Genomic DNA, 144,179 nt, shown 5'->3' on the forward strand with positions numbered 1-144,179 from the left:
AATCAAGATATAATCAAAACGCCATTATGTAAATGAATTAATTGATCCTTTGATTATGTTACTGGTAGTGTGCGTTATTTTGATACAAAATACATTTCTCAATAAAAAAAAAAAAAAAAAAAAACCATATCAATTATTCATTTAGAATAATTGATCAATAGTATACAAATATCTTAAGTTCTCCATACAACAATATATTCGTCTGCATCATACTTGTTTTATCAAATTGGTATACTGTGCACTGTTATACAACTCTATTTGTAGATAGTTAGGTAGTTTTCACGCTAATAGAGTGAGGAAGTTTTGTTTAGTTCTTTATTCTTTATTTTATAACTCCAATGATCAATGAATTAAAAAACAACATGTGAAATAAAAATATCTTTTAAAATATAGGACCAAAAGCTCGGAATTTTTTTTAGCAAACTGTGCGAATTCGTTGGGATTCTTTTCCATATCAGTTCGCAACTAACGCTGGCAAATCCGAATTCTGAATTAACATATATCTCTCATATGAATGGAATATTTGTTTTCAGAATATTGTATTCACGGGCTGACATTGATGTGTTAATAAAAAATAAATATATGCCTAGTTAATAAAGTTACTTATCACAGAGAATAATATTTAGTATCAAAATAAATTTTAAAAACAACAACAACACATTTTTCGTCCACGATTAGGAAATATATGGAGAAATGAGTATTCGTGAAAATCAACCTGAAGCCAAGTGCAATGCATGAAATTAATTAACGAGTTATTCCCCTTGTTATCTAGTTCTTCTGTGGCGTTCGGTACGAAAGAATTATACGACCTTTTACCCCAACTTCCTGCATACCAAATTAGCGGCAAGTGCTTGGCAGCGGTGTCAACGAATGGTGGAATGAGAGTGAAAATGTTGACGACTTACATGGAAAGCATGTCATATCATAAACCCCCTGCTTTGTGGATGTAATGTTAAGTGAAATCAAGAAACAAGGGGCATGAATGGCGCGAAGTGGATCCGAATCACTGTTTAAAAAGAACACGAAATTAGAAAGTTACTTGAAGCGAAATCTCACAGACGAAGCTTTCGAGCGTGTACGGGCATACGAATCATGTATAGTTGTGTCCGAAAAAGAAAACAAGGCATTCAAATATGTGATCCTGGGTGATGAGTCCATTTATTTAACGGAAAATCCGCCTAAGAATCTCCAGGAAAGTGTACATTTGAAAGACATCGTTGCTGTGGAATTGGTAAGTCAAGTGCAAACAAGACAACAGGTAGCCTATTGTCATTAGGTGGCCTATTGTTATACACTGGACGCACAGGTAAACAGATGGTGATAGAGTCACATTGTTCTGTAATGTGGTCAGATTCTGTAATGTGGTCAGATTGATTTTGTTTACAGTCCACCAGGATAAGTGTATAACTGTACAATGTATAAAGTGGAATAAGTTATAGCAAAGGATAGAACTTTTTTTTTAAATATTTCTAACAGTTACACCTATTCAATGATTATTTTATTTTAATTGGTAGTCATCAACTTCAATAAGTTGAAAATATCATTGAACCTAAAAATATTAACACTAAAATTTGTCTGACTTTTTTCATCCACAAATTTACATTTTGGTTCATCGTTACAAGGATTTATAAGTGAGAAGGATTCGTCACTGTCTCTTTACACTACTAAACACCACAAGAGATGCTTATGAACAGGGAATAAAAACCATTTTTCTCAACAAATACTTGTCTTATCGAGTCAAACGAAACACCAATGTAAAGTTAATGAAATTTCACAACATTTAGCACTTGCAATTAGATGAGATTTAGAAGAAATGTCTTAAATTTTCGTTAAAGAATTACAAAAGCTCATGAAATGACAGCCCTCTTCAGAGAGTAAGATTGTAAGTCTGGCACCCGCTAGCTAAATCAAAGGCTGCGGTCGGTGCACAAACACAAAAGCTCCTGCGTTGCACTTGCCCAGTACCCATTGTGAATTATCCTTCTCATATTCTTCCTTGATCGTTACAATTACTTAAGTGCTCTGGGCACTAATTATGGCAAATACCATATAATGACTATACTGTATCTGTCTGGAAGCTGAAGTCATTAAGAGCTTCATATCAAAGATCCATCTATAGAAGCCCCAGAAAACAGAAATTTCTGGTGACATGTATACATAATTTTTATTCCAAATAATCTTTGTGTAAAATCAAAATTTACAATCTGTTTTAGGTTATAATTGCTTAATTATGTCTTATATCCTGATCTTTAGATGCAACCATTATTTATCTTCAATTTGGGTTTATAAAACTAATGCATGACTTGTAGTTTTACCCTAATTAAATGACTCCAGATGATGATGGGTTGTAAAAATCAATCAAACAAACAAAAACAAAGTTCACATGTGTACAGTACGTAATTATGTGTAAGCATCTATACCAGCAGATCTATGAACAGTAAATAAAGGTCTGTATGTCAGCTCACTTTCGCGGTGAAAAGGGGTTAAATACCGTTTTAGTTATCACAAGTGAAATATTCTTTTCCATTAAAACAGCAGTAGCTACATACACTTGTGTACTGATGTCACCTACTTTGAATACCAGGTAATACTCTTGACTGTTCAAGTATTGATCATGCTCAGTTGCTGGTACGAGGTGACAAAATTCTTGAGAATATAATGCTTTAGAAATGTGAATATTTCAAGAAGAAAATCAAGAAGAAAATCTCCTTCCCTAAATATCAACTTATTAATATTTCACAACAAAATGACATTTTACTATGATTTTAGATTTATTGTCATTTTGATATATACTGTTTTTTCGCTGTTTCAAAAAGTTGATTGCACACACAAAATTAACTTTCACCTGAATTTGTTCAGTTTGTATATATATATTTCTTGTATCTCAATCATTCCCTGCATACATTATCAATATGCATTGTTGTATTGCAGCAATACGATAGTTTCGAGATCCAAAAATGACGTGGGTAAAGTACAATTTACAGTTGATTAGTCCCACCTTTCGGTGATTATGATGTCACGAAACATACGTCAATTGATGACATCATAATCACTGGATGGTGGGACTAATCGACAGTAAATTGTACTTTACGCATGTTATTTTGGGATCTCGAAACTCCCGTATTAACCTTTGTTACTGAACTACATTACAGAATAACTATACTTCTGTGTCAGAATTTAAATACCAACTGATTCAATTTAATAAAGTTTTACTATACTAGCTAAAGGTATTGCACAATTGACTGTAATTTATACAAAAGTTAAAACATTGAATATAATTCTTGTCAGTGAGTACAACAAGGTTTACAGTATATAGTGACTATGTGTAGACACTCCTGTTAGTGACTGTCAACTGGTCTTCTATATATCTGTTCAAGTACAGGTGAACCAATATTTAGACAGTACTATTATATACACTTAACATTATACACAGAACCTGACGTTCAATTTTTCTGGACCAAAAACTGGACAACTTAACTATTTAATTTCTCTTTGACATACTATTCAACTTGTCATATTGATAGTTCACAAATTTCTATACACATATAGGTACAGTATTTGTGTGTAATGTGGTATATGTAATATTAAATACTAGTTGTGTATGAAATACGGTGTTAAAAAAACATACGACTATACAAATATTAGCTCAGTGTGTATACCTGTTTTAGACTGACGAGTATTATAAAAGGACAATAGTCCATTGAGGAAAATCAGGTGTATTATCAGATCAAAGCTTACTACCATATGTAGACAATAAACGCACTCACGATTTGGATTTATACTTTAAAAGTCGGTAATGGTTAATTCCTGTAACAAAAGTAAGGGGAGATAATTCATAATGTTGAACATGAATTTACCGAGTACAGGATACCAAGGCCTTTTCTTTAGGTGAGATAAATTTTCAGTGTTAGAACACAAGGGGAGATAATCTCAAATATATAGCACGAGAAAAAGTAAAAGTTCACTAGAGTCTTGGACCTGAACTTGTGAAGGCAATTTTCAGATTCAATTATTAAAATAGAGTACCAGCGAGTTCCAAAAAGGGAATAGTTTTTAAGGGTAGATAATTTACAGTTAAACATACTGTAGAATATACTAGATACAGCTCTCAGAATCTGTTAAAAGGAGATAATTCGCAAAGTTTAACCATATGTAGATGATTAGATAGTTAAGCAGGGGGAGATAATTTTCAAAGATTAATCTACTACATTTATTGCATATAAAACCAGGTACAATGTAGTGCATAAGGGGAGATAATCTAAAATGTTGGGCAGAGTGTAGAGTGCTAAATAGATTACTAGGGGGAGATAATCTACAGATTTAACATATTGTATAAAATTTGAAAGGTTTCAAAGGGAAATAACCTATCACACTGTGTCTACTCTAGAGCACCTGTAAATTCCTTGAGAGATATACAGCAATGGACAATTCTACATTCACATATTCCTTATTTTATAAAGTTATAAAATACAAATCTATGTGAAGTGGAAAAAATGTGTAAAACTCTTGAATACATGGTATTGTTTTATTCAATTGGCTTGACAATCATGGACAATTTTATGATATCATATTTTGTAAACACTTAATTCTGACTGTTGGTGCAGGGCAAGAAATATCCCGGGTCTGATGGCCCGAGACCAGTAAAATATGCCCCCGGGCAAGTGAAAATTGGTGTAAACTTGCCCGGTTTTAATGTTAATTCCCCTGTTTTGGATTAAATTAGGCTAATATCTCAAATTCGGGCAAGTGGTTTTCAAAATAAGTTTCTTGCCCTGTGGTGGTTTATTTGTTTTCATTAATAATTAAAAGATAAATCTCAAACTTGATTGCCAGGTTTATAAACTTTAATGCATATGATTACCCTATATATAAAAAATAGATAAATGGAAAGAGAGACTAGATGTCCTTATCAATTCTCTATCCCATCAATAAAATTGGATGCAAGGTAGTCAATATTAAAAATAATAGTTACAAGTTTTATAATGACTCCATTGATAACTATAGTTACAAGATATTTGGTGATAAAAATTGATTGATTCTTTTATACAGTCTAATGAAGTGTAGTAATGATGTACTTGTATTGAACGCAACATCAAAGACCTATAGCTATATATTATATATAGACAGTCTCAGGACACATTAACCACAGTAAATAGAGACAGGGTATAATTGTGTTTAAGCCATGACAACCTAATATGATATCCGGTCTTACATGTAAAAAGATCAATTGATGATTCCGTGTTATATGTAAGTTAAATGGCAGCTAGTGTTCAATATTTTCCAAAAGGAAATGACAACATCAGCCTTTTGAAATGTTCTGACTGCTTATTATTGACTTTCAGAATCATGAATTCAATTACACAGAATTTGGCTTGACATTCTAAATGTCACAAATTTTGTATGTGTACTTAAAATGCAATTTCGTATATATGGTGAAAACATACTATTAGATTAGCTGTTTCGTATGTAAAATTTAACTTTGAATTGAATCATTTTCAAGACTGCTTAAATGTCAAAACATGTTTGAATAATATTTACAGAAGTCTTCATCAATTAGATGTCTTTTAAGCCATATATATATATAGAGAGAGAGAAAAGCCAGTTGATAAAAAGTGTATTGCAAAATATATTATATTTTCACTCTCAAAACCAAATTTGCAACTTCATTCTTTAATTCATTTAAAGTTAGAGAGAAAAACAATCAGTCATCCTCTTGAGATTGTGACACAGTGAATCTCAACCTATTGGTAAGATTAAAATTCTTATACTGTCAAACACTCAGAAAAATCTTACATCAAGAATCAGAACTGGTATATATACTATATAATAAAAAGTCATTAATATATTTAGTACCAATAAGCACTTATAAGGGCCGTAGTGGCCAATTAGTACTGGTGTCCAGACGCTCTTCTACTGGCTCTGCATCTCTAGTTTTCTTTTGGGAACTCTGGCTTAACTCCACGTGTACACCCCTGAAGACATGTTCATTTGAACTATTCTGATTCAAAGACTAGAACTGCTTATTTTAAAGGTGGTGTTCAAGCTAATGTTAAAAATCCCATAGAAACTGCCCACAGCCCAATTTTCTTGAAAATTTGTATATTGAAACTACCTGCACAAACATGCCTAAAAAAGGTTAGCCTTTGTTAAATATTCTATTTTTTTTTATTCATAAATTATATGAGTAGATCGTATACTTTATATTTAGTCATTTCTTTTAGATTTTTAGCGGAAAATTTTGTTTGAAATAATATTTTCAAACAAAATGCAAAACCTGTGATACATGCATTGTCTCTAAAGTTGGCTGCAGTAGGTATTAAATATGATAATGAAGGACTTCAAAAATGTTACTTTGAAAATTGTCATGTTGGCTTTAAAAGAAATCACCTTATCTTAATTTAAAATTTGTCATTAATTTTAATCACCTTTAGAACAACTGGGACCTACAAATATGTTGGTACATACATATATAGAATTTAGATTGAAGCCTTAATAAGTTTGTATTTTGGCACTGCGTTATGTAGCATTACAACCTATATCGAAAACTCTTTAATTATGGTTTGGTTCTGCTGCTGGTCAGCCCTGGGCGAAATCTGACCGATCACGTGACTTGGCTCCCAGAGGTTCTGGGCTGCTTTGCACACGGCCCTACACAAACTCTCGTACCTCTAACAAGATGTATATTATATATGTTAACAAGATGTATATTATATATGTGTGTATGTATACGCATACGTATATGCCTAAGTGAGTACAACAGAAATATATCCATTCCAGTCTTTCAATGCCATAAACCACACTTAAACATTAAGCTTCAATTTAAAAGATCATTAGTGAACTCGGTCTATAAATTATTAACAAGGTCATGATGTAAAGTGCTAATGTACTTATATTTATTCTCAGGCGTATCTTGTTTGCATGACAAATGGTTTTAAAAAGTTATTATTACATTTTATGCCGTTTTGTAGTCATTCATGTATGATGTTTATTCGAGCTCTGGAATTGATTTTAACTGAAACAATATTTTTAGCTCACCAGGCCTGAAGGGCCGGTAAGCTTATGTCATGGCGTGGCGTCCGTCGTCTGTCAACATTTCCTTTAAATCGCTTCTAGTCATAGGGTTCTGCATGGATTGTAACCAAATTTGGCCACAAACATTCTTGGGTGAAGAGGAACAGAACTTGTATAAGTTTTGGCATTGACCCCCCCTCCCCCCCTGGGGGACAAGAGGGGCAGGGCCCAATAGGGGAAATAGAGCGAGGTAAATCCTGTAAATCGCTACTTGTCCTAGAGTTCTTCATCGATTGTAACCAAATTTAGCCACAAATATCCTTGGGGGAAGGGGAACAGATTCCTTCAGAAATTTTAGAAACAATGAACCTGTTAGTATTCAGAACACTACTTAGCATTATTAACCAGATGAGCGATACAGGCCCTCTTGGCCTCTTGTTTGATATACACACAGAAAAATCTAATGGATGCAATGTGGTTATATTCAAGAGGGACATTATTATTTTGACATATCCTGGTTTATATAGAGGTCCCTCAACACCAAACAGTACTAATTAAACAACCCAACCCTAAATGCAGCCACAGATCGGATTTCTGCATAATTCCTTTTTAGCTCGCCTAATCGAAGAATAGGGGGAGCTAATATTGTCATCTCAGCGTCCAATTTCATGTTAAAATTTTTGAGCAAGTTTCTGTTTCGTCAATTGTTTAAGCTAAGTCATCATAAATGTTTATGATTTTATTTTCCTAATGTGTATGGATGCTGAACGCGATAATACAACCAATTTGGGGCCCTTTAGAGTTTTTTGAGTCTGTTAATTTGTCATATTTCCATGTTAAAGTTTTTGAGCAAGTTTCTATTTTGTCTATTGTTTATGCTTAAGTCATCATAAATGTTTATGATTTTATTTTCCTAATGTGTATGGATGCTGAACGTGATAATACAACCAATTTGGGGCCCTTTAGGGGGTTTTTGAGTTTGTTAATTTGTCATATTTCCTTGTTTAAATAGTAAATACTTGAACATCAACTTCTTCTGAATAGGCAAGCTTTGCTGTTCTCTAACAGCTCTTGTTCTAAATAGCCCTCCACCCTTGCATATTGCCACTTGGTAATACAATCGTTCCAATTATCTTAATACATTCCTGATTCTATTGGCATTTTATATAACCAAATAGCACAAGTATTTTCCTGTTAGGAAGAAGACATTGTAACTTTAGGGAGATTGATGTCCAATGATCATATCAATATAATCTAGATAATTAATAATTAATTAAAGGTTGTATTGTCAAAGTATCTAAATCATTAGAAAATAAAATATATATACAAACTCATACCTTTTCATACTTTAAAATAAAATTAACAAAAATTGAGATTTGCATTCAATTTTTTATGGTTCATTTTTGTCAACATTACTGGTAATCTCTTTATAAGGCTGAAATAGCCCTAGCCGAAAGATGGCGGTATAACGAGACAGGACGGTAGTCATGATGACTTGCAAATAACAAATATAAACGGAAGAAGTGTATATGTGATAATATAACATGGATGCATATTGTGTTTCCATTAGCAGCGCACTATCAGTTTGTTTGGTTAACAAACTAGGTGATAACCATTGTGTATAGTTACCATGGAGATCATATGTATACAACTACCATCATTAGGGAGGCGGCCATTATTGTTGTCATGTTACCATGGTACTGGGTACATCACTTCAGTAATGTCAGATAACATTGCATGTCCAGACAGAAATGTGATGCGTTTTAGGTATTGATCAAATATAGCCATAAATAGATTGAGATATGTTGTAATTAAATGTCTATTTCTATCTACTGTGTTCCCGGAGATGTCCTGGAGAGACTAAACCATGATGAGCAAATTAATCTAAAAGGCTTGGTATAGAAATAGCTACTTGAATAATTGTCTGGCTCTGTTTAGGATTTAAACGAGACTAATTAATTAGAGGATTACACACAATATTAATATTGTGGGTCTGAAAAACTTGTTATTACATTCTGTGATCTCTATTAACTAATTAGAAACATTGCTTCAAGCCTTGTTAGTCCTAAATTGATTACTTTGACAAAATATCTATTTGTATCTTGCAACCCTTCGCCACATTTAGATTCTTATATTTCAAAGGCTGGAATAGTCCAATTTATGAATTTTAGGGGTGAAATAGTTAATCACAATGTTATGGGTAAAAATGATACTAAAGATACGGTAGCTATATATAGGATGATAATTGCTTCATTGAGTTGATGAAATGAATCTGTTTTTTCCTAGCTGACTGATCATGAGTTGTTCATGTTCAGGTGTGCTGATATAACCAACTGTACATTGTAAATGTAATTTGTAACCTGTCAAAAACGACCCTTGTCTATTCCAACCCCTGTCTATTCTGACTTGACTGACATTTTATTTCTTGATTTTAAAAACCTGTATAATCCAAGCGAGTCTATATCTGAAAAAAATGGCAAAAAAATTCTGAATAACAATAAATTTCAAAAGCATAAATACAGCCCTGTCATTTGTTCTACCTAGAAATTTGTCTATTTGTTTCAACATTATTTTCCAGATCAATAATCTGTGAGGATTTTTATAAGCCAGATAGTTGTTCTTTATGTGAAATAGTAACATTTTACGTCTTTTCTACAGGTAAATGATTTCCCAGAATTCCTCAGTGGAGAAGAAAGAGAAAATACTCAACACTTGGCTGTGACATATTGGACAACCGAGAGTGGAAAAAGGAGATCTCTGAGAAAGGGGCGCAAATCTCCAAGGCCAGGTTCAGTGTCTGATCTCCATGGCGATCGGTCAAATGCATCAACACCCCTTGGGTTTATATCCTCTCAGGAAAATACGAACTGGTCAGAAGACTATGGCTACGCAACTCAAAGCATGTCAAGCCTTCAAGTCAGTCGGCCAGACAGTCGTGGGTCCATTGGATCCAACGGCAAACCGAGTAGTATCAAGAAGAAAAAGAATCGTTTAGTGCTAGGTGAAAGTAATGATGAAACACTGCTGAAATCTCTGAAAGAGGAATTGGAGGAGGATGGTTTAGAGGACATAGAGGAGAATAATGGCCTCTCTAACTCTTTTTCTTCCTCCTTACAACGGACTTCCTCAAATAAGAGGCGAGAGTTACCCGATCCCACCAATTCCAAAAGTGTAAATAAGGATAGTGACCACTCTAGTCAAAAGGGCATCAGTGGAGAAAACTTAAGTCTTTCTGGGTCAGTAAGATCAAATCGTCCTCTTCCACAGATGGTTCCCAAAAATAATGCTTTTGAAAACTCTACCCCCCAAACTATAGTTAATGGTACTTGTGAGGAAAAGTCTGCTGTGAACATAGGCATAGACCATAGTACTGATTCCAAGGTTATTGGCACTGTGGAAGTTGATGATGAAAAACCAACATTCTGTTGCTTAAGTCTAGTTTGTTTCAAAAACAGAAAAAATCTAATTTTTCCATTCTGTAGTAAAAAAGATACTGTTCTTGAAGATAGTGTGAAAAGTGCGAATATGTTTGATAGCAAAGAGGTTTCCTATCCCGAGAAAGAAAAAATCCCTCTTCCCGATATTACACTGGATACTAGTAGTCCCCAGGAGATCTTAGGGTCAAAGGGTCAAAGGGGTTCTCTTCCGTCCCTGCATGAAGCTACCCGTTCTCGCCGTTCCTCTATCACCAGTAACTTGCGACCTCCATCGCGGTCCGGTACACCTGCACTGGAAAGCGAACCAACCTTTACTCGAAGTGTCAGGTAGGTTACACTTCCACACTTGCAGGGATTGGTTTGCTCTCTGCCCTTGACCTTGATCACTCTGTTCAAGGTCAAGGGAACTTTTACACACTTTATATCAAGGAATAGAATGCTCCTTCTATATTGTTACCTTTAATTACTCATTTTCATAGATAGTTATATAATTCGCAAAACAGATCAAAAATTTTGATAATGAATATTTTTGAGAAATAAATAGAATAATAATCATCATAGTGTTAATAAGCTTGCAAACCTGATGCAAGAGTACATGTGATACATTCTTGCATCATTGATTGAATTATAAGTTAATATTATACAATGTTTTTGAATTTAAAGTGTCTGTTTTGCACATTATGTATTATAAAGTGAATGATGAAAAGAATAGAATGCCTTATATATCTACTGCATGTGACAAAAACATATATATAGTTATTGATTTATGGTAATTCACCCAAAAAGTTATAATATATTGTAATGATATTGCATGGTAGAATATTGAAATTCACATGGTCCTATTGACGAAATTGTATCAAACATTAAAAGCATTATAGAGTTTACAACTGAAAAATTGAAAAGAGAAATGATATTGACATTATTTTTTATGTAGATCTGGTATTGAAGTTGAATTGCTGATGTTAAGAGTACAGACACATGTGCACAAATTCAAAATTAAAGTTAAATACATTGTAGTCTTCTCTAAATGTCTTAAAATCATTGATGAGCCAGTCGCTAAATAAATGACCAAATATAAGTTTTCAGCTTTTAGTCCACTAAATTTTAAAATTAGCGACATTTCATTGAACTAATTTGATTTTTGTTTCCCAGGATGTTTCACCGTGATCCATCATTTCTCGGGTATATAGCTGATCTAGTCTCTTCTGTATAAACAAATCTTTTTTTTGCTTAAATGATTATCTAGGTAGTCGGTATCTTCTCCCTGCAGAATCTGTCGTATCGTAGAAACTTTGGTGCATGTTATTACGCACAGTCTATTTATAGATTAGAAATACTTACCGGTAATATCTTTTTCATCTTTGTGCATTACAGAGTTACCTGCCCTTGCATTGAGCATCGTTTGTGAAGTCATGTCTTTGAGAGCAAAAATAATGTTGTTTTTTCTGATGTTACGTTTAGCTCACAAACACATTACGTCACAATCTACTCGCAAGGGCAGATAATCCTTATATGCAAGTAAAGAATACCCTAATAGAGTCAATGTGTTCTGCTTTCCTGTTAGCATCTTTATTAATTACATATAAATATATATAATTTGATTATTAGGTTCAACTTGTCATAACTCCAACTTCAAACTATCATATTGTATTAATACGATGTTTTAATAGCTTGTAGTTAGTAATATATATAAATATACCATTATGTATGGGAGACCAGAGTGACGTACCTGCCTGAAACATAATGAGCTTTTCCATTAAAGTTAACTTAGAAGAGTCATAGTTATGTTAGGGGGTGAATGATTATAAGACCTTTTTAGAATTTTAAAATATATTTATATAATTAAATATAGTCAAAAAGAGTCAATCTCATAGTTATGTTAGGGGTTGAATGATTATAAGACCATTTTAGAATTTTAAAATATATTTATATAATTAAATTATTTATTGAATTAAATAACGTCTTCATTATGATTTTTGTGATGAAGTTAAGTGTCAAGACAGCTATCTAAAAGCAATGTTAAGAAAAAATGTTAAAGAAATATTAATTTCATTGGTTGAGAATTTATTGATATATGAAACGCCTGTAGAGCCATATTAATATTCCAGATATTAGTAGGCCAAACTGAATGCTGTTGATAACACTAAAATCGTCTCATCTCTTGATAAATAGCTTGTTAATTGTTACGATAATGACCTTTTCCCCATTCCCTTCATACAGTGACCCTGTGACTTGTTGGGATGTATGTGTCACTGTCGACAGTCTCGACACATTTTTCACACCTGGAATATTGATTTATTTCCACCTGACTTCCATTATCATCATCACCCACCACAGTGCCTTTCAACCTAATTTCTGTTGATATTGATCCAAATTCAGAAACTTTTAATTACCTGATTAATTTATTATTTCTGTATCTATTTTTTATACACCACTATCCTGGTATTTTTTTTTATTATTGTCATGTACATCTCTCGATGATGTGAAGCTTTTTCTGGACAACTATTGAGCATTCTTCATTTCTTTTGATTTCTCTGTTTTGTATTTGTCTTTCCTGTAATGTGTCTGTCCTACTTTTGTTTGTATATCTTTATTCCTACAAGTATAAAGTTTCTTCTGCTTGTGATCCACATCATTTCCTAAGTGTTTCAGTTGATATTTACTCATCCATGCATTTGACAGAGTTATGTGCTCTTGTGGGTATATGGTAATATGATTTCAACCTAAATTTCAGCCAAATAGAAAACGATAAAGAATGATATTAGATGTGAGAAAAATGACATTACAGGTTTATGACAGCCATATAGAACACAAATTTTGTCAAATAAAAGACTTAAAATACCAGAAAGTTTATAATACCTTATTATTGGTTGTAAACAACCACTTATCCAGGTAAATTATTTTCATGATTATCAGATATTTTTTAAAAATCAATATGAAATAAAATCTCTTTTATTTGTTGGTGGTGGTTCTGACATCTTGTTTTAGATTCTGTATCTGATGCTGCTAAAACTACACTCCCTTCCAGATGATATTAACGAATTAATGCTAGAATCTACATACATGTATAATATTTAGTATATAAATAATATTCAGTTTATTCATTTATTGCATGTGTTTATCATTTTTATACCGTCTTTTGTTTATTTTTATGAAATATTCTTCTGCATCAATATTTTTCCTAATTGAAGCTCAGTTGATTCTTAAATTAGTGAACTTGTTAAATGTATTACAGTATATGAAACAAAATCTTAATCAGATTCATTTTAAGTTTTGTCAGATAAATAAATGTACATGATAGGTTCATTGAGACAATTTAAATATAATTAAGATAATTAGTTCTTTAGAAAGAGTTTTGGGTTATCAGCTGAGTCTTGGTTGAGATCTGAAGTACATTTGATTGTATATAATTATGGATCATGTTTTTAATGTTGATGCTCAGTGCATGAAGTGATATTTTGAAAAACAAATCATTGGAAGCTTTCAGACTATGCAGTGATATAAAATAAAAATATTTTTTGTTATGACAAGTCATGAAAATTCTCTTTTCGTTAAATTGACTTTGATCTGAAACTTTGATGCTGTTTTTTAGACGTAAGCTCTGATTTCTAAGTTATTTTTAATTCTCTGTATGCTTATCATTACTATATGCTTAAACTCTCTGTTATCTACTATATACCTATATATGTATCTTATATATCTGCCTATATCCCTTTGACCCATTAAATTGATACAAATAAAGGGAAAAATCCATTCCAAAATTTAATAAATAAATAAATAAATACTGTCATACAGATCAGTATATATCCACTGTGTCCAGTCAACAAGTCCAACAATTTTAATGTCTTGTGAAGGCTGTGTATTGATATTTTGAAATATCTAATCTTCATTTTATCTCCTTTTTTTAGCAACTTAGCGAATGCATCTTATTCTGATTTGGGAGGTTCTGTCAATGGACTTTCTGCTGTGGGAGTGGAAATTCCTGAAAAACGAAAGACAGTTTTAAATATATACTTGCTGAATCTACATTCACCTATGTTAATGCTCATCAGAAGTGCCTGGAGTAACTACTTAATTGTAAGTATGATGTTACCTGTAATTATATAGTTTATCTTACAGAATTGTCTCCTCTTGTTAAAGTTACTGTGTCTATGTTGGATCCCAAGTGCTTTCAAACTGACAAGTGCATCTATGATCTAATTATTGGCATGTTGTTGTTTAGAAAGTTATAGACATTCATGTAAGGATTCAAGTGTCTATTTGTATAAAAATATCTTTGAAAGAATTAGATTTGAAAACCTCAGGCAAATTGGATTGTCGATGGGATATACAATTGTAATCATGGATTGAGAAAATCTCGATCCTCGAATACATGTAGTTTTATATTAAAGTCATCCTACGGTCCATATATAGTATATATATATCTATGGCCTCTTTAAATGGTGTCAATGATATTGATAAAATTAGCTCCTTCAGTGAAAATGAGGATATTTGCATTAAACGACTATAAAAATACCTCTTCATCAGAAAATGTGGTATTTTAATTCTAAAATGTTCAAAGTATGTTTTTTAAAGATATTTCTAGCTAATTCACTAATTTATGAGATATCATATGAAGTAACATTTTATTTTGATTGATCATAAATTGACTGGGTTTGCTTGTGAACTCCATATTGAACATGGCTGACGGTTGTTTTAACTCTCCTGTGTTCTATTTTGACTACCAGTAAACAGAGACTGTCGGCCCATTACGATGGAGTCATATCTTATTCATTACGCTATGTCTCAGGGATTGCTCATACTCATCATTGGTAGAGTTTATGGGCCTCGTAGGTTAAAGAATACATTCCGTTTTGACATCAAATACTTCTGACTCACAAGCATGATATTAAAAGCATTGTCAGATTGGTGCTGGAAGTTTAATTTTCTATCATACAAAATTTTTTATTAATTTTCTTTTATTAAAAATTTTAACCTACGAATGTTTTCAATAGGAGAACAGAGAACTGTCCTCATAAATATTAATGATGTGTCCTAAAAATAAAAACAGATGTTATGGTGATATTTAACATAGAGGGTGCTTGATGTCAATTTTGAATGGATGCATATTGATTTTAGGGCTTGTAATTTGATATTTTTCTAAATGAAGTAGAGTTAAATAAAATGGCACTAGAAGTGCAATAAAATATTTTATCAAATAAATGTTGTTTGTCAATGAACATGAATGTAAATAAATATGACACTGTATATATATATATATATACAGGGGGTATTTGCACTGTTCAGTAGTTTACGAATATGCAGTCTAAAGTAAAATAAAATCATATGGAACAAAGCTTTATAGATAAAGATCATGCCATAGAAAAAAGGGAGAACTTATCCCTAATTTAATAAATGTGTTCAATATAGCACCGTACTGAGAAGTATGCGTGAACTTTCTACAAAATAATGAGAGCAGGATATGGATTATTTATTTACAGTGTAAACTTCCTCAGGAGTTAAGCTGTCCTTTATCATAAGTCTGAGGAATTGATTTTCAGGATCCGTCATTTGACTTTATGACCTAAACTGTCTATACTATGTCTTTGAATTGTATTAAATCAAGCCCCGAACACATGTTTGTTAATCCTTAGAGTCCTCAGTATATATCTGTCAGCGATCGACTGACCCCACCTTTCAGATAACGTCAGAATTTTAAATACTGTGTAAGAAGTCCTGTTGTGACTCTGTATTATAAAGCATAAAAACTGAAAATATATGTATGTTAAGACTTGCTCGAGGAAACTTTCTTTATACCCATTAAATATTGAAATGTTGTTGAAGTGTTTGATTTATATAAAATACGCGGTAGAAGATCAGAAAGCATGGTATTGAAGTGTTGTTTATAGCTGTGATTTAAACCCATGTTGAAAAGAGAAAAGCTTTATTTTAAATTGTTCTTTTAGATAATTTCACTGACTTTCATTTTAAAATTTGATGATTTTAAGGCTTGTCATGTATATAGTTCATTTAGGTATAGGATATTTTGTTGAAAAATATATTGACAAAAATTTAAGTATAAACTCAAAAAAAAAAAAGAAAAAAAAAACAATATTGCTTGAAATACACATGCACATTACTATCAGTGCGATAAAAGGGAACATTGACAATCTTTGTTGTTGTTGTTTTGTTAACCTTTGGTGATCATTGAATGACCTTGACCATAAGAATGCTCTAATGTTGGTTTTTTCAGCGCCTAACCATGATGCAAGATTCTGAGTATGAAAAAGTATTCAAATCTAGTGTTGTTAGAGGTCCACATAACCAGAGGTGAGTTGTCTCCCTTTTATGTTATCCCTTTTATGTTATCATCAAACAAAAAAGTTTGCTTATTGCAGGAATATACAATAAAGTTGAGTTTACTGGTAGTTAAAAATGATGGGCTGCATATGCCTAGTAAATATACATACTAAAATACAGGAGAATTTGTTATTTTTCTAAGCTTCAGTTTATGTTCCCCCTCCCCTTCAAATCATAACACATGTAAGGGCATATACTTTGTTATGTGTTACCAAAGTCCATACTGTCAAACTCCCCACTGCCATAAGCTTGCCCTTTACCAATTTTGAAGTGCATTTTTTTTGCCTTTGTTCCTAGATCTTATAAATTTATTGCAAGGTACACATATACATTGTACACAAATTATTAAGAGATGGGTACATCAATAGATATAGAACACTACTTACACACTCACTCACACCTTTACACTATAATCTGCCTTTGACCCAAGTGTCACTCAGGTCAATTTTCAACCGTATCATTATATGTATTTACTGTTCTTTTGTCCATGATATGAATTTGTCATTAATGTTATATGAGTGCCACTGTGTCCTTATTAAAACCCAATGGCAAGTCAAACATCAAATAAGTTTGGCTTTAAGTCAGATGTTCAATTCAAACCTTTGACTTGGGTTCAGTGACCTCAAGCTAGCTGCATGGTCGATGTAATATAGACTAAATACAGGTTTATGGTGACCGTGTTACAATCTTTTGTATTTATAGATACTTTCATTAAAAGTTTGATTTTCACAGACAGGACTGTAATAGTGTATACCAGTAACTGTTCATAAAAGGGTATAGAAAACTCTCAAAAAACCATATAGTCTTCACCTCTTTTGATCTAGATATGAAAAAATCATCAAATTAATCACATTTCTTTACGGTATTGTTTATACATCCTGAGTTCAATATTCTTGGTCAACTCTACAATTAATTTTGTAATTTTCTTTTATATTTTCATTGAATAAAGTCTTAGTTTAATTTTCTATGACAATATAAGTGAAAAAGATACATTAGAAATTCAAATGAAATTTGTTTTGTTGGCTTTGCGTTCCGCACGATTGGATATATCAGTTTACACTTGACATATTTTGTAAATGAAAATCGTGATATCAAAACGTAAAGATACTTCCCTGTACAAAGAGATTTAACAGGCAATTTGAACTACTTTGAACGTTAGGTTTATTCAGTCACAAGATTTCATGACGTGATACAAAATTTATATGCAAAGATTTGTAAACAAATGTGGAGCCAACCTTGGCTTTAAGGATAAGAAATTTGAGCCTAATGAATAGACCCGTATCTATAAATACTATACTCTATTGTTGTATGTCTGTATTTAACGAAGATTTAAATGACAATAGAAACAATAAGGTAGCACTGTGTATAATGATTGCATAGTTAGGGGACAAGGCTAAATGTTACAGTCGTGTACTTCCATGTTAGACCATGAAGTTAAGTACGACACCATAAAACCGTAGCTATACTCAGCTAAATCAGATGCTGTTGATCTGGTTCAATTTATATTGAGGCGTTTTCTATAAGATATATTAGTCCATCAAAATTTGTTAGTACCTCTGGGTTGTAGCAATTTGATGCCTTTTACGTAGATGAGATAAATATTTGGTATTAGTTGTAGGTCTGTGTGTTGCTCAAAGACGTACGCGACTCTGGGTTAGTTTTCTCCACCTCCAAACTCTGTCTCAGTAGAATTATTCATTCACAAATTATTTCCTTTGGTATTTCACGAAATCATTGGGTTACAGTTTGGACATATCATTGTATCTGTTATAATGAGTTTGGCAGCTTAACCAGTGCCATACGGCAACAATGCACCAAGAAAACCCTTCGATTATATCTCTGTTGTCAATATGACAGCTGAAACATGCCACATAATCCAGCTATTGAACTGTTTCTCTCTGGAATTTGTTTAAGTGACATTATAAATATCAATATCTGGGGCAAGTCTTATAGCCATACGATATAGACTTATAGATCTATAGTAGAAAAACCATGTGCGTTCTAATAGATCATATGTTGTCATTAGCTCGTGGACTGGCATACAGTGTGTTGGCTGGTGCCTCTTACTCATTTACAAATAATTTGTTAGTTTGGCTATTGTCATGTAGAGAGAATTAATTTGTGTATAATAATCCTAATGTTATATACTGTAGTGTTATAGTCAGAAGATGTTAAGTCAGGAAGGTCATCAACCTTTTAAGGTTATCAACGGATATATATAGAATTGGTGTCCTGATCTTTATTCAGGGGAGACAACTTGATAAAAAGCGTTCATAGACCTGTAAATGATCTAAAGAAACTTCTTAACTCTCTTAGCATAATTATTCAATGTGAATATAATAATACAACTCCATATCTGTTATGCATGGCCTTAAAAGTTGATATGGAAAAATATATATAATAGGCTCACTCATAGCATCCAAGGGAGATAACTCAGCACAAAAAATCAATGATTTGGGTATTGTCATTCTACAGCATATCAAATATTTACATTTCAGCATTAATTGATATGGAAATGGGATTTAATTCAAGCAAGTTGCTTCTGATAGTAATTTTTGTAAGATATATACTCCTATATAATTATTCAACCCAATTCATTCATGTTGCATATATTAAATGTTGCATTTATGATTTTATTCACAAACATTTTACAATTTTGCAATTAACACAGGTCCGAGAAGAAAAAGAAAAGGTGTGTTTCAATGCACTCTTAGTAGTAATTTCTTTATTAATATCGGCCTCTGTTTTATTTACAAATTATAATATAGCTTAGTTAGGTATGATCTGGAACTATGTGCACATATAACTACATTATAACGTTTATTTTTAGCTAACAAAACACTTTCATACTTTTTACTTATAGATAAAATTTAAATACTAACATATTTGAATTTTCAGACTTTCTTAGTTATGGCCCAATTTGATCTACATTAAGACTTTAATAAGTGATTAAAATGACAATTTATACCATGATTATGTCTGGTCTTAGAAAAGTAGTGGTAGAATTGTTCTTATGCGCAGCTTTTCTGTCACTAACAGAAAAAAGTCATGATAGTACTTCATCACCTGTTGTAATGTATAACTCAAATTTATTTCATTATCTTTGTAGTTTAAAATCGTTAAACCAAAAGTATAATTTCTACTTCTGATTATACTTCAGTCGTAGGTGGTCAAGTGTCATTATATGTCATACAGAAGCTACTTCAGGAGTTTCTTTTGCCAATGAACTCTATCTTCATGATACATTCCTTTTTAAAATGGATCTATAATAATAATAACGAAAACTTGATGAACATATACATTCCAAATAAATTCCACATCTTTTGGTGAAAGGTATGTTGCAGCATTTTAATAAATACATAATATTGTTAGCTTATTTCCGAAGCAGCTTAATCTTGCTTTTGAGACCTCCTTGGTTCTACTTACTAACCTTTACAAACCAAAATACACGTTATCCCACTTGCAAATAAGTTTGTTTACAAGACAAAATTGGACTGTAAGACGTAGTTTGTAAATAGATTTGATTTGGATTCAGATAAAAAGGCGTCATAGAAACAATGTCTTTGCAATAATGTATTAACTGTTTCTTTCTCTGCCTCTGTGTACGTACCTTTTGTATTACATGTTTATAGATAGTCAGATGCTTATTTGTCTAGCGTATTATTTCAGCCAAAATTTGCATGAGATTATCATCTGTCTTCTGAGTTTTAGGTTTCTTCAATTCAGTTTTACAATCTATGGTAATCATTTGCTTGTTATGATAAAACCTTTAATTCTTTTAAAAGAAATCCTAACTAATTTTTTTTATCATGTAATATGCTGAGATTTTTAAGTCGTTTTGATGACACCCGAGTGTTATCAAAGATATGTAATCCTCATGTTTTTTCACTATATCTTATTAGGGCTGGGTTTAAGAAGACGTTTTTGGGTACATATTTTACTTACTGTATTTGACCCAATAAGCGCTGCGGGTGTCCCTCCCTCATTTAAGGCATCTTTATTAAATGCTTACTGAAAATATAAAAACATTATGTACACCTAGTCTAGAGTGCTAAATGGGTCAATTATGGTAACAGAGACAATTTTTTCAAGCTTAGACATGTCATTTTAGTATCGGAAAGGGTTAAAAATACCAAAAACCCATTTCAGATGTGTATTAGAGTCATTAATTAACAGATGCTATACAGTGTATTTTGTTTTTGTCGATGTTTATTATATATAGACTCTGTTTATTCCAGATTCAATGATAAAGATTTTTTTTGTTTTTTGTTTTTTTTTTTGTTCGTTAATGGTTACTTGTACATATAATTTTCATATAAGATAAGATAAATATTGATTATAGATTATTGGTGTTAGATATATTGTTTATATAGAATTTAGATAACTGATAGATGTTTTGCTGTTCTGTTTATTAGACTTTCCACTAGTGTAACGAGCTATAGGTATGTATCTTCTGTTCGCTATTGTGTGGTAAAATTATCTAGATCTTGATTCTCACACATACGTAGGGGGTGTTGTTGCACCTTCTTTTCAAGGGAGATAACCTCTCAATTTAAATTGAGGGGAGATAACTCCTCTCCTCCCATTCCGAGCATTTAGCAATGACACAATTACGTAAAGCACAACGCACAATTTAATTAGATTCCAAACTGATAGTCTAATTTACATTTTTTTTTCAACGACAAATTAACAAAATATCTCTTAGTCTTTCCAAATATATTGTTTTATTTTTTTTTTCATTTTAGTTTTCTCATGATTTATTAAAGTGCAAGAACTAACTTTTATAATTAAAGTGATAATCACTTTTTAGTGAAATAATCTTGTAAGTTTCACTGTTAGTTTTAAATTAATATACATTACCGTAATCAGCATAATTAGCACCCAGGGTGCTTAAATGAATGTAACAAAGGGGGTGCGTATTAATGAATCAAAATGTAAGAGCTATGGACGAAAGAAGTCAGACATATCTTAAATCTTTCTGTACTCATGGTACATTAATTTCTGTTACAGTAAACATGCATATGTTTTTTATCCTTTGAGAACTCAGATCCATTATTATGTTGTAATTTACATGTAAAAGACTTGCAAGGTCATGTAATAGGGGATACAGTGCTGATGTTAGAGGTAGCACATGTTGTAAATCAATGTGAAATCCATGGAAAGGGGGCGTTTATACAACTTCAATTCTTCTCCAGAGGGGCGCTTATTACGGCAAATACGGTATCAAATTCGAAATTCAGAATTATGTGACAAATTTTCTTTGATATAAGATCCATGGTCATCCTTACATCAATTTCAGTACGGTTTGACTCCGTAGGAACAAACTTACATTTATTTGTACAAATAAAATTCATATTACTCAATGAAAATTTATGATAAAAAAACTGTTATCTTTATCTTTCACATGGATGTTGTGATAAGTGTTTTTAAGATATTTTGAATTTGGATATTTTTAAGTGTTTTCATTACATGTAAAGTCCTTTTCTATCTTCTTTCTTTTGCTTTCAGATTTTGAAATAATGGCACTCTTTGGCTTGGATACACAATTGGTCGTAATAATGACATTAACATGCTTTCAATAATTATTTTCAGATGGCACTAGCAGGTTCTTGCAGTCAGACAGTAGTCTAGGTTTTTATATGTACAAATTTTTTATCTGAAAACTTAGCACAATGCTGAAGTAATGATTTTATGTAAAAAGACTTATTTGATGGAAGTGTAGCTGGAAGACCTAAATTTTAATATTTATCTGCATTTGCTTGCCTGTCTCTTTGATTTTTTAATAATCCATAATGTTAGTACGTAATACTACACAACACCTAATTATGAGTTCCATCACAACCTAGATGTACAGGTAGACAAATAACAAAACAGCAACAGTTAAAAATGGATGTTCAATTTTTATTGTCATCTACAGTTGATGCAACTCTGAATAATGCTTATACTGGTATGTACTAGACATGGAAAAGGTGATGGGCTGTTTTTATATAAAGTTTAGTGGTATATCTGTATCCCATGCAACTTCCCAAAGTTAACTATCATTTATTTTCATTTACAGTTATGTGCCTTTTATTTTTATTCATTGTAAAGAGTTAAGTCCCCCTTTTAATTTGGTTACAGTAAAGAGTTATCTGCCCTTTATTTTTATTCAAAGTAAAGAGTTAACTGCCCTTTATTCTTATTCACATTAAAGAGTTATGTGCCCTTTATTTTTATTCACAGTAAAAAATGATCTGCCCTTTATCTTTATTCACAATAAAGAGTTATCTGTTCTTTATATATATTCACAATGAAGAGTTATCTGCCCTTTAATTTTATTCACAGTAAAGAGTTCTGTCCTTGATATTTACTAAAAAGAAATATCAACCCTTTGAATGTTTTCAAAGTAAAGAGTTATCTGCCCTTTTTTTATTAACATTGAAGAGTTATCTGCCCTTTATATGTATTCACAGTAAAAATTATTATTCCTGAATTATTTATTATGTTTAGGGTATGTGAGTAAATTATGTTTTTTAGTCTCTTAGAATAACCTACCATTGGAAAAGAGGAGATTATATACCTTTTCTCGGCGAATACGGTAACTCTGAAGTATACATATAAACAAACCGTATATTTTTTTTTCCAGACGAAAATCATAAAACTGACCAGCCCATGCAAGATCATACAGACTAAAATCATCATTCTTTTAATAATTGAACTATTTTTAGGTTGCCTCCCAAAGAGAGGCTGGGAGAGGAATGGGGGCTCCTTTTTTTCTTTTTCTTTTGTGCAAATTGTGAAATGCTATTATCAGTAATGACAGCCATTGATATTGGATAATCAGTGTTGTGGTGGTTGTGGACAATCATATTAAACAAGAAAATGCTGGATTTTTGAGAAAATTGGCCAAAGGTTAAGAGTCTAATTTTGTTTGTTTTCAATAGATTTAAAGACATGTTATTTAACTTAAGCCAAAATATAATCATCAATGGATACTTTTTCCATTACTTAGATTTTATACCCAATGTGTATTGCTTCGCTTTTTCCTGATCAGTATATGTTTGTTATACAAATAACCTCTGCCTGTTTGGGCTTTGTTTGTACTGATAGTATCTTATAAAATAGACCCCTAAAGTACAGTATAAAAGCTCAGATATATCTGTTTTATTTGGGGTTAATGAGCTTGTCATGATATACCTCCTTAGAAACCAGTGAATCATGAATATGTCTAAATAATTCATAATATACGAGACTAAGTGCTTTCACCCATGATGCCCTTTTCACTGGCCTTTGTGACTTTCTATAGGTCCGGTAACATGAAAAGTACTGGATAGGTATCTAACCTTGAAATCTTATAGAATTTTGGGCTTGTGTATTGGAAGAGAGTTAGGTGTATAGCATTGTGCTTTATTAGATTTCTGGTGTTGAAAATTAGTAAAAGTAAAAACTAAAACAAAACTGGGAAAAATTGGATTTATGTTCTAACCCTGCAAATTACTGAATCTGTCTTGATAAAAAAAACTGCTAATTTCTTAATCTATTATTGATAAAAAAAATGGAAATTTTCATACTGAGTATTTTTTTTTTTTTTTTTCAAAAACTGTATAGCCACCTTTACAGAAGATGTACATGCAGTTTGTTTATTTATATATCTTATAGACACATATATATCGCTGTAATTAGATAATAGTTGTAGGCCATTTAACGTCTCAAGGTGATTTGGCCTGTAATGATTTAAAACTCACAATAATTTCTTTTGTGAATGTTACATATTTCATCATGTATAAATCTGTTTTCATGTCTGCACGTCCATTGTTTATTTGTGTTTTGGTTATCACTAAACATATACCTGGTAGTTTGGGTTTTCCACCCAGTTTAAAAGAAAGAAAAAAAAAGGCAATTATATGTAAATATCTTGGATCAGGAAACATTTCAACCAATTGTAAATTAAAAAAAATGTGCAAATAATTGCTCAAAAAATAAATAGTTTCATGAATTTTGGCTAATGTAGTGGAAGTTCATGATGAAGTATATTTGTCAGGAATTTTCTCTGAACTATAAATCATCAGAAATGACACTGGGACATGAATGGTTTAACAACCTGCTCAAACATGTCCTATTTATAATCATTCGAATGCTCTGAACGGAGAACACGGCCTAAATCTTCTGGTTTTCCATTTGATTGGGATGTTTAGCCAATTTATTGTAATTCTGCTGACCAAAATAAGAATGTTTTCGTCTTAGCTCTAGATTCTGATAAATTAGTTTGTTCTTAGGCACTCCTTGGATAGAACCCTAAACACGAACCTGTATTTGACTTTGATCTTTTAAGTACTCTAAAACAACAGATAGTTTGTCTTTTCATTTGAAATGTATATTAGCTTCTTAATGTCAAATTAATCTTTTATTACCTGTAGTAGGTACAGAGATTGTTTTTAATGTGTTTATAGAATGTTTACATTGTGTTATGACTACTTGAAATGAGATAGTTGTCTAGCAGTTGAGATAAAATTATGCTATACAGTACAAAAATAGATATGGAAAAAATTTCATGGCTCTCCATAGCAGACACTTAACAGATCTATTAAAGCTACTGCTTGAATTTTTCAAGTGGAAAATGTAAATTTATCTATATTACCAGTCCCAAGAGTGAAATTTGCACCTGAATTTACACACCTGTGCCATTCTACCTGTGTAGTTCTAGGTTTAATATTTTCATCAGGAATCCAATCAAAAGCGGCGAATAAAATAGATTTGATTTTGGAAAATTATATGAAGATATAAAAATAAAATACTTGTATTTATGACTATCAAATGTCTTTCCTACCTTTAATTTGACAATTAAATTAAAATGACATTGAAGGACATTTGTGATCAAAGATCAGCATTTGATCCATTAGATTTGACCGTGATCTCTCTTCACAGGTTTTTTTTAGCCCAACAGCATCATCAGATGGGGGGTATTCAATCGCTTTTTGTCCGTCGGACCTTGGTCCGTAACGTCCGTTAACAATTCTTGTTATCTCTATTTCTCAGAAAGTACTGAAGGGATCTGTCTCACATTTCATATGAAGGTTATCCCCTATGGCCCTAGATGTTCATAATGCATTTTGGACCAAGTCGGGATAACAAGTATGGCCCGCCAGGGCAGCCAACTTGGATTTATGATGCTTAAAGTTTGTTTATCGCTATTTCTCAGAAAGTAATTGTAAGGGATCTTTCTCAAATTTCATATGTTAGTTTCCCTATGGGCCCCTAGTTGTGCATAATGCGTCTTTTGGATCGATTGGTCAACAAATTGTCCGCCATGCAGCCATCGTTGATTTTGAATATTAAAGATTGTTTAATCTCGTATTTCTGCACAAAGTACTTAATGAAGGTTATCTTTCTCATATTTCATATGTAGTTTCACCTATGCCCCTAGTTGTTGCATATATTGATTTTGGGACCTGATCATAAACAATATGGCGGTCCAAGGAGCCATCTTGGGTTTTAATAGTTGAAGTTTGTTACATACTCTAATTCTTCAGAAAAGTACTGAAGCTATTGTCCTCAAAATTTTTCTTTCACATGTCCATTTTGAAGCTAAAAAAATCAAGTGACACATTGAAACTAATTTTAGTATAAAATGTCATTTCATTCAAGGTCATTTGATGAATCAATGAAAAATTTGGTGCAATATGCTTTATTCCTGTACGCTTGTGAAACAAATTCAAAATCCATGCAGCACACGTCAGCTTGTGTATTTAGAAGATGGCTGCTTGACTGTGTATAAGCATTGGCAATTTAACACTTATGTTTGTGTAAACCAAAAGTTTTGATTGCATTCGATCCTTCTGGTAACTCTAGGACCCTTTGTGAAACTTGACCACATGGTGTATTCATAGCAGAATAAAATCAACATTAATTAACTATTGAAACATTATCATGTATTGAGGATAAACAGCGTTTTAAATTTTGATGACATTTGTAGAATAGCTATAGAATTTGATTTAAATACAGGCAATGATTACCATAATTTTGTTTACTTATTATTAAGGTTGAAAAACAGTTTATGTTTGTAAAGTATAACAGTAAGTTTAGCCGTGTGACAAACATGTTAAAACTCAAATCATTCTTTCTATTATGAGACCTTTGTTATAACTCAAATTATACTTTCTATTATGAGACCTTTCTGCATCGCTAAACCTAAAATGATAATGAACTTTTAGCTCTGAATGATAGAAGTAAGCTTTCTGGCTATTACCAAATAGTTTTTGAAAGAAATTTGGTTGAAAGGTTTAAAGGTGGTCTGTCTGTACACAGTGATAAATTACCCTACCAATGCCTTTCTTCTACATCCAGGATTGGATGTAAAAAGGAAGGGGCCAAATTGATGTCCCCTGCCTTACCTCTCCAGATTTGGTTGTTTTGTTCTTCTCTTTTAAGTAGAACTGTTAATAATATATTTTCAAAATTACTCTAGAAATAGTTTGAAATTCATCTTCCACATGTAGTTTGAAATCTGTATAGCATGTCAGGGGCTGTTGTGGTGGTTCAACTCATCCACCCTTGAATACACATTTGAACTCTTCTGATTAAAGACTGGAACAGCTTATTATAAATTATCGGGGATGAATAAAGTTAAAAGATGTCCTAATAACTTTACCACAATCCCTCCGGCTGTGGGTGATATGAGTTCATGATCAACTCAACATTTGGGATAGTTGCCACTGGTACTGACCACTCAGGTCAATAGTTTTTCTCTGGGTACTCCGGTTTTCCTCCCATCATCTAAACCTGTCACATCCTGAAATGACCATGGCTGTTAATTAATAGGACATTTAAACAATTAAACTAAACTGCAGCAGGTTTCACTTCCAGCAATGCATTCTAATGATCTGATAGATTTGTCAGACAGTCTAGAATCAGGATTAAAGATTATTTCTGAAACTCAACATACTCTAGACCTACTTCATTGTGGAAGATAGAATGTTGTTAACAAGGAAGTGATTTGATTGTTTGATGTATATATTTATATTGTGGTATATATTGAATGATTTGATAAAGGGAATTCCAGACTCTGAACACTTATTGACCTCTGGTTGTGAAAAATATGTGTCACAGACCATTAATAATATATATATATATATATATATAAATACATGGCTTATTGACAGGAGATGATTGTAAGAAATACGGGGTCACAGAGGTCAAGAAGTTACAGTTGGAGTAACAAGAAAATTAGGGTATTTTGTTTCTGGGGGTAATCATGAAAATGTTTTAAAAAAAACAACAAAAAAAAACCACTTTGAAACCAATCAGTTGTATTTATAAGTATATACATTAAATTGACAAAAGAAAGATACTGCGGATGATAGAAATTTTGTTTGTATAAAGATATATATGCAATTATAATCTATTTACTCGGGAGTATGTGTGGCTGGACTTTATTAGCTTTTCGACCCAGTCGTCGAATATTGAAAGGGCAAGTGACTTTATTTACTCAGGTGCATATACACATTTCCATGTAGGTGGTAATCTTGTATTTTATAAGGAGCTTACATTCGTAATCAATCGTGAATAATAATTATGTCCCAATATACGGATAAAGTGATCTCATTTGTACAATACGGCACATTACAAGGATTTAGTTCTCATTATATATAATAATACTTTGACTGAAATAACAACTACCTGTTAAACAAACTCGGTTAATCCAACATAAAAAAAAAACTTGAAAGAATGGAATCAAAATTTATATGTATGTTTTATAATTGAACAATTAGATGAAGAATACAAAATCATATATATGTTTTAAATTTGAATCATGAGTTTTATGTACATGAACACTAAATGTACCTAGGTTGACGTAGTTGGTCCATAGACAATATTATCAATCAAGCCCTGAGAAGTTCATTATTTAAAGAACACAAACTTATAAAGGATCTATGTGAGACAATTATACTGAGTGCTATTGACTCAGCAATATTTATCCTCCAATTACACATTTGGTGGTGAAAAGGCATCCATAAAATGAATATAATTACATTATTGATTAACGGGGAAACCATTTTACTTCTAAACCATGGCCAATTAATTTACCTAGGCAAGAGTGTACAATATAGTCTACTATTAGGAAAATAAAGTTAGGAATTCATGCGCTGACTCGTCCTAACGTCGCAATTCAAATAACTTGGTATGTGCAACGTTGTATTTGAATAAATTGCATTAAGCTAAAATCAATCACTTCAGCACAAATATTGAACTTCCCTATGTAAGGTTTAATGATCAAATTGTAATATGAAACGACATGGTTGCCTGAGTTATTTAATTCATTGATAATTTTCAATATACTGATTACTCATCACTTTATTGTCAAGGCACCTAAATAATTGGTTTCAAAAGGAAGCATTTAGAAACATTTTATAAAAATTTAATTTAATCTTAAGAAGCGTATTTTGACTGGATACATCCATATTTGAAAGTACAGTATTCAACTCAATAAATACCCCAGCCCATTCCTGTATGTGCACCTTCCACGTTTTTATTGCCTCAAGCTCACTTTTCTAGAATTTAATTCTTTATTAGATACTGATAAAAAATATGGATTCTGTTTAGTTTCTTTTATATATTCATTAAAAAATTGATATGTGAATGATCTTAATTTATTTTCTAAAATGAATGGGTCAATATGGCTTGTACATTATGTTAAATAGATACTGTCTTTTGTCACTGGGTCAGCTCATAAAGAATACCACTTTGCCCAAGTAAAGTGTAGAGCCCTGGATATTTATTGGGACCCAGGTTTTACTCCTGTCCGAAGCAACTCGATTGACAGAAATGCGTACTTTTCCATGTTTTCTACAATTTGATACCAGGAAAACCTCCTCATGAACACCCATGGTGTTTATTGAGTTTGATAATTAAAAGTACATGATTTTTAACACTAATTTTTTGAATGAGAAATGTATAATAAATAATTAATTATAAATAGTGATAATGAAATAACAAAATTGTAGGACTTTTCAGGTTTGTCATCATAAGAAGGAATACTGGTACACTTACTTAGGGGACTGACTTGATTGTTTGTTTTCTTTATTACCAGATGTATGTATATATCTAAGAAAATGATCAAGTTGTTTTACATCTATTTAGGGAGAAGATGGAGATGCTCTTCAGTCAGCTCAAAAGAGAATTGCTCAACCAAGAGAACACGATGGAGGAAACATTTAACTTGTTGAATGAACTGAGAGTAGCGACAGAACGGAACTTTGCTCTGAAGAAAATGTTCTGGAAGGTAAACTATGACTTTTTATATGGAAATGTTTTTAATTTCAATCAATTTTCTTGACAAAAGTCAAAGGGGTTAGACACCAGGCATTGCCTAATATAGGTATTCTCCCTACAAAACAACAGTGTGGTACAAGTGACAAACATTCATGAACAGTAACACACCAAATGAAAATAGTCATCTAATTACAAACAAAGGGAGATAACTCCAATATGATTATTACTTTTATATGGAATTAAATACTGTGTCCCCAATGGGTTTCACAAAAACCATAGGACCCATTGCTTTGAAATTGTAGTACTAAGCTAATAGTATGTAGAAGGTTGTTCATGTTTTCAGTTACAAAAGGTGTTTTGATGATTTATGTTCGTTTGGGATGATCGAATTAGAAAATAAAGAGAACTTTTTTTGGGCAACTGAATACCATTCTAGTTTTGAAAAGGCCTGGAAGGAGGTTACAAGTACATTACATTTACCATAGCTTAGGGGAGGTCGAGGTCTTCAAGTTAAGACCAATATGATTTATGTTATTTGTGTCTGTTTCAGAACGCGGATATGTTTTTGTTTTTGGTGAGACAGCTTCAGAGGTATCTACCCAAATCTCCTATCAACATACAGACCGACCATGGGAAACTACAGAGGGTGGATGAGTTTGAGTAAGTTTTACTACTCATGTAGGGATGAGGGTACCACAATTTTTTGGTGTTATTTTTCTGTGTCTATTGAAATAATATATCAGATCTATTCAAAACCATGGCGTATTACTGTTTATAATCTAGCATTAAATTTTATTTGTCAAAATATCTTCAGCATTATTAATTAGCTCTTTGAAACAAATATATGTTATGACTAATTAAGACAAATATAGTTGTTTCTTTGTGTTTTTATCATTGAAATTTTAATTCATCTATTTCCGTATAAATCATGTACCTTGAATAATTATTTTGGTGAAGTTCTTGAATTTCATTTGAATGTATGGGATTAATAAAATAACATGGGCCTGTCATCTATTTCAACCCAAGTGAAAGATTTGGCTATCAACCCGAGGCTTGCCGATGTTATGGTCAATAATCTTCAGGAGGGAATATATACCCTATCCACCTGACTGTACCCAATGTGAAAAATTCTTTTTCTGTTAGCCCATACTTTCACGAGAGAAATGGTGAAAATGCACTTTGCTTAGACACCAGGCATTGCCTATATAGGTAATTCTCCCTACAAAACAACAGAGTGGTACAAGTGACAAACATTCATGAACAGTAACACACCAAATGAAAATAGCCATCTAATTACAAACAAAGGGAGATAACTCCAATATGATTATTACTTTTTATATGGAATTAAATACTGTGTCCCCAATGGGTTTCGACAAAAACCATAAGACCCATTGCTTTGAAATTGAAGTACTAAGCTAATAGTATGTAGAAGGTTGTTCATGTTTTCAGTTACAAAAGGTGTTTTGATGATTTATGTTCGTTTGGGATGATCGAATTAGAACATAAGAGAACTTTTTTTGGGCAACTGAATACCATTCTAGTTTTGAAAAGGCCTGGAAGGAGGTTACAAGTACATTACATTTACCATAGCTTAGGGGAGGTCGAGGTCTTCAAGTTAAGACCAATATGATTTATGTTATTTTGTGTCTGTTTCAGAACGCGGATATGTTTTTGTTTTTGGTGAGACAGCTTCAGAGGTATCTACCCAAATCTCCTATCAACATACAGACCGACCATGGGAAACTACAGAGGGTGGATGAGTTTGAGTAAGTTTTACTACTCATGTAGCGATGAGGGTACCACAATTTTTTGGTGTTATTTTTCTGTGTCTATTGAAATAATATATCAGATCTATTCAAAACCATGGCGTATTACTGTTTATAATCTAGCATTAAATTTTATTTGTCAAAATATCTTCAGCATTATTAATTAGCTCTTTGAAACAAATATTTGTTATGACTAATTAAGACAAATATAGTTGTTTCTTTGTGTTTTTATCATTGAAATTTTAATTCATCTATTTCCGTATAAATCATGTACCTTGAATAATTATTTTGGTGAAGTTCTTGAATTTGCTTGGATTTAAATTTAGTGTATGTATGGGATTAATAAAATCTAACATGGGCCTGTCAGGTGGACAGGGATATTTCAACCCAAGTGAAAGATTTTGGCTAATCAACCCGAGGCTTGCCGAGGGTTGATGGTCAAAATCTTTCAGGAGGGTTGAAATATCCCTATCCACCTGACTGTCCAATGTAAAATTCTTTTTCTCCCATACTTTCACGAGAAATGGTGAAAATTCAGTCGACATACGTCACTGTGCGTATATATAGAAATGGTCGTTGCATGTATTGATGACGTCACTGTCTAGGGCATGTGATCAGCTGTCTTTTCCCTTTCCTGGTAAAAGTCAGAGTTATCTTTTCCTTAGCAACACTGTCAGGTAATTGGTAGAAAAGTTTATATAAGTAGGGTATTGGACAGACTATTGTTTGACCTGTCATTGAAGAACTTATTCATGAAACGCTGGCCAACTCTAGTCGCAACTTATTTCTTTTTGCTAGAGAAAACTTTTCTTTACTTTAATCAATTGAATGTCGGACTAGTAAGCCATATATGTCCCCAAGTTCAATCCCTACTAGAGGCAGTGATTATGTTTACATGAAAATCATGCACTCTGTTACATTCCTATTCTGAAATCTGAATGAAATCTGTAATCTACAACCTCCTGACATTCACACAGTTATGTTTATTCTGACACTTGCCATTTTTGTTGCAGACTTGTAATACTGCTGACAGAAATGCTTAGTCTGATGTTTCGGGAGTCGGAGATTATCCCTGCTCGTATCCAGACACTGAAGGCTGAGAGGTAAGGTGTCACTTAGTACTATATGCCAGTTGTGGCCATGGTCATATACAGTTGAGGAACTCTTCATTTTACTATGAACTGGTAACTGCAGAATACCGTCCACCATGTGAAGTATGGTAAACTACTTTGCTTTTCATTCGCTGAAATGTTTAAAACATTTTCAAGTTTCATTCATAGTTTTCTTTTGAAGATCATGACAATACCTTGATAAATTCCACCTTTGACCTCCGTTTGCAGAATGGTTTACAGCACTCTTCTTTATTAACATTACTGAATGTCTTCCTGTAGTTTCTATTGTAAATCTATATCATGTGACCAAGATTGTTTTATGTATATCTTGATAAAAGAGCTTATCGATTGCCTTGAAATTCTATAAAGATAGTCTATCTTTTCAACTTCATTGCCCCATATATAACAAAATTGGCAGATGTCTTCACTCCTTGTTACAGAGGAAAATATGTCCTTGACCTGCTGATGGTGCTGACATGTTCTCCGGAGATTCCCGAGAAATTCTCGGTACCGTCACGGAGCACCGTGTCTGTAGGGGGATCATTCAAAGGAGGGGACAATATGAGTAAAAATGTGGATGAAGAGGTAATGTACAACAAAATCACTGGAGTATGTCTGTTATAAAAAGAGTTTAAATGGTTGTAATAATTATTTGTTTTTATTATCAGATGGCAAGCTGTTTATTTTAAACATGCAAATTTACATGAGGGGGGATTTATGGTAATTTACTTGAAGGATGTGTCAACGCTAAAAATTCCCCAGCACTTAATAATTTGTATGTGCGGAAAAAAAGAGAACGGTCATGAAAATAACCCCAATATAAAAGGTTTTACATGTAAATTGTGAAATTAAAACCTTGATTCTTGTAAATTATCCACATTGACAGTAAATAGCCATACAGTCTTTGGTTTGTCATCCCTCCATTATTCTGTCCATCCCTCGATCTTGTTATCACTATTAATCAGCATTTTTCAAATATTATGTATTAGTTGCATTTGATCTTTAATTGAGAATAACACATTTTTCAGTCAAGTATAAAATATCCCGTCAACAGCCATTCATCATGGATTTTGACAGTTTAACTATTTCTCATATTAAAGTACTGAAGGAATGTATCTCAAATTTCAGGAGAAGGTATATAGATTTGTTTCACTGTACATATTATTTATATCTTACAGATTGAGAGGCAACTGGTGCAGTTTACAAAAACAGGACTGGCTTCAGTTTATGAGCTTTTTCTGATGGCTAAACAGGTCTGCATATTATATCCCACTCATTCTCTGTAGACAAATGAACTGTCCGTCAAAAGGTGGACCAGTTCATTTTAAAGTTCAGGAAAGATTGTGTTGAATATATGATGCTATAATTAATCTTTTGAGTCTGATAGCATTGGTATTCAGAGGTATTCTGATTAAATCAAGTAATCTTTTTGTCCCATCTTTGATGAAACTGAAAATATGTTCAAGGGACACAACTCCACAAGATGCATCAGTTTGTGAAAATGCGTATAAATCCAGGTTTCATAGACTAGTAATATGGAAATTACAAATTAAGACATTTTTTTTTCAATCACCAGGCTAATTGGGGATACAGTGAGGGAAATTTCTTCAACATTGGCTGGATGGTGAAAGTGCTAGAGGAAATCCGTACAACGGTATGTGTATTGACCATTTCAATAATTATGAATATTGTACTGTAAATCAATTTTTTTTTATGCTGTGTACTTTCCCAAATTTCACGATCAGGGTAAATTTGCGAAAGTTGATCTCCACACAAAAAATACATACACAATTTACATTGAAAGAAATTTTGCTAATGTTAAATTATTAATCTTCGCGATCTTGTTTTTAAAATGGAAATCACAAAATTTAGTAGCCTCGAAAGAAAGTTTACAGTAAAGTTAATTGATTAACTTTTGTAATTTTATTTGGAGTTTTTACATTTATTGGAGAGTGCCAACGTGTATTCATATGTTGAAATAAATATATAAACTTTGAATTAAGATTTTAATTACTGTTCAATGTCTTCATCTAATTTGTCATCATTTTTATTGACTGATGATGATACATAATTTGGGGAGATTTATCATACATTTGTAAATCATACCCCAATTGATAACCTAAAGTTGATTCTATCCTTTAATTCTATACAGTCATGTATTTTAGCTGTGACACATAATATTCCAAGTTATTTATGACAAGATTTCATATTCTTTTATTGATTGATTCATAATATTGAAGTCAAACATAAGGAAAGAAGACAACTTAAGATACTCTATCTACTACAACATATGTCATTTTGTTCCCGTTCCCTGTAGGAGAAGTTTGTGGATCGAGTTATCCAGCAGATGTTGAAGTTATTGGGACCTAGTCGCCGTGATCCCCTCGACCCCGCGGAAGGGGTACTCCTGTACACTCAGTTCTCTGTACTTCAGACGTTCCTTCAGTACAGTCCCCGCATCGCTGCATTTATAAGGAGTAACTACATGGAGGAGTTCAAGTAAATCATTCTTTTTAATTTAAAAAAATTATTGGAAAATAGTACTTTCAAAGTTAACATTGCAACACTGTTTTTCAAAATATGGAATGACTCTTTTCTTTTCTGCAATTTAGATAAATAATTTAATTATTTTTTTGAAAAATTATTTATGAAAGATTGTACTTGATTGGTAGTACATAATGATTGTAAGTGTCTCCATTTGATGATAATTTTCTTTTCAAAATTATTATGGTGAAAAGCTATATTTCATCAGATGGAAATGTGTCTATGAAAATACTTATTTTTATATCATTCAAACTTGTCACTTAATTCATGTCATTTTACTGTTCACAGATATTTTGTCCAAATCCCCGCGGTCACAAAGAAGCTGCCAGCAGGCTACCCCATCAGCGTGATTATCATGCCTTTGATAGAAGCTGTGATGTCAAAAGTTCTAGAGAAACCCACTGTTGCCTTCCCCAAATCGCCAAGGGAGTGACTCCAAGGATCATAAAGACTGACTCTCTCCAGGGAGACAACTCTGAGGAGAACTGATGAAGTGACTCTCTCCAAAACATTATAGAGTTACGATATCTAGAGAGTTATGATGTTACTCTCCTTGTGGAGTCTCTCCAAGGAGCAAATGAAATTGACTCTCTCCTCACTTATGCAGTGATGTTCTCAGTGGAGTTGATCTCCTCGGGAAACGTATGGAGCAACTATAAGGGATCCTTATTGAGTGATCCAGGAGTGACTTGATCCCCAGCCACTTCTTTGATTGACTTTCTCTTCGGAACACATGGATTGACTCAATCGACTGACAGGGTGACTCTCTCTGTAGAGCTTATGGAGTGATTGCCTCGAGAGAAATCATGGATCGTTTCCTCTCAACCTACCTGAGGACTGCGTCAAAGTTATTATTAACTTATTAACTCCCCAAAAGATTGAGAAATTGTATTCCTCATGCCTCTGAGACATCAGATACCTCTGCTATATAGGTCATCCAAACTACAGAAATCATGCCTGATATTTACCCGCTCTTATATGCCTGACTCATAGAACCCTTACCTCATCTAGACCCACTGGTCACCCATTGTCCACCCAATGTCTACCCACGGGACCTTACCACTCACATCCGTACTTAACCCAAAACTATGATCTTCTGTCAGCCCATGTGTCAATGGACGGGCATCTTTTTCATTTAAGTTCTTCATAGATATTTAACAAACTCCCCACCTTCTTTAAACCAGTTATAGTATATACCCACAATACCCACCACTGGTAAATGGGGGATTTTACTAAAAATGTGCTTCTCTTTTATCAATGACAGTTATATCTGGTTATTTTTATTTTAGTTATTTGTTTATTATTTGTTTTAGAATAATATGAAGTTTTGTGTGTGACTACATTGAATTAAAGAAACCTGTGGGTTTTTTTTGTTTTTTTTTGTAAATGATGATTTAAATGGTATATTTTTATCTACAAGTAAAAAGAATGTTTTGTGTATTTTGCATATCTCTTTGCAATATGTTTATCGCTTGGAATTATTTTTTTAATAAGTATTGAACATTCAATACACACATATCTGTTTTATGATAAGACTCATGATCATATCGTATCATGATTCATATATTCCTATAAAAAACAAATAATGAAAAAATGTGTTTTTATCATTAGAGATGATCTCACATAGTTTTTTATTTTATTTTATTTTTTTTTGCCATTGTTCTTGTTCATATTTGATATTAGAACTGTTTCTTTGACATTTGTGCCAATACCCTTCATTGGAGAGGTATATATATATATACTAGATACTTATATATGCATATACAGTATAAACAACATATCAACTGTGGTTTTATATGAACCCGTATATGGAATATAATGTCATTGCGCTTAATATATTTTTAGCATAGGATTTTAAAGAAACTTTGTGTCATATTTGCATAATATCAAATGGAAGCAAACTGTAATCTCGTTTATCAAAACATTTATCAAAATAAATTATTAACTTTAAATCCGTCCTAAAATAGATAGTTTATTTATTGAATATATTTATATTTGAATTATGATTTGATGCATTCATCTTCATATTTTCAATTGAAAGTATTATTAAGATTAAAATTATTTCTAAAAATCTATTGAAACCTTGAGTTGTCCTCCTATAGATGTTATAAGTAAATTTATGGATCTATGGCCAAACCATGGTAATGTATGTAGCAATGAATGAGTTCATAAAAACAAAATAATACTTCTATGAGTTAAGCAGGGTTTTTAAGTGAGAAGAGCTTGATTTAACCTTAGGGAGACCTACGTTTTCCACATGCCTTACTTTTGCTGCCCTAGGTCATCAAAATGTCAAAATATTTAACTGTTTATCGGCAACGGTTCATATTGCTTATATGATTACTAAGTATAATGTGCATGGTTCAAAGTAGAAATTGGATACAATACATTGATTTTAATAGACCTGGCTCTGATTATTCAAAGCAAACAGGACTGCATGACTTGAGTCAAAACTTTGGTTTTCTCCTTGTCAAAATGTTTGACTTAAGTTTGTTTTGACCTACGACCATTTAGAGAGAGAATCATCATAATAAACTTGTATGTATGAGTGTACAACCGATTAATTTTCTTACGGTCCAATTTATGTTCTGTAATAACTGTCAAGACTTTCGTTTTTATGTCTCGGATGATTGTTTTTCCTGAAAGTTCAATCAGCGTCATATTATGAGGTGTGTATGAATGGTAGACATTTTCCAAGTTGAAAATATTTTTTTATTTTTGTATGTTGTTTTGTTTTTGAGTGAAAGGCCATGTAATAGGTTTATATGACGTTCCATCACTATCTTGACCTTAATACCCGTCAAAGGATCAAAAGTAGGAAATGACAAGATTTAGGAGCCATGATAACAAAAGACTATTCTGAAATTATTACTAATCAAATAATGACCATTTCAACTTTTCGGTATGTTAATTGGTTGGTTGGTCAAAATTGATGAAGAGCTCGTCAAGGTGGAGTTATTTGTTCACCATTTTTCAATCTGTTGAAGGTAAAATCTTTATGTTCTTGTGTTTTTAAAAACCTAAATGGATTAGCAGAATTCTTATTATTGATTTTTATATTGAATTCAATATTTTTTACCTAATCCAACAATTTTTAGTGAGTGAGTGTATGGGTAAGAAATCTCAGTTTTTATACGACAGGAGTAAAATCTCATTTAGGTTATTATTTAGAGATCTCACGATAGCAATACATGATACATTCTTTTCTGCATATCATTTATATAGGGCTATAGTGTCTTTAAGCTCTGAAGATGTGCTATAAAAATAGATTATTTTTCTTTGCATAACGATTTGTTCATGAACAAGAATTATACTGAAAAGTGGGCTGGTCATTTTGTGAGGATTATGGTTTCCCGACTTTGTAGGCCATCACCTTGGTCACAAAAAATTGATCTCCCTGAAGTACTGATTACTAGTAAGAATACTTTGAATTATATTTTTGATTCACTAAAATTAGATTTTCTAGTTTTTGATCCAAATCGCTAAAATGTTGGCCCACGAAAATGCAAAAATAATCATTTGCTAACATGAAGATCGTCAATATAGAAGATAATCAGTAAAATAGATTCATATTAACTGAATGCTAAAACAATTAAATAAATTCCTGTTTTTCAATAGCGTAAGATGCATTGCATGGGCATTATCGAAGTTGTTGGAATAGTTTTTGAATTTTGTTACATTTTTGAACAATAGTCTTACTGGGGTATTAACAGGTATATATCCCCCACTTACAGGGTCTAGTTCTGTATCCTTTAGACAAGATTTGGTCTTCTCATTGTTATTTTATTTTAAATTTTACTACTACAAACATGTCAAGACTATAAGGAAAAAAATTCCATTGATAAAGTGAAACAACTAGACCAGCGGATACCGTGTACTTTTTAATAACTGAATATTCTTAAAAGGTCTTATATTTCATTTCATAATTTCATTTGCCATTTTGATCAAAAGTGTGCTTTGTTACGAAAACTAATTCAAGATAAGATTATCTTATGATATACATGTATATTGTTCTCCATTGGTTCTGATTCCATGATCTTTATTCCATAACCAGTATTGGGACTATGTTTGGTATCATATGAATTATGTTACTGTATAGGTTCATCGTCTGAAACGTTCTGATAAACGATACGTGTACATGTGTATGGTCTACTATATGTTGTAGTTGTATTAAGTTTTTTATTGTGAAACAAATAGGGGTTTAAATAGTTTTCTCATTGTTTTCTTCCTAATCAAGTCATATTTTATAGTTTACAAATAAATGGCTGAAATATTATTATTCATACACTATAAGTTTTAATACATTAACAAAAAGAATTCATGGAATGAATGGAAATATACATTAGACAAAAAAAAGGTTACATTGGCAAACAAAAAAAGGGTTGTTAGGTGTTTTTTTTGTGTCTTTCACTCTAAGGTAATGGTAATGGCCAGAACCGGTGTCTGAGATCAAAATTTCGACTTTTATTTTTCTTGTAGAAAAGTGGAAAAAAGGTTGGGATAAAAAATAGGGTCGGTTGGGTAACCCTAAACAGACATATTTTTTTGGCCTTACACTGTGTAATGGTTTAAACTATTTAAACTATGTAATGAGTGGACAATAGCATATCACATTGATGCCAGAACATTCTAAAGCATAATTTACACACAAAAATATGCTGTTCATATTGAATAGCTGAGAGCATGTTGCCAAAACTTGTCTCAACATTGACCACGAAATACACTTTGCATAAAGCACTGTCTTAATGGTTTATTGTATGTTGTTAAGATGTCTCACCACACCATATTGGTAATTGTTTCTGGTTTTCCTTTGTATTCTTACCTCTTTTGCAATGTGATACCATAGTTTAGGTTCTAGTTACTATATAGTTGAATCAACGAAACATTAGGTAAACCCATGTTGATACCATATTGGTCTTACTTAACAGAAACTTCATCAGGTGAAATACCAGTGGCTTCATATCCATGACAATGAAATAAAAATGTTAAAATTCACGAATTAGTTTGTTATTTATGTATTATTTCTAAGTTGCAAACCATATTGACATATATACAAAACGTCATACTTCAAATCAAGCAAAATGTGTAGTGTTTCGTTTTAGAATAGGTTTTAATAACTTGATCAAAACCACGCTTACAATATGATATTCTCATTTTTGGTATTCAAAAATTCATTTCAAGTAATGGTCTGGATTTTTAGAGGTTTATTTTCTGTTTTTCATATTTTGTGGAATAGAAATTGAACTGTGTCAGTGATTGAATTCCGATTCATTTTGTTAAAGAGTATTTTCATAACTAAATACGGAAAATTAAAGTGTGATTTCGTTTTCAAAAACAGTGATTGATTGTATGAAGTCTTGATTGCTCTATAAAGTTCTTTTTATTAAATTTGAAATAAAAATATAACTGTGAAACTGCGATTTACAAATTTTATTCCAAAGTCAATGAAGTAAACAAATATTGGATCCTTATATTAAGGTGTCCAATTGACATGTATTAGATAAAATTTTGTGGTCTAATTTTCATTTCGGCGTATTTAAATGAATACTGGTGCTTTCTCCATGGGTACCATTCAATACCAGTCCCTTCTAATGATGGTTGCCCCCAAGATTCGCCATATATATGGTTCCCGCTCGGCTGGGACAAGTAGGGTCCATTTAAGTTAGAGCTGTAATGTTTAATAATACGGACAAACAAAACGTATTCTGTGGCACCAGGTGTTTCGAGATATTAAGCACTATCTAACTCCTATACAACAACCGATAAACATTCGTACCGTAAGGTCGAATCCAGGTCAAATTGGATCATAGAGAAAGCGATTTGCCATTATTACTATTTTCTACTTTATTTAAACTTACACTTTATATCTCAAAATAAGATTTTTAGCGCAGACTACATAACAAATAGATATAGTTTACCTATGTAATCTACTCTAGAAAACAAGTGTTCACAGTAGACTTACATGCTGATATGACTTCGTTTGAATCACTTACCTATAACAGCTATTGAACCACCAGCCGGATTTAAGCAGGCGGGCACAGTGCTGGAAATTACGGTCATTGTCACGATCCGGAGTACTGAACTTCAACCCACTATGGCTAAGCATGTAGGAGTCAGGGTAGTGGAAAGAATCTCCTGTGAACCCAACATAAACATGATACATCAACTATAAAGTAAAACATGTCATATCCTAGGGTGTGTATTACAAGTTGTTGTTTATAATACAGAAACAATAAACACGATTTTTTTTTTTTTTTTGTTATTTATTTATTTTTTTTTTTATTATTATTATTTTTTTATTATTATTTTTTTTTTGTATTCAGCTTTTTGAAATAATATCGTATTTACATTGGTTAAAATGACAACACTTAATATCCAATAATTATATAGACGTATTAGCTAAGTAGAATCTATTATGAGGTTAAGACAATAAAGATATCGTTTTCCTTTATTCCTCTCTATCATCAGTAACAAAATGCTGACTAAGAAACGCTTAGTTCAGTGAAAGCATTTAGATATTAGCAAGAACTATTTCTAGAATTATTTTACAGAAATAGACCCTAAGAACGTATTTGAGTAACTCAACGAGGTAAAAATAGCAGAACATCTTTCGAAAAAGTCATTTTGAGTTTTTTCATCGTTTTTTCAAATGGCCTGCGATGGGACAAATCGTTTGTTAACAAAGTAATACGGAAAATAATATCTATATTAGGTCACTAATTAATTAACTGTGTAACTATAATAGTATTTCTGTTTAGGAATATGGACTGAGTTACCATCACCACCTGAAAACTGCTTCATTTAGACTTTGAAGCCACGATCCAGAGATGAAACCACTTGGCTATCATGCTGTTCTGAACATGACACAAAATAAGACTTACCAGCAGTTCCGGTGTATTTCCCAACACTCAGCTGGTACCAGCTTGATTCACTGCTGATGTAGAAGTTCTGATACTCAGCCCATTTATGTACGCCTTGCCAATCTCCTATGGTAATATGAAGAACTGAAGGACCACGGCTGGTTAAGGTATATAAAAGGTCATTTCCTATCCAGAAATTCCTTGTTATATTTCCAAATCCACTTTTATAGTCGTTCCAGTTTCTTTCGAAGTTCTCTGTCCCGTCAACGCGTCTTTGTATTGTTGTCCAACCACCGCCATCTTGTTCTAGGTCACAGTACACTTCGTACGTTCTCACTGAAAATGGTATTTTTATTATTACAAATTCTAAAGGCAATATGAAATACTATGATTATCTTTCATTTACATTTAACAAGTAGGATTGGTGGTCATTTTGATCATAAATATTATTTGAAGGCAAGTTATTGATGATAAATGTTATTGACTACTTTAATTCTAAAATCACCTACAATGCCAATGTTTTATTCATACGATTTGGATATACCCACATGTGTGCGACATGAAGGTATTACATTGACATTTCAGCCAAATGTCTGAAAATCATAAAAAAATACAGTTGGTTACATTAACTTAGAAATAACACGATCTCGTTTATCAAATCAAATAAACATGGCCACATGGAGAGCACACAGTGAGTTTTTATTTAAATTGGGTACCTCCACCTTCAGGATGTATCGTGTAAAGTCCACTGTGTGTTGATCCCATCCTCTGTGCATCGGCACAGTCCTTAGGTGTCACTAAAATATATATAGGGGAAAACAACATGTAAAAGAAATGCTTTCTAAAGCATGATGATATGAAAGTTTACGGAATAAGGAATACATTCTGATGAGCCGTCTAGATACGGTGAAAATTTTCTTTATTTTACATATTATTTTTCGTCCACAAGAAACATTTTATTAATAACCATTATATATATTACTATGTGTATTGATATAGAGACTCTTTACAGAAAAAGGATGAAGAGACAAGGTGCTCCGGAAGAGTAAACGTCCTCCGCTTTATCGTAATACTATTGTAAGTAAATTTCATCGATATGAAGTATACTGCCGTATACCTTTCGGAGTTGTGGTTGCAGTTATTTTGGTCACCATACTGCTGCTTGATGATGACACTGGTGTATTGGAGGTATACGGTATTGTCGATGTTGTAGCGGTCATTTGAGTCTGTCCGCCAATGGTCTGTTGACCAGCAGCTACAGTAGCTGTCTGTTCCAAAGCTTCCAGCCGAGCCGTTAGATTCACCACCACCTCCTTCAGTAAGTCGTTTTCGTGTTTCACTTCTTGGTAGTTTTCTTGTGCAGTGGCACAACACTTTGTCAAATTCATCACTGTTTGTTCCATTGCAGTAAGCCTGGTTTCATGGCTGTCCAGTTCCTGGTATAAATGTACTTGACCATCACAATGGGGTAGACACACCAGTAGAATGGTCATCGTGACAATACTGGTCATTGTTATACTATTTATGAAGTAAGATTTTGACATGATCTGGTGAAAACAATCCTTGTCTTCCATATCAATTTTTGAAACTCCGTCCAGAATTTGTCTTGTCCACGTGCTGTGGGAGATACATGTACGCAAGTATCACAAATAACTTTTTCAAATTCTTAGCTTGATATCAACAACGAAATTGAACTGGTATCTAAATAAAACGTCTGATTGTGTGTGGTTGTTGTCTCAGTATTTGACACAAATTCAATTGAAAAAGGAAATGTTTTAATGAATTCTTCCAGCCGCATAAAGCTGACAATGCTCTTCCACTACAGTACAATTTACATAATAAGATAAGAACTACAATGGTATATATCTGACAAACTCTATTTAGGTCAGTAATATGTCCGAAATAGATAAATTTATCCTGGGAAATCCAACCACTTTGATTGAACGCTGCAATTTGTTTAAGACAGATAAGTCAACCTTAAATGTCACGTAAACGTAAAATATCAAAGTGGCAATATCATATTTTCTCAAAATGTCTTATGAATTAGGTATCGTGTACCACATTTGAGTAGTAGTAATAATGAATGGTTAGTGGTACAATTACGCTTGTGCAATCAATGATTTGAGAAATCAAAAAGCACGCTGTCAAATTGAAATAAAAGATTTTTAGATTTTAACAGCTGCTTAAAGCTGACAATGCAGGTTGACATATGTTGATTTAACATGACGATATTTTAGTTGTATTATTAGATGTAAAGTAGTAGGAGTGATAGCATCGACCACACAAATACCACTTACGACTCTTTGAAAAATTATATTTAACTCTAGATTTGGTCATCATTTTTATAAGAATGTAGCAGTTATGCTAGGTATTCACCCATAGGTTGAAACGTATGGTCTCTAGATTCAAACATGTCGCAGTGTACAAAATTATAAAAAAAACTAAACTTATATATAACATGCAATAATGATAACGTTTTAGAAGCAGGTGACAAGTAAACTGATGTTTGCCATTGTAAAATATCCCACTGCAAGAGACGTTCTAGATAAGTGTGGACAACTTCAATACTCGAGTAACTAAATCAATATGTGGAGGACATAATTAGTCCTATATATTATGTAATACTAAAAATAAAAAAAAAAAAAAAAAAATGGAGTGAAAAAAACTAAGATTAAAATTTATGTATCAGTATAATAGGAGCTGCCGTGACATGCTAATCAAATAAAATGGCCGATAATATCATACAGTGATGGTAGTTATGATAAATGGCACAACAAATACGTGTAAGTGTATGGAGATGAATAAATGCGTTTCGGATGGATAAAGTGTGTGGCGGTCGTCTATAATATGACGTGCGGTATGTATAATCTGAGAATGGCAAAGAAGACAATTTGATGGATATGCATGTTCATTTGATATTATTTAACAACTTTGATACTCCATCGCCTGTATTGAACTTTTTCGAAGACTTCTTGTAGCAGCACAACTATCCAAACCCGCATTAACCAGGTAAGATAAAGCAGAATAATATAGCTACATCTTGCAGATTCTTTATTTCTTCTGTGTCTTTATTGCAGTTCATTGAAATTACAACCTAGGCTGACCAAAAAATGTCGTGTCAGAGAGATTAAGATGTTCCGATATATTACCCTAGTCCTCCAATTCTGGGTCGCTAGTTCGAATCTCATATGGAGAAGTTGCGCTAGCGCTGGTCTGGGACTTTTACTCATCAACCATCTAAACTTGATACGTTCTAAACTAAGTGTCTGGTCATCCTTTTGGTACCATTCAAGGTAAAATGGGTCAAAAAGGCGAAAAACATTTAAACGAATTCTTCTCAATGACCGAAAGGCGTAGGGTACTTTGTCTTAACAATCAGAAGACCGTTAAGGCACATTGGACCTTTTGCTTTACATCTTAGAATGGGTCACATATGTGATTCTTTATTTTTGCACATTTTTCTTTGTAGAAAAAACTATTTTTTAGGCTTTGTTCATGTGAAAACACTAAGAACGTTCAGTCGAAAAAATAAAACAACAATTTCTGTTGCAATTACATGGAGGTTATGACCAATCCTACGTGATCCATTTGTTTTACTTAAATTTATCAGATGGATGTGTCGTTGACGAAATAGAGGACGGGTCCTCTTCCGAAACTCATGGTGCTTGATATGTAAAAAAATGTTTTGTTAACATTTTACCTTCATTTAATCGATATACAATTTGTATTACAGTTTTGTGATTTTGTCAAAATATGTTACATTCATGAAGACAAAACGCGAGAATACAAAGAGCATCAATTTGGATCATTTTACGGCCACTCGGTGATAAGCAAAATATTTTGCATGAAGATATCATATTCTAAGGTGGTCAGAACACCCGCTGTTTTCTGGACTCAGAGGTCGACGATCGAAACAAATTAGGTATTGAAGTAAAATTATATTTTTGTAGTTTCTGCTTGCTAGATTTATGAATTTCAGTTAAAAATAAGCTAAAAGATGAATGGAAATATAATAATATCACCAAAGGATACTATTTTGCAAAATTCTAAATTCTAGACGTCATTCTGATGCCCTATTTTTTTGTTGCTATTGACGGCAAAATCATCAAATTTCATATGTCATTTCTTTGGAAAGTGAAAGGAATGGTTCGATAATTGTTCTTAAATAGACTTTTATAAGAAATACAATTGATATGCCAATTACAGAAATTCAGTTTTCTATGGGAAACATAGGGACTACTCTACTTTCTTGATCAAAAGTAAGAGAGGTAAAATAGCTCTTAAATAAATAAATAAATGCAAATTTGGCTTTACACAGTGTAATGGACTGGATTTTATTTTTTGCATGCATCATAAAACTTTCTGGCAGACGACCGTGACCTAACTACGGACAACATTCATTTATTCATTGCGTAAAACAAGGCCTAATATCAGTAACCAAATATGTATTTGTAGCAAGTACACTTGTGAATGGTCCTCCATTTATTTTTTATTAAATCTAGACATCTGTCTGAGAGAGATGTTTACAAGACTACATGTGGACCATCTACAAGCTATGATAAAACCTATTAACGTCAGAGATACATCATGCTTGACCTCTGTCATATATTGAATTTCTATGATTGTCAGATACCAATTATGCATTTATGTTACTGACGTTCAAATGACCAAATCGCTCTTATTCAGCATACTTTCATTCATTTGAGAACCCAAAGTTTTGCCTTCAGCGACATTTCACAGATAATTGTTTCATTTTATGTATCGTTTCGTCAACATTTTCAAGTTTGATATTATTAAATTTGCTGTGTATTGTTATTGATGATTTAAAATGCAATGATACACATAAGGTCGCTTAAGAGAGCAAGCTGAAAGGGTAGGGATGACTATGTTGTCTGCATGATAGTCATCATAAAGAAATGACTGTCCTCGTTAAAACCCAATAGGGAATTCGAACCAGTAATCACTGGTAGATAGACAGCCAACCCGTCTGCATTTGACGTAGAGCGCTTGTGTTAAGGACGCAGATCGACAAATGCCATTCCGGAGATAGTATATAAATCATCTGGAAAACATATTTGTCTCCATACTAAACAGTGTTTCTCAGTATATCAGAAGTATTTCTCAATATTCAAGGACTTTAGTGACTAGTCCGATTACTGTTTTATTGATTGGTTAATTTCGGAGATCTCTTAACTAATCTCTGAAAATGAACAGTATATACCTCCTGACTTTGGCGGTTTGTGTGGTGGGATGTTGGGCTACAGGTAAGTTAAGAGAGTTTGACCTTCTTATAATTATAAAGATTAATTCAAATTTCAAAAATGATAACTTTTTTAGTTGAATTTTCAAAAGATTTGCATTTACAGTAACGATAAGTAAAATTTTGTCTTTTAGCTCACCTAGGCCTCTGAGCTTATGTCATGGCGCGGCGTCCGTTGTCCGTCCGTCCTTTAAATCGCTGCTAGTCATAGAGTTCTACATTGATTGTAAATTTTTGCTATTGCCCCCACCCACCCCCCGTAGAGGGGGCAGGAGGGGCGGGGCCCAATAGTGAAAATAGAGATAAGTTCTTTAATCCCTACTAATCATAGATGTTTACATGGATTGTAACAAAATTTGGCCACAAACATCCTTAGGAGAAGGGGAACAAAGTTTGTATAAATTTTGGCCCTGATCCCCCGGGGGAAGGAGGGTCGGGCCCAATAGTGGAAATAGAGGTACATTCTTTAAATTGCTACTTGTCATAGAGTTCTGCATAGATTATAAACCAAATTTGGCCAGAACCATCTATGGGGAAGGGGAACAGAATTGATGTGATATTTTTTTGGCTCTGACCACCTGAGCAGACGAGTGGGGCCCAATAGTGAATTAAATGTAAATATTTAGATTCCTTCAGAAAAAACAAATGAACCTTAATTTTATTCAGACTTTTTTCTAGGCATTACAAACCAGGCAGGCCTCTTGTTTTTATTTAAAGTGTTTTACATAAAGACACACTTGATCTTAAATATCAATCATGTTGGGAACAAAAAATTCTGAAACTGATAACTAGTGTCTACATGCGCTATTGATGCTTGAATACAGATAAAAATTATTCGTTAAGTTATAATAGCGAAACGGTTTTGATATGCTGCGAGTTGTAGTTCGTGAATAACTCATGAGTTATCACGAAAAAAAAAAGCGGTTTTGAGAATGAGAAGTTCTTAAGCTGATCATTTATTACAAGTACAGATGTACATATATGATGCAGACATTAGTTTACAAAAAAAAAACAAAACAACCGATAAGTTGCATCTTGAGGATAGACGGTAACTGATTTCTTTTGATCACTTAGAAAATCCATTATCCAAGCGATCCATGCTAAGAATGATACAGGGTCCCCCAGGGAGGAACTCCGGCAGACATCCAGGCCAGGACGACCGTTGTCTTATGGCAATGATGTGTCCCACCACGGAAATCCAGATTCCTATGGGAAACCTAGGAACTACTCTTCATTTCGAGTTACACCATTTAGAGTCGGTATGCAAGTAAGTAAATAACCTTTTTTCGTTGTGTTTTTTTTAATTATCGTACTAAAACTAAACTGAGCTAAATTAAATAGTTTTAAAGTATGTAAAATATTATATGCATATAACAATCAAAAATATTAAAATAGCTTTTCAAAACATTGGATGACAACATGTTGTACAGTATCCTAGCAGTTTCCTTTTATCGAGAGTAACCAACTAAATGATTTTACACAGACCATAGTGTTAAAGGTTGTTCAAGTTTTGTGATGTATTATTAAAACAGCTGAATATTTGTTAGCTACTGTGTTCTATAAATAATGTCCAGGTTCTTATATGACAACAGACAAAAAAAGTTTGGGTCCTTCTGCTCAAAGCTCAAACTCCAGCCAGGGTAGCCATTTTAAAATAAGGTGCATTTTGCATTAAATACTCCTGAAATTGTAATGTTTTGATCTTTTCATTATCAAAATGACATTTTGAACCTTAATTTCAATCTGAATTTCCAAATTAATATCATTGTGATCTAGGAATAATTACACAGGGGCCATTTCGAAGTGTTTTTTTTATTTAGTTGGTTGTTCCCTTTTCTGAACATTAAGTTTGTGTTTGGCATTATTTAGAAGGGTTTGAGACGGGATTTACTGTGTTATGTTTGTATGAATACGACGTAAGCGCGTTGATGTTTCAGTTTTGATAAATGTGATCGATTCGTCATGTGTTGTTCCATTTAGCGAACGCGTTCCAAGTTAACACAACCTGAGCGTTCCGCTAAATGGAATTTCGCTGATAAGATGTCGTGATATATTTATTTTATGACATAGTATAAACAATTGGTTGACCATGCTTTCGCAATTTTCTCCACAAAATTCCTTTATTTATCAAACTGTAAACCAATTTATCTTAAAATCCATCTACGCGAATACAAATTCAAAACAAATACTTTTCAATATGTTATAAGTGCTTCATACTGCAAACGTTAAAAGATGCTTATCACTCCGAAGTACGTGGTTCTGTTCTCCTTCCATGTTTTCATGAGGATCTTATCAATACAATGTGTTTATATCTTCACATATTTCATCGATTTTGTGATCGGGTTCGAATTTTTTTCTTGACTCTGCCTTTTTCAGCTACACCGCACAGTTCCTGGAGTGTTTTGACATGCTGTCTGCGTCCTTCACGTGTGGAGAGATGTCAAACTTAGTGGCTGATGTATTTCGTGTGTTACAGGATCGCATCTGTCAGCAGCCATGGCAACAAGGTAAAACTTCTTTAATTCTTTGTCTTCAGTTCAGTCCCGGAATTATTCTTCATTGTTACTGTTAACGTTTGTTTGTGATATTGGGCCATGTCTTGAGTAGTCCAAATGGAAAAGTTATCATTTCAAGCGTTTGAGGTATTGGTGCATAATAAGCGTAATTTGTTTTGATTGCAAACGACAAATATATCACTTCAGTTGTTCTTACTTCATCAATCCGATATACTACCGCATAATAATGTATATCAAGTGTACTAAAAATCGATAACACAAAATAATATGCAAACATATTAGAGCTTGATTTATTTCAAGCGTTTAACATCTTATTACAAATCTTGTACACGCAGCCTGTTTTGTTTTAGACGTTCTCTCATTGCTCCAGTGCGCCAACAACAAAGCCTTACAGGTGGTTGTATTCGGAGAGCTACAGAGATTGAGTGGTGTCGCCTCGGCTTATCATGAAATGGGATTGCCAATGTCCAAGCAAATGTCGAAACTTTGTCGGTATGTATCACTGAAAGAACACGGGGTTAGCAGAACTTTAGTCAAAGCTTTCTTGTCATAATATTCCCTTACCTATGTCTTTTATTGTAACTAAAGAAAATGGAATCTCTTAATTGTTTTTTCAATATAATAAAACACTGAATCAGGTAAAAGAGATTTGATATCATAGCATTTCAAAACATAAATCAGTACCACAAAACTATACCACAGTCATTGGACTCGTCCATTTATGTCTGTAGACTATATTGCATACCTAAGTACTAATTCTCTCATCTAGACCGCGTTATAGAATGAAGCCTTGCGGTAAAGTAGGGGAAGGGGCTGAAAGGCAATCTAATTTACCAATATCGTGATTTTTTATCATAAAGCACAAACTCTCAAATAGATTGAACGAACTACCAAAACAGCTTTGAATTTATTATTTGCAATTAGACATAAATTGTAATCCTTCCTTTATAGGAGGCAGTTCTCGTCCTTCAATGGAGTGATGAGCTATACGACCTCTCTCTGTGACGGCAATGTCTACAATACGGTCTGTGATATCCGTGCGAGACTCGACCCATACATGGACGCCATGTTGTCAATATTGAGCCCCAACACGGAATGTCCAAAAGAAACGTTTAGGTGTCAGAGGGGACTATAGACCTGTCAATCAAAATGGCGTGTGTAAGGAGCATGAGGTAAAGCCAGTTTTGTTCCACTGCGAACGTTTACGTTTAACTGCTATTTTATTACGGAATGTCATATACATAACATCTTTTGAGGACATATATTGGATATTTTTAGAACATATGATAAATTTTAAAGAAATATTTGATTCAATTGCATGACACTTTACATGTACATTCAATTTTTGACCTGTTTTCAAAAATTCCCAAGCTGCTTACCGTTTATATTATATCAAATATATGCACATTTGTACGAGTTAAAATAATAAAATTTCCATTTCTACCCATTGGCCTTTTGCCTCTAAAACTGCATGTGCCAAGAACAATTTAACAATGTTTTGAATAGCACACAATGTGCTATTGGTCTTTTTGATATCCTCATACAAAATAAGTGTATATCACGGATGAACCCCCAGAATGGCCCAAATCGCTTGCCTTCCTGTATGTAACTAAATTTTCTTAATATTTCAGAACACGAGATCACAAAGACAGCTTCCACTCACCTCATTTGAAGGTTTGATTGGTGTTACTGCCTGACATTTCACTCTCCGATGCCTAACGTTTGAGTAGCAGTACAGGAAGGATTTTCAAGAACGATGAACATTCACAGCAAAATAAGAACTTTTATAACATGATATTTACTTGTTTCTGAAATGAAAGCGTTTCAAGTCTTGAGAAATTATTATCTATATGTATATTAATCATATTTTCATTCCATAAATGGACATACTTTTCTGTAATGCTAAATTATAATAAAAAATAATTAAATACAGGTAATTAAATAAAAAAAAATAATAATCAATAGTGTTATATGCCTTATATATTTCAATTGTGGTTTTTTTAGATAACCTTTCTTCCGTGGTCCGTCCTTCCTTCTGTCCGTTTACTAAACTGTTACTGCTATTTCTCAGAAAGTACAGATGGGATATTTCCTAACTTTCATACATGAATCCAATCAAATAGAACTAACTCTGCTGAATAAAAATTGATGTTGATGTACATAATTTGGGCTGCATTTTAGAACTCTTTTTGCTACTCTACTCTCACTAAAACTTGTTAGCGATAATGTAGGTAAAATATAAGTATTACTGTTACACGTGACGTGAACTACACGTTTGCTCACTGATACAGCAGCAGTCGAAATAAAGTAGGAAAATAGGTTTGGAAACAGAAAGTCTGAAATATAAACCATCTGGACAAAATGAGGCCAACTTAACGAAAATAAGTTCAGGAAAACGCATTTTCCATACTCCATGGGTTACCATTACTGCCACAATATCCGTAATATCTACTCCTGGACTATGTCAGTAAAACCTTTCAAGTCAGTTTAAGAGAAAAATACTTAGCAACAGAAACTTAATTTTAAAAATACAGAGAACGACGCCTAACTGCAGCTGCAACTGTTCTGTTGATGATGTACATTTAAGGACCAAATTACCTGCTCATTCAGTTTTGCTATGAAATGTTCCAGAAATGGATATACAATGTACTTGAAAGTTCCAGAAATGATATAGGTGAATAAAACTCATTTCTGTACATGTGTTTTAACGTTAAGCTTAGTTATTTAGTTTCTCGATATCGCCGTTCGTTTATATATATATAATGATATGAAATATCGAGGATGGTGTAAATAGCACGAATGAAATATCGAGGATGGTGTAAATCAAAATAGTACAAAGTACATTCACACAAGTTAGCACAAATATCTGGCATCTCATTTTGTTTTACACAAAAGAAACCTTTCTTTGACATATACTTTCTTTCTTTATATAAGGTGACAGCTAGCTATGAATTTGGCAATGAAATCATTCTTCACTGTGATGTGATGTATTAAAATGGTTTAAGGCTAAAGGGATATGTATACTTTCTCTTCCAGTAAACTTTATCAGAGCTAAATGGCTGAATTGGTGTGTGCAATTACTCATGGCATACGAGTTTTCACTCCAGTGCATACTTTTTTATCCTAAGTAAGTAAAACATTTACACAAACATTGTTGTCGTATAATAACCAGAAATTTAAGACATAGATATACATTGATGAACTGGTATCATTATCAATAAAGAACCAGTAACAGTAATACACAAACTAAAGAGATTTTAAAGAATGCGATAAAAAGAAAACAGTAGGTTTGAACACCTAAACACTGTTTTGCCTTACATTGGCCCCGGTTTCATCTTTCAAAATTTGACCAAAAATGGTGCGAGAAAACTTAGTACTTTTACTTTGTCGCCATAGAAACCGTATACAATGTCCATTATCAATTCAATGAACAGATCTGGCTCACAAAATCGAATGCCTAAAACTAAACTTCTCTTTTTGAGACATCTGCTATGTCACACGATAGATTACTGTCGTTATATCTACGACGACTGTTACAATAAGCCTTGTAGTATGCAGGAAGGCTTTCATTGCCTGTATGGATTTCTTTATCCGTATACATTGAAAGTATAGCTTTTAAATGTATATCGAAGCTTACTTTTTTCAGTTTGTTGTCTTCTTAAGGACAAAACTAATCTTAATATGAATTATTTGTATTTCATCTTTAATATGGGTATCGCAATCTTGGGAATTAATATGAAATCCAAACACGTTTCACTATATGGTATTGTATACCTATGTCGTACAGCTACTACTAGTGCGATCAAAACCACATAACCGTAGGCTTTGTACTTATTCAAATATAACTCTTTATAATTGAAATCAGAAAACTTCAATATAATTATATTCATTGTAAAGGATTTGTATTATGTTCACCGCAAACATGAAGACAAATTTGTCCATACTATATAAGTGTTATGCATTGTATTACATAAAAAGAAAACAGTATATATACACATGGCGGGTATTGTGGTTAAGACGATGTGACCTTGAGTGGGTTATTTAATTGGAAAACCAACCTATATACGTTTTAGAATTAAGGTTAGAACGACACGGTATAGTTGTATCTAAATTTAACTCCGTGTCGTCTCTAACTAACTACACGGCGTCTGTAGAAACCTATAGTAGTAGTTACGACTGGACGGAAAACACAACATTCATTGATAAGCTTTTTATATCAGTGTTTATGTTCTAATGAAGTATGCGAAGAGATGATACCTACACCTCCATCTGACGAGTCCGATAATGTGGGATATTAAAAGGAGCACTGTACTGTACCATGTGTGAGTGCGCGTATGTGAGTACATGTCTGTTCATGTCAAAGTTATGGCTTCATATTACGAAATCATAATCAATTATCAAAAATTTCCGTATTGCATATATACAATAAAACGTCAAATACACTATCTATTATTACGAAATGAGATCAATCGTTATTTTGATAAAAAATAATCAATATAAAATTGATACTTTTTATTAATCTTCATTAGCTTATAGAAGTACATCAGGCTATAATCATGATACATTTATTTCGAATATTTATAAGATAGAGAAGGATGTTTCAAATAGGATTGCCAATTTGTTAACGATCAGGGAAAGCAATGAAAAATAGGATTTTATTTATAATTCTGTTATAAGCAATCCTGCAATGTTGTTATTTATAATTCTTATATCATATCTGCAAGCGGTATTTTTGTCATTGTATTATATAAATAGATAAGAGATAACCTAAATAGTTCTACATGTATGCATGTTCTGACATATCGTTGGAAACCCACAAGTGCACCGGTCTATCGTTTCCGACGATTATTCTGACAAGGAACTGATATTTTATGAGGTTTGTAGGTATAGTGAGTGACCTTTCAACTCTCCATAGAGTATGCAGGTATAGTGACCTTTCAACTTAGTGCTGGTGATATATATAGCAAACCTTCACGTGTAAACACAGCCTCAACTATATATCTCACGTGGATTCCATCCTGATTTATTCAATAGGCGTGCACTTCAATCGAAACAGATAGTCAGTCAATCAAAACATAGCATTGGATTACAAGGGCGATAAATTCAAGAATTTATCACGATGCAACTTTAATTATGCATGTTCAAATACAAATACATTATGGAACCAGGGATTTGGTTAGAATAATCTAGAATAATCTGAAACGGACTATAAATTCCAATACTTCCACACCGATATTCACACTCATCAGCAACATATACCACCACACAGAAAGCAGCCGCCATGCTTCTCCAAGAGGTACGTTTAATCAAGATACCATTTCTTTACTGACAACAAATTGGATTGCGTGGAATGAATCTATGCGCATGCGTAATTAATAGCAGATTTGTGAATGAATCTTAGCGTGTATAATGATAATTGTACCAGTATACAGTGTGTAACAGCCATGGATGTGTTAATTATTGCTATATTGTCTCTTGTTTATTAGTAAGTCCAGTAGCCGGGTTTACTTATACCACATTCATGAAATGACCTAGCAACTACCTGAAAAGTTCTAGATGACTATTCATGCAAAATATCAGCTCACTGGTCATATATTACATATACTATTTGGTTTTTCCGCAAACCCATATCTATGCTGGTATTTTGACAATACAATGATAACCCACAAACTGAACTATGTGTTAAATCACGTAGCGATAATCTAAATATTTATAAGTGGATAGCAGTTGTAAAAACATTCAATCTATAAGTTACTTTAGTTAGTGCATCTGACGTAATGCTGCAGCGGATAGTGAACGCGTTGTGGTTTTATCGATTTTGGCACTCGTGTCGTAGTCAGCCATATATGTAGATTTCTAGGAAAGGGAGGACGTTCAGATTACTGATATATCGGGGATATGTACGGATGGTTAGTATCTATAATTACAATCTTAGGGAAGTAATTCTATAAGGAATCACGTCGTATGAAAGGTATGTTATATGAATGGAAGATGTTGTTAACTGAAACCGGAAATCGAGTAGGAGGAAGTCTTGCTTAAATGGTTTTATAATGCATACTTTTTGGCAGGATTGTACAGAATTATAACAATAGGATAATGTGAAGTAAATTACGAGGAAGGAAGATATTAAGGAGATATCACCATAATTACAGCATATCAATGTTAATCATGACTTTGTAGTCACATTTCACATGAAATTGTATGGCATATAACGCGACACATGTGCTGTTTCAGATCGATATGAGCTTGCTTTACTACATCGCGGCAATGGTCGGAGCCTGTCCATACACACAAATGAATTATGATCCATGTTAGATAAGATGGACTGACAGGTAAAGTGCTTTTATTTATACAGTCAAACTTCATTAACACGAGGATCACCATCCTCGATACTCCAGGGGTTCCTATCACTGACTATCTCTACGCCCCTGGACTATCTCACAGTAAAACTGAAGGCAGCTCAGAGGAAAAAATCTTAACCAATCACAAGTCAGCAAAAAAATCCTTTGAATCTATAGAGCGACGCCCAACTTCAAAGCCACACAGTCAACCACAGTGTACCGTTATACGACTCTTTTGATGTGCATCAAAATACTAAAATTACCTGTTCTGTTATGTTGCCTCCAATCTTACTTTGAGATAGTGTAAGTCCAGGGGTGTAGATATCGTAAGTGATCGAACCCCTGGAGTATCGAGAATGTGACGAGACCATGGTAAATATCTGAGCAATAAAGTTAAGTTTTCTTGAAAATATAGAGATATGTATAGTAAGGACCAACGCAACACTTCTTTAAACAGAGTATTCTAGTAAGATGAATTCGAGTTATAGAGGTTTTATCGGTATTGCCAACTATTCTTGAAGAAAATATCGACAAATTATAAAGTTAATTCAAAGTCAAATTTGACAAGAGTTCACCAATGTAATTTTATTCTACAATGACGTTTGCAATTACTTCTCTGTGCATCGATGAAACCCACCGCAACAATAAACCCAAAATGATCCATCAAGTTCAAAAAGCATCAAGTCTTATTTTGTTATGTTAACAGAAACAGAGATTATGAACCCGTCATCAAACTATTTCCTTCTCGAGCATCAGTTTTCAAAAGATATGAGATATTGTTTTGTTCGTAGAAAACAAGACATATCCGATTACATTCAAAACAATTCAGCTTGTCTTGTTTTCAATGTATATTCGAGGTTCGAACACATTTTGATTTCATTTGAAACTAAAATAGAATATATATTTCAGTCTTCTTTTAGTTTTAAATTGTGTCTATTCTGAATTAGGGATTCAATCAGAACTTTTGTTGGGTTTATTAATTGATAAACATGATTTATTCAAACACAATAATACATCCTAATACCATTTCATATTCAACAAGGGACTATGTATGGTTTATGCTCTATTTGGTCAACCTTGATACAATGTGTATGATAATTGTGTACTATCGTAGCTGCAGTTGTTATGGTAATCATCCTAAACTCGCATTGATTTTGAAACTATGTCAATTTTGGCAATGTTTGCTTTTTTTTCAGATAGAAGCCATAGAGCGTATCTTAAGTTGGTCAAGATTGCACTATATTGTTTCTTAGACTAAAAATATTATGGAATAGGCAAAAATGACAAAATGATTTCTTTCACTTAATTGAATACGCGTATTTCGGATGGTTACCATGGCAACTATAATCAGAAAACTTCCATCACAATTGAATCAGTGATATATAAAACTACTTTCTATTTCAAATACTCAAATACACTTAATTTCGTATCACTTCAATCGATGGATTGGGTCCACACCATACATTTATGTAATTTGTATATCATATATTTGAAGACATTTTTGGTTTTAGTCAACATATATTGCTATTTTGATAACTTGTTAATGTTAGATTTATACTTTATATCTAGCTGTCATGGCTAGCTCCCTAAGCATACATGCTGCTGCAACTGAGGGAAACCTCGATCAAATTAGACATCTGTTGGAATCTGATGTATCACTTGGCCCGGGGGACGATAAAGATGGTCTTACTCCACTGATGTGTGCGATAAAGAATGGACACAAGGAAGTGGCGGCACTCCTTGTCAGTCATATGTCTATACCATCTCTTTCCGTTATAACATCGTCGGACAAATGGAACGCTCTACATTGGATGGCTGCCTGGGGGCGCCCATGGCCGGAGGTTTGGAAAGAGATCCAACGGAAGTGTCCACATTTATGGGACCAGAGAGATGGGAACGACAAGCGACCGATAGACAAGGCCCGAGAACATCGTAACAGGAGTCAGCGTCACAGGCAACTGTACCAGGCGCTAGGTTGGTATATCTTGTCTTCAACACGTAACGAAATGTAGAATACTATCAGGGAGAGAATGTTGTGGCTCAATATACTCACAAATAAATTTGAGATATATCTTCATTAAGAGGTAGCAGAGAGAAGTGTTAGGAACAGCCCTGGATCCAACTTTAATCTTTGTGAGGTGGTGATCTTCTTCCCCGTCTTCACTGAAGGAAGCATTGGATACATTGCAGCAAATAAAACATGGTGTTTTAAGTACTTATTTGAGATGACTAACTTTCATTTTTGCGTTAAGAATGTGATTTTATGTTACAGAAGGAAATATTCAGGATGAATACATCAAAGGAATATCAACAAAAGTCGAAAAGAAATGCAATATTACGGTAACCCTCACGGGACATGAAGGAGTAGGGAAAACTTGTCTTGTGGAGCAACTAAGAAATAAAAATATCCCTCCTCAAGGGCCTCCCTCTACAGATACAGCTAGACTTCTTGTAAAACACTTGACTTTTGACCCAGAAACATATCAAAAGGAGGCTATGGAAGAGGGGTCAGAACTAAAGGTTGGAATACAGCGTATACAGCGTGTGATGACATGCCCTGATTTAGAGGTAGCAGAAACAAGAATGGCCGAAACAGATGGAACAAGTGCGACGAGAGGTCAACAAAATATGGTAACTGCAGAAACATTGCCTTCTGCACAAGGTTTGTGTTTTAAGAGATATTCCTTTATTTATATTTTGTTTGATAAATAGAGTGTATTAAAAAATTGAATTCAGTCGAAGCAACATAGATTCAAGGTTTTTTTTTGTTAGACCCATGTTCCATTATCAAAAGTTATTTTGTTCTTCTGCTATTGCAATAATTGTTAACAATTGATGCTCTGTTTTGGGTATGCATTGTTAAACCAACTAAGAGTAAAACTATGATATGTTATATTGTTTTTATTATATATTGCTTTGTCGCTAAACAAAATTACATATAGTGAATGTTTTGTAAAATGTAAATTGTACAAATTCGCAACAGGTAAAATGCATTTTTTTAAAAAGGAAACATGCAGACACGCGAGATGTCCCTAACTCCTAAACAAGAGAAAGAAATAGAGGAATATAATCAGTTCATGATATGGCTGGAGGAATGCAGAAACGTTGGTGCTAAGGTCTGGGAAGAAAAAAGACATACAGAATTTCCATCCAGAGAAGACCAAAGGGTAACCACACTTAACGTTTTTATATTTATAGTGTTGCCACTGAATTGTCATTTAAAGTCAACCCAAAGACTAAGAATTTTGTAACGTGTAACGACGATGACACAAATAAGTTTTATTTTACACAAGACCAGGGTTGGTTCCACAGGTTCAAATTCTTGGCTTTTACATAATGATGTTCTGATATTTTTTTTACTTCTATTGATAGGTTAGATTACGATTTTGAAGTCAATATTTGTTATTTTACAATAAAGACGTGGAATAGTATTTCAGTAGATATCCGAATGTAACAACTTTTAAGCGAATTAAACTTTTTAGATATGGCTTTAAGTACTTATATAATTACATTTAATCATAATATTTCGCGGTTCCAAATTTCGCGACCACTGCGAAAACATACGATATTCTCATTTGAACTAGTAAAACTATTTAAAATATTTTGTTTTACCATTTAAGCTGACACAGAAGTTTCTCCTGGTGTTCTCCCGATCAATCAAAAGGAAAAGCAATTATTGTTCTTCTTGCTCTGTCGACTGTGATGGACAGCTATGGTACAGATGCCAACAATGCGTTGATACTAATATTTGTAGCGAGTGTTACAGAAACGGTCGACTTCCTGATAAGGAGCATGAGTCTAATCATACGATGGTCTACACTGGGTTAGTACACCTTGTAAAGATGGATGTTGAAATAATAATCAAAGTTATAAAGATATCAAAACTGTATAGTTGGTTAGTTTTGACTTTTGAGAGGATGATAATATTGCGATTTTCCTAGACATCAACAAAATCAAAATATATTCCTTAAATGAATAAGTCATATAGAGTCTGAAAGCCAAGTGAAATGTTATCTTATCGTTTGTAGTAAATATCGCAAAACATTTTGCTTCGCGCACATATATATTGCTTGGTAAGTTGAATAAAAAGACAAAACTATATATCAATGTTTCAGACATACATCAAATAAATATAGATGCCGAGGATGCGATGGCATATGTCTAGATACCTACTTTAAGTGTAAAACTTGTAAGGACCTGTTCGGCTGCCTCGGATGTTGCCATTCCGGTAAATTCGAGTAAGTATACTAAAACGCTACCACATATAAGAGCTTCATAATGCTAAAATAATAACCTGCCCTGTGTCTGCGATACATCATGCATGCGTCGTTCACTGTCTTCTTATAAACAAAGATTGTTATCATTTTATATTCAAACGTACTGAGGTATATATGTTTTGTTTGGACTTTTGCATCCTTGATATACTACCTCATTGTGTCACTATCATGTCGTGAGATGGGTTAAAGAAATATTAAATGGAAAGAACAGTTCCGTATATTTCTGAAAAATAAATCTATCTAATGATGTTACAACTCATTTCTTTTGGTTAGAAATTACAGGTTATTTTTGCGTGGTCTGAATGAATTGTACGTCGAGTAATATAACGGCATACACGAAGAACCTTTTCGCGGGAAATTTTAAAAGTGACAAGGTCATTGGCCAAACTAAGTATTGGCTAAGATATCAATGCGCCACAACTGGATTTGTATTGTAAAAATAAATAAACGCACGAAATTTAATGGCCTAATTAGTACAATGAGTTATTGAAATTAAATTATAAGCATTATTCTCAATATCATTTAAGTGCGTGTAATCATAAAAAAACATGCTTTGCGTCTATGAAAAAATGTCTTTCCGTTTTTGTCTTTTCAAACCCCAAATACATTGAGATTAATGCTTCAATGTCAGTGGCGTAGCTACCATTGACGCAAAAACGCAACTGCGTGCACATCAATCAATTTAAAAAAAAAATCATAGTCATAACTACACGTAACCGAGACTAACATTAAACATTTTAATTTGTTACCCGAATCGCCTACTTTTTAGGTTTACTTTTTCCGGAAAATTATGTTTCCGTTCCGTTTCCAGGGTTTAAAAGTTGGTGCGAGGTCGTGTCAGAAATTTGACGTTTTTAAGCCGAAAACCCGACATGAACAAGCTTAAGACACTAACAAGAACTTATATCCCACTATACACAAGATCTTTCAGATCTTAATAACGATGCTACTAACAACGGCAACAGCAGTAGGAAGCATACTTGACTATAGAGTGTTATGAAACGCCTTAGGGCCCTAAAACCTGCGAGCATGGGTTCTGGCTACGTGGATAACGTTATTGACATTTTCGATGGGTAAAAAAAACCGGAGGATGTTATTACAATGAACTTTGATATGTGGCTAATCTTCGTCGCTATCACAATAAAATAAGGACACAAATAAAGAGTACATTTGTATTCAATTTTTATTTCGTCCCCTTTATGCATTCAATTTAACTTTTAACTATGCCTTTTCATGTGTAGAAATGATTCAATGAGAGTATCAGCACTTACATGCATGAAGAAATTGACTGTCTATTAAAACTCTGTTTTCTTACAAAATTATCAAAATTGCTCTAGGCCTACCATTTAATTGCAGTGTCATCAAAGACATGGCCGCGTTTGGCAAAAATACAGTACATGTTGGCATAAAGATACGACGACATTTACAATTATATAATTTCTAAATGTAGGTAACTTTCAATCTGCAATATGAATCAATCCGTTTTCAAAAATTCGAAAAATTAGCTTTAAAATTATAAAAAAATATATACCGTAAAATTCATCTCATTTATTCTAAATCGTATTTTTTTCCAGAGGGGGAACAACCCCCCCCCCTGACCCCTTGAAATACCAAAATTTTTCGCGCCTCCGGCGCTCGGACTACAATCTGCGTGCACATTCATTTCCTGCTAGCGACGCCACTGTAATGTTATTGAAATTTTCACATAATCTGAACATCCAAATGTTTGATAAAATATGTGCCATTAACTAATCATTGTAGTAGTAAAATAGCTTACCACTGAATAAAAAATGTATGTTACTTTTTAGCCATACCACAACACATCCGATGGTAAAAGAGAGTCGAGTTAATTGTGAGTATATAAATGTAGCATGACAGAACTCTAATATATATTTAGGATATCTCAAATGTAAATAGTATAATACGTGTATAGTTGTGGTTAATACGCCTCTCGCGTCATTATGGAATGAGTTTTATTTTTTCTTTACTGGTTTGCAAACAGCGTTTTTGTACAGATATTTTACTTGACTAATAGCGCGCCATGTTAAATATCTGTATAACAATGCAGTTTACATACCAACAAACAACAAAAATAAAAATAATTTCTTATTTACATTTCGACCGATCATTTAGTGTTCCGATTAATAAACCTTTTAAAAATAACGTTATACGATTGAACAGCCGGTCATGGGAAAGCTTTCTTCAGTATAATTAATTTGGCGGGAAACATTATTGTAGAATTCAGAGAGCACACAAAATGTATGTCAATAGAGATACAAAAAGCCAAATCAGATGCATATTCAAGTGAAATTGTTTGCAGTAATACCGGCTTGTATACATTCGGAAACGTTTAGTATTTTTTAAATATCATAGTTACGAGTCGGTGTAGCGGTACTCGGTCACTTGCTGAGACAAATGAAACACTGAATAGCTATTAGAACTAACGCATCCGCCTGATATTTCCCCTAATTTGTGTGAATATTTTGTGGAAATAAGATAACCGTCAATAAAACATAAGCTTTATGGTAAATTCACTCTTTTAAAATAACACATCAGAAACCTCATTCATACTCTTTTTACCTTATCAAATGTAGACGCAGCACGAGTAACTTCTGATCAACAATACGAGTTCGCTAAGAAAGTGATGCCAAGTGAAACCGGAAGTCAGTCAAAACCAAAAGGCCTGGTGACCATTTATGACTTTGGAGGCGAAAAAATATTTTATAACACCCATCATTGTATCGTCACGGACGATATGATCTTTATTTTAGTTTTCGATGTGTCCATCTGTCTACATCCAGATCAGAAGAGAAGAGAAGAAGGATATGGTACGTGTTTTGAAGTTTAATTGAAATTTGCGGCAAAACGACGTTTGCCATGTTCCTAGCGTCGAGTCTTAGAAATGATTTTTTGCACAATATCCAATACGATGAACAAGATATTTATTTTATGACATGAATATTCCCATTTTGGCATATTTTAAATCCTGATAGTATATGAAAAGAAACAATTAAGGTAGCCATTACGTTGCCAATTTCCAGATCAGATCTGAGGTCACTGCATTGCTCAAATAGCAAATTAATGGAAAACGCTCAAGGTCACATTACATTGTTGTCATATTCTGTTTAAGCGAAAGATACTCTTTAAATTGACTCTGAAATGAAGTTTATGTATCAACTTATGTACGTACAGATAGGATAGAGTTCTGGCTAAGGTCCATAGCGGCAAGTGCAATCGACGAGGCAGCCAAGACGAGAGGGACACCGCCGATTATCTTAATAGGATCACATATGGATCTTTTACCAGGCAGTGTGAGTGATCTCGTTAAGATATAAATGATCTTAATTTATAGTTTACTCGTTTAACTTAAAGCAATGCTTAGACAACACAATGTCCTTTTCTCAAATGTTTATCCAAAGTATGATTAGTGTGATCAGTCATCAGATATGAACGTTGCTGTTGTACCATGAAATACAGAACGATTGTGTTGAATGCATAAGTCGACTATGTACAAGTATTCTACCTGAAGTTCTGCCCTTAGAAATAAGGCAAGGGGAGGTAATTGCGACGTATCATGATATACGATGTGTCAGTAGTATATCCAATATACCAGTATATGATGATCACCAATTTAGGATTCCTTTTTATTTTGTTATGAAGGAAGAAGAAAAGGAAGAAAAGTTCAGTGATATCATTAACCGATTGAAGTCAAACCCAGAAATCAAAACCATCATCCGACATCATGTCAAAGATATGATTCATGTATCAAATCTGCACAAATCGTCACGAAACCGGGACGTCTTTGACCAAATTTGGAAGGCTATTTTTGATGCAGCCCGATTCCAGTCCCAGTGGGAGAAAGAAATTCCAGCGCGATGGCTAGCTTTAGAACATGAATTAATCAAAAACAAAACAGAGGGCATCAAATTGTTAGAGTTTCAGGATTTCATGGTACTGAACAAGACACTAGCAGTACCACTTAAAGACGCAAAAGAAATCTTCGCGTTTTTGAGGTATGGTCTATACTACGTTTGGTCATGTTTCTTGATACAGGGAAATTTTCTTTATTATAATGGGCCCTAGGAAATGTGTCACTTAAACATGATCTGAAAATGAGGCGCATGAAGAAAGCATGTTACCAATTTCAGGTCGATGGTGTGACTCAGAATTGAGATTTTACAGGTAAAATTGACCAGAAATTTAGTCATTTTGCCCATATATATATATATATTTATATATATCAAGTCATGTATACCAGTGAAGATGCATGTTAATCTTAAACCTATATGTATGGATGTTAAATGGGGAGATTTTACTATGACGTTGAAACCAAGCAATCACTGAAATTGACTTGCTTTATCGCACAATGAAATAGTACTCTTGATCTAAATGGATGCTACACTGTCAATATACTTCCTGCCTCTAGTTTCTAAAGTAATTGTTAATCTAATTGTCGATTTCGCCGTTAACAGGTATTTGAAAACGACTGGATATTTCCTCTGTTTTGGACTTGATGACCTGAACGAAAGTATTGAAGTTGAGAAAGGACTGGCGGCAGGAAATCACATATTTATCATCCTTGATCCCCAGTGGATCATATCAGCGTTCAAATGCATCATTACGGCCCCAAAGTTCAAAACAAACTTGTCTATCAAAGAAAAGGAGGAATGGGACGAATATGCAGAATCTGGAAAACTACCTATTCATTTCATGAAGTCTTTGTTAGAAAAGGAACATGAGCAACATTTCATTCGGAAATTTAATTTCATCTGCATTGTCATGGAAACTCTCGGACTTATTTCAAGTCCTTTGCTGGAAAGCGACACAGAATTAGAAGAATACATCGTCCCTTGCATGCTTAAGGAGGCAAATCCAAGTTACGTTCAGACCATCCTAGAAATACGTTCCACCATTGTCACACCTGTTCTTTGTATAAAGTTTGAGAAAGATTTTATACCACAGGCTATTTGGGATAAAACCATTGCAAAATGCATCCACAGGTTTACACGTATGAGTGAGGGCGGCTACGATCCATCCGAATTCGTGCGACGAGGGTTCGTTTGTTTATCTATCAATGGGGTGATGAACGTCATCCTCAACTGCCATAAAAATGCAATGAAAGTAATTCTCTTCACAAGGAATGTGGAGTTTATCCCACCAGGAAAAGTCGTGAAATTCCGAGAGTTCCTAGAATCCCTACTCCAGAATGTACTTGAAATGAACCATCAGGGGCACTTCAAATACAACTACTACTTCCACAACGACTATGAATTTTCCAAAGTCGAGAAAATGGTGAAAAAGGAAGAACTCTCAGAATTTGGTAAGGTTTTGTGTGAAGGCGGAAAGGGACCAAAGCAACTATGTAAACGAGACTATCGAATCTGGTTTCAGGACCACCAGTCACAGGTAAATAATATTGATGATCACAAGGATAGTTATAAATGGCACTTCATAATTATGTCTTTCACGAAGCTTTCAGAGGCTCTGACTAAACAATTGTATGATTAAAGCATTAACATAAATGTTAAAAAAATATCTGTTGTATGCTAAGTTTATTTTCAAATATCAATTTACCAGTTATTGTACTGAAGCATTTAATAAATGTTTATGTAACCCATATCACCCTTTTCTTTTGAAATAGTGTGAACCGGACGATGACGTCATAGGTAAGATATTGAAAATTCGATAATCAAGTCAAATATATGAACATTTTACAGTGTTTGATATCTACCATGTTATCTAAAAAGTAAATATCAAATATCTTAGTTTAGAAATACAATATGACATTTTGCAATATGAACCATTCTTCATTTCGAAATCTATTTCAGTTCTGATTTATTGTAAGCATGCTTCTGTCATTGTGTAAGGATTTGTTAAAGAGAAATTGACCTGTGTGTCTAACGGAAGCTGATTCTCTGTCAGAAACCCATGCTTTTTAACAAAATATCCCTTTCCTATAAATACACCTTTTGTTTTTGTTTGCTCTTGTGTAATAATTATCCAATATTTCGGTGTTTGTTGCTCTTCCAGTCGACACACTTCCACCTGGCTTACACTCTAAAAGGCCAACGGCGAAGGAGCTTGGAAGAATCAGCAACTTGATTGGCAAAAACTACCAATCATTTTTCATTCAACTTGGATGTCCGAAGGCAATGGTCGATCGTTTTGACCGAGATTTCCAACTATTTTCCTTTCGAGTTCGAATAACAAGGACCTTGATCACATTTTTGAATAAGAATTCGAAATTGAGGTTCCCACATATCGCTTTGGCTCTGAAAGAAGAAGAAGACAAGGATGTAGAACAATTGCTAGATGTTCTCGACGTTAATGGAGAAGGTCAGCTTCATAGAAGTTTAAATTCAATTTTTGAAAACGAATGTTTTGATATCTAATAACATAGCATCTGTCAGAAGAAAGACATTATTATTACAATTTTATTGTTCACATCTTTTTATTTGGAATCCGAAGGTTTTTTTAACATCGATGGATACTACACTATCTGCAAACTGTACAGACATAAGACGGTTAATCTTATCTAAATAATATAGTTCCATGTCTTTACTAGTCAAAAATACTTCTACTGCAATTATCAATTATGTATCACAAAAGGGAGTGGTTTTCACGTTTTGTGTGTTATTTAAGGGGTTTATTTATTTATTTTTATTACATTTTATCATTTATATTTCATTTTCTTTAAGGGGAGGGTGGTCTTATTTTCGCTCACATCTCTAATGAAATAAACAATTATTGTAACGGACATAATGTGTGATAACATCTAGCGGTATGTTCTGTTGTTACTTTTGTAGATTTAGATTTTCCAACGGACGTTTTGGAAAAGCAATTGTCCACAGAACACCTGTCAGTGGTCTCGGAATACATATCACCCCGAGACAGCTTCCTCTTCTTCCTAGAGCTTGACTTAAAGGTGAATAGCATTGAACGAAAAGAAGCCAGATTCGCTGATCTTGGTGAGCGAATAATGGCGCTTCTTGAGCTCTGGATTGATCTGAAAGGTGACAAAGGGGAGGCAGCGACCGTCAAAGAAGTTCTGCTGGCGATGAGGGAATGTCACATGGACACTGAGGGTCTGGTGAGGGCTTTAGAAGAAAATTTCTAAGGTTCGTAAGTTCGTAGGCTATCTAGCATAACATTTTGTGTATTTTTAAAGACGACTTAATGTCATTATATCTGTTATAAGTTATCATATTTAATATCCAGGGGTGGCCAAGAAGTCGAAATGTGCAAAACAAAAGACAATTAGTAATTATTGATTTAATTGTATAAAATTCTTTCTGTGAAGGATTATTGTTGGGGAGGTTATAAAGATTAAATTGTATGCTCTACAATTGTAAATGATAACATAATATGCAATTATTTCCTAATTTCTCTATTTAGAACTTGTTCACTGTATATCAATATAGAAACGAGAAGTTTTACCCCCTCTATCCATTATTATGGACAATCCTAAAATAGGTTATATCAGAACATACAATCATATAAAAATATCATCGATCACAGATCATAGATAATGCTTCACAACTTTCTTATGATGAAAAAAAAAAAGAAATCGATCGTGAATATGAATTATTTACACATGATTATACTGTTAGTATTTATCTTACCAACATAATGGAGAAGACGTTTTATAGTTCAAAAAAAAATTATGTGATGAATTTCTCAGTACAGTGTATTTCATGAGAAGATTACACATTTAAGTTCGGTGTAAATGTTTAACGCTACATAGATAGAAGTAAGGTACCCACTATCACATGCTTAGGTTGTTAATCGGCTTTATTCCTAATCATTTTTCAGACTTTTACTTCTGGCACCATTGCGATCTTAGCAGAGTCCTTTCAGTCGAAATAATGATATATGCATACGATGTATAAGATGTATACATTATAAATAATAGGTGAGTATTGTTATGAAAACAGCTTATTAATTCGTAGTTATCGATCGATAATCGTCCTGAATTGGTTTATTATAAGGAATTAGTACAGAAGTTTGATTTATCTAATGAGGATGTGTACATTCGTGGACCTTCGAAGTTTTGTCTTTCGTTGACTTGTATGGAGTATACTACTAGGAAATTCGATATTACATATGTGTATACATCGAATGGACCTTCAAAGTTTTTTCTCTGAAATTTCCGATATTTACAATGTATGGAGTATAGAACTGGGAAATGTCGACATTTACAATGTATGAAGTATAGAACTGGGAAATGTCGAATTTCGAGTATGTGGAAATATCTCGAATGTTTTAAACTGCTCTCTAACAAATATGCATTTTCATCGCCAATGCATGTCACCAGAGGACCCTCAATACCCCAGGATTACTATATCGACCACTGGATATTGTCATACTAAACTTGAAGGCATTTCAGGATGGAATATATCAATCACAGGCCTACTGAGACGTATTGTGGAGATTACATGTGAGACAGATTACAAATAACTAACATCAACATCATTACATTCTACCGTTGTTCTATCGACCGAAATTTTTAAACATGTACATATCAAAGGACCAAACTAGGGTCTCGTCTTATACACATACAGCCTTCAGATTGCCATGATATTGTCCAGTGCTGGATTAGTAACCCATGAGATAGATTATGACCAGAGACAAGAAGACTAGTCTTTTGTTATCAATCCATTTTTTTCTCTCGTTAAAACAGGAACTTTCCGAAGGGAAATGACAACAATCACCGCATGTTGCTGTGGATTTATGGAGGAACGTTTGAATCAAACTCAGGGATTAATTTAACGTACACTTGATAAAGTTGATAACTATGTGTTGAACAAATATGAAATCGGATTATTATCCGAAATATGATTTATTGGTGCTATGTTTACACTTTAAAACCTAACCTAATGTTAAATACGGTGTATCTTCGATAATCATTTACCATCTAGTTTGTACCAGGGTTGTTTGTGCTAAAGACATTCTGAATTCTGATAGTGTTCTGTTACAATCAAGTTGAATTACAATTCATCTAGGCTCCGTGCTTTGACGATGTTTTTTTTCTTTATTTTGTTATGAATGAAATCTTCCATCAGAACTGATAATGAGAGTTGATTATTGGTCCAAAGTTATATAATATCAATGTCTTTGTAATAAGTGTTACTTTAAATTGTTCGTTCAAATACGGTATCTTTAACAAAATACTGTGATTCTCAAATGAATAATTTATATTCGTGAGAGTGGACTCACATTTTATCATTGTTATGTATTGAAATGTGATGAATACAATGGATATATTGTAGCTGATTAAGAATTACCATAAAAAATTATGAATGCTATTTATTAGACATTTATTGATTTCCAACTGAAAATGTAAAAAGGATTAAAATAATCTGTTCATGGCTTGTCGTTAATTTCGTGATATTCAGGCGTGTAGTTCTTAATAAAACGAAGCCATGATAAGATGATCTTCTTAATGAGATCCTAAAGATGAAATTGCATTAATTACGTGAGTGACAGAAGGATATTCAGTGGTAAGACTGACATAATGGCTCCGTCAAGACATTCAAAGGGATATAATGAATAATGTCACATAAGACAAGGAGACAATCCAATCGCGACATCTCGGAGTAACTTCCTTCGATGTTCGGAAATATATCACCTCGAGGTGTTATATTTCCGAAGATTACCGGAAATTTCTCTGAGGGGATCTGATTGGGAGACAATCATGGCAGATAAACTACAATATCATTGTTAAGAACACTGTCTTTAATTGTATTTTGTATGTTTAATAGAAGTTCTATAGATCTTCTTATTTATATTTATTTATTTTTTATGGCAAGAGTGCAATTATGGTTGACTTATGATGAGATTGAAATTGAATTATTGTACACAAATATTGATTATGTACTTGAGTGAATGAAAATAATGAAGGAAGTGTATCTTTTTAATTTTAGGAGTGGAAAAGTACTTAATGTGTTTGAAGTTTAGAAATTTTAACAAGAAATGAATACTAGCTCAAAATCATTTTATTAATGAAGGCAACGTGAGAGTTGTCATTACATGTATTTATTGAAATATGGATAAAAGACGCGGATTAGAAGGAATTGATGAAGTATGCCAGATAATTCAAAGTTAATGTGCGAACTATTAGTATTTAATCTATATATTGCATATTCTTGTTATATACAATTTGTGACAATTCTTGTGATTATATCTGCTATTTATTTACTATTAATAAATTATTTGTGTACTTTTATTTTTGAAATGACAATGCATAATTAATATTTTGATCTTAAATACTTTGTTTTACAATAAAATCATACAACCATGATTATTGAAAGATTTTGTAAGTTGAAAACTACATGTTTTTTTCATATTATGACCTAAGTGCTACTTGGACATGACACCAGATACGATGAATATTAAAGTTCAGACAAGACTTTGGAAACAAACAAGAAAAACAGAAAATATGTAAAATATGTAAAGACGTCATTTGAAAGTTAATTTACAACAATAACGCCAAAAGTGTTTCTGTTAAAATCTTTGTCTTTGATATAATAATAATAGCTCTTTGACAACCATATTACGTGAAGAGTTTCCTTTAATCAAGAGCTTATTTGGTTTTCTCAGATACATGAAAATGTACAACATGAGGTATTAAATTATAACTCAAATTAAATGACAACCAAGTGAAATAGAAAAGATGCCTGCTATTACAAAAAAATCCTAAGTTCTCAAAAGGATGAATATTCCATTTAGTAATGTCTTATGACAACCTGATAACAAACATTTCATCTTGTTTACTGATGGATTTTTACTGTAACACGATTTGACATGCTTCTTTCTCATTTCAACCATTCTTGCATCCGTACAAATATATAATAAAATTCGTGACCTAGAAAGGTATTACAAAACCTTAGCCTTAAATAAATTAACTATCTAAGTTTGTTCGCTTTATTGTCGCGCCTAAATCATAGCAACACAACGATCCGACACGTGAGCAGTCTGTGTTCATTGATTTACAGTGTAAACTATTGATATTGCTAATACATTAGTAGTATAACAGCTTGCAATAAAGAATTCAATATTTTGTAATTGGCGTCAGATCTGAAAAAATACAAATCCGTCTACACATGTTCCCTTTTGTTTATAAAGATTAAGTACATGAACCCTTATTACAAGTCATTCGCATCAAAACAGGCCTGCTTTTCTCCATACCACATGAATTTGCCTATGTCATTATAAATACGATGGTATTTTTCAGGATTGTGAAGACGCTTACATATCTCGCAGAAATTTCTCTGTAGTACATCAATGATTCCATGAATCGTGTAGTACTTTCTCCATTTGAAATACTCGCGGTACTTAGTTTCATTTTTCGCAATACTCAACAAGATTTCGGTAAGTTGCTGGGGGCTGGAATAATCACGTGTGTGGATGTAAGATCCAGGGGGATGATACAAGGAATGATTGACACCGTCACGGATCACTGGAACGATGTCACGACTCATGATTAGGTTGAGTGATTTTTCGGTGACGTAATCAACACAAATCGAGTTTTCGAAAGAAAGATAAAATTTGTACTTGGTATTCAACACATCAAAACATTTATTAATAGCACCTGAAGTATTCCAGGATGTTTTGTGTCTATTGTCACCTCGACATTTCAAATTTCCACATGTCCCAAAAATATCGAGATCCAGACCACTTTGTCTAAGTTTCTTCACATAAAAGTCTCGTTTCGAGCTAACACCACAATTACTTATAAAGCCAACAGCACTTTTAGTTTTGGATTTTATCGAACGTTCTAGAGAACTGCTATCAAACTTTTGCGACCTTTTCTTGAAGTAACCATGTTCCAGTGTAAAATCAGAGTCACGTCTGTAGGTAAACGTCCAATTAAACAGGTTGTTGTGGTGAGGTTCTATGTTCCTACCTGGCGGGTAGTCAAAACTTGTCGGGGCCTCATGCTCCATGAGAATCCAGACCTGGCCAAGCTTCTTCTTCCACGAAGATCTTAAATCGAACGGCCTTATCACTACCGCGTCACTTTTAGAAATCATTTCTTTGTCTTTCGACAAGACACAATAAGAAACAGGACAAGTTTTAAAGATAGTCGGATTTTCCCAACCTGACCCGACCCAGTCGTTGAGCCAATGTGCGGGATTGTTCACATAAATGATGATGGGGTTTCCCTTAATTTTCATGATTGGTTTATTGAAGTTGCGCTGTGGACCTGTTTCACGTTCTATTCCTCTACCTAGAGGGCCATTGGTAGTAGGGGTTTTCAATGTGAAATAAAACAGAGCAATCCAAGACAAACACACTACAACAGCTACTCCAACGGTCTTTCGTCGAGTACAATACACTGCTGAAAAGACAAAAAGTGAACGATATCAGTATACGATTGCGTTTCTTTGTAGCAAGCAAATACTTCGTTTTAAACACATTATCATTCAATTTTGCTAACAAGCATCTCGATTGGCTTCAAAATTACTTTAGATGCCCTTAAAGGAAAAATGGCGTCTTCTTTTTTTATGTCGCTTCTGATTGGCTAAGATAACGGCGTGCATGTAATGATTTCATAGAAAATAGTCCCAAAATGAAATGGAATGTTAAAGAGATTATCTTAAGGCTAAGTCGGTAAAAATGGTGTTGATATCAAGTAGAATGGTGTAGATTTATTATGATAGGAGATCTTATCTGAATTTACTCTCATTATAAATCACGAAACGGTTTATCTAGATTGCACTCAGATTCTGTGTTATTTAAGCATTGATGTAACTATTTTTTAACTTCTAATGGTATGAAAGAAATTTTGTTTGCAAAGTGTGTGAATTCGCGTATTCCGATCAAATTAAAACATAGTGACATCATATGTACGATTCCTTTGATTATCCAAGGGATTATTTTTACAAATCAATACGGAACGTCAATGTCTTTGTTGTGACGTCACGATAACGCCATTCTCGATTTTTTCTTCATAGAGGTATGAAGAAAAAGAAACGACCAATAGAAAGTCGGATTTGGTATGAAAACAAAGAAAAACTAAAAGACAGTCACGGCTATTCATATTAACAGACTTGGTAGCGCCTTGCCTCAACGTGATACATGTCCAATTTCAGGTCTTAGGCCTTTTAGAACTTGACAAAAAGTAGTTTAAAGATATTAGGATTTTTAGCACATGGATCATCATACTACATCTCTGATATTAGGTATGTGGGCCTTCGAGGAATTAAAAAGATTTTATAATGATTTTTTTCGAAAAGTTGCACTTTTTGAAATTTGACTCTTATTTCAAACAGAAAGTTGACGTTTTACACAAAAGTAGTAATTAATTCAATTGATGGATATTTGATTCAACATAATATATTCGAAATAAGGTTTAAAGTTCAAAAGTGCAATTTTTCGAAAAAAAGAAACATTAAAAAATCTTATTCTCTTCTCAAGTTCCAGAAGCCTAAAGACATAATATTAGACTTGTATCATGATGACATAAATGCCTACCAAGTTTAATAATATGAATGGCCTTGACCTTCATTCAAAGTCACATGGGCCAAATATCCTAAAATATTCATACGGTTTCTTGGGAAGTTCTAGAAGGCCTAGAGACCTAATATTAAGCATGTAGCATGTTGACATAAATGTCTACCAAGTTTGATAATATGATTGATCTTGACCTTCATTCAATCACAGGGGCCAGAAACCCTAAAATATTCAAACGATTTCCTCTGAAGTTATGGAAAGCCTATAGACCTAATGATAGGGATGCATGATGCTGGCATAAAAGAATAACAAGTTTGTTAATCTGATTGACCTTGACCTATATCCAAAGACATAGGGGCCAAAAATCCTAAAATTTTCAAATAACTTTTTGGTAGGTTCTAGAAGGTGTAGAGACCTAATATTAGACCTGTAGCATGCTGACGTTAATGGCTACCTCGTTAGTTAATATGAATGACTTTGACCTTTATTTAAGGTCACATGGGCCAAAATTCCGAAAATCTTTAAACTACTTCTTGTCAAGTTCTGAAAGGCCTATGACCTTAAATAAGACTTGTAGCACGTTGAGACAAAGGACTACCAAATTTGTTATTGTTGTTTATTATGTTTATCTAAACTCTCGTTAGTTAATTTTCAAAATTTGAAATGACACTCGCTAAAGCTTGTGTCTTTAAAAAAGGAAAATAAATTAACTCAAGTTTGATAAACATGATAAACAACAGTCACTTGTTGAGAAACCTCTATTTTTCGAGTCAAAAATAGGAAGCAAGCAAGTAGTTGAACGATGCATCATTAATGTTATTAGTAATGAAAGTTCCAAGAAATAAGCAATATTTATACAATGTATTATTTAATTTTGCTTTTAACGAGGGTTCCATTGGCTTAAAAATTACTTATCATCACACTAAGGGGAAAATGGCATCGCCGTTTGTAACGTCGTTTCTGATTGGCTAAAACAACGGCGTAATGATATCATTAAAAATGTCTCAAAACAAATATGGAATTCTGACGAGATTATCTTTAGTAAATTGATTTATAAGGATTATCTTAAATACTAGTTTTTTATGTTATGGAGATATAACACAAAAATTTTAATGTACTCTCATCATAAACCGCTTCACGGTTTCTTTAGAGTACACTCAGATTTTTGTGTTATATCTCCATAACATAAAAAAATATAGTGTTACTTTTTTTAACGGCAGTAATGAAATCCTTCCAAGGAGGTAGGTCAGAGAAAAGGTGTTTGTGAATATTTGGAAAGGTACTAAGAAACATTAAAAAGAAATTCCCTTCCCCCCCTGAGTAAATATACTCCAACCTACATCGACAGCTGTAATATAAAAGATACCAGCAGCTTTTGCACGACGATTTCCTGGTCGCTGCGCTCTGTTATCAATTGTTTATTTTTTGTACTGACAATCTAATCTGTGATAGACAGCTGTGTTAATGTCACCATATTTGGCTCAACACCGTTATAAATAAATATAAACTTTTTTTATCGATTGCGAAACAAGTTATACAAAATACAAATTTTTTTCGATGGAAGCGCGCGAGGGTCTTAGAATGGGAGGAAACAACAGAGTGATTTAGTACATTTAGGTGACCCCTGACCTTTTCACGTCCGTTCCGGTGATTGAGCACCATTATTCCCCCATTATCTTCCATCATACTTACCTAATATTGGTAAATCATGAACATTAATTAAATCACAGCACATAACTGTGTTCATCATATCAGAACCTAAACATACTGCAATATTGCAAAAATGTTGGATTTTCGATAACAAAAATCTCAATAATGTCATGTAAAACAATAAGGCAAGCCACCATTAACTTGGCTTCATCAGATTTTTAATCAGGTTGCTTAGTCATAAAGAAACAAATTCATTTGTACAGAATACCAAAACAAAACATACTATGGTGACGAAATACTAACGAACTGAATTAGTCAACATAATGTTAAACGGATGTTATGTTATTTAATGTTCATGCCGGTTTTAATAGTTTTACTGATTAATGACTTTCCTTATACGAAAATCTTATTTCCCGGTATTAGTTAATAAGTATAAAATTACACTATGTTTGATAATGCTTAACACGAATTTCTCTCCTACCTACGGGTGTAGTACTGCTTTATCTCTTGCATAATTCTCATGTCGTCCGAGGCTGTATTACATGGCTACCCATGCAATAGGTGGACATTTTCTAAAGAATGTCAATTTCAGAAACTAGGGATATATTATTGTAAAGGGTGCAAACAGAGGGACATGGGTTTTTTTTGGGTTTTTTTTATAAGCTACGCAATTTTCATGTTTGGAAAATTGATCTGCAGTTGTGATTTATTTAGAACTCACTACACAAAAATTCAAAATGGCGGAATATGTGCAAATAATAACGCCGAGAATGAGATAAAATACCTTTCTTATGTGGATAGGAAGAAAAGGGATATTCTTCCCTCGGATCATGAATTGTTGTAAAACCCTCGGCAAACCTTGAGATGGGAATTACTGCATTTTGCAAACCTCTGGTAGAATATCCATTAATCCTTCATGACCACATGTGAAAGATTCTTATCATAAAGTTATGTCACAGTGGACCACATATGTCGCTACCAAAGCCATATTGTTCACAATTAGAAACATTGCATTACACAGACCAAATTAATGAAATATACTTCGTATAAGAATTTCTTCAAGTTCACAAATTATATATAAACAAGAAAATACTTACACATTATTTTTTATAAATCCAAAATGCTTTCACTTCAGTTATAGGCTAATAATTGTTTATCAACTAGATCAGATTGACCGCGGACGCTTGTCCTTATCGCGTTTTTACGAATGAACTAGTCGATAAGAATGCAACTTTCTGAATTAAAAAAAAAAAAAGACTTCGCTTTGCTTTGAGATACTATGTATGAAACAATGACGTAAAATGTAGATTAGATTATACATTTTCTTTTTGAATTTTACATCGAATTTTCAATAGACTGCTTAAAGCATGTTTGCATACAGGACTACGACACATAAACGTTTGAGTATTTATATTAAAGTTGATCTTAATTTCTCTTCTATTTATCTAACTTGATTTTTAAACCAAAATTAAGTATTTACAGTCTTGTAATAAAAACTCACTAAATTGGTTTTGATTTAAAAATAGAAACAATAGTATGATTCATTGTCACCAATAAGGCCATACTGGTGCAGATGTCCGTACCATCTAATGGACAGCGATCCAGAAGACCCCCCCCCCCCCCCCCCCAACAACCCAAAAGTTTACATGTTTTGTTCTTTATCTCTAGAATCCCATCGCATCCGATAATTCACTGTAATAAAACAGCATTTATCGCTTTTTGCTACAAACAATTTTTAATTTATTGCACAGCAATTTACACTTTATTTAGACGCGGTGGTGAAGATCGTAATGTATATTTTATTTTCATGACGTATTATAGTCCAATAACCTGTCTCTATTATTAGGCTTTTTAATTATTTTTTCCTAATATATATTAGGCAATTTTTTAAAGGGACAACTCATTCTACGAGAACATTAAAATTTGTATATATATCGGAAAACCCCCAGTTCTAATGGAAATTAGATCAGTCGGTTTTACTGTGATATGTCAGAAAATCCCATGGTGGTGAAATGCATGTGAAATGTTCAAACTCACTCGCTGTCCGCCATTACACATTGTGGTCGAATATCTTGTATGCCGAACCCAGTCCCTTGCTCGTAGAGTAATGCTACTTTTGTCTAGAACAGCTCAAATCGCTCTTACAGAAATGTGTTTACCTTATTAGGTGAATTGTCTCGCCTAAAAATCATTATATCACCTCCACAGTGGTTATGCAGTTCATTTTTTTAACGTGCGTGACTTTGGCTCGGATATTGGTACAGCGTACATATTGTACCTGTTTAATCGTATTGATCAACGATTTGTAATTACAACGGTATCAATTAAAATACTAAACAATGACGTGGAATTTGTCAATATCATATGTTATATGTTTCATAAGAAATGTAGAACAATACATTTATGCCATATTTTGCTTCTTGGTTATGTAAAAGAATTAGCGTGAGTGAATTGTCCCTTTAAAGCCTACTTATATAGGCAGGTAGTATTACTGTACACTTTAAAGGCACACTATACGTAACATTTCTTGTTTTTTTTGGTATTTTTTTATTTTTTTTTTTGTAATTACAAACATTTACAAGAAAATTACCACGTTTTTTCTGCATAAAATAATGACTAAAACAAGGTAAGACCAGCTGTGAAGTTTCGAGAAAAAAAAAACATTTTAAAAAAATAAAAAGAATTTATCTATGGCCCTAATCTGATTTTTTTAATATTGGAGAAATATATTAATATAAAAAAAAATAATCAAACCAAGAGAAAGATTTTGGCCGCCAACCTACGGCAAGCCTCGAGTGGACCAGCCAAAATCTTTCACTCGGCTTGAGATATCCCAGTCCTCTAGATAAACCAATGTAAGATTATATTATTCAACATTGATTTATTGATCGCAACAATCAGTGGTTATAAATTTCATAGTTTATACTGACAATCTGTAAGTGTCCTGTAAATATCACACACACGTGGGTTGCTATGACACCGAACAAGAGTACATTAGCCTGCCCAATACCACTCTACCACAGGGATCTGAGAATTAGTTAAGTTGCAGTTGTGAATAGGACGTTAATTAATCAATCAAACAAACAACATCTTCATAGAATCGCTATTGATCAATGAGTACAAAATTCTATATAAAAATAAATCTTTTTACCTGCACGTAAAAATGCCATCGAGACTCCATAACTATATGCACATAATAATATATAAAGAGCTGAGTAATACGGTTATCGCTAAAATGTCTCGGCGCGTATTGCTCTATCACATGTTGTCTGATTTACTAGTATTGACAATATGACTATCTTCAAAATATGTCGAATTAAAGATGCTCCATCGCCGACAGAGCATAAATGATATTCATCATTTGAACAATAATTCTTGTGTAATCGTGTATATATCTGTCTAATTAACACAAAAACTAACATAAAATAACTCATTTTGCCTTTGGTGCACGCGCAATCAGTACTTCATTCCATATAGGATATAGTGCCATGGAATTTTTTCGGGATGCAATTAATTATTTTTCATATTTCAACTTAAAGTAAAATTAGAAGTTCAAACTTTTCAATGGTGGTAATGGTGTAAAGTACGTAACCTTTGTAACCGAAGAAAAATACCAAATCGTCTGCTCCTGATTTTGATAGTAAAAAAATACCATTTGTCAGCGGTGGAGCATCTTTAAGTTATCAACATTAGTCAATATTATATTTCTTCTTGAGCTTATTTAAATATTGAAATTATCCAGAGTTATAAATGGATTTATCAATAGCTATTTTCATTGAAAAACAAATGTAGTCGAGCTGTTCATCAGTAGTAGTTATGGCGTTAAAAAGCCACATATACTACTTGCATCTGAGATATTTTCAATGGGATATTTTCAAATAACATTGAATCCACATTGCTTCAATTCTGGCTCCGCCCCTGGTGGTATTTCGTAATATAAGGAATCTGAAAATGTCCAAATATAATCATTGTTAATTAATAAGAGAAACATACGTACAATCCATATGAACATGTACAATTATTGCTACCATCATGGAATGGTAGCAATTATAATCGGTTGTTTTGTCTGCCATGTTGTTCGGATTCCAACTGATTATAAATAATCTGTTCAATTTGATCGGTTGGTCAATATGATTTATACAATGTATGTAGAATCGGTCGAGGTTTGCCGAATGAAATAAGTTCTATTATTAGGCTCACGTACGACAATATTTTTCAGGATAACGAAAATGTTTTATTTGGCGGCCGCCACTTAATTTATCTGGCGGCCGCCAGATAATTATTTGGCGGCCGCCAGATAATTAAGTGGCGGCTGCCATATAATTATATGGCGGCCGCCAGATAAGTATATGCCAGAAATTTAAGTGGCGGAGCCATATAATTATTTGGCGGCCGCCATATAATTATCTGGCGGCCGCCACTTAATTTATCTGGCGGCCGCCAAATAAAACATTATCGCTATCCTAAAAAATATTTTCGTACGTGAGCCTAATACGCTTCCGTACATAGACACGTATTCAACTTATTCCTTTTAATTTAACATTTTACCAGTAATTCTCTTTTATATTGTTACACTGCAGTATCGATCAATCAAATGCGACGTTATTAACGGCGACATCATTTTTACGTAATTTGTTTGAAAATGCTTTGTTACAAGCGAGATACAATACTATAGATATCAACTTTAAAAGTTTAAAATGTTACTAAAAATGTAATATTTTTCGCGGAGGATTGTTTTTCTTAGAGATTTGTTGACAGTGAAGAATATCATCATTTTATAAATATGTCTATCCTCACTTGAAGGAGCAGCACTGCTGGTCGTCATACGGACCACAACAGTTATTTTCACAAAACTGCACCCCATCCCTCGTTAGGCAGTACTCCTGTCCTCTCACAGCTGTGGAGAAAATACACTCATCGTCAATACAAAAAGGCTATTTCCATATAAACGACTTCTTCTCAGAAACTAAGCATGCGATAGCACCCATAATGCAATGGTAGCATCCTTATAGGGTGGGGATTCAAAATTTTACAAATGATGGGGCTGACCCCCCGGGGGCCTGAGGGGCAAGGTCAAAAGGTGTCAATTTGGCTATTTCCATATATACAACTTCTTCTCTGAAATTAAGCATGAGATAGCACTCATCACTATCTGTATAACCATAAACATATATCATGTTTGATAAAGCAACGACTATTTGACCAAAGTCAGCAACATTTGAGAGGCCTTTTGGATTCCTCATCAAAATGTATATTATATAAGCATATTGTGAATCATTTTACAATACAATACTATTAGACCAAATATATACATGTACATGTAAAGTATACCAGATAGCAATAATACAAACGCTACGCGTTGTATTAAAAAGCCTTTTAAAAATGTTCTTATCTATTCGAGACGATCTTGTTTAAAATATACAATTAATTAATTAACGTTTGTTTATTCTGTATCAAGAGCTTCTAAGGTAAATATGTAGAGATTTCTGATGAAATCATGTTCGTAATTTTCTTCGGTAGTAAAATTTTCCTATATTGGCTTCATCGACCTGCAGCTTTCGAACCCCTGATGATCTCCCTCATCAGTTGTAACATATCTGTCATGGATCCGGCATGGAATAGCAGATCGATCTACAAATGTAAACAGTTTCAATCATTATTCAATCACTCATGCATGTTTTGTTGAACTTGTATTCCCGGATACATTATTATTGTATTATTGTCTTTGGCTACTTTTTATCTATCGAAATCTCCCTTGTCTGATAGCCTCTATGTCCATATCATAAGACATGTTACAGATTATATGTTGTGAATAGTTAATTACATTTAAGTATTGGTAATTACTATACATGACTGTTGTCCTTTAGATGGTTCTCAAAGTCTTTCGTGGTTTCTGCGTTCATGACCGATTCAGACAAACCGTTCCAGACATTATCAACCACATTCATCATCCCTGTTGTTGGTAGTGGATATTGGTGCCTTTGATGTATTATTTAATTGTTTTATCATCTCTACTATCACTGAGTTATATTTCACTAAATGTAGACTTCTGTGTGATGCAATTTTTTTTGTTAGCTCACCTGGTCCGAAGGAACAAGGTGAGCTTATGCCATACCGTAGCGTTCGTCGTCCGTCTCGTCCATCCGTCCGTCAACAATCGACTTCTTCTCCATAACCGTTGGTCAGAACTCAACAAAATTTGACTGGTAGCATCCTTATTGGTTACTGACTGAAAAATGTACAAATGATGGGGCTGACCCCCAGGGGCCAAAAGGGGTCAATTTGGCTTTTTCCATATAAACGACTTCTTCTCAGAAAACTAAGCATGAGATAGCACTCATAATGCAATTGTAGTATCCATATAGGGTGGGGATTCAAAATTATACAAATGATGGGGCTGATCCCCCGGGGGCCTGAGGGGTGGGGTCAAAAGGGGTCAATTTGGCTATTTCCATATAAATGACTTCTTCTATGCAACCGAGCATGGGAGAGCACTCATAATGCAATTGTAGCATCCGTATCGATATGTTTGTATCGAATTTCCTTTACTAAATTATTTTCACATTTGTATAAATAATGGAACTCATCACCAATGTCTAGATAACATAATGTACAAAATATTCGAAGTTCTAAATTTACATAAAGTTTTTCGTTTTTCTGGATACAATTTTTTGAGATAATTTCCCACTTACTTCCTTATCCTACCTCACTGCTGTCTGCCATTTTGGATTTGGCTATTACCGGATGATCGGCAATGCTCTATTTTGATTGGTCGAAAATGTGGAAAAGACAGGGAATTCCCTGTGTCTATTTTTGGCCAGGTTACCGGATTTGCAATATCAACCTCTGAAAAGGTGTTCATCGGTCTAAGGTTGACATTGCATTTTGTCAAGACCTGTCCGAGCGGTCTAGACCAATCAGAAAACGGCAAAACTCACAGTCATATAACAATGAATGTTATAAACTTACTTCCATGTGTTTTGGTAAATAGTTAAACGTTGATTTTGAGCAGAGATGCAAAGGTATATGTATTAAAAATATTAATATTTAGAAAGATCGATTTTAGTTGCTGATATATAATAAAGTTCAATTCTGGTGGATTGTTTCTATCGTCTTTCAAACACAGGTACATAATGTACCAAGGTGTAATCAAAGCTCCCCTAAACCCTGATTGGCCTTCCCGTATGTTACCCCTGACGCAAATGTAGCGTTACTACATCTACATTGTACATCTGTTTATTTCCTTCGTTGGTGGTTAAATTGAAGGTCCTTAATATACTATGGCTAAGTGACTTCTCATAGGATACACATACCAGCGATTGATTCTATTGGAGTCCCGTTTTTTTGTTGTAGCAAGAGTGATTGGTCGACGGTGAGCTTGAAATATGATATGACCCAGAGAGAGGGTGTCTGATGATTAGAAAATGCAGCCGTATGATATGTAATGTATAAACTACTGTATTTGTCATCACTTTTGTTAAATATTGTACAATTCGTGTGTTATCAACATTTTCTTCTTAACAAATGGTTATGGTAAGGTATGAATTAAATTATTTTCTGAATAACCCACAGTGCTATCCTGGATTCTTCGCACTGTTCCGGGACAAGTTAATCCACAATGTTTCTGCAACGTATCTAGCATCAATACCGTATCACTCATTAATGCAGGGACGGTAATCCTTTTCCTCATTGTAAAATCAAAAGCCGAGTCATAGAAATTTGATCCGCTTTCCTGGATTCTTTGCACTGTTCCGGGACAAGTGAATCCACAATGCTTCAACCCTTTGCAACGTATCTAGCATCAATACCGTATCACTCATTAAACACACGATCTATTCAACGTTGAACATGGTGTTAATTTTCAACGGAGGTATATTTACAAACTTTCATATTGTGTTCGAGGTTATTAAATGTCATGACCGAGCGTCTTTGCTTCTATATCTGTACACACTAATATATCATGTTCAAACTAAAATACGAGTTTATCTGTAATTTATTTAAATTCAACGTTGTTCATAAAGATTGTTATTTGTAAAATATACGCAAAAAAGATAGTTTTTCATCATTTAAATCATATACATTATTACACGCATATACATACAAATATATATATAAACAACTCTGTATACAATTCATCACATTTAACAACTAACGTGTGTATGTATAGAGATTGTGATGTCTGTTAGTAAACATATAATATACACATGTGTATGAACTGTACACATTTCCCGCACGTGTTCATACGGAAACAATGGGAGTCATCTACATAATATCCTGTTATCACACAGTCACAAGTACATGCACACACTTCCTCCTGTGACATCACTAACCTCTCTTCTAATCGTATCATCGTCTTGATTCATGGATATGAAGCTTTGAAATAACTACATAAACCCTCATTACTATATAAACAAATAAAATATGATAAATAGTATTAGCAATACCTTTACATCATGTGTTGACAAAGTCCGTGAAGGTTGGTAGTATTTCATGAAAACCTTTAAGGGACAATTCAGTCTAAGAGTACATTACTTACACATATATCTGAAACAAACCAGTTTTAATGAACGTTAGATTATTTGGCTTTACTGTGATATGCCAATAGGTGAATGCTTCTTTCTAAAAACAATTTCATCAACTCCTCGATTAAAATCTCAACGGTACCAATTAAAATAATTACTAATGAGGAGAAATTTGTCAATATTTTTGTTATATGTTTCATAAGGAATGTAGAACATTACACTGATGCCGTTTTTCCTTCGTGGTTATGTAACAGAATTAGCCTCACTGAATTGTCCGTTTAATAATCCTCAATAAATCTACACAATATAGAATAAAATTTGGAGAGAGACAATAACAACAGTGTCTCGGTTGTATTGATTGTTTTAAAAGACATTACAGGAACTGTCCCTCCACAAAGCTCCTCATGGCCTCCGGGGCGTTGGAGTCGAAACCCACCACGTCCATCATCAGTGGATCCGTAGGGTCAGCAATGCTGAACCCAGAACTAGCCATCCCAACCACGATCAACCGGGCGTCTTTAATCCCGGTCAAGGTTCGGTACTGCTGCAAGGCATGGCTGGGATGGATCGCACTGTAATGGGTCTCCGAATCGGTATATACTATAAACACGTCAAATTTCTTCTTGTCTGAGAGAGCCTGTTTAATGGGCAATGAGCAGTTTGTGGATCCGAAACGCAGGTTACTCATCTTGTTAAATACAGTCTTCAAATTGTCTGTTTTCTTAATTGGTAAGGTCTTCAGCTCGTCACAGAAGGCGTAGACTTCGTAATGTGGTTCTGTTCTGGCGGTTAGCATCATCATGGCCGCGGCTCCATCTCGCGCTGTCATGGACTCGATTCCAACCATGGGATAATCCATTGACGCACTCACGTCCACTGCCAGACAATATTTCTTGTTGGTTGGCTCCACATTGTCAAAACAAGTGTAATAGGCTTCCTCCAAAGCGCCAATAATACAGGTGTTACGGGGCCAACTCAGCGCTCCTTTTTCACCTCTACCTTTGCTGTACATTTTCAAAGCAACCAAGATTTTGAAAGGGTGGATCCTTGATTTCTTGAGGGCTTCTTTATCGTTGAGTCTGTCCACAATGATTCTCGCTTCCTCAGAGTCATCCCCTAACATATGGAGACTTCCCATTTTGCCGAGGTTACGCACCATGGCATTCATAGGCATTTTCTTCAACAGAGCTTGCCAAATGGGAATAGAATTGAGTAACACAGTCGGAACATGTTCTCTCACCAGACCATGCTTCTCTATCAAATCCACTACTTCAGATTCTTCTGTGGAATGCAACGCCTTTTCTACAGATTCTAGATAAATGTACACCTTCTGCCATGTTTCTAACTCCTTTTCTTGTCTTGGCATTTGCATACGTTTGGCCTCATTTAGACCTTTTACAAGGTACAAGATGATGAGCCGTAACGGTTCGGTCTTCGGGGTTATATGGGCAAGACGGAGGGCATCCTTGTGCTTCCAGTTGTGACGTTGACGGAACTTGGTAACCCTGTATGCAAGTTTTGTCTCCTCGCCCTGATAGTTGTTGTACCAGTTTGCGATTGCACGACGATGTGCTCTGCCCCAACCAGTCCCCGCACTGAAGTCCTCACAGTACTTTATGAAAGCAAACAAATCAGTAGGAATCTGGCATACATCGGAGAGTGCGTCATATGCTGCCTTTTTTGTTTCAAGGTCGTTTGACCTTGCGCAGACAGCTAGAGCGTAAACAGTGCAGTTCTGCTTACAGGCACGTCCAGCCTTGCTGACCTCAACAATTTTCTTCACAACTTCTATCCCTCTGTCTTGGATGATCAATCTGAAAATACAAAAATGAAAAATAAATCATCATGTATAATTACAAACTTTCTTTTTAGCTACATTCAAAGAAAATAGAATTGAATGAATAACGTTCTTCAATACACCAAGTTATTTGGATGAATAACGTTCTTCAATACATTAAGTTATTTGGATGAATAACGTTCTTCAATATACAAAGTTAATTTGGCCAAAGTCTGGAGAATCGTAAAGAGTTTATAATCACACTGAAAAATTAACGTAAAGCGCAATATGTTAAACGTTACCACCAATAATTACAACGGGTTTTTTTCTCTCTCATACCTATGGGTGTAATACTGGCTGGTCTCATGCATACAACCAAGTCGCCTGAGGCTGTATTTCATGGCTACCCCTGCAATACAGCCTCGTAACGTCTCGGCGTCAACATAAATACTATTTTCTTGGTAATTTTTTTTCGGAAGGTAGGTAAGTTTTACTATATAAGATGCAAACAATGAATTTGCGTTGAGTATCAGTAATTTTCACGTATGGAGAATTGACTTGCAGTCATGTTTTTTCGAACTTATTTCAAAATGATCGAGGGATATATAATTTGCAATAAAAAGTCGAAGTATGAGAGAAAAATACTCTTTCATGTGTTGATATGATGGATAGAGATATTACACCCTCGGGAGCACAAAATGTTGTAAAACCCTTTGCAAGCCTCGGTTTTTACAACATTTTGTGACATCCGGTAGAATATCCCTATCCATCATATTCACATATGAAAAGTCTTATAGTACATGTATATATACCTGGAATGTATAATGGCCAGTCAACAATTTGCCTAAATGACATTTAATCATGGAAACTCCCACCCCATCCCACCACCTACTTTTTTCAAAAAGAAATGTTAACGTAGTGGAGTAATAAATTCTTTCTTGGAGACAAGAAAAGGAATGCTGAAATTCTAAATATTTAGACGTAGTGTATCAAATTAACGTTTGGTCAAAATGGTGAATGTTGTACTTGTAATTCCGATCCCCTCTACTACATATATCATTTCCTACGACATGACACAAAAGAAAAAATATAAACCATAGGAACACAACAGAGCAGGAAATGACAAATCTGGTTTTAGTATATACTCTGTCATTAATTAACATTATTAATATGTACATACATGTATACATGTAGGGGGAAGTTTCTAGTATAGCGGACCCCGGAAGTTTAGAAACATAATAATCAGTGCGCATGTCAGAGGTTGCTACGGATCATGTAAATATGTCGCCATTTTGAATCACCGCTTCGAAGAGCCGACGGGGGTTCGGGGGTGAAACCCCCGAGAAAAGAAAAAAAAAACCAACTCAATTTTACATCTTGAACTCATCTTAACTGTTTTTGTAGCATTTTAAATATTTAAAAAAACAATTCTAGGCCGTTTGAAAGGAACTTTGGCCTCAATGTGATCTTCGATAATGTTTGGACCATGGCCAGCACATGTGAACACCGATTCGCTGTCTTTTCCATGCCAAATTTTCCTCTGTTGAGCAATATTTACCTGACAAACTGAATAATGATCCAATTTCAATAAGCCAGTGGATGGATATTGCCACGTTTTCATTATTTCTGTCATATATCCTTCATTCGAATCGTCACCATCGTAAACTACACGTGTACTTGTGTTTACAAATAAAATCAAAGTCCGTAAAATCACTCATTGCGCATGTTCAGCGCGTGCTCGGCTGACAACCAAAACGAAAACTCGAATTTTTTTCTCGTACAGTCTACAATGTTTTCCGCATGATCCTTAGTTAAAAACTTTGTTGAAAACTTCAGTTTTTAACCAAAAAAGGACACGGTAAGCTCAAATTTTAACATTTTTTTGCATAAAACCCCATATTTTTAATTTTTGACCGCCCGCTCACGCGGTCTCTATATATACAGGTCGCCGTCAATAAACTCGTGATATTTCGCGGAAAAAATGGGGTCCGCTATACTAGATGTGTTCCCATGTAGGTCAGTTATACGCTTTAAACTGTACTGTGGCCAGGCCTACCTGATTTTGAATACAACAAATAGTCATGAACATATTGTATAGGAAATGCATTGTATATTGTATAGAATATGTCTCCTGCATTTAAATGGTTAATTAGCGGGTTAATTTTCGTGTCACATGACTTTATTATAGCAAAAACGCAATTAAACATGTCTCTGTATTGAGGCAACCTAAAACGAAAGTAGAATTTTTTTCAATATCATTACCTGTCGATGCATTCAACGCTTTCTCGTTTCAATTCCTTCTCTTCATAGTAGTAGTTACCTTCTTCAGTACCAAGGATAAGAAACCGCAGAAGTCGGGTCATATCAGTCACTACATAGACGAATCCCCCGGAGACATTCCGAACTTGCATGTACGACATTCTCTCCGTCTGATCTTTTATTTCGTGTGTCTCGTCGTCTGGTTGTAGGCTTCCTCCTTCCGCCATTTTTATCCAATAGTTTGAATAAGTATGTCTTTGGTATCAATAACAGAAAGGATTGACGTCCGGACCTGGAACCTTAAGACAGGGCTCCTAGTCGTATGTTTGTGTCAATCCTCTTGAAACCGGAAGTACGTACAGTTTTAGGCTTTATGGGGAATTTCCAGAATCGGGTGGAGGTGATTTCGTGTACGCCGTCCCCGATCCCCGTGCCAGAAATTATGTTTATACCAGATACCTCGACAATAAAACAAGCTACAGTTTGAACGCAATAACATTGTAATGATTGATGTTTGATTCACCTATCTTATTATTCCTACATGTAAGCTTATATAATATAATATATATAACCTACACGAAATTAGATTTTATGATGTATTTCAAAATGTGTACATTTGTATGTGGTACGTGTATTTGTATACTGTTCATATTTTTTATAATATTTATCAATCGAATAAAAAAACTTTGATCACATTCAAAACCCAGCAATTTACATGTATTTTATCTGAGTGTGTACATGAATTTACCTGTTTGTACTTACGTACTAGTACTGTACGTACTGAAGTGGTACAGTATGCAGATGTAGATACGACTCATATAACTAAATGTGTCTTTTTAACTACAGTTTTATTTCACGTCATGTATACGCGTTGTTAACCATATGATACACAATACAATACAAAATAATTTTCCAATAAAACAAAAACAAACAATTTTAAAAACATCAATCAGTTATTTACAACTACAACTGCCTCCAAAAAAGACTAACTGATAAATGAAATCATACACACATATATACCCGTATCGGTTATAGAAACAGTAGCTCAAGATTTGATTATAATAGATATTGATTCAGCAAATAATTATAATTAAGTTAAATCCATCAGTAACATTTATTGTATAGTCTTGATGAAATAAAAAAAATCGCCGAGAAACATTTAAAACCCCATTATCTTTTTGTAATATTTTGTTTAAAAAATACCGATTTTTGGTGCTTATATATATATATTGATATATAGAAATTAAATTGCTAATGACGACATCATGCAGTTAACGAGAAGTTAATCAGCCTAGTGATTAAGACGAGGGTATACTCTATATACTCTGGAGCTATTGTGGCACAGCCATCTTACAATGTATTTTTACATGGGCTTTCAAGACAAGCGATATCATGAATCTTTAAAAAACCTTTACAAGTTATCAACATAGATTCGCCAAGTGAAAATGAAAATCAAGCAACACGTGAAAATAATAATCATTTGATATACGTGTGTGTTACAATAATAATAATAAAATATTTTATTCAAGTGTTACACACACCTTACAACATATATTTACATAATCATTATCACCACACATAAGGAAAACATGTTCAGCCACATTTGGCTTATGAGACACTACTAACACACACACAGGGATCTGAGAATTAGTTACAGATTAGATAATCATGAACCCGCCAGAGTGCCCGAAGACCATTTTTAGACGTTTAAGATATAGTACCATGTAGAGTATGATTTTTATCGTTTTTTAAATCTAGACCTCTTAAACGTCTAAAATGGTCTTAGGGCACTCTGGTGGGTCCATGATTATATATTCTGTAAACTAATTATCATACTCGTCATGGTTATTATATTCTCGTATTATAGTTAATTGTAGAGAATGGTTTTTTTATACGTTTTTTTCTTTGAATACATCATGTAGGAAATTATGATTTTTCTCGTTTTTTAAATATAGACTGTCTTACCAGTCTAAACATGGTCTTAGGGCACTCTTTCGTGGTTCCTATTGTGTATGTATTCTGTAACTTAATTCCTCTGATCCCAGTGACTATTAACACGTACAATCTTACAGGTACTCGGTAAACACATTCATCGGGTCCCATCGTTATGATAACGGATTTGTTTGATTTACAATCGCCCTTTAAATCTCTAAAAAGTCTGAGCTAAATTGTTAAAGAAATTTTTTTAGTTTCTCAGACAAACCTACGTAGATTCCTGGATGGTTCAACCAACCCATGTTACCTGGTACATGCATTGAAAGTTGTTGAGATATTTTATTATTACATGTATGCCAGCACACTGGTAACTATAAAAAAAGTTTAAAATGGTATTTTGTAGTATTAGAACATCAACAGCATCAACGATAGTTATACCAACACGTATACGTCGGGTAGCGATTTAAAAAAGTTCATTTGACAAAGTTCTGTACCAAACGATGCATCATGGTAGGTCGTCACCAGAACATATCTAAACGAATCCCATTTTAAACTCGATGATCCCATTCCATAAAGACAATCACGAAGACGTCAACGGAATGGCCCGGATGTGTATACATAATGAAAACATATTAAATCACATCATTTGTAAACCGGGATTCGAATCACGGAACTTCGAGTCCTACCGATTGTTATCGATCACGATGATCGACCCGGTCCGTTCCCGCTACATATGTCGTGTTCTCATTTCCTCACATTGCAAATATTCGCCGCCGAAGACAACCCAAAATCGAGCAACCCTGTGAAGCGTACAACCACTGCTTGACTCTGGGGTGACACCATTCGACACTTTTGTTGTACCCCAGACCGGGGTTCGAATCTGGTAACTCCGAACACTCTGAATGTATGTCTCACGAATTGTGCTTCCTTCCTAATCATCAATGACCAACGTCAGCCCCGGACATAAAAACGCCGAATTCATCTGACGAACTACGACAATACAGAATGAACTATATTAATACTGATAGTGTTAATATAGTTGATTCTGTATTGTCGTAGTTCGTCAGATGAAATCGAACACCATTGTTTAAGTTATACAGGTTGAAAATAGAAGATTCCGTCCGCTTCTCGGCCTGTTTTCCACTGAACCACATGTACAAAATTTGTTAACAATGTCAATAACTGTGGACTTGGGTATTTTTAACATCATACCTATCTTTCGTCGTGAATATCCACTCCTAAACATCCCTACGATCATATTTTTAACGCCCATTGATAGTTCTTTTCCTTTTCGGCCCATCTTGGCAATACACGTCCACGGGAAAAACAGAAAGCAGACGACAACAAAAAAATTGTGTGACGTAACATGACGTCATACGCAAACCTAAAAATGACGCACGTCATCATCAGTGACGTTTACAATGAATGCCAAGGCCATTTTCAGCGATGTTATTGACACGACGTTAACACGCCGCCATTGTGACCGAATACTTTTGGCACGGCATCGAAACAACAGTTTATGATAATGTAAATCAAGGTTTTGAGTTACAGAGATGAGTAGCAGTAATCACTAGTATCACAAGGTATACAGTAGATATAGAAAGAAAATATTTTGAAGCAAGGACAGCGCAATGACTAATTAAAGAAAAAGACAAGTGTAAATATCTTCATCCACGTATCCTCAGTAGGTACTTTTAGTACTTCTGATGTACTTCTTCATGATATAACTTCAGAACATATAGCTACATTTCAAATGTGCCTAGATCTTTCCTTATCCTACCTCACTGTTGGTCTGCCATTTTGGATTTGGCTATTAGCCGGATGATCGGCAATGCTCTATTTTGATTGGTCGAAAATGTGGAAAAGAAGGGAACTATTTTTGGCCAGGTTACCGGATTTGCAATATCAACCTCTGAAAAGGTGTTCATCGGTCTAAGGTTGACACATTGCATTTTGTCAAGACCTGTCCGAGCGGTCTAGACCAATCAGAAAACGGCAAAACTCACAGTCATATAACAATGAATGTTATAAACTTACTTCCATGTGTTTTTGGTAAATAGTTAAACGTTGATTTTGAGCAGAGATGCAAAGGTATATGTATTAAAAATATTAATATTTAGAAAGATCGATTTTAGTTACTATATATAATGAAGTTCAATTCTGGTGGTATGTTTCTTACTTCTTCCAAACACAGGTACATAATGTACCAAGGTGTAATCAAAGCTCCCCTAAACCCTGATTGGCCTTCCCGTATGTTACCCCTGACGCAAATGTAGCGTTACTACATCTACATTGTACATCTGTTTATTTCCTTCGTTGGTGGTTAAATTGAAGGTCCTTAATATACTATGGCTAAGTGACTTCTCATAGGATACACATACCAGCGATTGATTCTATTGGAGTCCCGTTTTTTGTTGTAGCAAGAGTGATTGGTCGACGGTGAGCTTGAAATATGATATGACCCAGAGAGAGGGTGTCTGATGATTAGAAAATGCAGCCGTATGATATGTAATGTATAAACTACTGTATTTGTCATCACTTTTGTTAAATATTGTACAATTCGTGTGTTATCAACATTTTCTTCTTAACAAATGGTTATGGTAAGGTATGAATTAAATTATTTTCTGAATAACCCACAGTGCTATCCTGGATTCTTCGCACTGTTCGGGACAAGTTAATCCACAATGTTTCTGCAACGTATCTAGCATCAATACCGTATCACTCATTAATGCAGGGACGGTAATCCTTTTCCTCATTGTAAAATCAAAAGCCGAGTCATAGAAATTTGATCCGGTTTCATGGATTGTTTGCACTGTTCCAGGAAAAGTTAATCCACAATGCTTCAACCCTTTGCAACGTACATCAATACCGTATCACTCTTTAAACACACGACCCATTCAACGTTGAACCCTGTGTCAATTTTCAACAGAGGTATATTTACAATTTCATATTGTGGTAGAGGTAATTTTAAAATACCATGACCGAGCGTCTTTGCTTCTATATCTGTACACAATAATATATCATGTTCAAACTGAAATGAGAGTTTATCTGTAATTTATTTAAATTCAAAGTTGTTCATAAAGATTGTTATTTGTAAAATATACGCAAAAAGATAGTTTTCATTATTTAAATCATATACATAATTACACGCATATACATACAAATATATATATAAACAACTCTGTATACAATTCATCACATTTAACAACTAACGTGTGTATGTATGGAGATTGTGATGTCTGTTAGTAAACATATAATATACACATGTGTATGAACTGTACACATTTCCCGCACGTGTTCATACGGAAACAATGGGAGTCATCTACATAATATCCTGTTATCACACAGTCACAAGTACATGCACACACTTCCTCCTGTGACATCACTAACCTCTCTTCTAATCGTATCATCGTCTTGATTCATGGATCTGAAGCTTTGAAATAACTACATAAACCCTCATTACTATATAAACAAATAAAATATGATAAATAGTATTAGCAATACCTTTACATCATGTGTTGACAAAGTCCGTGAAGGTTGGTAGTATTTCATGAAAACCTTTAAGGGACAATTCAGTCTAAGAGTACATTACTTACACATATATCTGAAACAAACCAGTTTTAATGAACGTTAGATTATTTGGCTTTACTGTGATATGCCAATAGGTGAATGCTTCTTTCTAAAAACAATTTCATCAACTCCTCGATTAAAATCTCAACGGTACCAATTAAAATAATTACTAATGAGGAGAAATTTGTCAATATTTTTGTTATATGTTTCATAAGGAATGTAGAACATTACACTGATGCCGTTTTTCCTTCGTGGTTATGTAACAGAATTAGCCTCACTGAATTGTCCGTTTAATAATCCTCAATAAATCTACACAATATAGAATAAAATTTGGAGAGACAAGAACAACAGTGTCTCGGTTGTATTGATTGTTTTAAAAGACATTACAGGAACTGTCCCTCCACAAAGCTCCTCATGGCCTCCGGGGCGTTGGAGTCGAAACCCACCACGTCCATCATCAGTGGATCCGTAGGGTCAGCAATGCTGAACCCAGAACTAGCCATCCCAACCACGATCAACCGGGCGTCTTTAATCCCGGTCAAGGTTCGGTACTGCTGCAAGGCATGGCTGGGATGGATCGCACTGTAATGGGTCTCCGAATCGGTATATACTATAAACACGTCAAATTTCTTCTTGTCTGAGAGAGCCTGTTTAATGGGCAATGAGCAGTTTGTGGATCCGAAACGCAGGTTACTCATCTTGTTAAATACAGTCTTCAAATTGTCTGTTTTCTTAATTGGTAAGGTCTTCAGCTCGTCACAGAAGGCGTAGACTTCGTAATGTGGTTCTGTTCTGGCGGTTAGCATCATCATGGCCGCGGCTCCATCTCGCGCTGTCATGGACTCGATTCCAACCATGGGATAATCCATCGACGCACTCACGTCCACTGCCAGACAATATTTCTTGTTGGTTGGCTCCACATTGTCAAAACAAGTGTAATAGGCTTCCTCCAAAGCGCCAATAATACAGGTGTTACGGGGCCAACTCAGCGCTCCTTTTTCACCTCTACCTTTGCTGTACATTTTCAAAGCAACCAAGATTTTGAAAGGGTGGATCCTTGATTTCTTGAGGGCTTCTTTATCGTTGAGTCTGTCCACAATGATTCTCGCTTCCTCAGAGTCATCCCCTAACATATGGAGACTTCCCATTTTGCCGAGGTTACGCACCATGGCATTCATAGGCATTTTCTTCAACAGAGCTTGCCAAATGGGAATAGAATTGAGTAACACAGTCGGAACATGTTCTCTCACCAGACCATGCTTCTCTATCAAATCCACTACTTCAGATTCTTCTGTGGAATGCAACGCCTTTTCTACAGATTCTAGATAAATGTACACCTTCTGCCATGTTTCTAACTCCTTTTCTTGTCTTGGCATTTGCATACGTTTGGCCTCATTTAGACCTTTTACAAGGTACAAGATGATGAGCCGTAACGGTTCGGTCTTCGGGGTTATATGGGCAAGACGGAGGGCATCCTTGTGCTTCCAGTTGTGACGTTGACGGAACTTGGTAACCCTGTATGCAAGTTTTGTCTCCTCGCCCTGATAGTTGTTGTACCAGTTTGCGATTGCACGACGATGTGCTCTGCCCCAACCAGTCCCCGCACTGAAGTCCTCACAGTACTTTATGAAAGCAAACAAATCAGTAGGAATCTGGCATACATCGGAGAGTGCGTCATATGCTGCCTTTTTTGTTTCAAGGTCGTTTGACCTTGCGCAGACAGCTAGAGCGTAAACAGTGCAGTTCTGCTTACAGGCACGTCCAGCCTTGCTGACCTCAACAATTTTCTTCACAACTTCTATCCCTCTGTCTTGGATGATCAATCTGAAAATACAAAAATGAAAAATAAATCATCATGTATAATTACAAACTTTCTTTTTAGCTACATTCAAAGAAAATAGAATTGAATGAATAACGTTCTTCAATACACCAAGTTATTTGGATGAATAACGTTCTTCAATACATTAAGTTATTTGGATGAATAACGTTCTTCAATATACAAAGTTAATTTGGCCAAAGTCTGGAGAATCGTAAAGAGTTTATAATCACACTGAAAAATTAACGTAAAGCGCAATATGTTAAACGTTACCACCAATAATTACAACGGGTTTTTTTCTCTCTCATACCTATGGGTGTAATACTGGCTGGTCTCATGCATACAACCAAGTCGCCTGAGGCTGTATTTCATGGCTACCCCTGCAATACAGCCTCGTAACGTCTCGGCGTCAACATAAATACTATTTTCTTGGTAATTTTTTTTCGGAAGGTAGGTAAGTTTTACTATATAAGATGCAAACAATGAATTTGCGTTGAGTATCAGTAATTTTCACGTATGGAGAATTGACTTGCAGTCATGTATTTTCGAACTTATTTCAAAATGATCGAGGGATATATAATTTGCAATAAAAAGTCGAAGTATGAGAGAAAAATACTCTTTCATGTGTTGATATGATGGATAGAGATATTGCACCCTCGGGAGCACAAAATGTTGTAAAACCCTTTGCAAGCCTCGGTTTTTACAACATTTTGTGACATCCGGTAGAATATCCCTATCCATCATATTCACATATGAAAAGTCTTATAGTACATGTATATATACCTGGAATGTATAATGGCCAGTCAACAATTTGCCTAAATGACATTTAATCATGGAAACTCCCACCCCATCCCACCACCTACTTTTTTCAAAAAGAAATGTTAACGTAGTGGAGTAATAAATTCTTTCTTGGAGACAAGAAAAGGAATGCTGAAATTCTAAATATTTAGACGTAGTGTATCAAATTAACGTTTGGTCAAAATGGTGAATGTTGTACTTGTAATTCCGATCCCCTCTACTACATATATCATTTCCTACGACATGACACAAAAGAAAAAATATAAACCATAGGAACACAACAGAGCAGGAAATGACAAATCTGGTTTTAGTATATACTCTGTCATTAATTAACATTATTAATATGTACATACATGTATACATGTAGGTCAGTTATACGCTTTAAACTGTACTGTGGCCAGGCCTACCTGATTTTGAATACAACAAATAGTCATGAACATATTGTATAGGAAATGCATTGTATATTGTATAGAATATGTCTCCTGCATTTAAATGGTTAATTAGCGGGTTAATTTTCGTGTCACATGACTTTATTATAGCAAAAACGCAATTAAACATGTCTCTGTATTGAGGCAACCTAAAACGAAAGTAGAATTTTTTTCAATATCATTACCTGTCGATGCATTCAACGCTTTCTCGTTTCAATTCCTTCTCTTCATAGTAGTAGTTACCTTCTTCAGTACCAAGGATAAGAAACCGCAGAAGTCGGGTCATATCAGTCACTACATAGACGAATCCCCCGGAGACATTCCGAACTTGCATGTACGACATTCTCTCCGTCTGATCTTTTATTTCGTGTGTCTCGTCGTCTGGTTGTAGGCTTCCTCCTTCCGCCATTTTTATCCAATAGTTTGAATAAGTATGTCTTTGGTATCAATAACAGAAAGGTTTGACGTCCGGACCTGGAACCTTAAGACAGGGCTCCTAGTCGTATGTTTGTGTCAATCCTCTTGAAACCGGAAGTACGTACAGTTTATAGGCTTAATGGGGAATTTCCAGAATCGGGTGGAGGTGATTTCGTGTACGCCGTCCCCGATCCCCGTGCCAGAAATTATGTTTATACCAGATACCTCGACAATAAAACAAGCTACAGTTTGAACGCAATAACATTGTAATGATTGATGTTTGATTCACCTATCTTATTATTCCTACATGTAAGCTTATATAATATAATATATATAACCTACACGAAATTAGATTTTATGATGTATTTCAAAATGTGTACATTTGTATGTGGTACGTGTATTTGTATACTGTTCATATTTTTTTTATAATATTTATCAATCGAATAAAAAAACTTTGATCACATTTAAAACCCAGCAATTTACATGTATTTTACAGTTCACTAAACTCTGAGTGTGTACATGAATTTACCTGTTTGTACTTACGTACTAGTACTGTACGTACTGAAGTGGTACAGTATGCAGATGTAGATACAACTCATATAACTAAATGTGTCTTTTTAATTACAGTTTTATTTCACGTCATGTATACGCGTTGTTAACCATATGATACACAATACAATACAAAATAATTTTCCAATAAAACAAAAACAAACAATTTTAAACATCAATCAGTTATTTACAACTACAACTGCCTCCAAAAAAGACTAACTGATAAATGAAATCATACACACATATATACCCGTATCGGTTATAGAAACAGTAGCTCAAGATTTGATTATAATAGATATTGATTCAGCAAATAATTATAATTAAGTTAAAACCATCAGTAACATTTATTGTATAGTCTTAATGAAATAAAAAAAAATCGCCAAGAAACATTTAAAACCCCATTATCTTTTTGTAATATTTTGTTTTAAAAATACCGATATTTTGGTGCTTATTGATATATAGAATTAAATTGCTAATGACGACATCATGCAGTTAACGAGAAGTTAATCAGGCTAGTGATTAAGACGAGGGTATACTCTATATATCTAGAGCTATTGTGGCACAGCCATCTTACATGTATTTTTACATGGGCTTTCAAGACAAGCGATATCAAGAATCTTTAAAACCTTTACAAGTTATCAACATAGATTCGCCAAGTGAAAATGAAAATCAAGCAACACGTGAAAATAATAATCATTGATATACGTGTGTGTTACAATAATGATAATAAAATATTTTATTCAAGTGTTACACACACTTTACAACATATATTTACATAATCATTATCACCACACATAAGGAAAACATGTTCAGCCACATTTGGCTTATGAGACACTACTAACACACACACACAGGGATCTGAGAATTAGTTACAGATTAGATAATCATGAATCCGCCAGAGTGCCCGAAGACCATTTTTAGACGTTTAAGATATAGTACCATGTAGAGTATGATTTTATCGTTTTTTAATCTAGACCTCTTAAACGTCTAAAATGGTCTTAGGGCACTCTGGTGGGTCCATGATTATATAATCTGTAACTAATTCTCATACTCTACATGGTATTATATACTCGTATATAGTACCATGTAGAGTATGATTTTTATCGTTTTTTCTAATACCATGTAGAAAATGATTTTTATCGTTTTTTAATCTAGACCTCTTAAACGTCTAAAAATGGTCTTAGGGCACTCTTTTGGGTTCATGATTATATAATCTGTAACTAATTCTCAGATCCCTGTGCTAACACACAGTACATATTACAGGTACTCGGTAACACATTCACGGATCACATCGTTATGTAACGATTAGTTGAATTCCAATAGCCCTTTAAAACACTAAAACGTCTGAGCTAAATTGTAACGAATTTTCTGTTCTCAGACACACCATAGTAGATTCCCTGTATGGTACAGCCAACCCATGTTACCTGGTACATGCATTGAAAGTTGTTGAGATATTTTATTATTACATGTATGCCAGCACACTAGTAACTATAAAAAAAGTTTAAAATGGTATTTTGTAGTATTAGAACATCAACAGCATCAACGATAGTTATAACAACACGCGTACGTCGGGTAGCGATTTAAAAAAAGTTCATTTGACAAAGTTCTCTACCAAACGATGCATCATGGTAGATCGTCACCAGAACAAATCTAAACGAATCCCATTTTAAACTCGATGATCCCATTCCATAAAGACAATCACGAAGACGTCAACGGAATGGCCCGGATGTGTATACAGAATGACAACATATTAAATCACATCATTTGTAAACCGGAATTGGAATCACGGAACTTCGAGTCCTACCGATTGTTTTACAACTGATTATCGATCACGATGATCGACCCGGTCCGTTCCCGCTACATATGTCGTGCTCTCATTTCCTCACATTGCAAATATTCGCCGCCGAAGACAACCCAAAATCGAGCACCCCTGTGAAGCGTACAACCACTGCTTGACTCTGGGGTGACACCATTCGACACTTTTGTTGTACCCAACACCGGGGTTCGAATCTGGTAACTCCGAACACTCTGAATGTATGTCTCACGAATTGTGCTTCCTTCCTAATCATCAATGACCAACGTCAGCCCCGGAACATAAAAAACGCCGAATTCATCTGACGAACTACGACAATACAGAATGAACTATATTAATACTGATAGTGTTAATGTAGTTGATTCTGTATTGTCGTAGTTCGTCAGATGAAATCGAACACCATTGTTTAAGTTATACAGGTTGAAAATAGAAAATTCGGGTTCTTCGGTTGATTTTTTATACCTTTTTTTTTACATTATTTTAGTCGCGTCTTTTACACCAATTTGCAAATGTTTTACAGTTGTGAGTGGCGATGTTGTATCGTGTTGCACCTATTTGACTTTTTGCCCTTCTCAGCGCCTCTTCATTTGAATAACTTTTCCTATGCGTCACTCTATAAAGGGGCTTTTCAAAAGAGACCCACTCGTCTACAACCCCATATTTGTATTTGTTGCGGATTAACCTCATTTTAGTGTGACCGTCGTGTTCAATCAGGATACCATGGCAACGCGGATGTAACGCCCATCTTGTCAGTACCACGTGATCTCCTGGCACTAGATCGGTGATTTTGTCCACCGCTTTGTCATCCGATTTGAAACATCTTGTAATCGCCTTTCCTAAGCAGCATCCTAACATTGTTCCTCCAACCTTACCTACTGTCATACCGACCGCCCCTCCGCACGCACCAGCGAGTAACCATGGTAACACAGGTGCTGTACATACCACACCTATATGTACTAAAGTTACCCCCAGAAGTATTCCACCCATTGTAAAAGCCATTGTAGCTAAGCCGTCCACAACACGTCTGATAGCGATTTTCGCGTATTCATTTCGGGATAAATGACCCATCCTTCGTTCCCTGTAAGCCTTAGTAACGTCCCAAGCAAGGATGAGTCCTTCAAGCCCAATCACAACCGCTGATCCCGCCACGTTTACCGCCACTTTGGCCAAAGCACAGAAACCTACTACGGCAGTTCTAACCGTCAAGACGGTTATATGCGCTAGCCACTCCCACGTCTTAGCTACAAGCCAAATATACTGATGGCTTTTGCTGATGCCTGTTTTACAAAATGTTGCGAAAGATTCACAGTTCTCGTCAAATATATGAAACCCTGTTTCTCCCAGCCTTGACCTTGCTCTAGATATCACGAGAGATCGAGGGTTTTCGTAAAGTATTTCCGAGGGGTATTCTATCCTATACAGCTCTCCAAGTTCCTTGGATACGTCGATCTGCTGTTCTATGATTCCAATCGTCCCGTTTTCACTCTGCCAGTTTATTATCTTTAGCGTGTTGTCGCTGACATTGACCTCGATCACAATGGAGTGATGCCATATGACATAAGGACGGTGGAATGCGATATGGTCGCCGGGCTCTAGCTGATCTATATCGGTGATCCGACTACGGGAACTCTGTACTAACAGGACATTGTTTTCATGTATCTTTAATCGGGATAACAACCTGGGTCTACAAGTATTCACACTTTGGAGACATCGTTCTATTCTTCTTACTTCTGTCGAGTGTCTGTCTCCGACTTCCGATGAGTCTCTCACTCCGATTTCTGCCAAGAGTCTCTCTTTGACTTCTGTTGAGTGCCTTACTCCGACTTCTACCGAGGGGCTGTCTCTGACTTCCGGCGAGTCCCTCACTCCGACTTCTGCCAAGAGCCTCTCTTTGACTTCTGTCGAGTGCCTTACTCCGACTTGTGTCGAAAGTCTGTTTCTGACTTCTGTCGAGTCTCTCACTCCGACTTCTGCCAAGAGCCTCTCTTTGACTTCTGTTGAGTGCCTTACTCCGACTTCTGCCGAGAGGCTGTTTCCGACTTCAGCCGAGTCTCTTTTATCGAGTTCCGTCAAGTCTCTTTCGTCGACTGCTGCCGAGTCTCTTTCGTCGAGTTCTGTCGAGTCTCTTAAGCTTTCGTCGGGCCTTCCGACGACATACAACTGATCCCTGTCACGTGTCTCGTCTAATAGAAGTTGGTGGTGACGAGAAAACCCCGTTTGTCCGTCTCCATAGAAACACACAGACATTATTTATTTGTTTCCATATCTCCAATAGCAAATCGATTTGCTGATCTGAAAACATAACAAGCAATTGGTTCATAATGTGACTTTTAGTTAATATGCCAAATAAATACTGACTTATACGTCTTAACAAAGCGATTAACCAGCTAGTATTTCATCATCATATGTAATAAAATCTGTTTTTATTTTGAAAGAAAGTTAATACCACTTGACTCAATGCTTCGTCATGCGGAAACTACAATTAAGCTACGGGACGAAAACCCGAACACAACACATGTAGACATGTGTACATGTACAAGCAAATTACATGTTTGACTATTTAAAGATGCTCCATCGCCGACAGAGCATAAACGATACTCATAATTGAACAATAATTGTTATTTACTCATACAAATGTATGTCTTGTTTTGCTTTTGGTGGATACGCAATAAGTATATCATATAGGTCAAAATGCTATAGATTTTTTTTCGGGACGCAATTCATTTTTATGTAATGGAGTAAAGTAAGTAATTTCTATAACTGAAGAAAATGTCATTTGAACTTTTGGTTTATTATTCAATGAACAAATAAGACAACATCGTGCATCGACGGCTATAGCTCCTCTTAACAAAAGTACTGATTTCACCGATACAAGACATCTGGAACATTTGCAAATTGACAGTGCAGACCGTTATGTTTCTAGTGCATTTCACAGTGTAACATTTATCCCATTTCTCCAGAGTTACACTGACCAGGTATGGAACTAGCCAAACTACTAACGAGAAGAAATGATTTAAAAATTCGATCACATTTAAATTTTGTGATCTTTTAAGCTGCCAAAGAATTCATTCCAGTACAAACCAGGCCACATATCTCTGTCTGGTAATGAATAAATGCTATTAACATAAGAAAATCTATGTAACTAAAATTCCAGAAACTACTATTAAACTTAGTTAACGTGAACTCTTTTAACTCGAATGCCTGTTTGATTCGAAGTATTTTTGTTGGTCAGGCTGAACTGTTCATCACTGTATATAATAACTCGAAATACATGGCGAGGTTTAACTTTACAAAACTATCTTGTACCGATACCCTATTGCATTGAAATCAGAGTATTAAGCATATCATACATGTATATCATTTTTGTTTGATCGCTTTAACCTGCACAGCGTGAAGTATATATCGTAGTGGTCTCTAAAATGACAGGGTTCTGCAGACCAGGAAGTTCAGGCCACGCCATAGTTTCTCTGATTCTGTCACTGGATCGAGTCTTATTCGATAAAATGTTTACTATTGTAGAGTTCTATGCATACAAATTACAAAACAAAACCATTACTGTTCTGTAGCCAGGAAGGAGTTCCATAGTGTTGCAATGCTGTGTTCGTAAATGAATGAAACACAACATAATAAATGTTTGGTTTGGTTAGTATATTTACTTTCTATAATATTAACAGCCATGGCCTTCCGTGTATGTACTGTCTTGTGTATGAAATGCGACGGCGTGTGTGTATTGAGAGACTGCGGTATATTCGTGTTATGTCTTCTGATAAAGTTGAACTCTTGTACTTTTATAGTGCTATGTTACTGAAGCATGTCGCTAAAATACCAAGCAACACATGTACACCCAACCCGGTCACATTATACTGACAACGGGCGAACCAGTCGTCCCACTCCTTTAATGCTGAATCCTAAGCATAACCTATCCTTTTTATAGATAATTGTGAAGATTTATAGCTACATATGAATGTTTTCGGCATGTTTGGTAAAATATGGATTAGTAGCAAATCAATCTTTATAATGTTTAGCTACAATGTGTAATTTTGGAAATCGGCTCTTCGTTTTTTTTTTTTTTTTTTTTTTTTAAATATAAAAACAGCTAGTTACATCATGTACTGAAGACCAAATTATGTCTGCGATTGATTTTGCGTTTTAGTGCTTTACGATTTCTTCATGTCGATTTAATTTTATAATTTACTGCTTAACATTACTGTAGTTGAAACTATTTTATCATTATATTTCGCGACATCTAATAGCTCGCGAAAAAAAGTTGATATACAGTATAATACTAAAGAAGATAAAAAAGATAACAAGAAATCCCAGAGGGATCTTGGCGCCCACCAAAGAATGATCTATGTCTGACAATGGAAAGAGGAATCTTTTCTCTGCTTTTTAAACTTTTACTACATATAACTACATATGAAATTTGAAAAAAAAAACTTATACATATGAAATTTGAAAAAAAAAAAACTTTCAGTACTTTCTGAGAAATAGCGATAACAAACTTCAATTATCAAAATCCAAGATGGTGGCCTGTCGGTCATCTTGTTGACCGATTAGTCCTAAAATGTAATTTGCATAACAAGACCCCTATGGGAACCTGCACATAAAATTTGAGACAGATCGCTCCAGTACTTTATGAGAAATAGCGATAACAAACTTCAATTTTCAAAATCCAAGATGTGGCCTGGCGGCCAACCGATCCAAAATGCAATGGCCTGGCGGCCAAGCAAGACAATTAATTCATTATTATTTTGAGAAATGTGCCGATGGTGTGAAGCCCAGATCGAGCAGGGCTGCACAATGATATGACGACACAATTATCACAATTATCATTTTTTAAATGCAGGTTACTTTAAATCGAAAAAATTACCATGGTAAGAGCTTTAAATATCATTAAAATACAGTTAAACATTATAAAATATCTTTTTTTTTTTCCCGGGGAGACCCCCGACCTCCCCCAAATCCAAAAATCTCGCGCCTCAGGACGCTCGCAAATTCATCATCAAATGGCATTGTAAAAACTCACTCTTAGCCATTCTAAATCGTAATATTTTTTCCCGGAAATGACCCCTGAACCCCATAACACCAAAATCTCGCGCGCTTTCGGCGCTCGCAAAATCATCAAAATACACTGTTAAAATCATCTCAGCCATTCTATATAAATCGTAATATTTTTCCCGGGGTCGACCCCCAGACCCAAAATTCAAAATATGAGGACCTTTGCCCCCCCCCCCCCCCCCCAATACGTTTCATCTTCCTACGCCATGCTCAGTTATATAGTCTTTGTCCGTCTAATGGACTTTCCTTCTATTAGCCCTAGCTATAAATTATAATCCGTCTAAATGGAAATTCCCTATATATCCTTAGTTATAGTGTCTATCCCGTCTAATGGGCATTCCCTATATATAACCTAGTTATAGTCTCTATCGTCTCACCTAGTTATATAACTTTTTTACACCCCGATTTACTTAAAAAAATCAGCCTACTAACTATATATATAAATTTTATGTGTACTTTTATGTATTCAAAGCAAAAAATATACCATTACATATACATTGTAGGACTATGTACATATATGTTTGGCTTAATAATGTACATGTAACTCACAGTGAATTCATGTATAATATATACATAATTAACGGTGTGAAAATACCTCTCACTTCTTGTCATATTTCCCATCAAATACTCTGAGCTTCATAGAACTATGCTGTTTTATTTGGCAAAGTAGATACAGGGGGCGTAGGAAGCGGGTGTGGGAGGTGGGGGCGGGGTTAGGAGCAGGTGTACAGGGGGGGGGGGGGGGGGGGGGGGGGCGGTGCAACGGGGACGACAAACAAAAGGGTGCATACATTCGGAGCGCCAAGGACGAGGGCATACCATCTCTGTTTTCGCCGGCTGAAATGTTTCTAAAATTGCACATTTGGAAGAAAAAAGGGTCCTCCTGTGCACATTTTCGTGAACTACGTACTATATAAAAAAATGTCTCTTAAAAGATTCATCTGTTTATATAAGACTTAGCAAATCAATTAATTCATTATTATTTTGTGTTTAAACAACATGTACCGATGGTGTGAAGCCAGTATGAGATCGCTGTTTGCAAGATATGACAGCATTCACAATTTACCAATTCTTATTGCAGGTAAATTTAAAATAAAAAAAGTAATTATGTAAGAACGACCACTTTAAAAATCATTAAAATATATATCGTAAAACTCATCACAGCCATTCTAAATCTAATAATATTTTTTTTTTTTTTAAGACCCTCGGACCCACCTACCCAATAACACCCCAAATCTCGCGCCATCAGGCGCTCCCACCACATTCCATCCAAAATGCCAAACCATCGTAAAAATTCTAAATCGTAATATTTTTTTCTCGTAGGAGATTGTCGCCCCCCCCCCCCCCCCCCGCAACCACCAAAATATCGCACCTTTGGCGCTAGCAATGGCAATTTGCGTATTCATTAGTTTCCGTTTATCGACGCCAACTGTCGACGTAACACGGACGAAAAGCGATTTGAAATACCCCACCATCTGATGATGGTGGACTAAAAATCGAATACATAACAAATTAATGGGGGCTCAGGTTTACTTTGAGTAAAGAACTTATAGAACCAACGTGTAAACTTGTTAAACACTAAAGTGAAAATTAGCATGGTAAGCAAAAATTCAAAACAATTAAAATTGTGTAAAACATATAAATGAAGACAAACCCATACTTACATACATACTTACAATGTCGGCCTTACGCACTTGGTTGAATGTGTGAAAATAACAGTGTTTGTAAACAAAACCAGCTGGGTTTTCCCAATTACCATACTCGCATTGTTGCGTCATTGTACTTCTGTAAACGGGAAGGAAGCGTCACGTGGTGCGTGGCTTATTACACTAGGGTCATCAGTGCAATGGTTGACTGTCACTCCACCAATTATGGCTTCTGGTATTGTAGTAATTATTATAAATTGTACAAAGAATAAATATAATACATATAAAGATATTCAAAAAAAATCTTTTTATAATTTATCATAGTCATTGTTAAAAAGTAAATTTGTGGTTTTGGGCGTGCATCACAAGAAAATTTCCACACTGTGGTTGGCTATACATATCTTTTGGGAAAACCCTGGTTCTGAGAATGGTTACACGAAGCTGACTTTCACTTTCCTATGATATTCCAATACCAGGAGGGGCACTATAAACTATTACAGTAGATCTAAATTTAATACATATACTTGTACATGCAAGGACGTATATGAGAAATCCTTGGTACATGTAATTACGATGTGTTCTAATCTGTCAAACTGTTTGGCGACACTCTTTTCTAATATTGATTTCATCATAGAAATATCGACAGAAAGTTATAATTGCAAGCGTCATAGAAATAGTCGAAAAATTTAAATAAATCAAAGAATGTACATGTATTATTTAAGTTTATGAAACATTTCATAATATAGATAACAAAACCACGAACATCAATTTATAAACATTTTATTGTTATCCCTAAAAAAGAGCATGTTACAAACTTTCGTTTTTAGAATTGTCACTCGTTCTAAAACAAAGCTTACCAACCAAACATACACTTAAAATCGCTCTACAGTATAATCAAACGTAGATCTAGACGTGGCCTCGTATTAATTAATAAATACCTAAAGTTAATTAGGACGTGTCAGGTTTCGTAGGCTGAGGAAAGCCAGAGTACCCGTAGAAAATGAATAACAACGGACCACGACTGCCGAAAGTGGGTTTTTAACTTACAACCAAGGGTTCTTTTGGCAAAAAAGTCGGGACACCTTAACTACTTGGTCACCCTGGACCCTAGTCCGAATGATTCTGTCATTCTATCTTCTATTCATTCTGATCATAACTATAATCCATTCACAATAATAGATTTCATTTTCTTATATGAGAATTCACCAGTTAGTCCATAAAGAATGAAACTTTTTTCTGATATATATTCCTGATAAAGATGACGATAGAAACATTGAAATTACACGGTCGGTAAGCATATAGGTGAACATTGTGCATGTGGTCGGTATATTAACTAATTCACCCCCGGCTTTACATTTGATCTCTTCCATTTTATAGGCTGGCACAGTTCATTATTAATTTTCAGGGGTGAATGAGTTAGGGGTAAAAATTGATGCTGTGGTAAACATATCTAGAACATTTATGACATTAACGCTGTTACGGTATCAAGGGTCATTACAAAGAAGCAGTTCCGTACAATGACCAAAAACTAATGTCCAGGCAAATATTTACATTGACCACACAACGTATAGGCCATATATTTATATAAACCACATGACATAGGCCAATATCCATAATGACCACATGACATAGGCCAATATTTATAATGACCACATGACATATAGGCTTACATTTATAATGACCACATGACATAGGCCAGTGTTTTATAATGACCACATGACATAGGCCAATAATTTATAATGACTACATGACATAGGTCAATATCTATAATGATCACATGACATAGGCCAATATTTATAATGACCACATGACATAGACCAATATCTATAATGACCACATGACATAGGCCAATATTTAATGACCACTGACATGACATATAGGCTTACAATTTATAATGACCACATGACATAGGACCAATATCTATAATGACCACATGACATAGGCCAATATCTATAATGACCACATGACATAGGCCAATATCTATAATGACCACATGACATAGGCCAATATCTATAATGACCACGTGACATAGGCCAATATCTATAATGACCACATGACATAGGCCAATATTATAATGACCACATGACATAGGCCAATATTATAATGACCACATGACATAGGCCAATATTTATAATGACCACATGACATAGGCCAATATTTATAATGACCACATGACATAGGCCAATATCTATAATGACACTACATGGCATATTATAATGACCAATTATAATGACACTGACATAGGCCAATATTTATAATGACCACATACATACATATGACCAATATAGCCAATATTTATAATGACCACATGACATAGGCCAATATTTATAATGACCACATGACATGCCAATATTTATAATGACCACATGACATAGCCAATAATTTATAATGACCACATGACATAGGCCAATATTTATAATGACCACATGACATAGGCCAATATTTATAATGACCACATGACATAGGCCAATATTTATAATGACCACATGACATGCCAATATCTATAATGACCACATGACATAGGCCAATATTTATAATGACCACATGACATAGGCCAATATCTATAATGACCACATGACATAGCCAATATTTATAATGACCACATGACATAGGCCAATAATTTATAATGACCACATGACATAGGTCAATATTTATAATGACCACATGACATAGGTCAATATCTATAATGACCACATGACATAGGTCAATATCTATAATGACCACATGACATAGGCCAATATCTATAATGACCACATGACATAGACCAATATCTATAATGACCACATGACATAGGCCAAATATTTATAATGACCACATGACATAGGTCAATATCTATAATGACCACATGACATAGGCCAATATCTATAATGACCACATGACATCGGCCAATATTTATAATGACCACATGACATAGGCCAATATTTATAATGACACACATGACATAGGCCAGTATTTATAATGACCACATGACATAGGCCAATATTTATAATGACCACATGACATAGGCCAATATCTATAATGACCACATGACATAGCCAATATCTATAATGACCACATGACATAGGCCAATATCTATAATGACCACATGACATAGGCCAATATTTATAATGACCACATGACATAGGCCAATATCTATAATGACCACGTGACATAGGCCAATATTTATAATGACCACATGACATAGGCCAATATTTATAATGACACATGACATAGGCAATATTATAATGACCACATGACATAGACCAATATTTATAATGACCACATGACATAGGCCAATATTTAATACACTGACATAGCAATATCTATAATGATGACATAGACCAATCTATCTATAATGACCACATGACATAGCCAATATTTAATAATGACCCATGACATAAGCCAATATCTATAATGACCACTGACATAGACCAATTATAATGACCACATGACATGGCCAATATTTATAATGACCACATGACATAGGCCAAACTAAATACTGTATAATGACCACATGACATAGACCAATATTATAATGACCACATGACATGGCCAATATTTAACATGAATGACCAATATTTATAATGACCACATGACATATAGGCTTACATTTATAATGACCAGTAAATAGGCAACTTTGATGATGTGGCTTGTACAAACGTCATTGACCATGACAGCCAATATATCAAGGTTAGTATAGATAATGGCATGTATGTAGAGGACATACATAGCAAGGGTCCAATGGGCATGTATAATGCTTGTCTACTACCAGGTAATCTTTGTACATGTATGTTATGTATACATGTACAAGATATCAGATCTTCTGCCCACTTGATCAGGGAGTACAAACATGTTAATGACCTTGAATAAAGGTCATGATCATTAATATGAGCAAACTTGCTACCCCTTCATCTCGTTTTGATAACCACCAGCTATAATGTTTATGTGTCTGTTTGTAATTGAAAGAATTTGTTAAAAGTTGTCACCCTAGGACATTAAATGAAGATCAACTTCATTTAAACAGCTGTAATAGTAATTCCTTCCATCATGCTAATGGACCAATATCAGGTCCAGGAGCCTTTTCGTTATGGAAAAGAAGTTGTTTTAAGATTGAAATATAGCTGAACCTTTGGTTCTTGAATAAAAGCCAAAATCATGAGTTTTATCAAACTTCCAGCATGTTATTGGATGTATGTCATATCTCTGGGTCTTTTTGTTTATGAAAAGTTTGTAAAACTTTAGTCAATTTTAGTCTATGTGACCTGGAATGAAAGTGAAGGTCATTACTTTAAACAAACTTACAATAGGCAAAGTATCAAGAAGTCAATTAACGTGTATGTTGGTTGGATAACACATGTATCTCACTCAATAGACCAAACTAACTGAATACTTTACATAGCATATTAGAAAGGCTGAAAGATTAAATCATACTGCAATCAGTCAAGCATGACTAAAACAATACATTTAATAAATGAATAATGGAATATAGAATAATCCATTTGGTTACTTTCAAAGAATCATCACAATATACAAAGCATCTGTATCTATCAAATACATTGTCTATATTTTCTTTTATTAAAGACAGCTGTTTCAAAGAGGACATGAAAAAATAATAAAAATATAAACAAAACAAACATAACATAAACAATAAACAACATCGAGAAAACATTTTGTTATAAAAGTCAAACAGCCACACGATATCACAGGGACTTGGTATGAATTTCCAACCAACAGTTAAAGTGAATAGTCGGGCAAAGAAAACCAGCCTAAATGCATTCATTGGCCTTCCAAAAGTCCTCACATATTAATACGACGGCCAAGTTCTGCTTAGTTTCCCAGTTCTGACCATTAAAGTAAAGAAAAGTTGAAAGCACTGAAAGCGAGGCTGTGTGGAAATGTAACCACGGCCATAGTGAGCCGGGAGGACGTTTTAGAATTCCCATACTTTAAATTAATTTCTTCGTACGCAGACAGATTTTGACGAGAGATTTTATTTTTCCATTTCATAAGAAATTATACTGGATACATTCACACCATTTTTACCAGCTTTAGCCATCCTTGCCCGACTGTTCACTTTAACATATAATACATATGTACAATGACCATTGGTAGGAAATCCATGCCAACTCCCTGTGCACATTATCTAGTGTAAGGACAGTCATCTTTTATGCGTAAAAGGTTTTACGGTAAACCAACTTCCTTTCAAGTGCAATTTTCTTTTATGAATGTTGTGATCCAAATGCAAACTTTTATCTTTGTAAATGTATAAAAATCTCGCATTTATTGATAAATATTTCCATTTTATTTTTAAATCTACTAAAGCTGATCTCTGTGAACTTGTTTCCATATAGAATTTGCGAAAATTAGTAAGTTGAAAAGAAATCTGGTTTCCAGTACCTACCGTTAAAGAAATTCCAAACTAAAGCAATTTATATAGAACATTTAAATTTGGGATATCCAATGAATATAATCATGTAAAATTATTTCATCACATGAGCTTTAAAAATATTTAGAAGACAACAATTTGACTGCATATCTTCACATTAACTTTAATATATTGTATTTAAGAAGAAAAATGTTAATTGTTTAGTAACGTAGAGATAAATATCAGGTTAACCACTTACACAACACCATCCATAGGTCCCTCACAATTTGTCTACTATTCTTCAGTACTTTTTACATTAACAATACTTGATTAATAAGTAAACTTCTAATTGATTGACAAATATTTCATCCCTATTATTTGATTGATGACATTACTTAATTAAAATAACTGAAAAGCCCCGTAGATAGTCTAATTTAAAATAACTGAATAGCACTGTAGAAGGTCAAATTAACTCTCTTAACAAAATAACCATCTCCAGATCATATCTCCTGATCATCACTCAACAAACAAGAGATCCAAGAAGGATCTTGGCGCCCACCAAGAATGAGGTATGTCTTACAATGGAAAGAGAGATCTTTTCCTTGCTTTTCAGACTTTTTCAAACATACTACATGTACATATAAAATTTGAGACACATCACTTCAGTACTTTACAGTGGTAACACTTTTAACCTCAACAATGAAATCCAAGATGGCGGCAGGTTGGCCATATGGTTGACCGATCAGTCCAAAAAGGCACTATGCACAACTAGGGCCCTAGGGGAACCTACATATGAAATTGGAGAAGGATTCCCTCAGTACTTTCTGAGAAATAGCAGTAACAAACTTCAACCACCAAAATCCAAGATGGTGGCGGGTCGGCCATCTTTTCGACCAAACAATCCTAAAATGTAACATGCCCAACTAGGGTCCTAGCTACATATGAAATTTGAGAAAGATCCCTTCAGCTGTTTTTGGGAAATAGCGGTATTAAGAAATGTTAATAGACAGCCGGATGGACGAATGCTGGACCATGGACGAAAAAGCGATTTGAATAGCATTAAAAGAGCATTCTGATCTACCAGAGTTACTTCCCTTGTTTTGTTCCGAGCTATTTCCCTTTATTTGGATTAAAACAAAGTGATTAACTATGAAAGATAAGAATGCAAAAATGTATGGGTCTCCCGTCTGTAACTGTTTGGAATCCCTATGTACAATTGTATTCTACTAGATCTCCTCTCTATAAGACTCGTTCTTCAATTGCAGCCATCTGAGCCAACAAACCGGATTCTTTTTTCTCCTCCCTACATTCCCTGTTTTTTAACTAGTATAAGCCGCAAGAGAAATATCTGATAATTCCAACAGTATGTCAGATTGCATTCGGTGACCTTATGAAAAAGTTCACACTACATGGAATCATCAATACTTGTGGAGTAACTATTGTATTTGTGCACAGTCGTTAATGGCATCAACTTTACCTAACATTACAAAAATAATCAAACTTGGGTCTATGTGTATGGCCAAAAATACTCATTTTGGTAGTAGAGAAATCCTTATATCTAATTGACAGACCTATTTAAGGTCTTATTTATGTGTAGTATGTACCTCAGTTTGTTGTCTGTTGATTTTATTGATGACAATTTAATGTTTTTGACATTCAGACTTTGTTTGGGAGTGTTTACAATCATATAAAAGGCTTAAAGGTTCTTCCAAAGCTGTAAGTAACAGAAAGATAGAAGGCATAGTTTTCCCTGAAGCTGAACATAACATTTTTTTTCAATTTTGAAAATATGTTTCATAGAGAGAATATAGGAAAAATTTATATATAAATGTACATGTATTCTCCAAAGCTATAACATTCAGAGTGTACCATCTAGCTGATAAACAAATAGCCCTCATTTTTTTTCTGTATACAATCACCACAAGTGAAAATGAATCACACATAAGGGACACAATTGTATCTTTCATACACCAAACATATTGCTTATTACATAAGTTTACAAAATACCATCATTTAAAAGCACCTCTTAATATATAACACACAAGCATACAATATGTTTGATAAGATCAATGGATTTCAAAAGTAACCAAAAACATAACTACCACAAATTAAAAACACTTGATACAAAAATCTATGGAGAATTATGTACTAACAATACTGGTTCATCAAGTAAAAACAAACAATATAACAAATAACTGTATTCCTAAAGCCTAAAACTACATATGCACTGACAAAGATATTATATATCTAGGATCATAAAACAATGATCTTGGACTTTTGTGTTTGCTCAGAAAATCAGACATGATATCACTTTTTGTGAGATCATCTGTGATTGGCCAAGTCCAACTGTTTTAAATCTTGGCTTCATGCTCCAGGATCATGAGAGATAATTATTATCTTAGACTTTTGTTTTTGCTTAGAAAATGAGAAATGACATCACTTTCTATGACATCATGATCTGTGTTATCTTGGGGCTTGGAGTCATCAATTTTGTTTAAATCTTGCACACTACATGTAAGTTTACTGGTGTCACTTATTATTTTCAATTCATATTAACCACTCTTTTCAAACAGCAAGAATCAAACTTGTTAACATAATTGGATAAAATCACTGATATAAACAAACTTAAAAAGCTTATGAATATCTTCAAACTAACAGTATCTTAAACTGATGACTTGATCATCAACTTGAAAGGATGACCTTGTTGTCATGTTTACAAGGTAGTGAGTGAGTCTAGAACAACAAGGTCACGACTGTACATGTCATTTAATGTTTGTGAACTACTGCTCTATCAGAGTTACTTCCCTTCATTTCACTGGAGTGAAAGAAAGGGGGAATAACTCTGATAGTTCAGAATGGTGGCCTTGGCTAACTGTCTAACAAAAGGCGACATATAATGATGTTGAATTAATAGGAATTAGAAGCAAACAATCTTAACAAAATAATGAATACAAACGGTTTTGGTGATATTTCATGTTTACCTTTAAACAAGGGATATGAATAAATTATTGTTAAATTTTGTTTGGCCAATAAGAACGGGAAATCAGATGAAATGTGAAGTAGAATTTTTATGACAAACAAGCAAAATCTACATAAAGATGATATATAACAGAGTACTGGTAAGGAGACTGTTGAAGAACACTTCAAATAACCTGCTGCAGGTCTCCATCCTTGAAGGTTCCAGGTGAAATTCACATTTTTCACATGTTTACTCTTCTACAAGTTCCACAATCTGTGTTTATACACAGATTCCACTGCTAGGAAGGACACATTACCTTCAATATCATTACTCATTATTTAGTTGGTACTTAAGGAGTTGTGGGGTTACCAAACCCTGTATGCGTCTTAATTCTTTCATGTGAGTGCCTGTATATTAACTACTGGGGCTTGAGTATAGGAATATTTATACGAACCAAGGATTGCATATGTACCTTTGGATATATAAATCTAAGACTGTGATGTTTCACCTGCGACCGATTCAAGGATACTAATTAAGTTAATAGATTACATCTTTCTCATGTCATTACTGGATATCGAAAAACATTGACAAAAATTAAAAAGTATAAGTTATATTTCATAGTTTTTTTTTTTCTGGTTAAAAAAAATATCCACTTCCCAGGCATATTTTTTTCAACTTTACATGCGTAAAAAATCAAATCTACACAAATTTTTTTTTTTTCATTTTTATCACTGTTTTATATGGAGGAAAATAAAACATATGAATTCAAATTACAACGTATGTTAAATGGACAGTATTTTCTATCATTTTACTCAATCTTCATTCTTATGGATAACAAATTTAACTATCAAACTAATCAAATATTTTAATGTATAATGACAAAAAAGAAAAAACAAAAATACTTACAAGAACGAAAAAAAAAGAATTAAATTTTTTGTTAATTTTTTGTTAGGCCCTAATCTTCTATTTTCGTTGCTAATCCAAGGACAATTGATCAATCAATTGTACCAAATATCCAATTTTATTTGTACAATACATGTACCTTTTTAAAATATTTTTCATAACTTACATATTTTTTTCTTTTAATATCTTGAACATAATGTTTAAACAAATTTTTAATTACTATATGAAAATCTAGAATTGATTCCTTGAAAATTCCATATGATTGATTAAAAACAAAGATGAAATTTAAAGGACGTGTCTGTGCCTTAATTAAAATTTAACATGTTGGAGTACATTTCCATGTGAACTCTTTACTTACATACCTAAGTTACACATTACATCTGTAGTATAAGGTAGGTTATAGTGTATCAGGAAAATTGGCATACACAGGATTCTTTTTCCAAACAGACCAGCAAGTATTGAATTACTAGCATTAACACTTACCTTAATGAGTGGTTTTTTTTTCTCAATCTACCCTTGGTAGCAAGTACATGTATTGATTGTAAGGGCAGACAACTCTTACATATGTATTTGGTCCTGATATTTTTAACTTATAACAAATGTAGTTAAACTACTAGTAGTGGTTTGTTAATATTTCATCAAAATAACAAAAAACTTAAAACAATTAAATTCAACAAATCTAATAAATTTCATTTTACATAACCAGGAGGGTAAGATTCTATTTTTCACATAAATAGTATTTATGGAAATATAAACAAACATTTCAATTATCTTTCTATATAATGTAGGTGAAATCCGTCTCGATGTGACATTTTAACCGAAACAAACATCATATTTTGATATCATCAATATCTGTAATGTCACAATAGAGAGACTCATTACACTTATATTTATGACATGGCCATATGACATGGCTGAAGTGACCAGTTGAAATAAACTTTATTCAAATATACCCCTAAGGACTAAAACTCAACTAAGGGTTGAAAAATTCTTTTTTATGTACAATTAATATTTTACTAATGAAAATTACTAAAAGCATTTTTTTCATGACAAATCTTTTATGAATCCAAAGAGACAAAAATCTATACTTGACTAGATTTTGGGAGTTATTGCCCTTTAATTTTAATTGAGATACTGGCTCTTGACTGCTTACTTATCATGAGGTATTAATATAACATTTTAGTTTTCTTAATAAGTACACTTTGCGTAAATCAACCATGGATTACAAACCAGTTTATATAGTTTAAAATACAACCATGCATTTAATTGTCTAACAATATATCACTACTATATCTAACCAGTGTATAAAAATACAACTATACACATGTATATAAACCCTGGAATTCTAAACTAATAAATGTTCAATATGTGTGTTAGAATTCTTTCTTGAAATTGCTGCTGTACAGATAAATCATTATGATCCACCAGAGTTACTTCCCTTCTTTTGAAACGAAGGGAAGTAACTCTGATAGTTGGAAATGATAAGTTTACCTATATAGGAAGGATTTTCACCTAAATATTAAATCAAGTTTATCCATATTAGACTCTTAAATTAAACGAAGCCATTGCTTCTAGATCTATTTAAATGCATATATTACTACTGCATGACTTTACCAACCACTTCATTGCCCATTCATTCCACCATTCTGACATCACAGAGTTACTCCCCTTTATTTCGATTCTTCAGTAAAGGTTACTAGTTATAAGGGAAGTAACTGTGATAGGTCAAAATGAAGTTCCTTAAATGGATTTGGTTTGGTTAAATATCGTATCAACAGCCAGTCATTTAAGGACATGCCAAGTTTAGGAGATGGCAGTAAGCTGGAGTACACACAGAGAAAAAACCACCAAACTGTACATGCTTGCAAACTTAAAAATTCTTGTGGGGAAGAAAATCCATGAGCGGCATATTCAAGCCGAAACAAACATCGCGCACAATACAAATTTAGCTTTAGATCAAGGGGAGGTAATATTAATCCAATTTTAAAGAAAAGGTTTTTGCTTTTTTTTTATCAGGCTGTGGTCATGATCAGTACCTGGCAACTGCCCACCCCACATGGAATTCAAACTGACTGCAGCACCTCACATGAGGAAATACATTGTAAATAAGTTTCAAGAAAAATATGGAATTTAACAGACTGGATCAAACTCACAAGAGTAAATCTATATTTCATTCAATGAAATGAGAATTGCATGTACCTGAATGTTTCTAGATGCAGGAATGACACTACTGAAGGCAAGGAATGCATAGATACAACATATATAAACATCCATGATAAGCTCTAACATACAATGAAAACGTTGGTCAATGGAAAAGTGTACATACCCTGAAAATGAATGATATGGTATTATTAAACTACATGATAACTTTGATAATTAAGCATGAAAATATTTTTATCTTTTTTTTTTTTTTTTTTTTCAAATTTGCTCTTTCTTGTTGACAATCATCCCACATTTTCTTTCATACATGACATATTTATCAAAATCTATTTTTAGTGGTCACTTCAATACAGTAAACATTCATATGTTAGCACTTTTGTCCCATAAAGTGTAGCAGATCTTTTGTGCAAAAATATGATAGCCTAATTGAACATGTTTAAATCATTTTGCAGCAAGTTGTTTGGAATGCTCCACCATTGTAATAAGAGAATCTCACAGTTAGATAGACAGTATGATCTAGAAACTTGTGGTGTTCTCTGGTCAATTGTTATATGGTTATCCAGCAACACACGAATTGTTATATGGTTATCCAGCAACACACGACCTTTATCTATCAAATATACATATAACACCAAGGTGGAGGGTCTATTGTGAAAACACCTGGACTATTCCAGATACCACGACCATGTACAAGTGACTAATTACATTATGTATACAAGCTTATATGTTTTAGCACTTGTTCACAATCAAAGCAAATATGTTAAATCATGATAATGCAAATTACACTAAATATTTACAATTTCTACAACAAATGAGGCCTACTAATTGATTATTTTATCATTCCAAATTAAAAACGAGTTAAAATTTGAGCACATCACAAAGTTAATGGATAATACAAAATAAATCAATATACACAGGATTTCTGTTTCGAATTAAGAAGCTTTGGTGGAGTCGAGTGCTTAATAGAAGCAAAGAACAGATACAATGTAGGACTTCAAAGAAAGTAATGGGTTTACTTTTGAGAGTTGCAGGATTTCCATATCATATACAAAATGTATATCAATTATAGATAACCCATGACATGCTTATAGTGTATACACACAGGTTATCGTTGAGAAAACTTTTTTTTCATAGTATGCAATTTTTACTAACCAGGATATGCTTAGCTTTGCGATTTCAATGTTTCAGAATATGAACAAAGGGAAAGAATCCATCCCTTTTAATATAACTTTTTCGCCATACATTATAACTAAGTAAAATGTTTTTGGTATTAAATATGTAACATCGGTAGTTTCTTATCTTAGTTAAGGTGTAAGTTTTTCTTAAGAAACCTTAGTCTTCACAATTAAAGCAGTTCAATACCAAACAGCTGTAATGAAAAAAAATAAATAAAAAAAAATAAAAAAATAAAAATAGCTGTATATGAACAATTTTACAGTAAAAAAAGTTTTCTAGCACTAAAGCGAAAACAAATCATATTCCATATAAGAACAGTTCTAAAATTTGGTACAAGTGGGTTGGATGGGACAATTTTAAAGGCAGTGATCCCTCTAATTAATTTTAATCATATTTTGTTAAGAAAACATTTTACAGGCAAGTTGGGATTCTACAATAATTGTCTCACACACTACTAGGATATTCTTCATAATGTCTTTACAGGGATGTATATAAAGCAATACATATTTATGTCCAAAGACAAAAATCTCAAACAAATCGGAGAATACTTTATGATAAAAAAAACAAATGTTCATTAAACTACATACACTAATATAAATATCACAGATATACTACACTCTTCAATTCACACTAACACAGCTATTTAATGCGTTAAAATTAAAACACTGTGAATATTAACAAATGGAAATCACTCGTCCATACCAATTTCCAACAGGTAAGCAAATTTATCTAACAATACTCTCATACAACCCTAACATTTTCAGCATTCCGCTGAGTAAAACACTGTCATCACTATTTAATTTATATAAACCGGAAATATGTAACGTTAATGTCATAAACATAATTTTCTATCAGCTTTTTTTCTTTCTTTTTTTGCCTCCTTCAGATTCCAGTTTTATCAATATTTAATTGACTTAATTTATAAGAAATCCTTTAACTAAAATTTCTTCATAGAAAAGCATTACAGGGATTAAAGAAAGTTCCTTAACTTATGAGATTTTTCTAAACTTTCTAAATGTAATGCTTTCATATGAAGAATTTTAAGTTAAGAAATTGCTGTAAGCTTAAGAATGTTGATTAAACCTGACCCAGGGGCATGCGCAGGACTGTAAAAGAAATTCAGAGGTCACAGCGAGAAATGTACGTGTTCAAATGATTAAAGGAGCCAAAACAGTGCCCCTTCTATCAATTAAACTAACTGGGTGATAGGAGATCTAGATACAAGTGATAGTCAAAATGATAATGTAGGGTTTTTTAACGTCTCAAAATACTTTTTGGCTTTGTTATGAAATCATGTGTTAAATGTAGTAAGTCTATGTGGAAAAGTCCACAAGTAACACTACAATATTTTATAACTATGCTATTTTTTATATTACAGAGTTATCTGCCCTTGCTTTGCGGGTTTGTGAGTGTAACGTCATACTTTTTGGAGAAAATGACATGAATTGCGCTCACAAAATAATGATGTCACAATTGATACCTACCCACAAGGGAGCTAACTCTGTAATATGCAAAGACGGAATAACTTTGTATTCATAATACCTGTATTAACAGTACAAAATTTAAAATAAGTTAATACTAATCTCGCATATCTATCTCCCCACAATATCACCACGTCAGGGTAGTACCACTGATTAACCACCAAACAGTCCTCGGCTCTAGATGTCCGATATCCAACTCCTGATTTTCCCAAATGGAGCACCAACAGAAACCTCCCAAAGTGAAGTGTCACCAATCCCAGCTTCTGCAGTCAGTCACCAAAGTTCAGGTCTAAGTCCAACCACAAGTTGTATTTGTCTCAGTCTGTTAGGCGCAGTTCAGGGAAGCCTTTTTTCTCCTTCAAAAGCCTGGTGTGTTTGGAAAGCTTAAAAAAAATTGTGCACAAATAAATTTGACAATCTACGCTATTACATAAGTCTGGATTAACAATAAAAGTTTAACAGGTCTGACCAAATGATTTAAAAGTAAGATGGTGGCATGAAAAATAAACAGCAGTGTGTTTCCTTGACTATCGAAGGCTATGTAGCTAAAAATTTAGAGAAAAGACGGTTTGTATTACACAAATTGTAAATTATGTTCCCTTTGGAACAATTATGCGAAAGGATTTGGTTTGCATTGTTACGAACACAAATCTTTAAACTCCAAAAAAATTATAACAATTTAAACGAAAGATCTTTAAAGGCCCTCATCAACAGAGCAGATCCCTTGGATCTCCCTACCTTTGTAGAAAACAGCTGTGAAGTTGACGTTGGGAAGCAGCTCCTTGACTTTGGGTATGATGGTGGACTTTTCGTGGAGTTGTGACTGTTTATTCCATATCTGTATAATGTCATCTCTCTCTCTAACACTGATGCTCAGTCCTCCCACCTCATCACCTTTAATCAATCAATCAATCACATTAACCAAGGTAATTGTTTGAATGATTTTTTTTAATCCTGGATGTAGCAGCGAAATAGTAAATCTGTCACATAGAACTACAGGTGCATAAAATCCAACTTTTTTCGCGTGCTATTAACTTTTGCGAATTTTGTGATCCGAGCAAATACACAAAGATTTATCTCCACAAATTAACATTTACAGTTGTACATCAATGATTCGGATAGAAAATTCCGGACATTTTTAAAATCCCGTAACATTAATCTTTGCGAACTTGTTCTGAAATGGAAATTTCAAAATTAAAGATGCTCCACCGCCAAGAGCACATATGATACCTATCATTATAACAATAATTGGTGTTTAATCGTTTATTTGTAAACACAAAAAATAATTTTAAATAATTTATTTTGCTTTCGTAGCATGTGAAATCAATACTGCATTCCATATAAGACATAGTGCCATGGAATTTTTTTGGGGGTGCAATTAATTATTTTTAATATTTTTGTCTTGAAGTAAAATTGGAAGCTCAAACTTTTCAATGGTGTAAATTAAGTAACCTTTGTAACCGAAGAAGAATACGTCTGCTCCTGTTTTTGATAGAGAAAAAATACCATTTGTCAGCGGTGAAGCATCTTTAAGTAGCCACGATAGATAGTTGGTTTACAGTACATGTATGTGTATTTCAAATTAAATAAAGGAAGATATCCAAAATCAAGTTAAACTAATGAATTTATCAATAAGTCAAGTCAAATAGAGTAAAAAAAATTTTTTTTTGTAGTCTGTACATTTAGGTGCAACATTTTACGACACAACCTTTAAAGATGCTCCATCACTGACAGAGCATAAATGATATTAATCACTTGAACAATAATTGGTGTTTAATCGTGTATATGTATGTCTAATTAACACAAAAATTATTATAAAATAATTTATTTTGCCTTTGGTGCATGCGCAATCAGTACTTCTTTCCATATATAATATAGTGACACAGATTTTTTCGGGATGCAATTAATTATTTTTACAACTTTAACTTGAAGTGAAATTACAAGCTCAAACTTTTCAATGGTGGTAATGGTGTAAAGTAAGTAACTTTTGTAACTGAAGAAAAAGACTTATTCGTCTGCTCCTGTTTTTGATAGTGAAAAAATGTCATTTGTCAGCGACGGAGCATCTTTAATGCTTTTACGAGGAATGCTGAGACCTGAGTAACTAAACAGTCCTTCACTAGATGTAAGCTCTTGTGAGCTGAACTAGACTAACAACCAAAGTGACTTAGTATATTGTCCATTTGTCTAGATATCAGACTGACCTTCTGCCATGTTATCAGACAACTGTTCTCCAATAGCTGCTAGAAGTAGCTCTTTCCATACCGTCGGCTGAAATTTACAGTAAAAGCATGTATAAATGAATTTAACATCATACAAATCCTCTTTTTTTAATCAATTTTGTTCATTGTTGCTCCAGAGAAGATATTATAATCTGCTTCTGTTTGCAACAAACCTGTGGAAACAACCACCTACATAGACACAATGTTACTATCTGTTAACATTCACTCTGATTTCATTGAGGCATATATAACTGTCATCATAAATGCATTATTGACAGTTAAGATGTAAACATTTTAGAGAGCTCAAAATTGTAAACTTTTCTTGTGTGCGTTGTTTAGTTTTACATCCTAATATTTCATTATAACCATGGTCATGTAAGGATGTGCCAGGTTTGATGGTGGAAGTAAACCTAATAACCTGGAGAAAAACCAGTGACCAGCGGTCAGTACTTGGCAACTGCCTCACATGGGATTCAAACTCGCGTCCCATAGGGGGAGGGCTTGTGGTAATATGTTGGGACATCTTGACCACTCGGCCCCCGCAGCTAAAGTAAACTTTTTAGACAGCTAAAAGATGTTGTTACATCACATAAACATCATACTTACTGAATCAAACTTATTACACTTCAATCTCCAGTTACCACCTTGACAATTATTTACATCTTCCCTGGAAAAAAAATAAATAAAAAACATCAATTTTTTTCCCTTTTTAGGCAGTTTACACTTTTCTACAGTCTTACTGTAAGCAACGCATACAACCCAAATATCAAGAAGCATAGCAATGTCTTAGAAAATAGAGTCATGATAACAGCTAGCTGGCTTGTTCAGGTGCATGTCAAACACATTTCATTCTACCACTACACTTTCATTGCCTGGAAGGGATGGATCAATGGCTGAAGTGTATGACATTCCATAGAAGTAGGAGAAGAAAATGTACAGCCAGATCATAGTTCAAACCCGGGACCCTCTGAACACTAGACAGCTGCTCTACCAATACGTCAATTTTGCGATACTAAAGTAAGGAATTACCATTAATTAGAACATATCACAAGACAGAAAACTTACTTCTGATTTGCTAAACACATGGGTGCTTTATATGCTACAATCAAATAAAGTCTATGTCCCGGGACAATACTGAAGTGGCGCGATTTTGAATAAGAATTTATTATGATGTACTTCACTCTTCCATGACATCATTATGTTGCCATAGCAAAGACATCAAAATGGCGAACAGGCTACGATATACGAGGAAAAAAAATCTGGCTTTTTTCTGCAAAAGTCAGATAGCTACAATGTAATTCTTCTTTATTTCTATGGTCTTGGATTTCGTTTGAAGAAACAGAAAAAATATCATATTTGATATGCTGTGGTTATCATGTAATTACATGTAAATGTAATAAGTAAAGGAAATGTTGCACTGGGTGAAATTCCCTTGACAATTTCATGAGGCAATATATTAGTGTCCTCTCAACTAGCCCATGATTAATAGATGCTAAATAAAGTAACACCTTCCAGTGATAGTGACATCATATCTTTAGGTGATTTTTGTGGCAGTCACAATCACCAGAAGGTGGAACTAATCGAAGGTGAATTGTTCTTTAATCATGTCATTTTAGTATCTTAAAACCCCTATATATGGTCACCGGCGATCGACCTGATCCAGAACTGTTACTCTATCACTAGTCCGCCCGCCACCTATGTAGTGGTGACCGATTGATGAAGGTACTTTTTAGCATCCAGCTCCTCCTCTTTTTGGTAAATTTGAGACTGACTTGGAACTGACTTGGAACCGTCATAAAGATCGTTCAGGATTTGTGCTGGCTATTCTGAATAATGGGGTACTCCAGATAAAATGGGGTTCCCTAATTTATTTGGATGGTGTTCCAGTAAAAAAGTGGGGTTTGATTTTCTATACTTAATTTACTCCTTGAATTCTACAACAGGTAATATGTAGGAATTCCCTAATTTATTTGGATGGTGTTCCAGTAAAAAAGAGGGCGGTTTGATTTTCTATACTTAATTTACTCTATACTTAATTCTACAACAGTTAACATGGCTTCCAATAACTTTTACCTCGGCGGATTGCTATACTAGAGGTGACACCTGGAGAACAACTTACCACAAAGGTCTGCGTTCCTCTCGCATCAGGTGGTAGGTGTATCTCACATTTAACATATCCACACCAGGGATGTTGTTGTACACACCCCAGAAACCCTGAAAAGACAAACAGGAGCTGTAATAGGGTCTTAATATCTTATTTCTATCATAATTAAGTGTATATGCACGACAAATAGGTCATATCTTTAATATAAACAAATGTCTCATTAGCTACTCAGTATCCTTTCTCCTTTATAATTACCTATACTGATTTATTTAGACCTAATCATAAAATACAATTTACAAGTCTAATTCTGGCCGAATATATAGAGCTGTCTATATAGAATCTTAGTTGAAAGGGTTAGCAAATTTGACCTCTGTGAACTTTAACGAAGATAAAAGTCGTGATTAAAAAAAAAACTTTCTAGACTTTCATCCCAGCTCAATATTCAATCTCTAGCTGCACTTGTAGACTATTGAGAGCTGATTTACAAATTTTATATATGATATACTTTGACATTGAGATGTACTGTATATGTAATACACAAAGATAAATTGTCCTGGTGATGTCCTATCCGCAGGGTATGTACCTGCACTGTATTGACTGTGTATAGTTTTCTCAGTGTTGCTTGATACTGGGCAGCAGATGTCCCTGGGATGGACCTGGTAAGATAGAGCAGAATTATCATATTTTGGGTAACTTTTGATATTAACACATGCATTTAATTTGTTAAAAAACATTTGAGTTCAGTCTGAAAAAACCACCCGTTCATATCTTAAATTAGTACACGTGACTTTTTCTCGCATTTTCATTGGCTCAGCCCCCAGGCACTATTTAGCCATAGTCCCAGGACTATGGTTTCCCGCGGGACTTAATAATGGTTTCCCCACGACTATGGTTTGGCGCGCTTTTTGTTACGAACGTCATATTGATGAAAATGACGTCACTGTCGCTATCTGCGCTGTTCACTGGCAAACATCTCTGTGCAGACGACGATTTGCAAAACAATAATGTCATGGTTTGGAAACTTGAATGCTGACGAATTTACAAAAGATCAAAATAGCAAATTGAACTGAGAAGGCAACGAAAAATATGCAGTGAGTATTTTCAAAGATTTCTGCCTGGAAAAATGTATTTAGACGCCTCCGACGATGACATTTCTAAACGTTAGACGTGGCCACACTCATTTAAATAAATTGTTATTGGTGATCGTACGTAATTGTTTGTCCTATCATTTTTTTTTCAATTCCTTATGTGCTAAAAACATTATTGCCTTCTTTTGAGGGCATTATGGTCTCATAGTGTTGACTTGTGATGGCATAGTATGCCATCCCTCGACAACACTATGAGACCATAGTGCCCTCAAAAGAAGGCAATAATATATAATTATCAAATTGTTTTAGATAAGTTGGTCGGATGTAAGGTTCTTCTACTTTTTTACCGGATACCAGAGCCTAGAGGTACATGTACAAGTGTAAATATATTAAATGCCTTTGGCCTATTCACGGCTAGAAAAATTGGTTAAGAATATCAATCAGAACAGCTTACTCTAAGTAAGGTTGTTTTTGTTACAGCCGTAATCTAACAAACTTACTACGAAGCTGTTGTGATTGATATTCTTCATTAATTTATTTAAATATGAAATTGTCATCATGTCTGCATGCTTTTTTTCTCTTGAACAAATCTATGTTGGCGAAAAGGTCAGCCAATTCCATAGTATGTCATATCTCCAACACCAACTCATGACTTGTTTTATCTTTTTATATGATATATTATCTACAGTGTATATACTGTACGTAATGGAGACAGGAATCGTACCGAATGACCCTGGGTCGCCATCCAAGATAGTTTATGTTTTGGCATCACTTGTTCCAAGTAATTTGGGTCAGATTCAAAAATGTTGCCCAGAAATACACCTGGTCTATTTCACAATTAGATCTGATTTGTGTAAATATATCACGTAATTCCTTTCAAATAAATGATTGCATCCATGTCTAAAAATTGACCGTACTACAAAAGGGACACTATCTAGCTGTCGAAAGAGAAAGTAGGCCTAAGCTCGGATGTCAAACCTTGACCAAATTTTTTCACGTCAACATTGCACATAAGATCAAACGTCATACTTATCGAGCCAAAATGTCCAGGGAGTATTCAAAGGCACGCCCGTCTGCTCTGAAGAATGGATTTCGCTAATTTTTGAGCGAGGAAGCTGTGGACTGCCGGTCATTCTGGATTCAGCAGCATTAATACAACCTATCTCTGAGATACTGGAGGCCGCCATGGTATACCATTGCTGTCTCAGGTACGGTCAGGTCATGTGATCAAAACATTATACGTCATTCTCTGGTTTGTTTATCCGGAATCTCTCGGGTATTTACCATCAGTTGTATTGTTTTTTCTTTTTAAGGGCGCATAGTGCGTCTTTTGAGGAGGATTATGACGAAAATTAAAAAAAAATAAGCATAACTTGTAAACAGTTTGGATCCCTTTAATCAACTATTTATAAGTCTCACGTCCTTGCTTTAATGTTCGCAGTGCTTGCTGAAAACGTTTCTGATTGGCAGTTGGCCTTTATGCATGACTTGTCGTTTGACCAATCAGTGATGTCTAGATCCACATATCGTTAAAGCCCAGTCAATCAATCAATCAATCAATCAATCAATCAATCAATCAATCAATCAATCAATCAATCAATCAATCAATCAATCAATCAATCAATCAATCAATCAATCAATCAATCAATCAATCGATCGATCAATCAATCAATCAATCAATCAATCAATCAATCAATCAGATATATACTTTCTAAATCTCTAGATCTGTTTATAGCATGAACATCTATTTTTCTGATACATACATATAAATTTCATAGTCTGCTATACCTGCCTATTAGTGTTTTCCCAATATACAGATAATATCAGAAACACATATTTATGTAATCAGAAATGTTTATGATATGATATATGTTTCTGTAGGATCAAGGATGAATACGTGTTCAGGTGTATATCAGGATTTAGATAGGATACCATTTATCACGCAGGAAAAAAAACATTTGGCAACAATATAAAAAACCTTATAATATAGGTATTCCATGTCATGATTACCTATATGTGGTTCTAAATTGGTGTTCAAAATTTTAAAATTGGTGGTCGAATTTCAAATATCTATACCCTACATAACTTAGCAGCGTTCTGTACTAGATTATCTCCCCTATTTTGAAACTAGCCAAATTTTAGTGATTTTTTCTCTCTCTTAATATTCTAGAGACTGGTGAACAGTCAACTCCCTACGTATAATCACATATTTAGATAGTATGCATATGAACTAAAACTATCAACTAAATAGTATAAAACTGTTATCTTATAAACACAAATTAACCCGACACGAAACTTGTATCATTATGGTTGTCTTGGCTATATAAAATCAGCAAAAGGAACGGACTGGGGACGCCGCCTTGTGGTAGTACTGACTTTAATTTTCTTTTTTTATAGTGAAATACTTTCAAACAAAGGCCTAACCTCCGAACGAAGAAGACGTCTTTTATCTATTTTAGTACCTTTACTGCTGTTCCATAACCTTTCGGTTTTTATTGTAGGCGATTATGGAAAACGTTTTTAAAATGTTTTCTCAGATACTGAAAAAAATGTACATGTACTTGTTTTAGCGGTGTCTACCTGTATATAATCAACTTACTTTAATTTCATTGTTATACTAATTTCTATGGGTAAGAAATTTGAGGTTACTTTTGTGTCAACTAGATTGACCATATTACAAGTGTAAATTTCAAAGAAATTGAATTGTAATGATCCAACTTGATACATATCAAAATACGATTTACATATCAAAATACGAAGTACTGAGTTCGGCTGGGAATCGGCAGGGAATACGATATGCTACTGACTCAACATTTAATTTAACTTAATAGAAAAAGTGACAGCCTCTATGTTCATATCATAAGACATATTACACATATTATGTGTTGTGAATGGTTAATTACAATTGAAGTCTAAACATGTATCAATAATATACATGATGTCCTTTAGAAACGGAAATATCAGAAGGAAAGGACTGAACAAAGTGAAGGAAAACCATGGAAGGAGATATGATGAACATTGATAAGCCGAAAGTTGTGCGTAGTGGATTGTGTACTTGTGCCATCTGGGTCGAGAAAGATCATTCACACAGTCTTAAACAATGCTTCTTTTTTAGTGAAAATGTCTTAACTATAATTTATGATAATATAAATGAAGGCCTCTGTCACATTCTTTTCATATACCTGCACCTTCTTACATCCTATCTTTACCTTTCCCTTATCCACACTCTCACAAAAAAATACTATTTTATTGTTAATGTCATCTTGTATAATTTTGTATGTGTTACCTAATATTGTATGGAAAGGGCTTAATATAAGTTGGAAAAACTTGTGCCCAATCCCATTGTACATATTTGATACAATAAAATATGTTTAAACTAAATTTTAGATTGTTTTCCAGCAGGAGTTCAAATAAAGTCTTTCGTGGTTTATGGTTTCACTTTCGAGTCTGGCAAACTATGTCAGACATTACCAACCACATTCATCATCCCTAGTCTGCTATTGGTAGATATTGGTGTCTTTGGTGTATCATATTTATTTATGTATCATCTTTACTATCACCGATTTATATTTCACTGAATTGAGACTTATGTGTGATGCAATGCTTTTTGGTGTATATACATTAATGTATAATGATTCGTACATTGAAACAGTTTAGTATACAGGTACATGTAAATCAAGGTTTTGAGTTAACTCTCCTACATCGTGATATATAAGTACAAGAAAATATTATCATATGTCATCAATATAACAAGCCAAACTATCATGGACCTGTTTAATCCACTGTATCGGTGACAATAATTACAGAGGTTAGTACATATAGCAGTAATCAATAGTGTCACACGGGTATACACAGGTATAATGGAAAGAAATCAGAGTTACCGGGATTGTCTTCACAAAGAAATAATATAAATTTGAATGATAAAAAAATCCATCTCTACTTTATAAGTGACGATATAAATCTAAATTAATTTATGAATGTTATAAACTTACTTCAAAGTGTTATGTTAAATAGTTAAACCTTAATTTTGAATAGAGATGCAAATATATATGTATTAATAATATTGATATTTAGAAAGATCGATTTTATTTGCTATATATAATGAAGTTCACATCTGGGTTTGTTTCATTCTTCTTTCAAACACAGGTACATAATGTACCACGGTGTAATCAAAGCTCCCCTAAACCCTGATTGGCCTTCCCGTATGTTTGCGTACAAATGTAGAGTGTTAAAGTGTACTAATACTACTCTTACATCCACATTTGTCTGTTTCCTCCGTTGGTCATCGGATCGGAAGTCCCTAGGTGACTAGCGCCATTAGTGAGCTCGAAATATGATAGGCGATGCTGAAGTGATTGAGTGAGCTAGAAGACGGGAGTAATATATATGGTGTGGAATAAACAAATGGTGTTGTATTCTGTTATTGGATATGGTACAATACTTGTCATGAACGTTACTTCATAAAAAAAAAATCATGAACGTTACTTCATAAAAAAAAAATCATAATAATGGCAGGTTTAGAGGCTAGTGAAACTGATAATATATTATTAAGTGATACAACATATTTTAAGATTTTCTTCCTCTGGTGACCAAGTATATAGACGAGACCCTTCGATTTAGCATGTAATCGGAAGATTGACAACGCCATCCTTGATTCTCCAGTTTTTTTGTAAATGTTTACATATTTTGCACGCCAGTATCTAGTTTTCTCAAGGACGGACAATAATGTAGATGAAGCATATATATAGATCTTTGAGTTTTCCTAACAACTGTAATACAGGTGATAAGAAAAAAAACCCAAAAAACAACATAATATGTCTGTTTAGGGTTACCCGACCGACTCTAATTTTTTACCCCGACCCTAATAATTTTTCCACTTTTCTACGGAAAAAAATAGAATTCGGGATTTCGATCTCATACTCCGGTTCCGGCCATTTTTTTTAGATTGAAAGACATTAAAAAATTGAAAGACATTAAAAAAAATCCTCCCGACCTACCCACCCTATTTTTTTGGCCAATGTAACCCTAAACAGACATATTTTTTGACCTTAGCATATGTACATACAATTCATTTCCATCGCTTGTTCTCTTTCGAAGATTTTTTTTCCAAATCTCATACAATTCTTTCACTAACTGTAAACAACAGCGCATTTATGGCTGTAACCAATCCCCAGCTGAGGTTTGATATTTCCTCAGTTAACCAAAACAATGCGACAATGTCTGAAAAAAATCTTGATTCAGAACTCATTAGGGGACAAAAGTCCTCAAGATTTTCTAACCACCACCCTTCGATTGACAGTTTTCATTTGTCTTCTAGTTGACCAACACAACTCCGCCCCACCCCACCAGTGGCGTAGCGCCCGTGCATGCATGCAAAAAATAATCTGACAAACTTTTTCGTTCAGTCAGTCTAGAAAAATACCCACAACATTTGCATTCACGTAACGCTGCAGAATATAAATGACGTATTAATACATGTGATATGACCCACTGTATACTTAACATAACTTTGTGCACATTTGAAAGACTTAATGAAGATTGGACATTCCGGAAATTTGCTAGAATAGTCTGTATATTTCCGGTTACCAAGTTGTTAAATATGGCTATGTTTGAATCATGTCAAAGACAATATTAGACTTCTTTACCAAAATCCCTAAAGCAAATGTGGATTTTGAAAAGGCAAACACTTACGATTACCAAAATAAACAATATAGCATGAAATGTTAGAAATATTCTAAAAACAAATAATTATGTTAAAATGATAGCAAAACATCTAAAATTGCACTTGCAATATGTTTTTGGCCTTAGAAACGAGAAAAATGTGAATTTTTCAATTTCTGTATATTTCCCATCCCGTTATAAAACGTGTGTTAATCGATGATTTCCGGTGTATTACTCACAAAATAGTTGACTTTGTTTTTTGTCGAATATGAACAGGTTGTGGATTTAGAAAATATTTTTTTTTTAGAAATAGACATCTAAATATACCAGAATATGTAGAAAACGTGTCATAAATACAATGTTTAATTTCTTTATTGGGTGTTCGTGGTCCCTTCTTTCGCAAATTCCCCATTTTGACAGTGTTCTTTGATTAGCTGTCGTAAACAAACCAACACATGAACTTAATTTTAATTTTGTTGAAAATATTCGCCATTAGTTTGTCCTCAGTACAAAATTCAGCCATTGCTTACTATTTTAATTTTTACAGCCAAAATCCGTGTTTTTTGTTCAAGCACTGGCCCCGAATTCCCGAAACAAACTTTAAGTCAAAAACTGACTTAAGTCACAAATTTTCATTTGAGTTACATAAGAAAAAAAAAGTTTTGACTTAAGTATACACTTTTGTTTCGAGAAATCGGGGCCAGGCCAGTCTAGTATTGTACGATTATATAGTGTAAACAAAATAAAATCACCACTGTCCTAATTTTGTGAATTATTTTTGCATGGTTATCGCCTATAAATATCGTGACCTCCATTTAACCATTCGTAGATACTTTAAAAATAGTTACAATAGAGGTAAAATAGCTACTACATTGTAACAATTTCCCGTCAGCTTTTGGGGGGCTTTGCCCCCCATACCCCCTACCTCGCCCCTGGACCCTGAGCAGGGGGCTATCGCCCCCTGCACCCCAAGCATGCAGGTCTTTCAAAACCTAGCTACGCCCCTGCCCACTTAGATTGAGACGAAGAAGCCGGATTTATTGATACCTGTTCGATATAGTTCGTTCTTTCATTAGAAAATATAAGTGTAAGACATACTCGTATAAAAATGTATCTAAAATCTAATTCTAGCACTATAATTCTCCATGTATAGATTTTAAAGAATAGTTTATACATTTTTGAAGGAAATTCATCTAGTCGTCCTTCAGATATGTAAACAATATATATATATATCGGGATAGTTTTAGGCGGGGGAATATTTAATGTAAGAGTTACCGCTCTTGGCACGTACATACATTTGCACTAGTCAAGATCTGATGGCGGGAAAAAATACGACTCTGATCCGACTAAGAAAAAAAAATCACTCGGTAGGGTAAACAAACTTTTAATTAGAAAATAAACATCATATTGAATTTATATTAAATAAAAATAAAAATAAAAAAATAATCAAAAGCTAAAAAAAAACCCGACATGTGACGTGTACCTGTCATGCGCGTTTGACCTTCAAGCTCTGCACAGGTGATGAAGATACAGTGCTAGAAGAAAAATGGTCACGCCTTCTGTATTACGTAAGCCCATGTGATTTCATTCGCTACTATTAAATTGGAATAGATTCTACTTGTAACTAAAATCAAACTCAATTCAATTTTCTAGCGTACCCGTTCGTCACCATCAAGGATTTAGAAGTGAGATCCTTGATCACCATGCACACGCGTGTTGTGAAATAAATCGGCCATGTTTAATTATATCCGATCGTCATGTTATGACACTCAAAGGTACAGGTTGTTATGTTTACATAACTTCAGTAATGTTATTTATTTTGCATAACATATAGATTCTAAGTAACTTTAAAGATGCTCCACCGCTGACAAATGGTATTTTTTCACTGTCAAAAAACAGGAGCAGACGATTCAGTAGTTTTCTTCAATTATAAAAGTTACTATCTTTACATCATTACCACCATTGAAAAGTTTGAGCTTCTAATTTTACTTCAAGTTAAAAATATGAAAAAAAATTAATTGCATCCAAAAAAATTCAGTGGCACTATATCCTTTATGGAATGAAGTACTGATTGCGCGTGCACCAAAGGCAAAATAAATTATTTTATGTTAGTTTTTGTGTTAATAAGGTATATATATACACACCATTAATCACCAATTATTGTTCAAATGATGAATATCATTTATGCTCTGTCGGCGATGGAGCATCTTTAAATAGACAATTGCTGAAGCCTTGAATGTCTCCGATCGAATGAATGCTTGTCTAATTCCAATGTAGGTCAAACCGTTAGGATGCTTCTGATGTTAGATAAAATGGTTGAAAGGCCTATTCAATTTCAAGATTTTTTAATCAAGTCAATTAAAAAATCCCCTGTAATATTGATTTATATGTACCACAAAGGAATTGACATGTTTTTCTTGGTGTGAACATATGCCTCAATTTCAGGTGAATTTTTCATGTCCTATTAACCTGAGACAGTTTGTCTTTGTAACCTCTGGTCAACTAAATTTATGTTTTGTCCACAAATATACTGCAAATTGTTCCCAATCCTTGTGATAAATTTAGATAAAATATACTATACTTGAGTTATTTAGAGCGCACATTAGGTTAAATATGGCATATACAGTATGTTTGTTAATTATTGCCATTCTTCCAGAGGGAGGAATATTGGCGACATATTTAGGCCTAACCCTAACCAACTTAGATCAAGAGAATAAATTGAAGCACAGTCCCTTAAAATAAATTTATTATTTAGTTTTATAATTGTACAGTTTCAAGATTCAGATAAACTAGTGTTTATGAAAATATGACTTGATAAAGGAAATTTATAAGTTTTAAAATGTCATGATTTTTAATTCAGATCAATGAAATTTTCCTGCTGTTCAACTGGATGTATAGTTGAATTAATTGACATGTGATATGACCAAATAAATTGCTGATTTGGAAGCCAAATGATGCTTTATTTGTGAGAACTAACAAGGATTATGTTGTGGTTTTAAGAACAGTGATTAGCATTGAGTTACAGTAATGGTGTAGATCGTTGTTGGGACAATTACACCGCACCACATTCCGATCATTGGACGCTAGTGAAGAATGATGAGCCTTGGTCGTATCAATTTACATCGTAAAGACACGTTACTGACATTCCCCAGACTGCTTATTTGGAATACGCATCCCGCTATTATGTCAAAGCTTTGCCATGCAAGTTAACCAAGACCATCGCTGACATTACGATTCCGTTAGAATTGACGTTGGAATTGACTTGCTGAAGTTGCAGGTGATCGTTATGTATCACTGATGCTGTATGTTCTAGCTGTCTTGGTCTCAGTGTTATTTCTGATAAGAACTTCTCATGGTCAATATGATTTGACACAAATTGGTGAAATAGCAAATTTGATGAAAGCAAACTTTTTGATTGGTCTACAGTTGTATTCACATTGACCTTCAGTATTCACCTTGACCTCCAGTATTCACCTTGATAATTAAAATCTTTTAAACGACTTCTTGTAATTAACTGAGAGGCTTAGAGATCTGATATTGGGCCTGTGGCATTGATAGGATTAAGGGCTACTAAGATTATTGAATTGAATGACCTTGACATGTACCATTCAAGGTCACAGGGATCAAATAGGCTAAAATATTTAAACAACTTCTTGTAAATAACTAAAAGGCCTAGAGACTGGATATTGGACTTGTAGCATAGTGGGGATCAAGGGACATTCATTCATGGTCTAATTTATCAAATATATCAGAACCTGACCTTCTTCTATGAAAATAGTTCTTTTTCTATTGCCTTAATATTTTGTCACTACTATATTCTTTGAGGTGTGGCATTGTACCAATAGTCGGATGACCGTTAAAGCCTATGGGCCTCTTGTTAGGTTTAATGTCCTATCTACAACTAGGGTCATTTAAGGATCTATAGTCTAGCTGTCACTGTATGTGATGTCTAGCATGTGTGAATATCTCTATGTTTTGGGAGGCTGTTGTATATTCATGTTTTGTCTCTTTTACGTTATCCTTTCAAGGTCATGACCTCTTCATGAGTGTTAAGTGGCCAGAAAACACAGTCTTTATTAAAATTCAAGGGGATAAAGACATTATTGGGTAAATATAGTGATTTAAACACAATTCATTTTAACTCATATACAAAAGGATTGGATACAAGCTATTCGACTTGTACATATATTTTTCTTGAGTCCACGAACATGAGCTGTCATCAATTAATGTAAATTATAAATAGATTGCTAGACATATTCAATCAAATCAATCATGCATTTTTAGGTCATCTGACCCGAAGGATCAGGATGATCTATTGTCATCATGCACTGTCCGTCGTCATCCGTGCCCGTGTGCCCCAAAGGCCGTGTGCCGTGTGCCGTGTGCCGTAAACTTTTCATTCAAACAACAGTTTTTTCAAAAGAAGGCAGGTCTTTTCAATTCACAGGGGTCAAATAGGCTAAAATCTTTAAACGACTCTTTCTCAAGAACCAGAAGGCCCAGGGTACTGATATTAGCCCTGCAGCAACCTGGGATGAAGGAGGGCTACCAAGTTTGTTCAAATGAAGGACCTTGACCTTCATTCCAGGTCACAGGGGTCAAATAGGCTAAAATCCTTTAAACAACTTCTTATGAATACCTAAGGGCCTAGAGACCTGACATTGGGCCCTTGACATGCTTGGATGAAGGGCTATCAAGTTTGTTCAAATGAATGACCTTGATCTTCATTCAGGGTCATGGGGGTCAAAAAGGCTAAAATTTTTAAATGACCTCTTCTCTAGAACCAGAAGGCTCAGGGTACTGATATCAGGCCTGCCGCATGCTGGGATGAAGAGCTACTAAGTTTGTTCAAATGAAGGACCTTGACCTTCATTCATGGTCACAGGGGTCAAATAGGCTAAAATCTTTAAAAGACTCTTTCTCAAGAACCAGAAGGCCCAGAGTACTGATATCAGGCCTGCAGCAACCTGGGATGAAGGAGGGCTACCAAGTTTGTTCAAATGAAGGACCTTGACCTTCATTCTAGGTCACAGGGGTCAAATAGGCTAAAATCCTTTAAACAACTTCTTATGAATACCTAAGGGCCTAGAGACCTGACATTGGGCCCTTGACATGCTTGGATGAAGGGCTATCAAGTTTGTTCAAATGAATGACCTTGATCTTCATTCAGGGTCATGGGGGTCAAAAAGGCTAAAATTTTTAAATGACCTCTTCTCTAGAACCAGAAGGCTCAGGGTACTGATATCAGGCCTGCCGCATGCTGGGATGAAGGGCAATCAAGTTTGTTCAAATAAATAACCTTGATCTTCAATCAAGGTCACAGGGGTCAAATAGGCTAAAAATTTTGAACGACTATGTTGTATTGTACTAAAAGTTAGATGACCGTTAAGGCCCATGGGCCTCTTGTTGAAACATTTTATGATTTTTAAACTTGTGGAAATTCTATTTGAGATTTAACGTTATATTTTCAAATTATAAGAATGAAATATTTTGTATCCTTTTGTATTTGCAGAGTTGTCTTGCTGTATCTTGCACCAAGGACATTTCAATTTATTGTTGTCACAAGAAAATAATAACGTTATGGAATCATTTGGTGCCCAATGCCTTGAACGATTTAAACCTGATCATTGGTGTTGGATACCTGGTACCTATCATCCACCAACCCAACTTCACTAAAACAGCATGCCCTGGAAGTACAAACAAAAAATATGTGATGAAGATTATACAGGAGTTAAGGTAAGTCCTACTTCTTTATAAACAGTACTTACTGAAAAAAAAACAGATTTTGTAATAGAGATTTCATTAAGTCTAATAAAAGAAGCTCTAATAGCATTTATGAGTTAGGATAATAAGTACAATGTACCATAATGTCTAATGAAACTACTGGGCATTTGTAGAAAGTGTCAGCCATCAACATTCCATTTGTACATGTTCCATGAGTTATCTGAATGCGGACATGGATATTGCAATATATGTGTTTGTCGAGGAAAACTTGGACACGATTATTTGTTCTTGAAGGCTTTAGTTTGTTGACATAATTTAAATCAAACTTGGATTAACCCATTTTCCTTCCTTACCGTTTATGGAATTAAGTTAGTAGTCACAGATTGATTAAAACTGACTTGATGTCTAAACAGAAGCGCTGAACTTGTAATCACGAAGTTCTGCTCGATAAACAACTTCCAACTTGTATATCAACAGGTCCGTCAACATCTGTTGATTCTTTAATTATCTGCACGAAAAGTTACACATTATTTTGATTTTAACCTCTTGAATGGCACATTGGTTTGTTGATTCCAGAATTTCATCTGAGTGATTAAAATGTTTGTGAAGGAGCTGATCAGTGTTGTCGAGATGTTTGTGAATGACATGTACCAATATTGACAGTCGATGGCCCTGTTAATGCCATCGGGAGGTTGTACCAAGCCCTGACTGTCGCGTGCGTTTGTGTCACCCTAACTAACACCGCACCGCGTTATCTCCTGGGATTACGTTAGCATTGATAAGTAATTAATGTGAACACTTCTTGCTAAACACAAAATTAGAATGCTGATTGGATTTACAGGTTTCCAAACTTGCAAATGATACTGGATAGTTTTTGTTGGTATTTTACGACTCGGTATTTTTACCAATGTGTTGATGATCAAATTTTCTTGATGAATTCAAAATGAACTAAATTACAGAATATCTAGCAGTTTGGATTCCAATTATATTAAAATATTCATTGTATAAATTACAATTTGTTGACATTTAAAGGCCCATTACCTTTCCGGAGCAAAATATAAAGGTTTCTTCAAAAACATTAATAACATCAGAAAATGCATACCGATGATCTAAAATAAGGTTACAACACCAAACATATGCAAGATTTCCTGCGTAATATATAAAAACAGTGGAGAGTCAATTCGCTGTGTTGCCGTCTGGCGCAGTGATAGTCAACTACCGCGCGGTATTTAGGATGACGGCGGGAAACATACTACGACCCGCCTTATGAAAATAAACATTTTATTTATTTTAATCAAATCGTTCAGAAGGTGATGATTAATGTAGTATTAACGGTAAGTTAATAATTTTTAGGACTCTACAAAATTATCGATCTTGTTTTACATTCCCATTTTAAAAATTAAAAGCCGTTTTGGAAAGGTAGTGGGCCTTTAATGAAAAAAAATACAAATGTTTTATTTTGAAATCTTGGAATGTCAGCTATTAGGATCGATATGATCAATCTGATTTGAATTAAATAGAAGGCGGAGGTTTCTGATTTGAAGTACGTACAATTTAAAATTGAGTTTTCTGATGACACTAAATGGAAAAGAAACTTTTTCTCATAGCTAATATAATATGTCTTTAGAGCAAGAATGCTCAACTATTTAAGAGATCACCAGCTGATATTTTTCAGTGTTGTGTTTCTAGTTTTGGGTAAAGGTACAGATGGTAGACAAGTGTGCAGTCTGCTATGTTCAATCAGAAAAAAAAAAAAAAAAAACAAAAAAAAAACCCCTCACTAAGTCTAGCTTGTTGAGACTCGATAGACAGTAACGCTTGGTATATAGATGACAAATTTGGGCGGGTAAAACATCCTAAATCCATCGATAATGTCAGCACTTAATCATTGTCAAAGCACTTCCTTCTCCAGGATTTTGTCATTATCTGTCCAAAATCCCATTTAGGTGTTCTCGATGTCCAACAGTAGACAAATTTGTCACAGTGTATGAACCTGGCAGGAACTCGTACCAGAATGGATGCTTTCTCCATCATTAGTCTTCTGGGGCTTAGGTCTGCAGTTGTACATCCTTTCTTCAGCAGGAATGGACTTTTATTTGGAAATTAAGAAAAAAAACTTATTCGATCAATATCAAACGAATCCTGATGACCTTGTTGAGATAAGAATGTGTTTTAAGAGATTTTTTAAATGGTTGACAATCCTGTAGCTTTATCAGAAAATAATTGGCAAAATGTAGGAAAAAATCTAATCAAATTGGATTATTTGACCGATGAAATTGATTTTTTAATTTTTAAGCAAATTCTGCAATAACTTTGATTGATAGATCAGATTGGTTATTTGAGTTTTTAATTTCAGCTTAACTATATTGAAAATGCTTTCAAGCGAATTAAGATCTAAAGGCTTCTATAGGCCATGCTTTGCTAGTATGGCCTTACAGACAGTCTCCTACATATAGCTATATAAGCTTTAAATAGTTTGCAAAAAAAGAAAGTACATTGCACAGAGATTAGTACAAGCTATTCTTAGTAAAATATTCTGGAAGGAAAGCTAGTCCAAAAAGAAAGGGTACTATCTGGCAAATCATGAAGAGAGTTTGACATCCTAACAAAGCCTAGAGTACTTACGATGACCAGGGTAGTAGGTATTTACAGAAACTTACCACATCAAATTATCAATAACTTTCACTACAAGATAATTGATTATTCCGTTCTTGGAAGAGGCACCAGGCAGACAAAAAGTCTACAAAATATTTCAATAGGTTTTTATATGCTGTGTTGTTGCTTATATAAACTTTTCGTAAAATTAAATTTAAATTGCATTACCTTGATAATCAACTGCCATATGAGGATAGAAATGTCTAAACTTGGTATCTGTGTGGAGAGTTTGCTGCTGAAGTACATTTGACTGTACTTTGTTGTCTTAAGAAATCCAAATACAATAACTGTTGCATCCTAAAGCATACAAGTCAAAAATTTAACAAGATCAGTGTTATATCATTGAATGTTTAGTATGGTTATCAGGTCATCTTGTCTCTTTGGAGGTAATATCAAGGTGTTTTAAGAATTAAGATCAAGATGTCTTAGGAGGTCTGATCAACTTGTCTGAGGATTTCATATAAACTTGTCTTAGGAGTTCAGATCAGCTAGGAGTTCAGATCAACTTGACTTTGGAGTTAAGATCAACTTGTCTTAGAAGTTCAGATCAGCTAGGAGTTCAGATCAACTTGACTTTGGAGATCAGATCAACTTGTTCTTAGGAGTTCAGATCAGCTCGCTTTGGAGTTCAGATCAACTTGTCATAGGAGTTAAGATCAACTTGTCTTAGAAGTTCATATCAGTTAGGAGTTCAGATCAACTTGTCTTAGGAGTTCAGATCAACTTGTCTTAGAAGTTCAGAACAACTAGGAGTTCAGATCAACTTGACTTTGGAGTTCAGATCAACTTGTCTTAGAAGTTCAGATCAGCTAGGAGTTCAGATCAACTTGTCTAAGGAGTTCAGATCAACTTGTCTTAGAAGTTCAGATCAGCTAGAAGTTCAGATCAACTTGTCTTAGGAGTTCAGATCAACTTGTCTTAGAAGTTAGATCAACTAGGAGTTCAGGTCAACTTGTCATAGGAGTTCAGAACAACTTGTCTTAGAAGTTCAGATCAACTTTTCTTTGGAGTTCATATCAGCTTGTCTTTGGAGGTCAGGTCAACTTGTCATAGAGTTCAGATTGATAGAATCTTTCATCCCTTTTGGGGTGAGACAGGAGAATCTCAACCCGAGGGGTAAGATTCTTGAATTGTCAAACACGAGGCTTTGCCGAGTGTTCGACAGCTTAAGAATCTTACCCCATGCACTACTTTGTGTTTCTAATAAACGTGTCACATACAAGCGAGGGTGATGTGACCTAAAAGAGTCGCTGTCTTTGCCGCCTCTGTGACGTCATTTCACTGTTCTTGTGACGTTATTATACTAGACGCGACGTCGTGATGTCGAGCACGTGCAAAGATCTTGTCGAGCACGTGCAAAGATCTTGTGTAGATTGTCTTTACCCTAGGGTGAGATAGAAAAATCTCACACCGGTAAAACTGTGGATATCCCTATCTGGGGTAAGAGAACAACTTGTCTTTGGAGTTCAAATCAACATGTCTTAGGAGTTCAGATCATCTTGTGAGGTCAAATCAGCATGTCTTAAGGAACTAGGTCAGGGCCCGGCACCATAAAACTTTCTCAGACAGATTTTTTACTCAAGTATATGATTTTACATAGACTTGAGTAAAAAATCGGTCTGAGAAAGTTTTATGGTGCCGGGCCCAGATCAACATGTCTTAGGAGTTCAGATCAAGTTGTCTTAGATCAGATCAAGTTGTCATAGATCAGATAAACTTATCTACGACCGGTCATTTTAGCCCGTCAATGTTGTCTAACGACCGGTCGACTTTTCGAGTAAAGAGTACCGTGTGTGTGTGTAGTATTACCTACTTCCGGTAATTAACTACCTTTGTAAGCAAATGGCAGCCGAAGCCCAAGCTACGAATTGTTTATACAGGACTGTATGGTTTATAACCTTTTAACGACCGTTTATGCGTATCAAAGACTGAAATTATATTTGGTGGCAAACGCCATGTGCACGAATAGATCACTCGTAAAGTGTGATTTTGAAGCCACAACTCGGATGATACGGTTGGCAAAATAAAACATGCCGATTTATTTAATGTGTTCCGTTATTCATTGTCGATATTTAGCACTGTTTTATTACTAAGAAATGGCCTGTACTTAACCTTTTTCAAATTAGGTCTATAACTTTATGTTTGATTTCTTTACGATTAGAGTCAGTCGGATTATCGCTCGATGTAACCTGGATATTCTCGATGTGTTTATAAATAAATTACGGTCCAAATACTTGGTAGAAATGCTACTGAAAGTTAATATGTGTATTTGCATTTTGATTTTAATAGTGTTGAATATATATATTGTGAGAAAACGCCTCCAAATCAATCTTTCATGTTCTGAGATTAAAACTGGTTACACGGCAACATTACATACGACTTGCCAGCAAGAATGTGTTTTAAAAATATTACACGCATACATTGTCTGAAAATAATCTTTCACGGATAATTCCAGGCCATGTGAAGTCAGTAATTAGGTAATGATTATGTTCATACCTGAAAAAATCTACTATGTATCAAAACGAGTTGATTTTGTTATGATCAAAATTTCCGATTGCATTTGAAAGCCCCATCCAAAAAATAAAATGAACGAAAATCACGGAAATATATTGACGCAATTATTTCTTAAATGCGTGGCAATAAATATATAAATATCCAATAGCAGGTCTGTTTTGCATTAATATAATTCTGTTTTATTTACTGGCTCGCTGGTTGGCACGAAAGCCCCAACCTGTCTATAAAGGCAACCTGTCTATAGTGACCGTTCTTCTGTCTCCCCTTCAGTGGTCGTTATAGACAGGTTTGGCTGTATATTATTAGATTATATCTTTTATTAATTTTTACAAGTCTGAGGAAATTCTTCGCTGTAGAACTGTTAACATTTGAATAAAAATCTGTTACAGTTTTGGAAAGTGCAATTTTCCTATTAGACGGTGACTGTATCAGAATTAGTGAATTGATTAGCAGAATGTTTAAATAGAAAATGAACAAGGGGTAAAAATATCATTGATTATAACATCTAATTAATTACAGCATTACTTAGAAGCCAGAAAGAGACCTGCATATTACGAGGGTGTAACAATAGACACACTGATGAAATATTCAGGAGTCTGCTCCACTGACAGTCTTAAGTAGGTGTTCATTTACAATGTAACTTGACCCTTCAGGGTAGAGGTCAGTCAGAAAGTGTTGACCATTAGTAATTTTTGTCATGATCCCTAACTACTGTTTCCTGTCGGATATCTGACCGCTGACCGATAGGATCAATTGATACTCTATCCATCAGCATGCCAGCCATATTGATTACGAAGCTTTAGGAAACAGCAAACTGCATTTCCGTGGGGTGTTTATCGCACGGTCAAATCAAATGCTGGAATATGGAAAGAGATGAGAAGAAATTCCACCGGTCAATCAGCGATGGAATAAAGAAAAATGCCAGTGGTCAATCAGGTTTGTGTGAGAGTTGTCACCTCATTAACTCGGACTGCCCAGCGGTCACTTGATTACACATAATTGAGTGATTTGATGAGATGTCAAATACACCAGGATCATTTCCACTCCTTCTCCGAATTACCTTCGGAGATGGATAGTTCCGTGACGGATACCAATTGATCCCAGTTAAATGCTCCTGACATTTGTCACATGTGCTGGAAAACATTCCCTAATCTTAAGCCAATGGCAAATTACATATTGGGTTTCAACTGTGACCTTTACAAAAAAATCACCTATTCTGAATCTTTTAGTTTGAGAACAAGGTTTCCAAATTTAATATAAACTTTCTAATACTGATATCATAAGTCTAAGGAACAGCATTAACTTTTTATAGCTCATGAATTCATAGGTGACAATTGGCCTTTTTTTTTCAAAATTATTAAGATTACTATTCATTTATATTTAAATTGATATTTTAATTTAATCTAAAAAAACCCACAAAATTTCATGGTGCGTAAAATCTGATCTTTAGGATGATCAAAATAATGTAAATTTCTATGAATTGAATGAATTCTTTGAAAATAAACATAATTTTTAACAAACAAAAAAAGCGTTGCTAGAGAAGAAAAAGGAATAAACATAATTTTGAACAAAAAAAAAAAGCGTTGCTAGCGTAGAAAAAGCTAAAGATGTAGGGGAATTAAGATTTAAAGAATCAAATATGAAGAGAGTCTGAGATCCGGGGTACAGGGATAATCTGATCAGATGTGTTGATGTGCAGTCATTGAGGTGTTTATGTTGTGTAATAATGTCACATAATACCGATGTCTGATCTGTCAGACTACTGGGAATGGGGTAAATCTGTT

At 34.1% G+C, this 144,179-nt stretch overlaps 9 protein-coding genes across 16 annotated transcripts; 3 read left to right on the plus strand and 6 right to left on the minus strand.

The window, feature by feature from the left end:
- Positions 1 to 812: 812 nt before the first annotated feature.
- LOC138304667 (uncharacterized protein C12orf56-like) lies at positions 813 to 40,452 on the plus strand. Its single transcript, XM_069244858.1, has 14 exons — positions 813 to 1,231; positions 9,670 to 10,775; positions 11,601 to 11,630; positions 14,357 to 14,525; positions 16,681 to 16,757; positions 21,203 to 21,229; positions 29,904 to 30,045; positions 30,586 to 30,695; positions 32,815 to 32,904; positions 33,354 to 33,498; positions 34,092 to 34,166; positions 34,490 to 34,567; positions 35,231 to 35,412; positions 35,746 to 40,452. The coding sequence occupies exons 1-14, from the start codon at positions 983 to 985 to the stop codon at positions 35,888 to 35,890; spliced, it is 2,625 nt and encodes an 874-aa protein (XP_069100959.1). The 5' UTR covers positions 813 to 982; the 3' UTR covers positions 35,891 to 40,452.
- Positions 40,453 to 40,872: 420 nt separating this feature from the next.
- On the minus strand, positions 40,873 to 43,902 carry LOC138304666 (fibrinogen-like protein 1). Its single transcript, XM_069244857.1, has 5 exons — positions 43,435 to 43,902; positions 43,034 to 43,114; positions 42,339 to 42,653; positions 41,451 to 41,592; positions 40,873 to 41,125 (listed from the first exon to the last, which is right to left on the minus strand). Exons 1-5 carry the CDS (start codon positions 43,889 to 43,891, stop codon positions 40,954 to 40,956), a joined length of 1,167 nt encoding a protein of 388 aa, XP_069100958.1. The 5' UTR covers positions 43,892 to 43,902; the 3' UTR covers positions 40,873 to 40,953.
- A 3,302-nt stretch (positions 43,903 to 47,204) lies between these two features.
- LOC138336832 (uncharacterized) lies at positions 47,205 to 52,039 on the plus strand. Its single transcript, XM_069286424.1, has 6 exons — positions 47,205 to 47,581; positions 48,652 to 48,844; positions 49,954 to 50,084; positions 50,444 to 50,585; positions 51,045 to 51,265; positions 51,725 to 52,039. Exons 1-5 carry the CDS (start codon positions 47,524 to 47,526, stop codon positions 51,226 to 51,228), a joined length of 708 nt encoding a protein of 235 aa, XP_069142525.1. The 5' UTR covers positions 47,205 to 47,523; the 3' UTR covers positions 51,229 to 51,265; positions 51,725 to 52,039.
- A 2,128-nt stretch (positions 52,040 to 54,167) lies between these two features.
- On the plus strand, positions 54,168 to 71,011 carry LOC138335976 (uncharacterized). Of its 6 annotated transcripts, none has more exons than XR_011210373.1 (17): positions 54,168 to 54,429; positions 56,328 to 56,425; positions 58,004 to 58,408; positions 58,707 to 59,096; positions 59,441 to 59,601; positions 60,055 to 60,257; positions 60,550 to 60,672; positions 62,520 to 62,563; positions 63,306 to 63,539; positions 63,904 to 64,022; positions 64,372 to 64,724; positions 65,184 to 66,117; positions 66,353 to 66,377; positions 66,742 to 67,047; positions 67,518 to 67,829; positions 68,524 to 68,623; positions 69,392 to 71,011. XR_011210373.1 is itself a non-coding variant. In XM_069285204.1 (16 exons), the coding sequence occupies exons 3-15, from the start codon at positions 58,009 to 58,011 to the stop codon at positions 67,826 to 67,828; spliced, it is 3,603 nt and encodes a 1,200-aa protein (XP_069141305.1). In that variant the 5' UTR covers positions 54,168 to 54,429; positions 56,328 to 56,425; positions 58,004 to 58,008; the 3' UTR covers position 67,829; positions 69,392 to 71,011. The 6 variants fall into 6 exon arrangements, 1 of the variants encoding a protein (XP_069141305.1); XR_011210374.1 differs by having other exon boundaries at positions 54,168 to 54,379; XR_011210377.1 differs by lacking the exon at positions 54,168 to 54,429 and adding an exon at positions 54,879 to 55,389.
- Positions 71,012 to 71,068: 57 nt separating this feature from the next.
- LOC138335978 (glycoprotein 3-alpha-L-fucosyltransferase A-like) lies at positions 71,069 to 77,414 on the minus strand. The gene is made up of 2 exons (XM_069285205.1): positions 76,914 to 77,414; positions 71,069 to 73,051 (listed from the first exon to the last, which is right to left on the minus strand). Exons 1-2 carry the CDS (start codon positions 76,915 to 76,917, stop codon positions 71,856 to 71,858), a joined length of 1,200 nt encoding a protein of 399 aa, XP_069141306.1. The 5' UTR covers positions 76,918 to 77,414; the 3' UTR covers positions 71,069 to 71,855.
- Positions 77,415 to 83,793: 6,379 nt separating this feature from the next.
- LOC138336883 (RNA-binding protein RO60-like) lies at positions 83,794 to 88,749 on the minus strand. Its single transcript, XM_069286498.1, has 2 exons — positions 88,378 to 88,749; positions 83,794 to 86,152 (listed from the first exon to the last, which is right to left on the minus strand). Exons 1-2 carry the CDS (start codon positions 88,599 to 88,601, stop codon positions 84,712 to 84,714), a joined length of 1,665 nt encoding a protein of 554 aa, XP_069142599.1. The 5' UTR covers positions 88,602 to 88,749; the 3' UTR covers positions 83,794 to 84,711.
- Positions 88,750 to 93,346: 4,597 nt separating this feature from the next.
- Positions 93,347 to 97,448, minus strand: LOC138336318 (RNA-binding protein RO60-like). The gene is made up of 2 exons (XM_069285757.1): positions 97,107 to 97,448; positions 93,347 to 95,703 (listed from the first exon to the last, which is right to left on the minus strand). Exons 1-2 carry the CDS (start codon positions 97,328 to 97,330, stop codon positions 94,263 to 94,265), a joined length of 1,665 nt encoding a protein of 554 aa, XP_069141858.1. The 5' UTR covers positions 97,331 to 97,448; the 3' UTR covers positions 93,347 to 94,262.
- Positions 97,449 to 97,948: 500 nt separating this feature from the next.
- LOC138336317 (uncharacterized) lies at positions 97,949 to 106,531 on the minus strand. 3 transcript variants are annotated; one of them, XM_069285755.1, is made up of 2 exons: positions 106,435 to 106,531; positions 97,949 to 101,992 (listed from the first exon to the last, which is right to left on the minus strand). In XM_069285755.1, the coding sequence occupies exon 2, from the start codon at positions 101,945 to 101,947 to the stop codon at positions 100,181 to 100,183; it is 1,767 nt and encodes a 588-aa protein (XP_069141856.1). In that variant the 5' UTR covers positions 101,948 to 101,992; positions 106,435 to 106,531; the 3' UTR covers positions 97,949 to 100,180. The 3 variants fall into 3 exon arrangements, with proteins under 3 accessions (XP_069141856.1, XP_069141855.1, XP_069141857.1); XM_069285754.1 differs by having other exon boundaries at positions 106,423 to 106,531; XM_069285756.1 differs by having other exon boundaries at positions 106,431 to 106,449.
- Positions 106,532 to 118,348: 11,817 nt separating this feature from the next.
- LOC138336844 (eukaryotic translation initiation factor 4E type 3-like) lies at positions 118,349 to 127,053 on the minus strand. Its single transcript, XM_069286436.1, has 7 exons — positions 126,871 to 127,053; positions 125,337 to 125,409; positions 124,769 to 124,863; positions 123,256 to 123,316; positions 122,632 to 122,698; positions 121,166 to 121,321; positions 118,349 to 120,810 (listed from the first exon to the last, which is right to left on the minus strand). Exons 1-7 carry the CDS (start codon positions 127,026 to 127,028, stop codon positions 120,764 to 120,766), a joined length of 657 nt encoding a protein of 218 aa, XP_069142537.1. The 5' UTR covers positions 127,029 to 127,053; the 3' UTR covers positions 118,349 to 120,763.
- Positions 127,054 to 144,179: the final 17,126 nt, after the last annotated feature.

This window comes from Argopecten irradians, chromosome 12 (genome assembly GCF_041381155.1).
Source record: "Argopecten irradians isolate NY chromosome 12, Ai_NY, whole genome shotgun sequence".
Taxonomy (NCBI): Eukaryota; Metazoa; Mollusca; class Bivalvia; order Pectinida; family Pectinidae; genus Argopecten; species Argopecten irradians.

Excerpts from the sequence above, each read along its gene's own strand:
- LOC138304667 (XM_069244858.1), top strand. The coding sequence starts at position 983 with ATGGCGCGAAGTGGATCCGAATCACTGTTTAAAAAGAACACGAAATTA. Across the intron at positions 10,776-11,600 it reads ACCTTTACTCGAAGTGTCAG|GATGTTTCACCGTGATCCAT; the intron begins GTAGGTTACACT and ends TTTGTTTCCCAG. Across the intron at positions 30,696-32,814 it reads CAGAGGGTGGATGAGTTTGA|ACTTGTAATACTGCTGACAG; the intron begins GTAAGTTTTACT and ends TTTTTGTTGCAG.
- LOC138304666 (XM_069244857.1), bottom strand. The coding sequence starts at position 43,891 with ATGGAAGACAAGGATTGTTTTCACCAGATCATGTCAAAATCTTACTTC. Across the intron at positions 43,115-43,434 it reads TGCAACCACAACTCCGAAAG|TGACACCTAAGGACTGTGCC; the intron begins GTATACGGCAGT and ends TATATATTTTAG. Across the intron at positions 42,654-43,033 it reads GATACATCCTGAAGGTGGAG|TGAGAACGTACGAAGTGTAC; the intron begins GTACCCAATTTA and ends TACCATTTTCAG.
- LOC138336832 (XM_069286424.1), top strand. The coding sequence starts at position 47,524 with ATGAACAGTATATACCTCCTGACTTTGGCGGTTTGTGTGGTGGGATGT. Across the intron at positions 47,582-48,651 it reads GGTGGGATGTTGGGCTACAG|AAAATCCATTATCCAAGCGA; the intron begins GTAAGTTAAGAG and ends TTGATCACTTAG. Across the intron at positions 50,586-51,044 it reads CAAATGTCGAAACTTTGTCG|GAGGCAGTTCTCGTCCTTCA; the intron begins GTATGTATCACT and ends CTTCCTTTATAG.
- LOC138335976 (XM_069285204.1), top strand. The coding sequence starts at position 58,009 with ATGGCTAGCTCCCTAAGCATACATGCTGCTGCAACTGAGGGAAACCTC. Across the intron at positions 62,564-63,305 it reads AAAAGAGAGTCGAGTTAATT|ACGCAGCACGAGTAACTTCT; the intron begins GTGAGTATATAA and ends TATCAAATGTAG. Across the intron at positions 66,118-66,352 it reads TTCAGGACCACCAGTCACAG|TGTGAACCGGACGATGACGT; the intron begins GTAAATAATATT and ends CTTTTGAAATAG.
- LOC138336883 (XM_069286498.1), bottom strand. The coding sequence starts at position 88,601 with ATGGCGGAAGGAGGAAGCCTACAACCAGACGACGAGACACACGAAATA. Across the intron at positions 86,153-88,377 it reads AGCGTTGAATGCATCGACAG|ATTGATCATCCAAGACAGAG; the intron begins GTAATGATATTG and ends TTGTATTTTCAG.
- LOC138336318 (XM_069285757.1), bottom strand. The coding sequence starts at position 97,330 with ATGGCGGAAGGAGGAAGCCTACAACCAGACGACGAGACACACGAAATA. Across the intron at positions 95,704-97,106 it reads AGCGTTGAATGCATCGACAG|ATTGATCATCCAAGACAGAG; the intron begins GTAATGATATTG and ends TTGTATTTTCAG.
- LOC138336317 (XM_069285755.1), bottom strand. The coding sequence starts at position 101,947 with ATGTCTGTGTGTTTCTATGGAGACGGACAAACGGGGTTTTCTCGTCAC.
- LOC138336844 (XM_069286436.1), bottom strand. The coding sequence starts at position 127,028 with ATGGCGGCCTCCAGTATCTCAGAGATAGGTTGTATTAATGCTGCTGAA. Across the intron at positions 124,864-125,336 it reads ACACAGTCAATACAGTGCAG|GGTTTCTGGGGTGTGTACAA; the intron begins GTACATACCCTG and ends TTGTCTTTTCAG. Across the intron at positions 120,811-121,165 it reads CACAGCTGTTTTCTACAAAG|CTTTCCAAACACACCAGGCT; the intron begins GTAGGGAGATCC and ends ATTTTTTTTAAG.